Source organism: Ranitomeya variabilis, chromosome 8 (assembly GCF_051348905.1).
Source record: "Ranitomeya variabilis isolate aRanVar5 chromosome 8, aRanVar5.hap1, whole genome shotgun sequence".
Classification (NCBI taxonomy): Eukaryota; Metazoa; Chordata; class Amphibia; order Anura; family Dendrobatidae; genus Ranitomeya; species Ranitomeya variabilis.
Genome location: NC_135239.1, coordinates 41,273,074 through 41,417,252, shown reverse-complemented (window position 1 = coordinate 41,417,252; position 144,179 = coordinate 41,273,074). Strand labels below are relative to the sequence as shown.

The 144,179-nt window shown below is 43.6% G+C and overlaps 3 protein-coding genes across 11 annotated transcripts in view; 1 reads left to right on the top strand and 2 right to left on the bottom strand.

Annotated features, from left to right (window-relative positions):
• FAM20B (FAM20B glycosaminoglycan xylosylkinase) overlaps window positions 1-4,351 on the bottom strand; it is a 14,648-nt gene extending 10,297 nt beyond the window's left edge. Inside the window, exons 1-2 of the mRNA XM_077276788.1 lie at window positions 4,149-4,351; window positions 225-692 (exon numbers count right to left, since the gene is read on the bottom strand). Coding sequence (XP_077132903.1) covers window positions 225-601 — 377 coding nt within the window. The 5' untranslated portion in view covers window positions 602-692; window positions 4,149-4,351. The remainder of the gene's footprint in view (window positions 1-224; window positions 693-4,148) is intronic.
• Window positions 4,352-24,474: 20,123 nt separating this feature from the next.
• Window positions 24,475-140,345, bottom strand: RALGPS2 (Ral GEF with PH domain and SH3 binding motif 2). 8 transcript variants are annotated; one of them, XM_077276337.1, is made up of 21 exons: window positions 140,100-140,345; window positions 91,730-91,879; window positions 91,481-91,588; window positions 89,481-89,531; window positions 86,612-86,695; window positions 84,860-84,949; window positions 83,884-83,976; window positions 77,824-77,950; window positions 46,269-46,406; window positions 45,901-45,991; window positions 40,252-40,319; window positions 38,808-38,943; window positions 38,526-38,683; window positions 37,201-37,255; window positions 36,040-36,117; window positions 32,467-32,547; window positions 29,923-30,028; window positions 28,985-29,077; window positions 26,722-26,827; window positions 25,885-25,976; window positions 25,389-25,797 (listed from the first exon to the last, which is right to left on the bottom strand). In XM_077276337.1, exons 2-21 carry the CDS (start codon window positions 91,784-91,786, stop codon window positions 25,768-25,770), a joined length of 1,842 nt encoding a protein of 613 aa, XP_077132452.1. In that variant the 5' UTR covers window positions 91,787-91,879; window positions 140,100-140,345; the 3' UTR covers window positions 25,389-25,767. The 8 variants fall into 8 exon arrangements, with proteins under 8 accessions (XP_077132455.1, XP_077132457.1, XP_077132452.1 ...); XM_077276338.1 differs by having other exon boundaries at window positions 38,532-38,683; window positions 140,100-140,224; XM_077276340.1 differs by lacking the exon at window positions 32,467-32,547 and having other exon boundaries at window positions 24,475-25,797; window positions 140,100-140,224.
• Window positions 50,611-68,917, top strand: ANGPTL1 (angiopoietin like 1). Of its 2 annotated transcripts, none has more exons than XM_077278055.1 (5): window positions 50,611-50,845; window positions 56,797-57,652; window positions 64,739-64,932; window positions 66,755-67,025; window positions 67,115-68,917. In XM_077278055.1, exons 2-5 carry the CDS (start codon window positions 56,827-56,829, stop codon window positions 67,300-67,302), a joined length of 1,479 nt encoding a protein of 492 aa, XP_077134170.1. In that variant the 5' UTR covers window positions 50,611-50,845; window positions 56,797-56,826; the 3' UTR covers window positions 67,303-68,917. The 2 variants fall into 2 exon arrangements, with proteins under 2 accessions (XP_077134170.1, XP_077134171.1); XM_077278056.1 differs by lacking the exon at window positions 50,611-50,845 and adding an exon at window positions 51,460-51,840.
• Window positions 140,346-144,179: the final 3,834 nt, after the last annotated feature.

The window sequence follows — 144,179 nt, the reverse complement described above, 5'->3', positions numbered from 1 at the left end:
AATAACTAAGCTTATGTGTGTCTGGCGACCCCATATAATCACGGTGTGCTGCCATCTTCCTGCATTAGTGACTTATGTCCCTGCTCTACTGTTCTTCTCTAGGTTCAGGAATTAGTTACAGGAGTTATATGGAGCTATGATCCTATTATAGGTTTCTCGTAATAATGGACCTGCTCTTTCTTCATCCTCTCTCTTCAATGCACCCTTCTTTTTCAAACCCCTACCTTTTTGGTTTGAAGACCACCTTCTGCCCCCCATCCAGCACTAACAAGGCTTTGAGCTGTGTGCCTTTGTAGCCCACGTCCGCTCTTATGATCTTCTTCGTGGCCATGGCATGCAGGACGGCTCCCATTTCTGGAGTGTCTTCAGGATAGACTTCTCTTGGGACGACCCACTGAGATGCAATTTCCCAAGGAGACTGTAAAGTGTGTTCCAGCCGCGAGTCCATGGTAAGCCGCAGGCCAGACATCATCCGCTGGAAGGACAGCTGGTCTTGTCTTTGTGCCGCAGAGGTCTCCAGTCTGTCCAGCAGTAGTAGCTTAGTGAGGACTAAAATGACCAGCAGCAGAGCCAGGACCACGACTCGTTGCTTCAGCTTCATGATGACCCAAAGACCAGAGGAGGGGGGTTAACAGTGGGAAAAGCCGGAAATACACATACAGGACATCCCAGTGCTGGATCCTCAGGACGACCTAGAGAAGAGGAAGATAACAACGTCAGAAAGCAAAAACAGCTGCCACCATTTCCTGACTTTATAGGGCAAAAAAAGAAAAAAAAAAAAATATATGCATCTGAATGATAATTTTTGAGGACCCTTCTCATATGTTTTCCCCTTTTTTTAATACGACTTTCAGAAATTTACGATTTTCAATAGAGTTGTTTGGACCCGGCGCCAAGGTCCATGAAAATGAACTAACCGTCAGCACTAAACTTTTACCGTTCAGCGGTCCTTCAATATCCTGTTTACACAGGCGAACCGCGGCAGACGATGTGCGCTGAGCGATCTGTAATAGGTGACACTGTTCTCGGCAGCACAGGTACTTTTTTACTTGAGCTGCCGAGGACAATGATCTTTTGCTCTGCCCAAAAGATCACTGGATCATTGGGCGATCGGCAGCCTGTTTACACGGGAAGACTATTACGAAATGATCATTTTTAAGAACGACCATTATATCGGTGTAAATGTAGCTTAAACTTCTTGACAAAAGTCGAGCGTACCCTAAGGGCCCAGTGTCATGGGGAGCACTTCAGCACCTTGGTTTCAGTTATGGGCTGTACAATTTGGTAAAGTCCTGTCATATTAGCAGGTTCATCAGTCATGTATACAGCCCCACTGCCGGGCAGGAGGGGCTACAAGTGCAATCCTCTTCGGGGGCAGCATCCGCATGTAGGGGCACATCCACAAACATCAGAGCCCTGCAGCACATTCCTCCATTCTGCTGTAATATTCTATGTCCCATCCTCATTTTTATTCATTTAGAGTTGGTTTTCTTTTCAGTCCTTTAAGTGAAATTAACTAAATAGTGTGAATTTTATGCCATAGAGAGCAGGTCACAGATCAGAAGTGGCAGGAGGGACTGTACAGCCCCCGCAGGGACTCATCCAGCAGGTTCAGGTTATCAGACGTCCACCACAACCAGGACGGATTATTATCCACTGCAGGTAAAAGCTGAAAACACAGGAGCCATGGGCTGGGCTGACGAGGACAAGTCCTTTTCTGTTACCATTGTCCCTGTTGCAGTGGAGATCCCACCTGTCACCTGAGCCGCCATATTATTCTATCCCACACCGTATCCCTCCGTCCGATGTTCCTCATTAGCTGAACACTTGTCCTACAATTAGATTTGGATGGGGAGATATTTATCTCACTTATATATGGTCATTAATTCCACAGCACTTTATAGACATCATCATCACTGTCCCCATTGGGGCTCACAATCTAAATTTCCTATCAGTATGTCTGTAGAGTGTGGGAGACCCCGGAGGAAACCCACGCAAACACGGGGAGAACGTACAAACTCGTTGCAGGGATCCGAACCCAGGACAAACAGTGCCAACCACTGAGCCACCGTCATTGATGCCATGTGATGGGTCGGCGATACAACTGATCAGCACATTTAATTGGAGCAATCCCTGAGACAGAAAGTGCCCAACATGACGCCCCTGGTAGTGGTTAGGAGGTCTTATGGGTTAATGTATGAAGTTAAAAGGAACCTGACAGGAAATTTATGCTGTCCGAACCTCGTGTATGTTTTATTCTGAAGTGTTCCAGCGTCAGGACGCATACTGTTTTAAGGCTACGTTCACATTTGCGGTGTGCGCCGCAGCGTCGCCGCCGCAACGCACAGCGCAAATGTGAACACATGCACAACGCTGCTTTTTGCGCCGCATGCGTCCTTTTTTCCATTGATTTTGGACGCAGCAAAAATGCAACTTGCTGCGTCCTCTGCGCCCCGACGCGGGCGCCGCAGGGACGCATGCGGCGCAAAAAGCAAGTGCACCGCATGTCCATGCGCCCCCATGTTAAATATAGGGGCGCATGATGCATGCGGCGCCGCTGCGGTGCCCGACGCTGCGGCGCTAGCCGCGAATGTGAACGTAGCCTAAGCCGGCCAAGAACTGTGTGTCTCAGATGACTAGTCTAGGTTTATGTCCTCGGTAGCTTCTCCCTTCCCCGCTCTCACCTTTTCGGTGGAATCAAGAGAGCATGAAAGATTCTTGTTTGCTATCAATAGAGGTCAGACACATACAGAGCAGCCTGGCAGAGGGCAGGAGAGTTAGTAGCCCAGCACTGCCTGCAGCACAGATAGCTAGTAGTGGGGCTGAGCAGCACTATGGTGCACTACCTCAGGATGAGAGAGGACCAAAGCAGGAAACTCCAGCCTGTTCTATCTGCGAAGGAGAAAGAAAGCCTACCTACATTAATAACCACCCTGGAAATAAGCGAAGAGGCTGACTCCTGTAAGAGAACAGAGAATCCACCAAATAGGAGAGGTCTGGTCGCCCTCAAGGGGTGAAGAGATGCGCCATCACAGGGAATCTGTGTGACAACGTCAGAGATGGCTGGAGGCTGATAGGAACAGCTACGTGGTAACTGACTGAAGGCTGCAAGAGAGCAAGATTCCCAGACGTGATAGAGGAGCTTTACTACCAAGACAAGAGGCCAAAGGAGGACATGTAAAAGAGCCTCGCGCCGAAAGGGGAGAGCGGCCCGGACCGCGCCGAAAGGGGAGAGCGGCCCGGACCGCGCCGAAAGGGGAGAGCGGCCCGGACCGCGCCGAAAGGGGAGAGCGGCCCGGACCGCGCCGAAAGGGGAGAGCGGCCCGGACCGCGCCGGGTGAAAGTGAAGCTGCTGAAGAGATTGCCAGCAAGCTGAACAAAATGACACAAGTACAAGCCTGATGTAAATATAAAAAGGGGCAGACTACCACCTACACAATGCAGGTAGCCAACTGGCACGTACATAAAGATCCTGAGGTCCACAGCAAAGGTCCAAATGGAGCCCCTCGCCTGCACTGATAACTTATGCTGCTGAGGTCCAAAAGGGGCAACAGAGGACACCACAGATTCCGTGGTCACGGCTCACCACAGGATCCAAGGGGTTAAACTCCTGCAGTCAGAGCCAGTCGCCATGTCCAGTATGGAGCGGGCTCTGCCATATGTCAGCGGATGTCAGGGGCAGCGCAGGACCCTCCATCACACACCCATCATCCCCCATAGCTGCAGCCTGGTCTGCCTCCATTGCCAGTATGTCTCTGGATGACAGCAAGCAGAGATATTGAAAACTGCAAGTAATTTCCATGGGCGGCATTCTGCAGCGCGGCGTCCTGTGCAGCATCCATCAGCGGCCAGTAAATACAGAGGGATGACAGATCCCAGCGTGGTCATGTGATCACATCCCATAATATCCGGCCAGTGACACTAATGTGGGGAGAAGCGCATAAATAACAATTCCTGGCGGCAGATCCTCCTGTGCCGGCAGCTGTCCCATCATGCACCTGTGCTGGGGCCACTGCTCTCCGTCCGTACTATCGGCCCCACAGACTTTCAGTACAGTCACACACCTGCGCTGCTGCCCCCCCACAGTGCCGTGTGACGGGGCCAGAGCGGGTCCCTGCAGAGCACACACTGCCATGGAGCTCCCGTACCTGCTCACACTACTCCATAACCGCCGCCTCTCTCCGCCCTCACACGGTGCTCTGCCCTCCGTTGCCAACATTACACTTCTCCCTCCCAACCAGGACACGGTGCAGCGTACGGCGGAACTCTCCTCACAGCCAATCAGCTGCCGAGGCGCTGGTCAGCCACAACCAATCAGCGTTCCAGGTGATTCCTATCTGTCATACGAAGCGACTACGCTTGTAGTCGTATCAACCAATCAGAACTAGCGTTGGATGCGTGCAGGTAAGAACCAATGGACGCTCTCGGCTCTTTAGCCTTGTTTCGTTATCAGATCGAACAACCAATAGAAGAGGAGAATAGTAAAAGACCGTTAATGACTGCGTGGCGACGCCTGATAGCTGGCAGTACGAGGCGGCCATGTTTGTAGAGGCGCTCAGTGTATCACAGGAATGAGGCCGGATTTTGAAGTTGTGGTCTTGAGTGACAGTGACACAATTTCTTTACTAATTTTTCTATACAATGCATTGGGAAAAAAAATCCAAGTGCGCAATAGTGAAAATAATGTATTTCTATCATTGTTTTCCTGGCTTGCATTTTTACATTGTTCATTATTTGCTAAAAAAAAAATGACCTGATAAGTCATTGCTTCGGGTCAGGACGATGACGGCGACACCAAAAAAAAAAAAAAAAAAAAAAATATATATATATATTCTGCATACCTCCCAACTTTTGAAGATGGGAAAGAGGGACAAAGTTTGCGGCACGCGCCGCGGCGAGTTTTAGGCCACACCTCTGACCACACCCATTCATAATTAGTCACACCCATATCCACGTCCCAACCACACCCATTTAGCACTGCTGATCACACTTTTATATACAATAATTATAAACAAAAAAAAATATGGCCACACAGTGCTCCATACGGTATAATGGCCACACATGATGCTCAATACTGTATAATGGCCACACACAGTGCTCCATACTGTATAATGGCCACACACAGTGCTCCATACTGTATAATGGCCACACATGATGTTCAATACTGTATAATGGCCACACATGATGCTGTATAGTGTATAATGGTCACACAGTGCTCCATACTGTATAATGGCCACACATAGTGCTCCATACTGTATAACGGCCACACACAGTTCTCCATACTGTATAATGATCCCACATGATGCTCAATACTGTATAATGACCACACATGATGCTCCATACTGTATAATGGCCATTGGCCACACATGATGCTCCATACTGTATAACGGCCACACATGATGCTCAATACTGTATAATGGCCACACATGATGCTGCATAGTGTATAATGGCCACACATGATGCTCCATAATGTATAATGGTCACACAGTGCTCCATAATGTATAATGGTCACACAGTGCTCCATACTGTATAATGGCCACACAGTGCTCCATACTGTATAATGGTCACACATAGTGTTCCATACTGTATAACGGTCACACACAGTTCTCCATACTGTATAATGATCCCACATGATGCTCAATACTGTATAATGGCCACACAGTGCTCCATACTGTATAATGGTCACACATAGTGCTCCATACTGTATAACGGCCACACACAGTTCTCCATACTGTATAATGATCCCACATGATGCTCAATACTGTATAATGACCACACATGATGCTCCATACTGTATAATGGCCATTGGCCACACATGATGCTCCATACTGTATAACGGCCACCCATGATGCTCCATACTGTATAACGACCACACATGATGCTCAATACTGTATAATGGCCACACAGTTCTCCATACTGTATAATGATCCCACATGATCTCCCTCACTCCTGTATGCATGGCTCATATTCCCCCCCTGTATGCATGGCTCATCCCCCTCCCATCCCATATACATGGCTCATATCCCCCCCTCCTGTATGCATGGCTCATATTCCCCCTCCCTCCTGTATGCTTGGCTCATAGTCCCCCTCCTGTATGCATGGCTCATATCCCCCCCCCCCCCTGTATGCATGGCTCATATTCCCCCGCGAATGCATGGCTCATATTCCCCCCCCCCTGAATGCATGGCTCATATTCCCCCCCCCCCTGAATGCATGGCTCATATTCCTCCCTGAATCATGCATGGCTTATCTCTCCACCCCCCCCCCCCCTCCTGCTCCCATCTTGCATGGCGCGCCGGCTTATGTGTCCCTCATACTCACCTGTCCCACATCCCGCAGCCACGCCAACATCCCCCTCGCTCTGTCCCGACTCCCGGCGCAGCACCTTCTTCCTGCGTGAGCGGTCACATGATACCGCTCATTAAGGTCATGAATATGCGCATATTCATGACCTTAATGAGCGGTACCATGTGACCGCTCATTCAGGACGAGCTGTGTACGCCGAGACCAGGCATCGCTGGAGCAAGGTGAGGTGAGTATCGTCTTCAAGCAGGGAGGGCGGGAGGGCGGCGGGATCAGAGCGTCCCATGCTGGACAGCGGGGCGAAGCAACAAAACTGGGACAGTCCCGCACAATGAGGGACGGTTGGGAGCTATGATTCTGTATTGTTGCTGCTTAAAAAATATCAGCACTTTGTAAAAAAAAAAAGTATGAATATATGTTTTTGTCAACTTTTTTTTTTAGCCCTGTAACGTTTTTAGCTTCTTGCTGAGGGCTGGTTTCTTGTATGCAGAGCTTTAGTTTTTAGCTTTAGGTTTTAGCCTTCGTTTTCATTGGTCTGACCTTTTAAAACGCTTTAAAATTGCTTTTGTGGGAGAAGCGACATCCGAAAAACCCCTCACCAAATGTAGCTTTTCCGTTTTAATTTATTTTGCCATTTGCACCGTATGAGTTCAGTCATTTTGGATTTTGATGGCTCAGACTTTTACGGACGCGGCGATACTGGACGTGCTTATTTTTTTTGTTAATCACTTTATTAAATAAATTCCTGAGGTAACATTGTGCCTGTTTTATCACAGGAGTGAGTTCTTTCAGCCTCTCTGAGCTCTTCATAGATCGAGTCACTAATGTAGGAGCTCCAGGGTACCCGGAGTTTATACGTGCCCTCCACACACACTGTATGATGGCCCTGCTGTACCCCACCTCAAGTTCCCCTGCAAAGTATGGCGCCATGTAGTGAGGTCATCATCACGCCCGCTGCGCTGAGACGTCAGACGCCGGGGAAGAATGATGGAGGAGGTAGCGTCCGCTCCCACTTTCATCATTACTGTCAACTGTATCTCATCCAGAATGCCGATATAGTTTATCATGCAATGACAGGCGGGAAGCATCGGGCCTCGGCTCACAGGCCCCATAGCAGCCGCGTAACCTGCCGCCATTGGTGGTACACCACTGGATCCTCCTGTGAAAGCCAGCCTGTCTTTTTTATGAAAACAAAAAAGCAAAAGTTCAAGTCGCCCTATTAAAAATATACATAATTGGTATCGCTCCATTCGTAGAAGTCCGATCTATCAAAACATAAAATAATCTGATCAATAAACGGCATAATGGAAAAAAACAAAAAACACCGGAATTAGGAACAAAACATCGTCTCTACCCCCAAATAAGTAAGAGAAAAAAAGCTCGGGGCACAAAACATAAGCCCTTACACAGCCTCATATCAAGGATGGAATCGTTACGGGTCTGGGAAAATGGCGACAAAAGCGGCAAAAAATGTTCTTACAAATTTCCAAATATTTTTTCACCACTTAAAGAAAAAGAACTATACATGTTTGGTATCTGCATATCCGTACTGACCTGGGGAATCGTAGTGTCAGCTCACTTTCACCACATAGTAAATATGGTAAATATTAAAGCCCTAAACAATTTTTTTGCAATTTCAACACATTTGGATTTTTTTTTACAGTACACTATGTGGTAGAATGAACGGTGTCATTCAAAAGTTCAACTCGTCCAACAAAGAAAAAAAAAAAAAAACAAGCCCTCAAACGGCTATATTGATGGAAATATATATATATATAAAAAAAAGTTACAGCTCTTGGAAGAAGGGGAGGAAAAAACAAAAATGTCCTCGGTATGAAGAGGTAAAAAGTGTTGTCTATGTGGACCCCACTGGCATTTTCCAGAATTGCCAGTTCAGATGTGTAAGGGGGTCTCCAGAGTCTCCATTCTGACTATTTTTGGTGAGAGAATGGCCAGGATCAGGTTCGGACCGGGGATCACTGGCACTACTAATGTTTATTTGACTGCGTCCTCAATGGGTGTTATAACAATATCTGACAGAATTTACCTTGAACCAGCTTAGAATATTTCATTCAAAGTAGATGTGCATTTACATAGGGTCAGCACAGGCATTAGGGTGGTTGTTATTCTATAGCCCTACTATTAAGGGGGTTAATAGCATGAATTGATTTATTTACTAGGTTTATAACACCAATAATTTTCTTTACTTATGACTGACTGAGTGCCCCAATGAGATTGGAGTCCAGCACTTAATTCAAGAGGGTCAGTAGCTGGAATTCCATCTCTTTCATTTGATTCTGAGGTTCAATCATTTGGGATTCAGTAGGTCGCAGCGGTGAATATAACAATCGCACACTGTGATCTTATATACATCTATGATATATGAACAATTATTTTAAATTACACAATATAATTATTGGATTTAAGGGTTTATAATAAAGTTTAATTTTATTCACATTTCCACTTTCCCTTTCCCCCTTATCCTCATGCTCCGTAGTGACCAGTGCTGGGGAGTCGGAGGTTTGGATTACCGACTCCACCGCCCTGGCTAGATTGAAAGTGACTTAAACCAACCCAGTGTAGGGCACTACTGCGGCACCGAGAGCCCTCATAGCTACTACTCTGGACAGCTTGTATGTTCATTTACTGAAACGCCGATTACCCAGACAAGAAGCATTTGCCAAGTAACCTTGAGTACCACACCCTGCAAATCATTCTCAAGGGCAAGCGGTGCCAAGTACTCTGAAATCGGGACACATTCAGCGTGAACGCCCAATCTCCAGGCTGGGTTGACGCTGGTCATGCTGAAACTAACCAGACACTCTAGTTACCTACGTATAAGCACGGTGGCTCAGTGGTTAGCACTGTTTAGCAGCACTGGGGTCCTGGGTTCAAATTCCACCAATGACAATATACATTGTTCTCTGGGGAAAACGATTCTCTAAACCATCCAGCTCTTGGATACATTGAGGTCTCCTGTCATCTGATAGACAAATGCTCCAATTAAGATAAGTTTTCTTTTTTAACAAAGCATATTTATTGTGGGTAACCTGGTAGGGTGGGCACTACCTGGTGCACATGTAAGCACAGATGCACCTTAACGACTGGCTCACTTTCAGGTATACACCCTGGCAAACATGCTGGAATAGTTGCATTGTTTAATCTGCTATATCTGAAATAGTATAATTAGCCTATATGAAGGTAAATAATTTGACATTTTTATACATTATCTCAGCTAGCTTGTTACCTACTTGGTTCATATGTTCTCCCCGTGTTTGTGTGGGTTTCCTCCGGGTTCTCCGGTTTCCTCCCACACTCCAAAGACATACTGATAGGGAATGTAGAGTGTGAACCGCATTTTGGACAGTGATGATGATGTCTGTAAAACGCTACGGAATATGATGGCGCTAAGCACCACATAATAAATAATGTATGATCACGGATATAATTAATCAGTGTAGAACGTGATTGGAACTTAGCCCAATTCCTGGAACTTTCTCATAATTAGTAGAATATATTGTACCGGAAAATCAAGGCCGGTGAGGTATAAAATGCTACATGTTGAGCCTGAAGACTAAGAATACATTGAGACGCGACAGTCTAATTTAATAATATGCTATAATGAGATTCAGGGATAATAATGTGGAAAGCAAAATCTATAAAATTACTATAATCAGACGGAATAAATCAGCTTCTAACAGGTTCTCTGTAAGCTGCAGGTTCATTACAATACTTGTAAAATAAAAATGAGATGGTCTTTGACCTTTTCCTCTGCGGTTTTCCCTTCTTTATATACCCTTTCCATCATTGCACCTCAAGCTGTCAGTACAGAGATGTGAAGGAGATGTACAGTAATAATCAGGAAGGTGTGATAATAGTCGGTCTGTGGGTAGAATTATAGAAGAAATCCAGTGTTTTGTTTGTATTGCTCGTTAATGTGTGTGTAGGGAGTGCATTACAATACATACTCGTTGCAGTCTTCTGCCGTTTCTCACGCCGCTCCATTCCGGCATCATGTAACCAGAGCGGCGCTGGAAGTGGCAGAAGATGGCAATGGGCAAGTACAGTATTTTAATACAATTTTTACACACATTAACCATTAACAGATGAAACAAGCAACACAAATGCCAGAGTGCTCCATTAGCAAGTATATTGTGCTCTAAATCTGCACCCTCATATCTATGAGAATCATGAGATGGTCGCACATTTACGAAACACTGCCTCCCATAGGGGTGGAGCCGCATATTCATCAACTGTAATGAGCGGCACCACGTGACCGCTCATACAGGAGAAGCAGCGGTGCGGAGAGGACACAGCTAGGTGAGTATTTCTCTGCATCTGCAAGGGGCCGGGCAGCACACTGGGGATGGGAGGACACCAGCAAAGTTTATTTTTAACGAAAAAATTGATCTTTCATCTCTTCTCTCCAGCGAACGCTGCGGGGGAGAAGAGATGAATGCCGGCTTCAGCACCACACAGGGGGTACTAGCGCTGTCTCTCCTGCACGGTCCGTGTGGTACCCGGGCGGCACACGGCTGCCGCACGTGTGCCACACGGATGGCCTACGTGCGCTCACGGACACAGATAACTCCGGTACTGGAATTATCTGGACGTGTGAAACTGGCCTAATGAGCGGCGACAGTTCACTGCCCTCTGCTCAGCACCGCCGACTGGTACAAGCGGCTGCAGGGAGAATAATAGTTTTTCTTCCTGTATCCACTTTTCCAGTTAAATTGCCGAACAGGTTTAAAAGGCTATGTCTGCAAATAATTAGCTTTTTTGGTTGTCGGAACTGCTTAATATGTCCCCATTGATATATCCCAATTATAAGCTTCATTGTAAGTTTTAGGGGGAAAAAAAAAAGTATTACGTTTTTATTTTCTTCTAAAATAGCAGATTAAAGTTACTATTACAGCTCCAAAAATTATCTTCCTTAGCGAATTGAAACTCAAATCTACCCGACTTTAGAGAAATTCGGGAGTTGGGAACTATCAGGTATAAAAAGGATATCCTCCAAATTGAAAGTTATCACCTACCCAGAGGATAGGTGGCAAGCTTCTGATTGGTAGGGATCCGACGTTTGATGCCACCACAGATATTGAGAATGGGGCTGTGTCAGTGCCGTGGGAATGGAGCGGTGGCTGTGACAGTGCCGTGGGAATGGAGCAGAGGGGCTGTGTCAGTGTCGTGGGAATGGAGCAGAGGGGCTGTGTCAGTGCCGTGGGAATGGAGCGGTGGCTGTCAGTGCCATGGGAATGGAGCGGTGGCTGTCAGTGCTATGGGTGTGTCAGTGCCGTGGGTATGGAGCAGTGGGGCTGTGTCAGTGCCATGGGAATGGAGCGGTGGCTGTGTATGTCTTGGCCAATTCATTTCGGAATCAGTGGGGCCCAAGTGGTCAGAACCAAACAGATCAGCAAATGACTACCAGTGAGTATGGTACATACATTATTATCATTGAAGCTATTAAACCCGTGTGTTGGAAGAACATATACATTATATATATACACTGTGTGTGTATATATATATATATATATATATATATATATATATATATATATATATATATATATATATATATATATATATATACATACACACACATACATATAGTATTCCTGTAGCTCATCTGAATGTGGAATTATATTTTAGTTTCCACCATCTAGATTTTGCTTCTATCTGGAAAAATGTGCGTAATGCTGTAAGATATTATTAATTTCTAAGTGGTTTACCATAGAAAGATGAAGAATTTTAAAGTGGAGAAATAACTATATAATTATAATCTACATTCCTGCTGGATCCATGGTATTTTATCTGCAAAAATCACTAATTTTTCTGCCTGTTATAAGTTTTCATGTGTAGTCAGCTGGGGGCATGGAATAAGCAGACAGCAGGCCCTGGGACATATCAATTATTTTGGGGATTAAAGATACAGGGATACAGAGGTCCCTCTCGCATAATCTCCGGCCACCATGACGTGAAGTGCAGCTGCTGATTTTGACTACTGAAAGATTTATAGGTTAGGTTGAGACCAGACATAAGATTTCTGCTTTGTAACAGCTTCAGCAAAGCTACGGGTAGGAAACAGATCGTCTGAACAGTTGTTCTAGGGCAGGCGGACTGTAAACTATTCCCTTGCGTGGAAAAGAAGAAAGAGGCAAAGAGCAGTTGGTGTATCTCTCATGGCAATTCTCAAACACAAATACTCAAAACCATGAGAAAAACGAAAGGACGGGGTCATTAAAAATTGGGAAGGAGTGGTTTACATGTATGGATTTAAGGTAAGTAATTACGTAATGCAGTTTATGCTTCATTTTCTACTATGTACATGCATTAGGTCTTATAAATAATAGACATATATTTATTATACACTCACCGGCCACTTTATTAGGTACACCTGTCCAACTTCTTGTTAACACTTAATTTCTAATCAGCCAATCACAAGGCGGCAACTCAGTGCATTTAGGCATGTAGACATGGTCAAGACAATCTCCTGCAGTTCAAACCGAGCATCAGTATGGGGAAGAAAGGTGATTTGAGTGCCTTTGAACGTGGCATGGTTGTTGGTGCCAGAAGGGCTGGTCTGAGTATTTCAGAAACTGCTGATCTACTGGGATTTTCACGCACAACCATCTCTAGGGTTTACAGAGAATGGTCCGAAAAAGAAAAAAAATCCAGTGAGCGGCAGTTCTGTGGGCGGAAATGCCTTGTTGATGCCAGAGGTCAGAGGAGAATGGGCAGACTGGTTCGAGCTGATAGAAAGGCAACAGTGACTCAAATCGCCACCCGTTACAACCAAGGTAGGCCTAAGAGCATCTCTGAACGCACAGTGCGTCGAACTTTGAGGCAGATGGGCTACAGCAGCAGAAGACCACACCGGGTACCACTCCTTTCAGCTAAGAACAGGAAACTGAGGCTACAATTTGTACAAGCTCATCGAAATTGGACAGTAGAAGATTGGAAAAACGTTGCTTGGTCTGATGAGTCTCGATTTCTGCTGCGACATTCGGATGGTAGGGTCAGAATTTGGCGTAAACAACATGAAAGCATGGATCCATCCTGCCTTGTATGGAGCATCTTTGGGATGTGCAGCCGACAAATCTGCGGCAACTGTGTGATGCCATCATGTCAATATGGACCAAAATCTCTGAGGAATGCTTCCAGCACCTTGTTGAATCTATGCCACGAAGAATTGAGGCAGTTCTGAAGGCAAAAGGGGGTCCAACCCGTTACTAGCATGGTGTACCTAATAAAGTGGCCGGTGAGTGTATATACACAGAACTGTGCAAAAGTTTTAGGCAGGTGTGGAAAAAGTGCTGCAAAATAAAGCTTTAAAAATAGTGTGTTAATATTTTTTATCTTTTAACAAAATGCTAAGTAAATTATCAAAATAAAAATCTAAATCAAATTAATATTTGGCATGATCGCCATTTGTATTTATCAGTTCTTCCAGATACACTTGCACAGAGTTTTTGAAGAAACTCAGCAGGGTGATTCTTCCATACATGCTGGAGAACTAATCACAGGTCCATAATTCCATATCTCTTCTTTCTTGGTATTATATCAAATCAACGATATATACATACATACATTCCAAAACTATGTCCATCTTCTGACGAAGCCATTCTTTCTTGATTTGGAATAGTTGCTTAGCGTCGTTGTCGGGCTTGTAAGGTTAAATTCATCTCAAGTTTTGAGGATAAATTTATAGTTGTTTGGAATGGTTAAGAATTCCTTTCACCTTGACTAAAGCCTCACTTCCAGCTACCAAACAACAGCCCTAAAGAATGTTACTTCCACTATGCTTCACTATGGGTATGGTGTACTTCTAGTGATGCACAGTCTTGGCTTTGCACCAAACATACCTTTCATGAATCATGGTTAAAAAGTTCAACCTTGGTCTCATCAGACCAGAGCACGTTTTCACATGTTTTTGGTAGACATCATGTAGGTTTTGGTAAAACATAGCCGGGCTTGGATATTTTTCTTTGTAAATAAAGACTTCCATCTTTCCACTCTACACACCAGGCCAGACATAAGAAGAATCTGGGAAATTGTTGTAACATGCAGCACACAACAAGTACTTGCCAGAAATTCCTGCACCTCTTTTAGCCCCCATGCACACGTTCAGTATTTTACATCAGTATTTGTACCCAAAATCAGAAGTGGAACAATCAGAGGAAAAGTATAATAGGAACATGTCACCACTTCTGCATTTATCACCCACTCCTGGTTTTGGCTTACAGATACTGATGTAAAAATTCACCAAATACTCAACATGTGCACATGGCCGTAATGTTGCTGCTTGGATCTTGGCAGCCAACCAGTCCAAATTTCTTCTGGTCATTTCATGAATTTTTGATGGTTGTCCTGTTATAGGTAAAGTCACTGTTGTGCCAAATTTAAGCCACTTCTTGATGACCATATTTACAGTGGTCACAGTATATCTAATGCCTTGGAATTTGTTCCCTTCTCTTGACTGAATTTTTAACAATGAGATCCCTTTGCTGTGTTGTAACCTATTTACGGACCATGGCTTTAGATGTGAAATGCAACTAAGGCTTCTTTCACACTGGCATCGTCTGGCGGACGTCGCAATGCGTCGTTTTGGAGAAAAAACGCATCCTGCAAAGTTGCCCGCTGGATGCGTTTTTTCTCCATAGACTTGCATTAGCGATGCATTGCGTTGGATGCGTTGTGTTTTGGCGGACCGTCGGCACAAAAAAAGTTCCATGTAACTTTTTTGTGCGTCAAGTCCGTCATTTCCAACCGCGCATGCGTGGCCGGAACTCCGCCCCCTCCTCCCCGGACATTACAATGGGGCAGCGGATGTGTTGAAAAACTGCATCCGCTGCCCCGTTGTTCATTATTTTCACAATGTGCGTCGGTACGTCGGGCCGACGCATGGCGACGGCCCCATACCGACGCTAGTGTGAAAGTAGCCTTAGAAAAGATCAGGAAAATCCTCCTAGAACAGCAAAACTTGATTGGAGTCACTAAATGATGGCATCTGTTTACTACTAACTACTGTTTAATGAAGCACTCCTCCATTAAAGTTTTTATCCTCTTACATTAGTCGTATTATATAGCACTGTGTACTTAAAATTAGCAATTGTGCCTTTCTACCCAGATAATTCTTCTCTTTTCTCCAAGAAGAAACTGGAAGTCTCTTTTCCCTGCCTGAATCGTCCATCTCTGCAGCTCCTGAGCCATCTGCTAAACTCTTCTTCCCTTCCAGGGACTTTGCAGTGATGTTGAATTGTAGTTCTATTGATGACTCATGCAGGGAAAATGTACTTCCCATTTCTACATAGAGATTAGAAGGATTCAGCTAATCTGTTTTTAATCACGTGATGTCATAGACCTAATAGAAATGAAAAGAATTAGCTGGGTAGAAAGGCAACATGAGCAATTGTAAGTACACAGCGCTATATAATATGGTGATTGCCATATATTAAGAGGATAAAACTTTTATGGGAGGAGGAGGAGCACATGGGGATTTGGTTGAATGCAGAAAACACCAATCACATTTAAATTCAAATACAAGGTTTCACAGTTACGCAGCCACATTATTTTAGTTTTATTCTTTTTATTTCCTCCCCTGAAAATTATTTCAGTTTGTTTCTCAATGGATTTGTACAGAGTTATGTGCGAGATTAAAAGGTGGAAAGACTTCTGAAACTCTTTCTTGGTATGATTTTTCAGTTTTTTTTTTTTTCGAGAAAAACCTGGCATTTTGGCAGGGTGTATACTTTTATATAAAATACATAAATTATATACGTATATTATATACATATACACTCACCGGCCACTTTATTAGGTACACCTGTCCAACTTCTTGTTAACACTTAATTTCTAATCAGCCAATCACATGGCGGCAACTCAGTGCATTTAGGCATGTAGACATGGTCAAGACAATCTCCTGCAGTTCAAACCGAGCATCAGTATGGGGAAGAAAGGTGATTTGAGTGCCTGTGAACGTGGCATGGTTGATGGTGCCAGAAGGGCTGGTCTGAGTATTTCAGAAACTGCTGATCTACTGGGATTTTCACGCACAACCATCTCTAGGGTTTACAGAGAATGGTCCGAAAAAGAAAAAAAATCCAGTGAGCGGCAGTTCTGTGGGCGGAAATGCCTTGTTGATGCCAGAGGTCAGAGGAGAATGGGCAGACTGGTTCGAGCTGATAGAAAGGCAACAGTGACTCAAATCGCCACCCGTTACAACCAAGGTAGGCCTAAGAGCATCTCTGAACGCACAGTGCGTCGAACTTTGAGGCAGATGGGCTACAGCAGCAGAAGACCACACCGGGTACCACTCCTTTCAGCTAAGAACAGGAAACTGAGGCTACAATTTGTACAAGCTCATCGAAATTGGACAGTAGAAGATTGGAAAAACGTTGCTTGGTCTGATGAGTCTCGATTTCTGCTGCGACATTCGGATGGTAGGGTCAGAATTTGGCGTAAACAACATGAAAGCATGGATCCATCCTGCCTTGTATGGAGCATCTTTGGGATGTGCAGCCGACAAATCTGCGGCAACTGTGTGATGCCATCATGTCAATATGGACCAAAATCTCTGAGGAATGCTTCCAGCACCTTGTTGAATCTATGCCACGAAGAATTGAGGCAGTTCTGAAGGCAAAAGGGGGTCCAACCCGTTACTAGCATGGTGTACCTAATAAAGTGGCCGGTGAGTGTATACTGTATATATACACACAGACAATATTGAGTATGATAGAAGCTCCTCTATTCTCTTCATTTCCAGTAGGTGGCGCCAACAACCATTGCACACTATGGAGATTTGGTAACAGTCCACATTTCTCTTGCCGGGTGCTGATAGTCCTGTATTGCATTATATTATATCTTTTACCTTTAGAACAAATCTTTAAATAGGGAAAATATCTGAAAGCAGCAGGCTGTAGGTTTACATTTTGTCAGGCTACCTATGCATTTGGGTGTATACCGTAACCAGATCCAGGCAAATACACTACTTCACAATGTTATGTAACGAAAACCATAGGGCAGAATTTAGAACTAATATTCATGTCATATTTCACCCAAAAAGCCATGTGAAAAGTAATCTGCCCACAAACGGCCTCCCATTGTTCTCAATAGGAATTGGTACAGATCATATAGTAGTTAATTTGCCTGTAAATTTGTGTCACAGAATCGGAGAACCACATTGACAGCAACTCATGGATTATCCTCACCCAATTCACACAGGCAAATAAATCAAGGCATAGATGTCCATAAATTGTGTGTAATAATGAGAAATGACACAGGGAAAACGTATTTGTGGTGATGACGCTTCAAGACATGTCCTGTATGGAGAAACTAGTCGCAGGCATTGCTCAGGTAGGATTTTGGACCATTCTACCACACAAACACTCTTTACATTCAGAAGGTTCTGTGGGCTCCTTCTATGAACTCATTAGTTCTTTTCATAAATGTTCCATAGGATTTCAGGTCCGGTGATCGGCTTCGGCCATTCTAGCTGCTTTATTTTCTCTCTGAAACCAATTGAGTTTCCTTGGCTGTGTGTTTAGGATGATTGTTGTGCTAAAATTTCCACCCTCGTTACATCTTCATCATCCAGGTAGATGGCAGCAGATTTTTATCGAGAATGTCTAGGTACATTGATCCATCCTTCAATTATATGGAGTTGACCAGCCCCACACCATGATGTTCCCACCTCCAAACGTCACTGTTGGTAAGGTGTTTTTGGGGTGACATGCAGTGACCTTTGACCTCTGTGTGTAAAATGGCATCTAAAAGAGTTCAATTTTGGTCTCATCTGACCAGACTATATCCCAGTATTTCACAGGCTTGTCTAAATGTTGTCGAGCAAATAAACTTACTTGAACATGCTTTTTGCTCAGCAATGGACTCATGTGTTGAGCGTGCATACAGAACATGGAGGTTTAGTGCATTACTTACAGTTTTCTTTGAAACAATTGCACCTGCTGATTCCAGTCTTTTTGTAGCTCTCCACAGGTGGTCCTTGGCTCTTCCACAAGTCCTCTGTCTGAAATCTTGCAGGGAGAACCTAGTCATGGTCGGTTTATTGCAAAATGATGCTCTTTCCACTTCCGGATTAATAGCCTCAACATTGCTCACTGGAACCTTCAGTAGTTTAGAAATTCTTCTGGAACCAATGCCAGCAGTATGTTTTGCAACAATAAGGTTGCAATGGTCTTAATACAACTCACTGATTTTACCCATCATGGGATGTGCGTCCCCTAATTAATGAACATTTATGATAATTTCTTTCCCTGTGTTGATTGGATGAGTCGTTACCGACATCTGGTGAGAATTTAATGTCAATAGCACCTTTAGAAATATATTTACTTAGAAAATTGGTAACAAGTTCAATACGCGTTTCACCCACTGTATCAAGGAAAGAGCTATAACTGCAGTCTAAAGACCCCTATATTAGACTAATGTTGGTTGAACTCACAAATATAGATGGGTTCAGCCAACAGTGTGATGTGTATGGGGGCAACGGATGACATAATTGGGAGAGATGTTGATTGGACATGTCCGATTTCGGATTCCCGATCGCATTGTTCTCCCGGAGATGAGCCACGGGCCAACGTGTCAGTTGGTGGCTCTCTCATAGAAAACACAGGAGGGCTTGGCCGAGTGAGAGCTCCTGTGTATGGGGGAGTCCGCTGAGATGAACAGGTGGAGCATTGTTTGGCCGACAGTCATCTACACCAAATTCCAAAATTATTATGCAAACCGGATCTGACGTAAATATTTTTATGGGCGGCTTAGAGGAGCAGTTGTCTTATAACCATCATTCTCTGAAGTGAGAATTCATCGATGCTTTCTATTGTCACAATTACATATTATAAAGTCTGTGGCGATCCAAGAAACATCAGTATTTCTGAGCCAAATCCAAGAGTCAAACAAAACATGTAACGGATACACTTGAACTTCTGCATTTTGGCCCCATACACATTAAAGTTGTCTGAACTCGCTGACCGTAATATTTATGGGGTCATTCCGCCCTTTCCTTGATGGATAATCCTGGGAAAGAGAAGGATCCAACCTGCTCATTGTCAGTCGCCGATTCTTTTGTTCTCCAGGACATCGGCCACTGCCAAAGTAATCTGGCAGCGACTCGCACAGAGAACACAGGAGTGCTGGGCCGACCTGAGCACTTCTCTATATGTTTGAGTCCTAGCGGCTGCATGTTTCGTGGCTGATAGACAATTCCTGCATATGTTGCAGCTGTCTAACAAGCAGCCGCAGGGACTCAAACATATTTGTCAAGCACGCCGAGGACACTGTTAGTACACGAGCATGATCAGATAACACCTTATCCGAGCACGTTCACTCATCACTATCAGCTATCCAATATGTATTAGGGCCTTTGGTTTTGGTTTAGAAATACTGACCAAACTACCACCAATGTGAACGCGGCCATATTGGATTTCAGAAAACTAATTCACTTCGTTGGTACTGTAAAACACTGTGTTTCACCCCCCGGCAAAAACGCAACGTGTAGGCAAGAACTAACTCTTCATTAGAGCACCTATAGCACAAAGTAGATAAGTAATTTAGGGAATAAAAAGGAAACAAGAAAAAGTTTGTAAATGTATTTTTTTTTTATTTTCAGTAGGAAATAAAGACCTCAGGACAGTGTACTCTAAACACACGCACGTATTCTTAAAAGTGCTCACACACTATCACTGGAAAAACCAAAAACCAAAACATGAATCGGAGTCCCCGCACATCACCGCGAGGGATCATTATGCTGGGTCCTCATGTCAAACTGCGAGGGGACGCTAACACCTCTACTGGTCAACACTGGAATTACACATCACAGGCTTCCGAAAAACTTTTTTTTATGCTCGTAACAACCAATGTGCCGTGTTCTCCTGTCGCCTTGTTCACATTTCAGTCCTTCTATAGTTGGATAAATTTGACAACAATTTTTTTTTTTAATTACAGGTGGGTCTTATTCATCTGCATTGTAAAGTCTTCATTCTGTAGGTTATAACAAGCTGCTGAACAAATGATAAAAAAGACTGGATAATAAGGCACTGGTGTTATAACCAGGCTTTTTCCTCAATGGAGCATGCTCGATGCCTCATGGCATGGTCACTGCCTGCTCCCCACGAGTCCTAGTATTAGGTCCCTGGCTGTTTAACAGCCACTTTATTAGTTTCCTTAGTAAACTTTTGCTTGACTTAAACTATCGCCGATCGGCTGTCTGCAAGCTAGTCAGCCGTAGTTTCATGGTTTTAAACCGACCAAACGCACAGAACGATCGCCAATACAACTATTCTGTGCATATATACTGCCTTTGTGCTCGGCAGCACATTGTCCTATTTGAACTATGTGCTGTCGAGAAAGGTGATTTTTAATTTTAATCCAGCTAAAACATAACATCAGACAAATAAGCCAAACGCTCCTTCATCTGGGGTGATGCATTTTTATGCCAGCTCAAAAAAAAAAAATTATTGTTCTCGACAGCACAATGTGCTGCCGAAAAGAATGGCAGGATGCATGTACAAAACATACATATCGGTTGATTGCCAGCCTGTTTAGAGTTGGGGAACACATGCTAAAGCTCAGTGCAGACTATCAGGTTGTCTAAAAGCAGCGTTAGTCTTTATCTACATGGACTGTGCTGACCGATCCTGCGACAACGGAGGACATCTCTGGATTGCTTATGGTTGGAGTATGACATTTACTGACTTACCTGCTAGGTTATGGGTTACTATTGTTCCTGAGAGTAAAGTGGTCAAGATAGGTGTGACAGATCCTGGAGAAACCATCGGCTGGTCCTTGTATATCCTTAGTTAATAAAAAAAAAAGATGGATTCTATCTGCAGGAAAAACGGAACCTAGTGTAAGGTCAAACAGGGGTGTACCTATAGGAGGTGCAGAAGCTGGCCTCACACATGGAGAATGAGAAGGTCCAACATGGTGCCACCGCCCAAACAAGTCAAGACGGGAACTATAAATTGTTGGGGGCCTTGTTACAGATTTTCTTAATTGGGGTCCAGGAGCTTTGTTACCCCATTCAAGATCAAGGTCAAATACTGCAATGTATCTAAGGGGTTTGGCAATCATCTGGACACGCCCTTGGTACATTTATTGCGCTAAGTAGTTTTTTTTTGTTTTTTTTAAGGGTTTGGGCGGAATTGCCCTTTAATAAAGCTGGTTGTGTCATGTGGAAAGCCGACAGTGAATGTCAACCATAGAAGCCTCGCCTACGAATGTTCCGAGGACGGTGAGGCTCACACAATACTTTCATGATACATGTATGTGTATTACCCAGGTGGGGCAAAACGTGGTACTTCCAACGTTCAAAGGGAGTACAACCCGCTGCCCAATTTCTACCCGTCAACTGCATGAGGATTTCTACCAGCTCCAAAAAGCAAAAAAAAAGATAATTAGACATTTCTGCAACAGAATCTGCAATGTGTGAATCCACTAAGAAGATCAAATGAAAGTACTTGCCTAAAAAAAAAAAAAATGACACCTAAAACTAAAGCAAAACAGGAACAGGCGATGTTTGCTTCAGTCACTTATCCAAAGACGTTAATAAAAATATATCTATATACACAGTGCAGCTATATACAACATGTACACACTAAGAAGCTTCACTGAACTGGGTATTGGTGGGTTGGGCGCCATATATTGTTCTCGGTGTGATCTCGCGGTGAGACGGCCGGGCATTGTGGATAATCCACTACTATATAAATAAATAAGTCACCGTCAGCCATTAACTGTCCTATTCTATACGATAAGCACAAAGGAAAAAGCAAGAGGGCGTGAAGAGAAGGCAGGACGCACGGCTGCGTTATACGGGTGCACGGTGCGGGCAGAAAACACAACGATAATCATGTTTTTCCAAAAATAATGTTTTTTCAACGGGTGTGCGAAAAGAAAAAAAAGCAGATGCATACGGACAACATCTGTTTTGCTGGATCCATTAAAATTATTAACTTAGGAAAACTATATGGCATTGTAGAATTAATTAGAATTCTACAAAGCCAAATTGTTTCCTAAATTAATAATTACATTATTAATTGTAATCAATTAAAAAACAACATACGGATGGCAGATAAGTGACAATGCGGATGAAAAATCATCTTTTTCCCCTAGATTAAAAATAAGAGGATTTTTCACACGCACAAGTGAATTGTGCAAGTGATCGTGGAAGGATGAATTGTATTAATTTTTAGTAACGAGCATCGATATTTAAAGGGGCACCTCTTCACTTTGGTGACATTGTCAGGATAGTGTCGATGGTCGGGGACAGATTGCCGTGGTCTCTATCATTATGGTGAATAGGCAGCGATTCTAGAGAAGTGTATGGCCACTGCCGGCTCCGCTCCGTCCAGGCTTGGTCCGGCTTTATTGGCAGACCGGAACCAGCGAAAGATGGGGGCATGGCACGTTCCCATCTTCACCACCTCTTTGATCAAATGGTTGGTGAGCGCCACAGCATTCAGACTGGATATTGGCAGCATATCCTACCGTTCTTCCTCACGTTGGGAAAACTAAGGGTTTAAAAGAGGCTGTCCGGTACTTTTATACTGAAGGCCAATACTTAGGATGGGTCATCAATACCAGATCGGTGGAGGTGCGACATCCGGCACATCCAGCCAATCCGCGGTACCCGATGCATGTGATCAGTTGTGTAGCAGAGCAGCACTCACTCGAGAGGCGGATGTGCAGTACCCGGCTGCGGCCACTATACCGTTGACGGCGCTGTGCTGTTCTGATCATCTCCGACCACCGCCGGGTGTTGCGTCCCCCACCAATCGCTAACCTAAGGATAGACCAGCAATGGAAAAGTACCGGACAACCCCTTTAAAATGAGTTCCTAGATTGAACTGTAAAATGTGTGTATTGTAGCTACACCAATAAAAATTATGAGATTTTGGGGCCTGCTCACATGTTGCGTTTTTGAGGGCAGAAAAAAGTTGTTTTACATTAACAGCAAAATGAATGATTTACACGGTGCATTTTTTTGCCCTATAGCGAGTTTAAACCATGCAGCTTGTCAATTATTTCAGCATTTTTAATACAATTTTTGACACTAAGGTCAAAATGTATTTGCAGAAAAAAAGCAAAAAAAAAAAAAAGCATACAAACAGCGCCAGAAATGCATAAAAAAAATGCATGGAATTTTTGCTTCAATTTTCTGGCAAATGCCTTAGATTTTTTTAATGCAGAAAAAAAATAGGTCCGTGAGAACATATAGACAAATCATAGAATTATAAGGATAACTAAAATGCTGCTCATCTTCAGGATTAATATAATGCTCTGGGAAAAAAAAGCATCAGACATGCTTGTGTGAACAAGTCTGTTTTTTTCATGAGAAACGCAAACCATAGTCAATCAGAAAACTGCAGCAGAAATTACTAGCATTTATGGTGCCTTTTTTGGGCTGCTAACCAATTTTTCTCTTTAGGAGAAAAAAATTGCACTAATGGGAAAAAAAAAAGAAAGGTGAAGAAAATGGACATGCTGCATAAAAAAAAAAAAAAATTACCACGGGTTAAAACCGCATGGGTACCAAAAAAATTAAAGCAGTGTGAATGAAATGCTAGAAGTTGATTTCATTTTGCTGTTAATGTAAAATGTGTGGAGGTTATTTCAATAGTTCTATCCATGAAATTTAATAAAATAGAAGGCTGTAACTGGAGGGAAGTAGAACCCTACAATATGTCTGCTTCCAGGCTCCCTAATAATAAATACAGATCCTAGACCAACATGTCCATACAAACCAAGATATGAACAGAACCATCTATAGACAGCAGAAGGATACTGACCCTTATGGTGCATTCCCAACACAAGTGTTTCGCCGTTGCTTCCTCAGGGACCACACTCCCCTGAGGAAGTAATGTTGTCTCTCCGTTGAAATGACTTCTTGGTCTATCCCTTTACTTTCTACTTGTCTGCATAGGTTTTCTCCAGAGTGTGTGAAGCTTATAATCAATAACGTTTACTATTTTTAGGATTTATTAAGGGGTATAACTGTTGTGGTATAGCTGACGGGAGCTTGAAGCTTCTGCAAAATCAAATATTCCGGACTAGGCATAAGTCAATGTGAATTAAGAGCTTGAAGCAAACGCACCCCTACATACAGACACAGCTACATCTCTATAGAGAAAATAATTAGCAACCCAAGGTTATACACCTAACTTTTAACAATAAAAAAATATATTTTTTTAAAAGTCCATAAAATTAATTTAAAACTAATAATACTGCTGTTTTTTGTGGGACTTAGTCGTATTGTAGAGTCGACCTGTCACTTGCAATAAATATGTAAATTTATTTAACCTGTAAATGTCACAGTTTCCCTGAATCCGGTGTTGTTTTTCATTTGTTCCTGCGCCTCTCCAGGCCCCCTTTCCTGTACGTATATCTAGTATTGTTAGCCAACTGGGCGTGGGCCTCAAGACCACTCCCATGAAGAAGTCCTGACGCCAACTACAGCGAGACCGGGAAGAGGAGGCCATAACTCAGGAATGGAGAGGCATAAAAACAAAAGAAAAACTATGCCATTTTCAGGAGGACAGCGGCATTTACACCATTACATATTTATGGCGGGTGACGGGACCTCTAAGCATAAACTAGTATAGCCACTCTACATAAATCAAGCAGGTTCTCACCAAACAAAGGTGCAGCACTGAATCTTAAGCCATCTAAAATGCAAATCTACTTTACGGTGGTCAGAGCCATTAAGGGCACGCTGCCCAGCCAGACTGCCCTACACCCCTTCACCAACACTCGTGAACACTTGCTGTACCCCAGACTATCTTACCCTACCCCTACAGTAACACTTGTCCTCCTACACATTGTCATCTATTAATAACTAGGTTTTCCAAGAGAAAACCCAAGGTGAGTTTTTATGTACAGGTAAAAAAATATAGAAAGAAGGTCCATGGCTTCCTTCCCCATAGCCAGTGAGTTTGACAAATGATAAAATCGAAACGATAAGAGTCACAAAGGACTACAGTGAAACACTCCTGTGACTCCAGGCAGACGCGCGCCAAACACACTATTATTTGGTGTTACATTTCAACACTCACTTTTTTTTTTTTTTTTTTTTTTTTAAGTTTGTCATTAAGGCAGTGGTTTGCACAGATTGGTTCCGTGAACAAGAAAAAAAAAAAAACAAAAAACCAAAAAACCCTAAATATAATATGTACATAGGCTATCTCAACGTGAGGTCCATGGCTGATCCTGTCCAAAATGGCAGGAGTGCGCCTTAGCCCGAAACTGGGGGCGTTAACGGACATGGTGGTGCGAAGAGTAACGTTCTCCTCTCCCTCTTTGCTGTCAGTGCTAAAAAAAAAATAATCGGATGTGTTTTGTTCATTGCTGTAAGGTGCTGCTGCGGACAGGCCGGCAGGGGAAGCCTCGTGATTGTCCACCTTCCCCTGACGTCCGATGCACAGGAGGACGAGACTCGATCCCGGGTAGATCACTGGATCACTCAAACGTCATCAGGTTGGTAGGGACCTGTTCAGACAAGGACAGAGATTTTATGTATGTGCTGGGTTATGGTGAGCGAACAAGGCGCGGTACAACACCCCCCGGCCTCCTCACCTGTTGCCGGTTACTTTGGCAGGCGGCACTTAGATGCTTAAACCACAACATGGCGTTCACACGGTTCCCTGCCTGGAACTTGTAAGAGTTTCCTGTGGTACAGAAAGGAAGGCTACAATAGATGCATACAGTACTTTTTCCCCATAAGATGCTCATGCACTTTCTATAGTCATCCCTCCAGTTTCATACATATGCACACTCAGTTTGGAGGAGCGTGCATAGGTTTTCCATTGGGGAGAGTGGATTAAACAGATGTCGGACACCAAAGATGTGTCAAGGGGATCTCGCTCAGCCGGCCAGACCCTTCTCTGCACTCACCAGGTGCAGGTACCCGGGGTCATCACAATGACTTATAGGTGAGTTAGAATCTGTTGAGATTCCTTACCTTTTGGGTAAGAGCTAATTTGCATGTCTTCTCGGAAAATAAAACTTAGCATCCTCGCCCCCTTCTCCCCCAATATCTCCAGTCCTCCTGAATTTGGGATGCAGAGTCGCTCTCAAGCGCTGCCTTCTGCCCTTATAACAATGTATTTTCCATTGAACCTGGTACCCCTCACCCACCATCAGCAGATTTCACAAAATTAAATGCATTAAATATAGATCTTAGACCTAATGTTGCTGGTGTACTTCCTTTGAAAATGCATTTAAGTATGGCTGAATAATTTATTTTTTTTACGTTCCCCTGCCTAATACGTTAAGTTTCAATATCACACTTATACAATTATTCCTACATATATTTTCAAAGTAATTCCACCAGTCAATTTATTAATGCACACAGTTAATATGGTGAAATCTGGCGAAGGAGCCGCACTGAGCCAAGACTGAATATGGACTTACCCTTCTCAGAGTCTGTAAGTAGAAAAATGTCAGGGTGCTCAGGGTCATCCATCATCATAGCCATCCAGCCCACTACAGATACAGTTTTCGTAGATGTGGACTTGAACTGAAAATAAATAAATAAAAAAATAGTTCAAGGACGACAATATGCCAGGATACACACGTATTGATGCACAGTTTACAGTAAAAAAAAAATGTAGCGACAGATTTACAAAGAGTATCCGTCATTTTAATAATTATTTTTTTTCTGAAATCAATACTACATATACAAATAAGTAACTCTGTAATATATCTCAAAGAAACCGGATTCTTTTTCCTTATGAACGGATCAGTAATTTTCTAAATTCTGAATTCAAGGGTAAAATCTGTCTTCAGTGAAAACAAGACTTTCCCATGACTGAGATAGGAGAGATCGGTGGGTGCTCATAGACTTCTATGGAGAAATCTGAAGCAGAATCTCTGTCGGCCGCCAGCTCCTCTCCCGCCTATCTCCATAGAACTTTCCGAGCACAAACCGTCATCCATCTACATAATGGAATACCGAATACAGATTTTTCCCAGAAAGTGAAAAATCAGTCCAGGAGAAAAAATAAAAAGCAGATTTCTCCGATGAGATATATTACAAAGTTTTGTATTTCCATGTGTACTGTTGATTTATGAACTAAAAATTAAAACCACGGTTACTCTTTAAAGGAGATGACCTGTCATGAAGATCAGACACTGAACTTCGAGGACGTCTGACGAGCTATCGTTTGGTCATTCCAAATTCCGGGAATTCTAGTTCCCTACAGAATGAGGTTGGCAGAATAAGTGGCAGATACTGAAGCTTCATTACATGCCGTCTGCATTTATTCCATGGCGCTTTACATGTGATTACTTGCAATTACATGAATTACAATGGGACGGTGGATGGTAAAAATGGACACCGACCGCCACCCGAAGAATCCAACAATTACATTTGTTCAATCTCATTATTAATGTGATTTATGCCTTGGATTACTGCAATCTATAACACCACGTGATTGTCATCCACAGGAAGGCTTTACAATCTCTACAGCGGGTCAGGGCTCAGAACATACACGTCCCATTAAAGCTTTTCAGGAGGCATTAAATGATGAGATATTAATTGACTGAATGTCAGCCGTGACAGCACGATACACGATGATTGCTGGTAAGGAAGAGATCAGTAATGTGAGAAGCTTTACACAGCCATAAACTACAGAAACAGAAAAGTTAGGTCAAATTCTAGAAAACCGATACTTGTCGTCAATGTTTGAGTGTGAGTTTTCATACAATCGTATGGGCATAAATGAAGATTTTTTTTTATCTGGATGTAAAGTAGGATCCCGACATTAGTTTTTTTTGTATAATGTATGTGTATGATAACAGGACGCATCCTCCATAATCTACGACCGGGCAACCAGCAATCTGAGAATACTCCTTGCCCGCACGTTCTGCACAGATTGTGGCCTTTAATCATCATTTCTATAAACACTGCCGTCACTCCATGCTTTGTTCTCAGACAGAACGGTTCTGCATGATCGGGTTTTATTAACAACAGACAAAAAAAAAAACGTATCTGTCCCGGACAAAGGAGTAAGTGATGAGCGACGTGAGCGCCGGATCGCTGCGCAGCCACAAAACACATTCCAGTGTGAACTGTCTCATAGAAATGGAACCATTACGGGCGGTTTATGACATAACAGAAGTGTAGGGCTGACGGCACACGTTAGATATCTCGTACACATGCACCCTCACTTCTGCCGAGCGTGCAAGTGTATTTAGCTGCGGCCAGAACAGCTCTGGTTTCAGATAGTCTCCCTGAGAATGTAAGTACTGGGCTGTTAGACTCTGCAGCAGAGGTGAAAAAAGGATAAAACATTTTATTCCTCCCTGCAGCCGCCATTACATCACGTGTCCAGTGCAATACATAGAATTTAGTGAAGGGTTTTCTTTAAAGGGAACAGGTCAGTTGACTCGTGCTGCCCAAATCAGAGACTTGTCCTGCGCTGCCCCCTGCCGGCTTCTCCTGGTTGATTGACAGGTGTGTACATTGGAGAGACCTGTCAATCACCTGCAGAGACGCAGGGAGAAGGTGGCTGGGGGCAGTGCAGGACTGGGCCGGGGGCAGTGCAGGACTGGGCCGGGGGCAGTGCAGGACTGGGCCGGGGGCAGCGCAGAACTGGTCTCCTATCTATCTATGGTCGGGTCGTTACATCAGTGCTGCCCCCACTATGATTACACACATTAACCATTTACTTACATGCTTCCTCTCTGTGGCCTTCAGTGACTTTGCTGTATAGTAGATGAGCTGCGTGCCGCACAATACTGCCCAGTACTTGGTCCAGGACGCAACCTGCACAGAGAACACGCTACAGGTTATCACTAATAAATCGCATTTCTCCGGGACAAAAATCTAACACCTGATGTTCAGCATCATATGCCGGCGGCCATCTGACCTATGGATGCACGGGTTTACACCTCATCAATGCAGCTACATATTTATTCTTTAGTTCTCCTATATGTGCTAAAAAGGTCAACAAAACATATTCCAGTGTGTTAACCCCCTTCCATGACACTAATCTATCAGGGAGCAGGCAATCCCTGCGTGTTGTGGCTGTCAAACATGAAGCACGCTGAAGAAACTCCGTTACCACCCGAGCATGCTCAGATAACACCTTACCCCAGCACGTTCGCTCATCACTAGTGTAAACGCCAAAATTGCCATTTTGTGGTCACCATGCTCACAAAAAAATGCAATGAAAAGTGATCAAAAGGATGTAAATACCTAAAAATTATACTGATACAAACTATAGCTCAACACGCAAAATGCAAACCCTTATAAAGCGCCATCGACAAAAAAAATGTATATAAAGTTATTTGTCTTGGAAAAATGCGACACCATTTTTTAAATTCTTTTTTTTTTTTCGGTTTTACACAAATTTCATATTTGTTTTTTTAAGTCGCTAAAATGACAATAAGTTTGGTATCGCTGTAAACACACAGAACTGGGAAATCATACTGCCAAGATCACTTTCACTGCACAATGAATGCCATAAAAACCCAAACCAATGGTGAAATTTCACTATTTCCCCCCTCCAGCCTCAACGATCGGTAAACTATTGTAAAATGAATGGTGCGATACAAAACGGCACTGAACGTGTAGGACATGGGCATTCTGGGGTCATTCTGGGGTCTTACTGTTGGCTTTTTGCCTTCTTTTAATAACGTCTTCCTTCGCAGCACCCCCTGTATGGTCACAGCTCCAGGATACAAATGCACCGCCAGCTCCGTCGGGTCTGCAGAACTGTAAGGAGAAAACACCAAAAATTACCAATGAAGGCGGCTTTGGTCCTATAAATTTGTGGTCACCGGTCTTCTGCTCCAAGGACACGATGGCTGTTGTGGAAAATAGCAGAAGCCGGTGGAAAGGAAACTCGCCGGGTCAGGCATCTGCGTGGGACAGACATCAGACGGACAGCGGATCTGATGAGCGTCACAGGCCATCACTGCACAACACGCGGGAACACAAACCCCAGTATAGCGGGAGCAGACGCCTGCCCGCAGGTCACGTGACATCAGTATCCGCCGCCCTGAACCCAATTATATCCACCCCTCTAATTGGATCTTAATGGATCCCATGTCAAACGATTAAATATGATCAACTATTAAAAGGCTCCCACCGGCTGCACATGGTGGTAGGTTATACTTCCATGATGGAGCATTACTAATGAGATTTAGGGGGATCGAGGAGACCTGATATCATGTGACCCAGCGTGCGCTCCCTCCATTAAATGGTGGGTTCTAAAGGTAAATTACTAACATGATCTCAGCATGGGAAAAAAAAAAAGTCACCTGGACAATCAAGTCAAATTATCCTCTTCTGTCACATTGTTAAAAACTATAAGAAAACTTTTTTCCTCGCTCTCAGTCTCGCTAACGCCACCTAATGGAGGCACCGACCTTTTACAAGTCAAGGTCTGACACCGGATGTGCAACATGACCAGAGACTGGCACCGGTCAAACCAAATGCCCATCTACAGACCGCCATCTTAGGGCTCGGTGACTCACTACTCGCTTCATCCATTAGGTGGCACTTGTGAGCTGGTTACTTTCCTTCTGGGGGAGAGCCAATTTGCATAGTTTCTTTCTATATGAACCATTGTCAACAAGACTCCATCCAGCCAGTCTCACCCCTCCTGCCCTTCCATACTTTGTACTGTGTCCACTGCTGGTCTATAAGCATCAAAATCTGGCAGAAGAGGGGCGTCACATGACTGAGGACTGGCAGCAGCCATAACTTTCCAAACAATCAATCAATGGTCACATGACCACCCCCTCTTGTCCGATTTTGGTGCCAACAGACTTGTGGTGGACACAATATGAAGTGCGGTGGAGCGGCGCCAGTCTGTAGGCGAGAAATAGGGGTTTTTGTTGTTTTTTTTACACCACTAGGGATCATTAAGCTCAACTTCTATAGTAATAGAGATCCCTTGTAATGGCAGACACTTTGTGGGAATTGTCAGTTTGGTAAAGCAAAGATAAAAACTGGTATATACAAAGAACAGAAAACATTTCTGTAAGGGCAGGTGCAGGAGACTGGTTTCTCTCCATCTTAAAAAATCGGTCTGACTATGCTGATCAGAGGGCCACCAGAAAGCCATCAGAGGGCCACCAGAGAGCCACCAGAGGGCCACCAGAAGGTCACCAGAGAGCCATCAGAGGGCCACCAGAGAGCCATCAGAGGGCCACCAGAGGGCCATCAAAGGCCATCAGAGGGCCACCAGAGGGCCATCAGAGGGCCACCAGAAGGTCACCAGAGAGCCACCAGAGAGCCACCAGAGAGCCATCAGAGAGCCACCAGAGGGTCACCAGAGAGCCGTCAGAGAGCCATCAGAGAGCCACCAGAGAGCCACCAGAGGGCCACCAGAGGGCCACCAGAGAGCCATCAGAGGGCCACCAGAGAGCCATCAGAGGGCCAGAGAGCCATCAGAGGGCCACCAGAGAGCCACCAGAGGGTCACCAGAGAGACACCAGAGAGCCATCAGAGGGCCATCAGAGAGCCATCAGAGCCATCAGAGGGCCATCAGAGAGCCATCAGAGAGCCATCAGAGGGCCACCAGAGAGCCATCAGAGTGCGATCCAATTTTCTCAGAGGTGGAGAGGAAAATGAAAAGAAAAGTTTTCCACACACACAGTGTGGTCCAATTTATTTGGCGGACCCATTGACATGAATGGGCCATCCAATTCTCTGAGGCAAATCGAACATGCTGAAATTTATTTCCATGGATCACTTGGTCCGAGGATAAGATGGGACATGTGCACAGACCCATAGAATAACATGGTGGTATCAGTTAAAACCACGGATTGCACTCGTCTGATTGAACCAGTCTTTTGCACGAGCCCTTAGGGAAAGTTCACTGTGACCGCATGGCATCTAAAATCACATAATCCACGCGAGCAGCCAGCGCACTCCTCTACATCCAGCGCATGTCCGCTTCCCCACGCGGTCCTACCGTCTGAGCGACGGAGCTGCCCTGCCGCACCACTACAGCCCATCACTACTAACCGGACAGAAGAGGACAAGCCATGGACTGACTCAGGGATGTTGGATGTTATGGGTGGAAATGTCTTATGGGTTAAGGAAGTTGACATTATAGTTGATGTTACCAAAGAACCCACAATGCGCTGCTAGTCCCGGTCCTTGTTAATAAAGGTGGATTTCGTGCACTGGATAAAACTTGCCTGGAACTGCGCAGCTGAACGCAGCTCCGAGTACGGGATGAGATCCTGAGTTTGCGCATAGAGAGCAGGGCATGCGGTCTCCTACAAAGGAACGAGCACTGACATCTTAGAAACATCTCCCTTGTAATTACACACAACTGCTCTTACACTTTGCTTACCATACAGAACACTTACATTTAAGGGGGGACCCCCATCCATCACTAAAATGGGGGTCCTGAGCCTCTCCCATTCCGCACTTGAATGGAGCAGCGGACAAGCGTGCATGTCGCCATATTAACATGAATGGGTCTGAATAGTTGACCCAAGACCTCCACTATCGGTGTCCCAGTGGTGGGACCACCAGAGCAAACCTCTACCTCTTTAACCCCCCCATTCCAAGTCACAAGTCTGACACTAGAGATTCGCTAAACTACTGTGTTTCTAGAATACTGGAAATCACAATTACAGAAATAGAAAAACTTGAAAAATCTTGACGAGTCTAAGACACGACAGAAGTGTTGATGGCTGGAGGTTTTGGTACGGACCCCACACCAATCGCAGACCAGTGCTGCTCTCCTCCGGCAATGGCAGACAGATGCCACCGGTCACAGGAGAGCAGCTCCAAGACTGACGCCCCCATCTATGGGCTAGTAGGGGGTCTCTGCACTTTGGACCCCATCGATCAAAACTTATGTTTTGTTTTTTTACATATCAAACATTTGTACATTTCACATTGATAAAGAAACAGTGAAGCAAAATATCTAACTTACTAAAAAAAATTTAAATGGTAAAATATTGGTAAAAACGCAATTATATTAGAGCAAATCAATGGCAACAAACTAGTTTCCTAAACTGGGTAAGGCCTTCGTCATATTCTTCAACTAAAATAATAATTGGGGGATGGAATTTCCATGCTCTGCAGCGTTCATCGGTCGTTTAAAGGGGATCCGTCAGCAGGTTTGTATTATGTAATCCGACAGCAGCAGGATGAAGGGAAAGAGACCCCGATACCAGTGATTTATTGCTTAGTTTACTAGGTACAGCAGTTGTGATACAATCACAGTATTCTCTGCTGCAGATCTAGCAGAGTTCGGAAAGCTAAGCTGTGTATATCCGCACCCACACCACTGATTGGCAAATTTATGTCACTATTCAGTGTGCACTGATATCTGCCAATCAGTAGTGGGGGGGGGGGTAGTTGGACTAGGAAGCACGAGACACCTAGTCCTTTATTGATTATCTCCTGCTGATAAAACACTGGTTTTATTGAGACTGCAAAACACAGCCTAGAGTATGAGCATCTCTCGAGGTTACCGGACACATAAAAGCGGCCATTTCTGATGATTGACCACCCAAACACAAGCAAGCTCAGATTAGATGAGAGATTTTATTTTTTTAGCAGATATCCGCCAAACCTGTAAGACATGAAGTTGCCAGGTCACGTGAATATTGATGTGTTTGGCCAACCTGCAGCGATCAGCGGTGGTGAAACTACAAATTTCAGCATGCCCTAACAGTGGCAGGTATTGGAGATCCACAAGAGATGGGGTGCTGCAGGTTGCGGACACCTGGTGTAATGGTGTACGGTGGTCACCCAGCGCTCACATTTCCATCTCACAGAACAGCACACACAGTTTTCCCTCCATGTTTGCACATTATGCATTTAAGTAAAAGTGGTCAAACCATTCAGTACTGGTATATGAGGGACAAGAGCCAATGATCCGCTAAACCAAAACAATCGTGACGTAAAGTGGTCATTTGGCGGAAAATACATTTCCATCTTCTGATGGTTTTTAGAATATAAATGTTATTGGCCCCTTTCACACATCAGTTTTTTGCTATCAGTCGCAATCCGTCGAATTTTGAAAAAAACGAATCCGGCGACCAATTTTCTCATAGACTTGTATTAGCGACGGATGGCCTCACGTTTCATCCGTCATTCGCCGGATCCATTGAAAATTGTGAGCCGGCCGGAGACAACGGACAATGCAACGTTTGTGTCCGTTGAAAAAAAACGGACCGTCGCCGTCCGTCGTTTGCTCAGATGGAAGCCTATGGGTGCAGGCTCCCTCAAATGATGGAATCCGGCGACTGATTCCATTTTTTTTAACTGAGCATGCTCAGATTTTTTAGGATCCAATTAGCCGGATCAGCTAGTCGGATCCAGCGAAAAAACAGATCCGTCGCATCAGTTTTTCACAATCTGCGACGGATCTGTCGAGCCAACGGATTGTGACTGATGGCAAAAAACTGATGTGTGAAAGGGGTCCTTATTGAAAAAACGCACATTTCACTTGAAACGTTCAAGTCTACCCTCACTTTTAGTGGCCCCCTTTTGATCCTGGACCTTCGGCAGCTGTTCCCGCTCTCCTTTGTATCAGAACTCATAAGGTGAAAGGGACTTGGACCGACTACTTCTGCCAAACTTTTTAAAGGTCCCCCCAATAAAAAAAGACTAATGTTGGCCGAACCTGTCAAAATTGGTGGGATCAACTGACAGTCTATTGGGTATGGGGGGCCTCAGACACTCCCAGACAGATGATGTCGGGGAAGAGAAGGATCCTGATGATCCTTTTGATCAGAGCAGTGATCAGCCGCTACTAGATAGTTTGGTAGCGGCTCTCTCAGAAAACACAGAAGCGCTTGGCTGAACCGAACCGGTGTATGGAAGAGATGAGAGATAAAGCTGTGCGCACACAGGATCATTCATCTAGTATGTATGGGGGGCTTTAAGAGTGTTGTATACTTGGCAATAGGAAAAGTAAGACCACCATACACAGACTAATGTCGGTCCAATATTGACAGAGTCAATTGACAGCCAAATAGATGTGGGGGCCGCACAACTCTCTGCCAACGGGTGATGTTGGAGGAGATGAGGATCCAGCATCCTTTTGGATTTCAGACCGCCAATCCTTTTGTTCTCTGAGACAAGTCGCCATAATGGCATCTCTCAGGATCGCTTGGCAATGGATGTGATGGTGGCGGGTGATTTTGGCGCTGGCAAAAACAGGGATGTTGTATTGGGACAAATTTGTTCTCCACTTTGCAGACATACAGGGTGGGTGTGTGTCATGTCAGCTGCGGGGGTTGCTGGAGCTTGTAGTGTACAAGGCACAGGAGACATCCTCCAGCCAAGGCTACAATGGAGGCTGCTAAAATATAAAACATAAGATAATAGAGAAAGCCTAAAACATTTTTTCTTCTCTAACTGGACAATCCCTATTCTGAGAAACAAACCTAAAAACACCCTTCAGAGGTTTTTCCTCACTACCTTACACGACCCCTTCCACCCCTACACCGAGAAGATTATGTGACACTTTGAATCTGCTTTATTTCATTACTGAAAGTGAAAACTCTTGTGTATCAATCGGAGGGTGTATTTATCCAGAAACTAAGATTTAGAAATTATTTCTTTGTGATTGAAAGTCATTTGCCTGGAAAAAAAAATACATAAGCAAACTGCAGATTCAAAAAGGAGCACAAACGCCAAAAAGATAAAGCTCTGAAAGCAGAAGAGGAGCACCCAGCACCCGAGAGAGAAGGCAAACTAATCAGCCAGTGGCACACCCCATCACCAGAGTGCAGTAGTTATACCTGCTGGCCTTCAATGGGCCTCGGTAGCCATTCCATGCCCCTCTTGTCATTGGACCCAGAGAATGGTACAACCTGTTCCTGTTGGATTCCATTACAGATTATCATTGTTACTTACAATATAAGATCACAGAGAAAATATAGAACAGACAGTGCACAGGCCGATATAACATTAACAAATAAACACGCCACTGGCATTAAAGGTTGGAAGAGGAACCAAAAATAACATGTTTCTTACAATTTATAGTTGGGCTCTGTTAATATGTCCTCAGACATTCTGCTTTATTAACAGAAAAGGAATAAGTGATCTGTTGCATTAGTTAGGCAAACAAGCAGAGTGTGCCCCCATTCATTATGGGGTAAGTTTGGTGCCCATTACGGTCCTGCATGTAGAACTTTTTGTTCCTTTTAAAGAACGAACCCAGATGATCAAAGCCTTAAACTTTGCCCCACTCTGCACAGATTTCCTTTCTAAATCTGATTTCAAAAGGGGTGGTACCATAATTATAAGTCATCACCCATCCATACGATAGGTGAAAACATACTAATTGTGGGGTCTCCCTCCTCTGGGACTCCCACCAATCCTGAGATCTGGGCTCTGGAGTGCCCTACTTGCATGGACTGATGGTCCTGAATGTTCAACCACCACTGTGTTCATGGTCTATGGAATTGCCATCAAGATTACAGCGCTAAAGCGCGACTCCCAAACAGGAGTCAAAAACCTGATAATTATTACGTCACTGGTCTGCTCTAAATTATTCTGACTTCCTGTTAATCTTCGGATGGGCGTGTGTCATTAGACATCAGCCAATCTGAACAGGCCGAGCTGCAGTAGGGAGGAGCCAGCAGCAGCCTGAACCAATGAGGAGACAGGAGGTGTGTCTCAGACTACCTGTAGCCAAACTGTAGTCATAGATCACAGCTCTGTCGTCATGGAGATGCCATAAAATGTGGCGCTCAGGACTAGACATCTCTTAATTGTTATGCCTTATACTGTCTAACGTTGCAGAAGGTATCTTTTTTGGGTTGTATTTAAGCTGTCCTCCTTGACCAACTGTAGGACAATCTTTTGGCACAAAATCAGTGTGAACGTGGCCTAAGACGACTTCTAAGTAAAATACAGATTTTTGCTGTGGTATACGAATTATGTAGATATCATCTTACCTTTCAAATGCCGGCCATGACATGTCTTCACTGAGCTCAGAACCATCACTGCTCCCTAATATATAAATAAGAAACAAAGTTCAGAAACCAGAAATCTGTAGAGCTGGAACACCTTACGAGGCAGTGTCAATTGTCTGAGCACGAGTCCTAATTGTGAAGAACGCACCAAGAGCACAAAAAGATCCCAATAAAACTATGCTGAGATCAGACATTAGCTCTTAAGTCACCACCTTAAACTATTTTTTTGTATTCTACTAAAGTACTGCTGTATCATTGTGCAAAAGTTTTGCGAAACTTAGAAAAGTCACAAGTGATGGATTAGCTGGAAACATCTGGAAAATGAAAACCATGACCATGTCAAAAATTTCCCAAAAATGATGAAGACTGAAAAACTACCGTAAAACCGGGGGAAAAAGCCGTAAATGAATTTGATGCAAAAATAATGACAAAAATCTAAACATGCACTCAAAAAATTAAATGAATGATGAAGCGGAGTCCTCATTTTTAAGCTTAATTTCCTTCTGCTCCTTGGCATGTGAAATGCTGCATATAGTGCCGCACAATGCAGCGGTGCACTGCTGAAACAAGCGGTGGATTATCACACTTTCTGTATTATTGGATGCCGCATTGAAGGGATTTCACTGTACCTGCACGTGATTACACAGAGGCGCACACATATACCATAGCACCTCAGTCATTGTAAGAACCCTTTATTCCCATTCAGAAATGTAAGTGTCCATTTGCAACACATAAAAAATTCAGGATTTCTCAGAGCTTCGTTCTCTTGCTTCTTCCAGCTTTCTTGAGTGTTGCGATGACGGAACAGGCTGATATGACGACAGACAAGGCTGGAATTTACTTACAATCATTTCTTTCTGAATGGCCTGATATTCTCAGTGATTTACTAAAGTGAACAAATTTCGTAGCAAGTTTAAATGAGTTAGTTCAGTGCGCGGGCATGGCGTGAAATGCAGATTAAAGTGCTGCTAAATACAGTCCCTAGGAAATGTTATACATGTTACAGACAAGCCCTTTAAGGTGCATGTCCAGGTATTGGTGACTCCGTAACAAAGAGGAATTTGTTCCATCTCTTCTAAATAAAATCTAAAAGCTTTATTATAGCATGGTTAAAATTCCATGGCACTCAAAAACTAGAAAGACCATGAGAGGGGAAAAAAGTGACGCGTTTCGGTCACACTCCTGTGAGCCTCTTTTAGGACTGTAAAATGTTTTTAGCTATTCCATTATTAATAATATATCATATAAAGACAGACAGTGAACGCTCCCATGAAGATAATGAGCTAGTAACCCCTTCAGATACTTACACTTACCTATGGATATCCCACTAGACAGTGTGGAGCTCTCCGCCTGCCCTCTCGATGGTGTATGTTGCTCCATGACGCTGTCATCTAGGAGGTGGCGCGGTCCGGCATTTGGGAATGTTGCACTTTTAAACTCGGCTGTGTTCATTTTATGGATGAAGCTTGAAGATAAAGAGAACATAAAATAGGATTTATCCATATACGGTGAATTCAGAAGTGTGGTGAAGATGAAGGAATTTACTTGGCCATACATTCAGCTTGCTCTACGAGCCCGAATAGACTTACTTGTAACCCAAACTGTGACATTTGCGGTGACCGTGTGGGATGAGATTTCGGGGGGACGGTGGTGTTGGGGGCAGCAGCACTCCTTCTACTGGAATGCTTTTGCGTGAACTTTGAGGTGAAGATCCAACTTCCGGACCTGAAATGAAAGAAGACATGGAATCATAAATTGATAAATCTTGCATAAAATGTTGCAGTAAAGACTAAAATAAAGTCCCGGGATCCATGTACACCTGCCTGCAGACAATGCTCAGTATCAGCACAGACCAAATTAGCTGCCATACATTTAATCATTAGATTTGCCTAAAAATCCCCACATACATTAGTGTGAAGTTGTATTTCGGTGGGTTTACTCAATCATCTGCTGTGTATGGGCACCTACTAAATCTCCCCAACAGATGAAACCGCCATCTTAAAAGCCGTCATACACATGAGCGGTGGTTTGACAAAGCGCTTGTATGTTTCCTAAGAGCGCTGCCGCCAAGCATGATGCATTGACAGTTGGTTCTCCACTGCCTAACTGCGGGGAGCCAACGAAGTAAAGAAGAGTCTGTTGACATTCCGTATAATTCTGGTGCATGTGAAGAGGGCATTGCAAAAAAGAAAGTCCCCAGCACTCTAGTGTTGAATGAAATTCCGTTTCATCCAGTGCATACAGAATTCCAAACAGACGCTTAGCCCATCCCAGGCTTTTGTCAATCGAAACTGGAATGGGCTGAAATGTCTGTTTGGAATTCTGTATGCACTGGATTAAATAGCATTTCATTCAACACTTGAGTCCTGTGGTCTTTCTTAACTGTGTGTAGCTGACCGTCGATCAGCAGGACATCAGCTGTCATGACCTGTCGACAGAGCAGCCCGGTAGAAGAGGAGCTGCTCTGTTGATGCGGAGCAGCTGAAGTGCCGGCAGGAGCGGTCAGTGACCACTGAGCTGGATAGAACAGGCAGGTAGTTAGCAACCCAACTGCCTGTTATTTTTTTATTTTGTTTTTTGTTTTTTTACTATGAGCCAAAAAACCAAGACTATAGTCTTGGAACAACCCTTTTATTTTTTTTGTTTTAAAATATAAGGCTTGACGTTGAAAAAGGACTAACCATTTGGTCCAGCTGCAATAGTCTAAATAGTAGACCAAAACTAAACCACCACATAAGCGGTACAAGAAAGAAAGAAAAAAAAATAAAAAAAATCGGATTTGCTGTTATTTTTTCTCAACTCGTCCCACCCAAAAAAGAAACTTTTGTGCAGTTTTATCTGGCTCTTTAAATGCGGGGATGAAGAAATTTTTTATTTTTGCTTGTTCATTACCAAACAAGCCTGGTTGTTAAAGGGTTAACTACTGTGGAATAGGTTAATTTCATGGCAGAGAAAAAAAACAAAACATCATAATCGTAAATTTGAAAAATGAATTAGAATTCTAAAGATAACCCCGTAAGTAGGAAGACGTACCTACTAAATCCTCCCGAGATGCTGCCGCGCGGGGAGTGCTGGTCCCAGGCTCAATCTTCAGAGATAACCTACAGGGAAGGTGATGGTAGAACATGAGGAGGAAATACATCACACAAACAACCACATGTTCGAGCGACTCCGCGATCCTGGAAAGTTTATGTTCCCAGCCCTGGAAATGTAAACTGTGAGCAAACCATATTGAGTGTATCAAGACGGTGAACGTGAGAGCAATTACCAGGGAATATTCCTGAAAATGCATCTGGGGCATTGTTTACCAGTGATAAAAAGAAAAACTTTCAGGATTTCTGTTTTCTTTCAACATAAAATTTGTAAAGAACAAACAATTCTGAGTAAAACAATTACAGGAGAGGATGGAAACATATGAAGTGCGTTACCCCGGTATATGCTGTCCATCATCCATGTATATATCCATAAAATCAAAACCAGCAGAGACGTAACATTACTGGTAACACAATAACTGTGTCCGGCACAGGCGTCACATACGTAGCATCAGCCCAAGCGAACCCCCACGGGGTGAATGTGGCAACCAGAGGACATGCAGCATATGGGCTAGAAACTCACGCGGATCTGCAGTGGCGTCAACCCAAGCATTGCAAATAGTGAAATCCGCAGTAAACTTCTGCGCCATAAATTGACACGCTGTGGGTTTGGGCACAGCAGGTCAACTTTCCCGATTCATTTTTCTTTTACTGCCTTCGGATGAGATTTTGTAGACTCTTCTCCACTCAGCTGCTACCGTGATAAGCGGTGGATTTTCCACCCACAAATCTAGATGGTCTGCCCCATATAAGTGCAGGTGGAAGTCTCTAGGGTAAAAGAAACCATAACACCATATTGAGGGTAAACTGATTATGCTGCAGTATTGTCGTAGATTCTCCTCGAACAGGCTCTTAAAATGAGTTACGGTACATCCGTCTGGACCCGAGCAAAGTACAACACAAGATGGGTCTTTAAAACTAAATCCACCACCGGCGGGCGGCGTCTCCATCTACAACACAGAAGAGGCTTTTAGGAGTTTTTTATTTGAATGATTGACGATGAAATTAAGGCAAAAAGTAAACGGTAACCGGGAAATAAAACAAGCTGCCCTCTGTGTCCAGCGATGCATCTTCTACTGCTTTCATTCACGCCGGCACTTTGCATATTCTGTCTCCAATATTCCCATCCGCATTCCTTTCAAGACCTTTTCTTTTAGCTTAGCGGGAGCAGAGATGAAAACATAGAAAACTATTTATCGCTTCCAGCAGAAGAGATTAATCGCCGATTGCTTCACAAACTCAAGTCGTCCAAACCCGCCCTAGATATTGGCCAACATTCCAACACGCATTGGGGTCTCCTGACTTTTGCTCGTGAATAATGTTGGGGAAACAAAGGATCCAGACAGTTGACTTTCAATGGCCGCTGCCAGAGGAGTGGGGAGTGCAGTGGAGTACGGTAGCGGATCTCTCAGAACACGAGCTCTCGGCTGACACATAGGGGCGTCAGGGAAAATCGGCAGAATGATCGTTCACCAATCGCTAACTAATGTGTACTTTGGGCCTTAACTGACAAGTGATCCATCCGTATTTACAAAGAGGTTCTTCAGCAGCTGTATGTATACAGTTAAGGACCCAATACATGTTACTTTAAAAGCTGACGAACGTCCCAATTTTAGCAGGACCAGATGACCACCTAACGTGCATTGGGGTCTCCGAACGATTCCACCAACAGATGATGTTGCGGGAGATTTAGAATCTAGCAGTTTAAATCCAATTGTCCATCTTCCTGTTCTCCCCGGAGATAAGGCGCCACCAGCACCACTCTCCACATTGAAAATGCTTGCAGAGCCATCTAAGGGGTACAGGAACCTTAATGGTACCAGTAATATAATACAAACCATCGTTCTGCAAATCGTCTATAAAAGACCGCTTATATTAGCAAACGGATAATAGACCTGATCAGGCTGGTGGAGAATTATTTTTTGCCAATTTTTTTTTAAACCAGATATTAAAATATTTTTTAAAAATTTTTAGGAGTGCAGCTTAAGCTGTAGTCCTAAAATTCATCATCTTAATACAAGAATTACAATGCAAGTACCCCTGAAACAGGAAAGCAATTTTAAGATCTTGGAGACCAAACCAAAATCCCAGACTTGCTTTAAGACCCTCATCGTTGAATTTGCCTGCGCTCGTGTAACTGACTGCGGGGTTCAGATCCAGGAGATCTTCGCAGCGTTCTTCGCCGACGTGACATTATTATTGTTAAAGAGACGATTGTTTAGGAAGCGGTGTGTCCTGGAGCGTACAGGAGAACAGAAAGACTCCATGTATCTTAATGCTTTCTTAGGGATAATTCATCAGTCTGTTCTCACAACAAGTGATCGAGTAATCAGTACAAAGACGGGCGTAAAGTGAGCGGGCGCGATGTGTGCGGATAGGAAGAAACGCATTTCTCCCACCTGGTATTAATAAAGTGTTGGCTGGATGCAACACAATTCATCACACATTACCCACGAGGGCTCCCATGACATCTAGTCCCAGGTCACCATTTATCTGCCATGTACCAGGGGAAGCTCTAGATGTTCTTTGCATTTTGCTATGCAGTGATGTAACTTGAAGCGCGCGGGCCGCAACGAGGCTCCCAACTATTGCAGGACTTTAATGGTATTTTTACATGGGGACAAAGACCGTTGGGACTTCTCTAATCTCTAGAGCCCGGGTACGATTGCAGCCCCATCACCTATTATAGCAGTGTGTGTGTGTGTGTGTGTGTGTGTGTGTGTGTGTGTGTGTGTGTGTGTGTGTGTGTGTGTGTGTGTGTGTATAAAAACATTTATTACCATGAAAAAAAAAAGGCGAGAGATGCTGAGGAAATACAAAATAACGAGACAACCTGATCAGGGCATAGCCGTGCTCTACACTACTGGGAGTAGCCCAATATGGCACCTCGTATGGATGGATTGGGAGCCAGGAGGATCACGGCCAGGCTAGTTCACCCCCAACTCATTAGGTCTAAAACAACTTTCCACTGAACTCCGCCCCAATAACGTACATTTTAATACACTTATTAAGGATGTTGATCCGATGGATGGAGAAGGAGAAACCCACAGAAGGGTCCATATATTTTAGGCTGCAGTCACATGTCTCTGTATGACCTAAGTTCTGAACCTGCTGCGATGACCTACACCCGAACTCCATAGCCTCATACAGGCCAATACTAGAACCGCGAAACCCGAATGTGTGAATGCAGCCTTAGAGTAGAGGGAAAAAATAGGCAAGGGCATTAATTCATTAATATTGTCCATAGCTTTTAATTTCCGGCTTTAACAGAACCCTAGATCCACGATACACCAATCTCATGGCGCCATTCTGCCCTGTACATACGACACAACCTCCTAGCACGCGCTATTCACCAACACTTGGTCGCACCCCATTCTCCTCGTTATTTGTACAACGTTCCCCTTCCTTCCAGCTCTCGCTTTATAGAGAAGAATCACATTTTTCGTTTCCCACCATCTGGTTACAATTGCTTTCGAAATCTGTGTTCCATCTTCAAAAACTCAGAAATGGCTTTGGTCTGGCAGCGCATCCAGGAGATGGATTGCTCACAGATAATGCGGGCTTTTGTATCGTGCGTGGTTCCTGTAAACAGCATTCTATGAAATGGCGTTGATGGAGAACAACCGCAAGGCACGGCTGCAGGCTCCGCTAATATGCATTTGGTGGCAGACACTCGGTATGGCGCCATTTACGGCAGGATTATGTCCGGCGCAGTTAGACATCCTTACGTCTCGTGCAAACAGCAGAGCTGCAGGAGCTCTCCGCGACACGGCACGTTGAAGATATTTCTTGTAGAAACCATGGTCTGTAATATCACATCCAATGTAATATGCTACATCTGATCTATGAAATCAGAGACGTACAGGGCACCCAGACTTTTCTGTGGTTTTCTACTGCGCCCTTTGTGGTACTCGAGGTCTGAAATGTGACAACGGTAAAGCCATTCTGTGGATCGGTCTCTTATATGGCTGTATCGGCATAATGGTGTAGAGCCCCACTGTACAGCTCTGCATCATAATGGGATTTTACCCAAATGTCAGGAAATGTTAGGAAACGAGTTATAAAGCCAAGTCTTTAAAGGGCTCGTCTCCTCTTGTTGAGCCGGAGCGCACTGCTCCCCCTGCCTCCCAGCATCCTGCTTTCTAAGGATCGGACCTGGCTCGGACTGTTCACCCTACAGGCAGAGACAACTTTGCCCTGGAGTTGGCCGGGTCCAGAAATTTTGCTGACTTCAGAGCAGCGCTTACAAGCCCTATGGAAAAACGCTCGTTAGTACTGCGCTCCTTGGCTTAAGTTTTTGGGTTTTTTTAACGCACTTTGCAATTTTACCCATAAAAGATGAGAAAGACCTTTAAGGCTGTGCGCACACGTTGCGTATTTTTTGCGTTTTTTTTTTCCGCATTCTTTAGCTATAAAAACGCATACATATGCATCCCATCATTTAGAATTTAGAAAGCATTCCGCAATTTTTGTGCATGTGTTTTTTTTCGCGGAAAAAAAACGCAGCATGTTCATTAATTTTGCGGATTTTTTTGCGGATTAACACTATTATTGCATCCCAGAACCTCTGGAAAAATCTGCAAAAAAAAACGCAAAAAATCCGCATGCGGATTTCTTGCAGAAAATGTCCGGTTTTGGTCAGGAAATTTCTGCAAGAAATCCTGACGTGTGCACATAGCCTTAAAGACAATAATTCTACTACAGTCTACAGTCTGGCATTTACCAACATTTGTTAATACTACACAAGACGACAAATATGCCGTCATGTAGACTCGCTCCAGACAAAACATCTGTATTCAGCGGCAGGAAAAGCGGTCACGTGGATGTATCACAAACTCCATGTCTAGCAACGCTGGAAGCCTGGTTGCAATCTACTTCTGCCAGAGTAACGGAAAAAAAGAATAAAGAAAAGCCTATAACCTTTAACTACTCAGCTGGGAAACCATATTTTATGACTAGTCTCCTACACTAGCTCTAATTAATCACGATGATTAAAAGTTGACTAAAGCTCATGAGTCGTTTTAAAAAGCAAAAAATCATAATCAGAAATTATATATTTACATTGTTTTGCCTGAAATACAAAAGGAAATGTGTCATGTGTAACTTTAGTCCATTTAGAGATCATTTCATCTTTAACTTGTTTAACTCCTACGTTTCTTCATTATTTCCCCAATGTGCAACAATACAAAAAAGAAAAATCCATAAAATCATTTGTTCGTTTGCAGGCAATGCGTTTCATAAAGCAGACCTCACTGTTCTATTATTTTATCCCAGAGATGGATTCACAGCTACACTACACTGCCTGTTGTAGCTGCTTATGAGCATGTGCTACATAGAGACGGGTGAGCAGGATTCTCCTTTACGTCCATAATGTATGGGGAGAACTCACAGCAGCTAGTCCTTACTCACTAGCTCAGAGACAACTGACAAGAGTTGGAGCCTTGTGAAAAGTTCAGGAAACGAGTCAATGGCCAGAAATAGTGTACATAAACAAGATGGATTATTCTGAAAAGCCACTTAAAATGATAGGTACTGTAAGATATTTGAATGAAAAAAGAAGTAGAAGTAAAAGGCAGAGCTGTAAACTTACTTATAATTATCGTCTTCTACAAATTTTTGCAGCTCTTCAATGTAGCGCATGGAGTTCAGGTATTTCTGGACATGAGGCAACAAGGGGATGTCTGTGAAGAAAAGAGAAATCATGCAGTGTTTGGTTGACCCGATTATGCCCGTGCAGCCACCACCTTGGTTTGCTCAGATATGATGAGTGCTGAGAGAGAATGGGCAAGTAAGGACCAGGGGAAAGTCTCATGGCCGAGCTCATTCCATCGTAGGTAAAATGTTGCATCCTCTGCACTGAGTTGTAGTTCTCACCGGTGTGGTGGGGTTCGGGGACCTCCAACATCGCCTGATGCCGGAATCTATACATAGACCCCCATCTCTGATGCCATTTCTTACCATATTCGCAGGACTGCTGCAGGTCAGAGATTATCCTCAGGATGTTGTTCATCAGATTGGACCTCTGCTCGTTCTCCAGGATGCTGCCGGTAGATGGATATGCAGAATCTATGTACGTCAGATCCGAGAGGTAAATACCTGCGAGGGTAATAAGATAACATACACACTCATATTACACTTCTAAGGTTTCCTTTATTTGAGGATTAGATTTGTGCTCTAGATCCTGGTAGAAAGTTATCACACGAGCAGTAGCACTTGTCTATTCTTTGATGCATCTTAAGATTAAGGAGCCTTATACCAATGTGTCCCGAACAGAGTGACCATTACATTTTTTTTTTTTTTTTTTTTTAACAAACCGCTCCTTGTGTCTCTCCTTGATACGTGGAAAAAGACATCTAAGTACAATTCACATTAGGATGCTACCATGAATCAATGTTTTCCAGAGAGAAGAAGGTGACCCCTGATGAAGCACACTGTGAAACGCGTCAGCATATTGAGGTGTCTTTGTGTTCATACTGGGTTTTTTTTAGCTGACTTAGTGCACTTTACGAGCCATTCAATGGTGTCATTCACTGATGATTATTGCCCCTTTTTTCTTTCCATATATGTTTAATTTCGTGTATTTCTTATGCCTATGTGTATTACACCATCCTTTGCAATCTCCAGCTGCAAAGAAAAGGGGTGTCCTAAATTATGAGCCAGAAGCTTGGTGGGACCACTCAAATACATCAGCAACCAGGCAGAAAAAAAAAGATTTAATGTGAAACAAATTTATAAAAATGAGAATCTGGATCCTCTGCACTCATTTTGTGCTAAATTACAGGCATTTGAAGGTACGTGTAAGCATTGTACCATAAAACCATTATCCCTTTTTCCAATAAGAAATCATAGTAATTTTGAGAATCCATGGGTCACCCAAATTTGTAACTACCTCAATCAATTATACTGAATCCCTTGTAACTGAGATCATTTCTACAGACGTCAGACAGTGAGTTTTTCTGAGCTGAGATCATTATGAATTGCCTGCGGCATTAACAAAAAGGGGCTGGAGAGAATAAAACATATTAGATGCTGACAAAAGTAAGACCGTTACCCGAGCAAACGACGTGTAAAGTGATATTTCTCCCAGCGTGGTGGGACATGATGTAGATACAGCACTTAAACAATTTAAAGGGTCTCGTGATTTATTGTTTCGGAGAATTTTTTTGTAACCCAACAATAGAAATATTGGTCTTGAGTATGTTCACAGGAAAGCAAAGGCTATGCACACAAGTTAAAGCCAAATATTATGCTCTGCTTTTGTGCCAACACCAAGTATTGATCAGCAATCCTACTACGCCCGGCAGGACAAGCTAGGAAAGTTTGGATCAATGCAAGGGAACTTGTACATCTATCCATCTCCTCTACACCGTTCCCTTTAGTGATGACGAACCTGCTTGGATAAGGTGTTATCTGAGCGTCTTCGGTGTGCTCTGTTTGAGATCCCGCGGCTTCATGACTTGCGGATGTTAGGCAATCCCTGCATGTGTTGCGGGTGTCGAACATATTATCCGAGCACACTGAAGACACTCTGATGGCACCCAAGCGTGCTCGAATAAGACCTTATCCGACCACGTTTGCTCATCATTAATCTCTACTTAACATCTAATGTTTTATTCAAAGCCAAATGGAGAAATAATCAGTGGGATGGAGGTAAAGTAGTAAAGTTTTCCGAACAATCAGCACATACACATTATGTCAGGAACGATGGACGACAATATCAGACACCCGATGTTTCGAACAACTACGATTGTTTCACGGCCCAAAAGTTGATCACTTGCCACATAAAAACCATAAATCGAAAGATCGTCGTGGTCAAAATAGTCTACTTATTACAACGTTTGTCTAATGTGTTTTTGGGGCCTTTAGTCTCAAGGTCTCCTACACGTTAAATGAAAGTCAACAGGACCGGCAGACAATCTGATGTGTATGGAGGACCTCCTGACTACTCGAAAGAGAATGTCTGAGGAAAAAAAAAAATATATAAATTAGAAGATTGGTCCATTGGAATTTCACCGGTCAATCTCGCCGCATTGAAAACAAAACAACTAGGCTAAGAGAACTCTCGTGTATGGGGGGGGGAGTCAGCAGAGACGGTCAAACATTTGTTCGTCCATCATGTAAACACATGCATGGCCAACTTTAGACTTAAGTCGACCATACATGTTCGACTTGTCGGCCGGACCCGCCAATATATCGACAGGTTCAGACTGTGTATGTAAGCATTGGCCGAGTCATAATCGTGAGAGATGTTGATCAAGAACACCCCATTTCAGACTGTAGAGAAGACAGGAGCGTTGGGAGTCAGTGGGGTGATTTCTCGTAGCCTTAATACCCAAAAATAAGGGGTTAAGGGTGACTTTACAACCTCATGTCCACTGATAAGTTTATAAGACTTTGCCGGTTGTAGTTTGGTAATAAATAGTGATGAGCGAATATACTCGTTACTCGAGATTTCCCGGGGGTCCTCCGAGTAATTGTTAGTGCTCGGAGATTTAGTTTTTATCACCACAGCTGAATGATTTACATCTGTTAGCCAGCATAAGTACATGTGGGGGTTGCTCGGGAAATCTCGAGGAACGAGTATATTCACTCATCACTAGTGATAAACTCACGTAATTCTTTTCTCTTCTTGCCGTGGACAGCAGAAGACATATTTGAAAACCATATCTGTGGAAGAAAGAGTTAACCTTTTCCATATATTTTCCGGGTAAATTCAGGAGCCGTACGATGTCATGTTTGCACAGCAGGGGCCCTCCGAACGCTGACCACAAGTCTCTGTGTCCACTAAAACATGTGGTTAATCAACAGCGGAAATATATGCAGAGTTCGGCTTCCTCTGAGCGATTTTTTGGCCGGCTCCTCAATCAATACATCCTTTACTGTAGTTTTACAGATGAATTAAACAGATGACGCGAGACACAGAAATCAAACTTTTCCCCTCTAATGCTCTTTGCACATGCTCGGATCTAAAAATGTATAAAACCAATAAACAGGCTCTGCTGTCAGAGCAATTACCCTAAAACCAACTTGTGTGAAGCCTCCTATAATTGTGTGTGTGTTCAACTATTCAGGAGGTTCGTCGGCCAAAAACCTGATGTATTCCCAAAGGCGACAACCAGTGACGACAACGGCGACTAATGATTGTCGGAGCATATGTACATTTCATGCTACCCTAGGCTGAATATGAGCCATTTAATCTACTGAAACTCTTCTTAACACACTAGGGCTCATTTATCAAAACTATCAAGATAGATCGCTGGAGTCAATTGCGTCAAATTTATCAAAGTCTTGTCACCACTTAATTGGGGGCAGTTTTTGGGTGTCCTAAAGTCTGTCCTCTTAGACTAACATGGTCAGTTTGATTGTGTTATTTTAATGGTAAAAAAAAAAATTAAAAAAAAAAACAGCAGCTCTTCTATTAAAGGGACTCTGTCACCTGAATTTGGCGGGCTATGTAAATGCCATGTCCGGTCCGATGGGCGGTGTTTCTTCTTTTTTCCTTCACCCCATCCTTCCCAGCTGTCTGCAATATTTTCTGGAATTGGAGTAGGAGTTCTCCATAGTTTGCGCGTGCGCAATGCAATTTGTCTCGCGCAGTATGCTTTGCCCATCTGCGGGCAAAACCGAAAAGCATTACTGCGCATGCGCTGGCGCACTATGTTGCGGGCGTATTTATCTGTGTTCCGGGACATAGTGCGCCAGCGCATGCGCAGTAATGCTTTTTGGCTTTGCCCGCAGATGGGCAAAGCATACTGCGCGTGCACGAGACAAGATTGAATTGCGCGCGCGCGAACTATGAAGGACACCTACTCCAATTCCGGAAAATATTGTGGACAGCGGGGAAGGATGGGGTGGAGGAAAAAATAAGAAACACCGCCCATCAGACCGAAAACAGGGCATTTACATAGCCCGCCAAATTCAGGTGACAGAGTCCCTTTAAGAGCCTTGCGAAGCTAGCCTTACACACAAATATTGGTGGGAGGAGTGCAATTTTGTTCACAATTGTGACATATTGTGTCAAGTACGGTACCTTAGAATCTCTATAAATGCATAGCGCAAGGATTTCAAAAGTGGGCAAAATTAAGATGTCCATTACTGCAGCCCTTTACTCTCTCCCTGCTGATGTCAACTGCTGGAGGACATAGGCAGATCGCTACACGATCTCTAGTGGATACATCCAAACAATATAAATTTGTTTAAAAGCATATAGTAAATGTAAAAGGAAATTAAGAAACCCCTCTTACAAATAATGACGCCTCGCTTACATGCCAGCGGACTCTAAAAGCTACATTGAAAGTTTACTTAAAACTTGTATCAGGTTTCCATTGTAGCCACAAAATAGACCCCCACCCAAAAAAAAAAAAAAAAAAGGAAAAAAGGTCAGCGAGACCCCCGCATGGTCGGAATCTCAGGTTACAGAGATTTTAGTACAGAGGCGCATTACATAAGACGTCTATCCCTCCCTATCTCAGCAAGGACATAACGCAGAGCATTCTCTGCTCAACACACAGACCCGGGGCAGGCGAGAGCGAGAGGTAAGTGATTGGCTTCTTATTCCTACAAGTCACAAAGGTGCTCGCTGTAGCCTTAAGAGGTATATTGAAAAAGCCCTATAAACAAACTCTGCAAGATTTAATCTCCGGCCCGGCTTTAACTACAGCCACATGTGCGGAGCTCCTGGAAATGAGAGCCAGCAGGACCATAAGAAGCTTTCAGGAGGAGAACGCAATGCTGCCCTATGGGTTAAATAATGGACTGGCACATTTCACACCACAAAATATATACTATATACAGAAAAAAAAAAAAAAAAAAAAAGAATGTGAAATTTGTTACTGCAATCATGGGTCTAGGAGAGCAATGCAATGGATGAAATACCGCTGTGCAGTTTTCCTATTCGATGACCCTTAAAAAGGAGGCTGCAATCCCTAGAAGAAGCCATCTATACAGACATTAAGAGATTGAAGATATGGAGGTTTAAAGAGCTTCCCCAATCTACAGGATGCATCACGCAAAGAGAAGATGAATATTAGCAAAAAACCTTATTGTGCCAGTCCACCACCACCACCACCACCACCACCACCATCATCATCATCTAGGGTCTTCTCCTGAAGACCACAACTCCACAGTAAAAGTCAAAGGTCCCTTAGCTCTGGTCATTTTTAGAAGGGATGTACACAAGTTCACATTGTTGTTGCCAAATAAAGGGATAAACGTGCACCGAAATGGATCTTTACTTGTCGGCTGTGCTGAAGACCCGAGGATTGCCAGCTGGCTCAGTTACCAAAGCCAAAGACACTTAAGGAATCCCTCCTTCCCGACACCAACACTCCAGTACACGGATGTGCACAGAGCACTTTCCGCCAGGACTTTACCGGAGTGAGACCAGGCGCGTTTCACTCCCATCCTTCACTTACAGATGGAAAGAAATGAAGCAGGCTTCTGAATTATTCGGATAACGTCGCCCTCCGCTCCCCTCGTCTACACCGTGCAGGAAGGAGAGGCGAAGCAGATCTCGGCCGGCTGTGAAAAGGTTGGTTTTACACTACCGTCCTCTTGTTTTTACAACACTTAAATGTTTAAATGAGGGAAAAGAAGGTTCCTTGAGAACCGGTCTTGGATTTTCAGCACACAGACACATCTGGAAGCAGTTAACCCCTTCCCTGACAATGCAGGGGCCATAGGAGTTCGTACAGAAAATCAGGAGTAAAAACACAGACCTGCGGATTCCATCCAAGACTTTACCAACACGTATGGTCAGTTTGGGCATGAATGTGGCTAGCCATCACTAAATCATCATCATGTTGTAAATGACAAGTCTGAGGACCCTTTAAACTGACGTTCTAGAACTCTAAAATCCACATTGGGGTTAACTCCTTGGGTCGGGTTCTGGATGCTCATTTATCGCGACATATCTCGGTTCACTTTAGTTGCCTCCGCAGCTGTTGTGAACCACAAGTCCCTGAATGACATGCTGGCAAGTACGTGCAGGTCTACATAAGCTGGACTGTTCCAACCGGCATGGATCCGCTCTAAATCATAATAGACAGGTTTAGCATTATTGGCTCTCAATAATACAGCTTTCTATGGGTTACAGATGTTGTCGGCCCTCCAAGGCCCATCATCTCCGTTTGGATTATATTTTTGGGGGTTCTTGGCTTAGGAAGTTGGGACATAACTACTTCCATGAGATCACTTAGCCATTTTTTTTCCACCTTTCAAAACCAATAAATATGAACAAATGCATAAAGATACCAATCATAGGAATATGTATGAACATCTGTTGTGCCATAACTAGGAAAGCTTACAGATTCGGGATTGACAAGAGGCGTAAAGAAACCTCATCTGTATACTCCTCTGAAGAAAGAGGTGATACAACCTCGGAATTCTTTATAACTGGTCGTCTAATGTCACAGTTCTGTTTATTCTGGTTTTCCCCCTTGTGCACGTTGGTTCCCCCTTAGATTCACACAACATTGAGCTTCTGTTCAGGCCGGAGAACGCAAAGATTGGGCCTCTGCTGTGTCTCCCGTCAGACACGTTGGCTTACAACGTCAGACAGACGCATTGAAACCTGGAGAAGTCATGCAAAATGGAAAAACAGCCCCCCACAAAATAAAAATCTAAAAAATGAAGAATTGATTAAAAAGGCAAAGAAAAGGTCATTGGGGTCTAGAATCAAGGAATTGTATCTACATGTTTAGACGTTTCCTTTGCAATCCTGTGCCAAACATAAGACAGATATAACATGCATTGAGCCTTATTGACTTATTAAACCCACTATTCACTTACAAGGGAAAAAAATAACGAAATTGTGCAATATTTCTATATGCAAATTCCCTTTTATCCATACCACCAGCTATGGACCATTGAGCCTCTTGGCCAATCTGAGGAGACTGGTCTCACGCTCCTGACTTTAGGTTTCATGGTCACCACATTATCATATCACATTGAGAATTTTCCATTGAAAGTTATATAATTGCTAAATTAGACAAGTCATTGAGAAAACTGACTGTATAGCACTGATGGATTAAGTCTGACCTACATCTAACCACATACTGGAACGCTAAAGGCTAATTCACATTCAGATTTTTTTATGCATTTTTGCAAAAATTGTAGAAAAATTGTAGAAAAAACATTATTCATTACTTGCCAGCATCCACTGTAAATTGTGTACTGCATACCACGAAGGGCACCTATGACCGAGAAAATCAGGTGCAGGGGTTAAAATACCAGAATTAATGCGGGTAGGTTTTTTAGAAGACATGACACCGGTATGAAAGGCTACAAACGACTATTCCTCCCGAATACAAAAGCTCAGAGTAACGCCATCCAGGCACCGGCTTACACCATATGGGAAGGATTACGGCCCTCCTTTTAATTGAGTATTGAGCAAAATGAAGGGATTGTCAGCAATGTTTATGCGTATCTTGTACTTTCCGTATTGGCAGGAATGGAAGTGGGGTAAGAAGTTATGATAAAGGGTTGGAGGGGTTGGCGGAGAAGCCTTGAGCGGGATGGCGGAGGGAGATTACAATAGAAACAGATGCTGATCTGGGCTCACATCAAAGACTTGTGGCCATAATCGAGCTTCTTCTATAACGTGCATGTAGAGAGCTGCAAATAAATCAGTTTTACTATGTGCTCACAGTGCAAAGAAATGGGCAGGAAATTACCAACATGTCAAAAATGCACAGACTGCGGATTATCACATACTGAGAAAGTAGGAAAGGGGACATGGCCAAAACCAGTGACGGCTCCATGATACCGAGATCTGAGTGCAATGGAAACATACAGCCTATATTTTATATTATTTTCCATATTTTGGTTACCATTACTAAATTACACTTTCTATGAAATTAATGGAATCCATAAGAGAATGACTTTCCATTACTAGCGCCAAGGTAGCACGTGGGCTCCCATGTGGGGTCTCCAATCAGAGCTGGGAGGTGCTAGCTAAAGACAAAGTATGCAGAAGCCGGAATATACCCCGCATGTGTATGGTCCTACCAAACATGGAGAAAGCAAAGAAGGTTTGGAAAAGAAAAGTAGATAGACTATAGGGTCTGTAGACCCCAAAGGGCAGAATAGAGGCTACGCATAATGAGATACGTGTCATGTAGAAGATCACCAACTTTAGATGAATGGACCCTCAACTCTAGCTGCGTCCCTTTGTCAGACCTTCCCAAATAATAAAGTGACGGCACATTCTAGTAACGTGCAATCAAGTTGCGAGATGAATATTACCCCTTTTAAGCACAATATAGTAGAATTATACCCAGATCTGTGCCATACAGACGCACGCCTCGCGCAGAGCGTACACAGCACAATGAAAAGGATTGTTATTTTTATAGCAGTCGGCCTTCTTGGACGGCTGTAGCTGCAGAGCGCAGTCCTGTTTGTGGAATAACCTTGGAACGGATGACTTAATACTCGACAGTATTTGAGCAGGAGAAGACGCTGGCAGAGCGGAGGGCGCAGGCTGCCCACCCATGTCCATGTTGGAACGCCGGCCAAACACCACAAGCAATTAGTGCTACAGGAATCAGAAGTGATCACAATACGGAGCAGGAGTACAGAGAAGTCACACAGATGTTTGCAACTATATAAAAAAAAAAAATTCAAGACCCGTGTGTTTCCTGCCAAGAGGATTTCTTAAAAAGTTATTCCTCTAAACCTCAAAACGGGAAAATCTCAAATTCTCCATATAAAGATGTGCACGATAAAAACCCCTCTGAGCTTGTATCCGACCACTAGTGCCCTAAAATAAATAGTGATCTTAATTTTAGAGGAGAAGGGTAAGAGCCAGAAATAAGAAAAAAAAAAAAAAATGTAAGCAAGCATCGGATGACTGCCCGGCTCTAAACCGACCGTCAGTGCAACACAAGCACAAATCTGATCTTGGCAGCAGTAGAAGCGGCCATGTAACCACATCCATATTCCATAATTACAGGTTGTCCTGTACAATCAAAGTCAATTAACTCGAGTTATCAAACTTATCCATCCAATCAATTGTGTAAATACGGACGGTCTTCTGTGCCGTGGTACGCAGATGTAATCGCATCCACATGCGGAGCCCAATGGCCGAATGATTTTATGGGTAAAATTCAGGTATGAGGGCCTGGTTCCAGCCACTGCATGCAAATGCTGCCCAATATAGGTGCTGGATAAAGTGAGTAGACCTGTCAATTTTAGCACGACACATCTAATGTCTATTGAGGTTCCCGTCTATTAGTGGCCTAGTGTTCAGGTTTATGGGGGGGGGGGGTTGGTAAGAGTAGCCGTCAGCCCAACAAACATTCAGCTCTAAAATGTATAATACTCAGCCGACCCGGGTGATTACTACCATCTTGTCACATCCAACCCGAGTGGTTGGCCCAATGGGCATTTCGAGAAATATACAGTATGCCAAGATGGGACCAAGCAGGCATAAGAGCGGAAGGGATTGGTGAGGATTACTTTTATTTTTTCATCATACTGATAGGGGGTAAAGAAGAGGTAGCAGATAAAATGAAGTAAAACCATACTATACAGACAGACAACACAGAGGGCAATGTATTTGTAGACTGTAATCATGGAAATACACAAGTTTGCCCAGCAGCTGTATATGCAGACAGATTAATCTCTAAAGGGAATCTGTCAGTAAGATCAACCACCCCCAAGACATGCAGGTGTTCAAAATGTAAATCTATTGGCACCTTTATATCGTCTATCTGTTGCTGCATTCAAGGGGAATTTGTGTTCCCATTCATATGTAAATGAGGGATTAAGTGCTCTGGGTATAACCGAGCACTTTGAGTCTCTGTCTCCCAAGGTTGTTACTTTGCCCAGCACCAGTCTCTTTAGACTGATTGATAGCTCACTGGCTGTGTGACATCAAGAACCATGCTGAGAAATCAGACAACCAGCCATCAAGTTAAAAAGGCTGGTGCTGGGCAGAGAAATAACCTCAGGAGGAAGAAGCTCTTTAAATTACTTTGTTACGCCCAGAGCACTAAACCCTTCATTTGCATAGGATGCAAAATCATTCCGGAATGCAACAACAGATACAAGATATTGAGGTGTCGATTAATTTACATTTCAAAGACCTGTATGCTCAGGGTTGATCCTACTGATAGATTATTTTTAATGTAGAGTGAGCAATGATCATAAAAATATTAACATATTTACATTTCTACTGGCTATCCATTTACCCTGAAATAACAAAGCTTTTTATGTGGACTTCTAGTTTTCGGACTACTTTAGGAAGCAAACTGAAAAGTTATCCCTGGCGATAGAAGCCTGTAACATGAAAAATGTAACATGAAATTGTAAAACCGGCCTCAACTACGAAATTCTCTTGAGTTTTTATAAGTAATAAACTTTAACAGCAGATCGTAAATTTTACTTGAAGAAATTCTAGTGAAAGGTCCAACATTACACAATGGCAAGTGGGGTTTACTGCGGCCAAAAGTAGTAACTTACCTTTCTTTTTTTTTTCCGGTTTTAGTTGTTTGGACAAAAACAATCCCTGGGTAGGATGGAAAAACTCTTCTGGACCTTAGGGGTGTTGCTGATATCTCTGGTACCTTCTAGTTACGGCACAAACGTTGACTTTCAAAGTCGGAAAGCATCTTCAAAAAGAGTTACGCGTTCTGTGGACAGTACAGATGCCGATGACGGTAAACGGTGCGGTTACACGTTCATGGTGCCCCAGCAGAGAATCACCGGACCTATATGTGTCAACACCAAAGGGCCAGGTCCAAACAAGGACCAGGTGACAAGAATGGATCTGGAAAATCTCAAAGACGCTTTGGCTAAGCAAAGGACAGAGATGGAACTGTTACAAGTGGTGGTGGACGTGGACGGAAATGTTGTTAACGAGGTGAAGTTACTGAGGAAGGAGAGCCGCAATATGAACTCGCGGGTAACACAGCTCTACATGCAGCTCCTACACGAGATCATCCGGAAGAGAGATAACTCCCTAGAAGTATCTCACCTGGAGAACAAAATCCTTAATGTAACGGCGGAAATGCTTAAGGCCGCCACGCGCTACAAAGAGTTGGAAATCCGATACGCCTCGCTGGTAGATCTGGTCAATAACCAGTCTGCCGATATCTCATTGCTGGAAGAACAGTGCCTGAGAGTGTTCTCCAGAAGGGATCCCCATGGCTCGCCACCATTGGTACAAGTGGTGCCTCAACACATCCCAAATAGCCACCAGTACACCCCTGGACTAGGAGGCAGTAACGAGATCCAGAGAGACACCGGATACCCCAAGGTCAGAGATAGCAGACAGCCGCCACAAGCACCAGCACCCACCGTCAGCCCCTTCCGAGTCCCACCAGTGACCGTCATCAATGAAGGTAAGCAAAATATTGGCGGGAGGTGGAGCGGTGGGCAAGAAGTTCTTATAATAAGTAATAAATGTTTCAATGTAACAAGACTTCCCGGTCCACAATAAGTGTCTTCAAACTAGGCGGTACATATTACAAAGGCAATGAGCAGAACGTAGAGCACAGGACACATTAACCCAAGGATGAGGACGTCCTGCAAAACGTCATTCACTTGCCTGGTACTCTAATCCACTGTGGATTATACAAAAAAGGTTTTACGGCTTAACTTTCTGCAGGTCATCATCGTGCCATCAGTATGCCTTTGTTAAAAGTAATAAAATCATCTGGCGCCCACCCTCCCCAGGTGCAGGGTGTCACTGTTCCAGTCATTGTTTATAACCACCCTCCCCAGGTGCAGTGCGCCGCTGTTCCAGTCATTGCTTACACCCACCCTCCCCAGGTGCAGTGCGCCGCTGTTCCAGACATTGTTTACACCCACACCCTCCCTAGGTGCAGTGCGCCGCTGTTCCAGACATTGATTACACCCACACCCTCCCAAGGTGCAGTGCGCCTCTGCTCCAGTCATTGATTACACCCTCCCCAGGTGCAGTGCGCCGTTGTTCCAGACATTGTTTACACCCACCCTCCCTAGGTGCAGTGCGCCGTTGTTCCAGACATTGTTTACACCCACCCTCCCTAGGTGCAGTGCGCCTCTGCTCCAGTCATTGATTACACCCACCCTCCCCAGGTGCAGTGCGCCGTTGTTCCAGACATTGTTTACACCCACCCTCCCTAGGTGCAGTGCGCCGCTGTTCCAGTCATTGATTACACCCACCCTCCCCAGGTGCAGTGTGCCGCTGTTTCAGTCATTGATTACACCCACCCTCCCCAGGTGCAGTGTGCCGCTGTTCCAGTCATTGATTACACCCACCCTCCCCAGGTGCAGTGCGCCGCTGTTCCAGTCATTGTTTACAACCACCCTCCCTAGGTACAGTGTGCCGCTGTTCCAGTCACTGTTTACACCCACCCTCCCCAGGTGCAGTGCACCGCTGTTACAGTAATTGTTTACACCCACCCTCCCCAGGTGCAGTGTGACACTTTTCCAGTCATTGTTTACACCCACCCTCCCCAGGTGCAGTGAGCTTCTGTTCCAGACATTGTTTACACCCACCCTCCCCAGGTGCAGTGCGCCGCTGTTCCAGTCATTGTTTACAACCACCCTCCCTAGGTACAGTGTGCCGCTGTTCTAGTCACTGTTTACACCCACCCTCCCCAGGTGCAGTGCGCCGCTGTTCCAGTCATTGTTTACACCCACCCTCCCCAGGTGCAGTGCGCCTCTGTTCCAGTCATTGATTACACCCACCCTCCCCAGGTGCAGTGCACCGCTGTTACAGTAATTGTTTACTGGAAAGTTGAAATAATTTTTGCAATTGGATTTGATTCAACTTTTTGCACCGCTTCCTCTCATCCGCCTCTGCACGGTTCTATTTCGCAGTACAAAATGAGTTCTGAGAATCCGTCAGTTATGATGGGGTGACGGACTGACGAAGAGTGGGCAACTCTTATCTGTCTTTTTCTCAGCTGACTTATGACTGGAGATTCAAAGTTGAGTGTTCAGGGAAACAAAGAGAAACAGACAAATTGTGTTTGAAATCAAATTGCAAAAATGAACAATATCGCCAAATAAAAAAAAAAACTATGGCTACAATTTCCAAAAATTGAAAAAAAGAGAAGGAAAAAAGTCAACAGTTTTGACAGGTATAATAAACATTCCGGGACTGAAGACGTATGAAGATTTGACAATGCTGAGGCCGCAGCTTTTCTGCAGAATATTAGGTCACATTGCACGCTGTATCCAGTCCAATGAAAACAACCAGAGAATGATAAATCCTGGTAAAGCAGGAAATTGGTCTCACAAAGTTTCTCTGCGGTGGAAAATATTTCTAAGAAAATATTTACAAAATGTGTTTTTTTTCTGACGTACAATTATCAGGGACATTCCTAATACCCCGCAATACAACAAGTTTATGCTCCTGTAAGGAAAAAGGAGATTCACATGACCTTTGCTAAGTAAAAACACGTGCGGTAGCACTTAAAGGGGGCACCCAATAATAATAAAAAAAGTTATACAACTTCTTATTTTAAGCACACTTCATTTCTATGGAAAAATAAGCTGCAAAAGTTTTTTGTAAACGCCCAGAAATTAGTTGTTCTGACTAATGCTGTTGCACTTCCCAAAAAAAAAATAATAATAAAAAGGGAGTGGTAACGGGAAGGACCGGCATCAGGGCAGGTCCCCTCTGGCTTTTACTTGTTCAACTTATAAATATACATGTCAATCTACTTGTGCACATAGGAGCATAAATGCCGGAGTTTCCTAGCGCTACGTAGATGAGGGATCCGATCCCTGGGTCAGGCAGCATGGATTACTCAACAGGGTATTCCCAATCCATCTTTGGTAATGGGTATTGTCAGATCGTGCTCGTGAATACAAGGAATTTTGTAATTTAACTGCTTTTTAAAAATGTCAGCTGTTCTTGAGATATTGACACTTTTCTTTACAGCTTGTTGCCTTGGAGACCGACCACCGCTGCTACACAGCAGAACATCACATTGCTTACAAGTTTTTTTTCTAATGAACTTGTAAGCACGACCAGCAGTGGTGGTCGGTCTCCTAGGCAGTAAGCTGTAAACAAAAAATAAATAAAATGGTAATATCTCAAGACCGGCTCACAATGTACTGCTTAATTTTCAATGTGCTTGCTTTTCTTTTTGTTTACGAGAACTGTTGAACAATATCCATCTATGAAGATAAGAATAGTCCTTTAACGGAGGTATGTGCCCACATTAAAGAGGTTGTCCACTATTCAGACAACCCCTTCTGAATCGCTATGTTTCCGACCCCCCCAGTAAAATAACAACTGCAGTGCTGTTCCAGCGGTGTCGCCACCGGATCTCCTGGGGATCGTGTGACAGTGTCAAGTGATCCCTGCTGCCATTCAGCACTGGCTTCGTTCTTCTCTCTTACGGACGTAGTTGACAAGTCCTGATTTGTCCGAGGTAGAGAGGAGTGAAGCCAGTGCTGACTGGCAGCAGGGATTACATCACAGGGAGACCCAGTAGTGGCACCGCTGGAACAGCACCAGAGTTGAGTGTTATTTTTTTTTTTACTGGGGGATAACAGGTATTCAGAAGGGGATGTCCGAGTTGTGGACAACCTGTGTATAAATGTATCATGGGGCAGGAAAACCGCAATTTTTTTTGCGAATGGGTGATTAACACTGAAATAACTGACATGCTGCAGGTGACATTGCACATTTGGCTGCTACGGTGCAACCATGTTGTATCAACCTGGCCTGATGGTTAAGTGCACAGATAGTCAATCCTTCTAGATTTAGGAGCGATTCTTCCCATGCAGTAATGTCACATTCTTCCTAATCCACATGTCCTAGTAAGGAAGTGTGGGACGTGTCGGAGAGCCTCCAGCCCGACCACATTGGGGAGGATCCTGCAGCCTGTCAGTAGCACAGCGTGGCTTTGTTGTGAAGGACCTGGACACAGAAGCCGGCCGATCGGAAGCAGCAGTTTAGCAGGATGCAGTTTCAGCTGCGGCAGTTTAACAACATGTCCCCAGATTACAGCCAGATGTGGCCGAGCGTCCTGTCTATAAAGCATGGGAATCGAGAGGAACACGAGAATTCTCACATCTAGGATTGGAATGTATCGAATTAAGACAGGAAAGTGGGGCAACTAAATTTAGCGACGTCCCCGCATGGTGTCCTGCTATCAGGAAATGGGGTTTGGACGTGAACATAGTGGCGACATCTGAAAAGCATAAAGAGGTAGGAGTAGCTGCTGCTCGCGCTGGCCTCAGACCAGGCACTTGGCAAAACGAGCAGGAATATTTAATTCACACCAACAGTCTGTGGATCCTACAGACTGAAACTTGGCCGGTGTCCTCACGTCCCGCAATAGCAGCAATCCCACAAAATGACTGGAATCTGGTACTGGAGATGAGCGGATGGACTCGGTCAGGGGCATCCTTCGGCCAGATGGGAGGTCCTCAATCTTATACCTTCTGACGTTTGGTTTGTCAGGGCTGGAGCGGTGTCATCTGTGTGACGTGAAGCACTAGATATCCGGCGTCTAGTACAACTTATGGACACCGCTTACAACAAGGTCAGATATTAATTTGGAAAAAGTCCTTTCGAGTAAAGCACCAAAGTTGCAATAATGAAAAAAAAATAATAACCTAAAACATAACATAGTAAAAGTTTAGGTTACATCTGTATTGAATCCTCCACTACAAATCCATACAAAAACAAATACTATGTGCCATGTTTTTTTAAGACATGGACTGACACTGACAAAGCCAACAGACCCCACTAGAGCAAAGATGGCGTCTCCTCCGGGAAGACTCAGACGAGCAGTCTATGGCTTTCAAACGACCAGAGTTCTGTGCGCAGTAAATAGGATCGCTCTGCGGCCAAGGAACACCCCCGCTCTCGGCAGCACAGGACCATGAGCTGCAGACAAAGGATGATTGTAATGGCGGCATGAATGATCCCATCCCATGAGCGTTTTGCATATTCGTCCGGTGATCACCAGCCTCTTTACACAAGCTCACAATCAGCTAACGAATGCTTATTTCCAATTATGTGTTGGAAATGAAGCAGAACATCAGATTAGCGCATATGTATCAGGAGCCTAACCTGAAGGCGGTAATGTACACAGAATCAATGTATGTGCCGGGAATGTCCCAGAGGAATCCCGATGTAGGGAACAGTGCGCACAACAGGACGATACCAGAGGGAGGGAGAGGGGGTAAGTGCTCGGTCAACCTCCACCTGGTGATGGGCATGAAAAACAGCTGCTGCTGCCCCGTGGCTGGGGGAGAGATCCTCCAGGAAATATTGGATCCATTAGGATAAAACACAAGAGGTGGGCTGCGCTGCTGGAGGAAATTGATCTTTCAACAATAAGTTGTTTTTTTTTTAATCCACAACACATTTCCACACCGTACCTGCATCTTTATCAAGAGAAAACATTTGTTATTTTCACTTCACCCTTCCCATCTTCATTGTTGAGGAATGGATTTACTCCAGCAGAGCAGCCCACAACGCGCGTTTCATCCGCCTGGATCCGAGAACATCCCTAGGGCATACATCAAATGTATCTACAGGTCACCATCCCTCGATGGTGGACAAAGTGTCCGTCAGACCAGATATTCTTCACTATATGGAAGCAGAAATCTTGAATACATGACAAGGGAAAATCTGAAAAATGGAGAAAAAAAACTAAACAAAACCTTTCCACTGGATAAAATTAGAATACCCTATGAATGTGACTGGTAAATCCTAGCTGCAAATACTCCCCAAATTAGTACCATGGCCCATTAATCGCCCCCACAGTAGGAGAGGATGTATAATGGCTTCCAAACATCCCGCTAACCCCGATAGGATCTGCCAGGAGCAGTGTAACGAGCGAGTGGCCTCAGATTGGCCTGCAGATCTGCTCCGCGGTCATCTCTTCTCTACCGGTGAGCGTGCACGGTAACGAATAACTGCAGCTAATCAATACCACACGCTGCCGGCCGGCCCCCCCACCACAATAAATAAGAAACGTCCTTCTTCTGTAACTTGCCGTGTAGGAATCTGCACTGCGCTCACAAGCTGGTAATTTTCCACAAATCCTGTATTTTACTAATTAAATCTTTGGAAAAGTTCCACAAGTAATTTGAAACATTTTAAAGATTAGCGCTATTGTTTCCCTTCAGTAAAATGTAATTTACAAATAAAGGAACAATTCCAACAGTGGGCAAGACAAAGCGAAGAGGGGGAAAAAAAAAAGGAAAAATAAGCTTTATCCCCAGGAATGAAGAAGTATGCCACGTCTAGATGCAGAAAGTCATCCTGGGGATCCTGAGGGGCCTCGCCGAAATCAGCTCAACAAAGAAGAGTACAACTTCTTCCTAACAAACAAAAGTCTGTGTTTTCCTTGTGACGGTGCGCGGTGTAAGTCACGCTGCAGGACCCCGCTACGTCCTACACAACAAACTAAACATTTCAGCTTCCAATACATCAACAGCAAACTCTGCTCGTCCCCGGGGAGGGCTGAGCGCCGCGGCCAGGTATGATCAGCTATTCTTAGAAGCACAGGGAATTCAATGCTTAATATGGAAACGATTTCCAAACTATGCATCAATTCTGGGTATTAAATGGATTTGGAAAATCCCTATTAGACACAAGTGTCCCTTGTAAATAAGCGGATCATTGGGAATCCTGGCGTCCGGCCCCCTATAATCTGTTGGGAGACATAGCAGGAAATGTTCTATTTCCACTTATTGTCATCAAAGCCGATCTGTCACATTACAACATGCGCACATTATTAAATAAGTCTTAGCCCCCCCCCCCCGTACACATCAGATCTAAGGACAATTCAAACATGACTGGCCTACAGTTTGAGGTGTGGGGGGGTCTCCCGACAGACGAAGTTGGAGGAGAGAAGGATCAAGCAATTGGAAATTTCAACGGACGAATCTTTTATTCGACGGGGAGATGAGCGGCTGCCAGAGGAATCTGGCAGCGGCTCACTCATAAAACACACAGGAGCAGAGCCAAGCTTTCCAAGTTCGGGAAATCACTGTCCGCCAAAACAGTTCAGCCGACAGCCATCTGATGTGCACGTCCACCTTTAGACCTGATAAGGCAGGTGTACTTACTTTGATTTGTAGCAAGATTATACAGCTGTTGTGACGTGAGAATTCAGACAGGAAGACTTTCAAAAACAAAATTATGAGATTGATTTTCACAGTACATACACCAGCTTCATCAGGTCTACGAGATCAATTTACTAATGTACTGAAGTTTTATCATAAAATCTAGAAACGGTTGCCCCATCTAAGACACATGGTACGTCCACAGGAGGTCCCATTATAGGTGCTGGCAACACAACAATGAACACCAGCCCCATCAGTCGTGGTCAGGAATGGAGCAGTGGCAGCTCATCCCTCTAATCTAGAGGTTTATTTTTTCCTACTCTTTCTAGTTTCTTGCTGGTAATCTACATGCTATAAGAGTGAGGACATTATGTGATACATGGACTTTTCTTTACCAGGTCCATTCAGGGACTGCAAGCACGCGATAGACTCCGGATTCTCCAGCAGCGGAATCTACTTGATAAAACCCAAAAATGCCAACAGTCACATGCAGCTGTGGTGCGAGAACAGCCTGGATCCTGGCGGGTGGGCCGTCATACAGAGGCGGACGGACGGATCAGCAAACTTTTTCAGGAACTGGGACACGTATAAGGTGAGGACATTTCGTCATCTGTACAAATCCCGGGCACAGCCGCTGTAATGGGCAGGTCGCTAATGAATATTCATTATTTACACATTAGTGTAACTTCATGCAGCTGTCAAGATGGGCGAGAAGACAAAGTCCCACCCCTCACTTCCTGCAGAGGCAAATGCCCGCCCCTCACTTCCCATATATAGGCAAATGCCCGCCCCTCACTTCCCATATATAGGCAAAGTCCCACCCCTCACTTCCCATATATAGGCAAATGCCCGCCCCTCACTTCCCATATATAGGCAAAGTCCCACCCCTCACTTCCTGCAGAGGCAAACGCCCGCCCCTCACTTCCCATATATAGGCAAATGCCCACCCCTCACTTCCTGCAGAGGCAAATGCGCGCCCCTCACTTCCCGTATATAGGCAAATGCCCACCCCTCACTTCCCATATATAGGCAAATGCCCGCCCCTCACTTCCTGCAGAGGCAAATGCCCGCCCCTCACTTCCCATATATAGGCAAATGCCCACCCCTCACTTCCTGCAGAGGCAAATGCCCGCCCCTCACTTCCCATATATAGGCAAATGCCCGCCCCTCACTTCCTGCAGAGGCAAATGCCCGCCCCTCACTTCCCATATATAGGCAAATGCCCACCCCTCACTTCCTGCAGAGGCAAATGCGCACCCCTCACTTCCCGTATATAGGCAAATGCCCACCCCTCACTTCCCATATATAGGCAAATGCCCACCCCTCACTTCCCATATATAGGCAAATGCCCGCCCCTCACTTCCTGCAGAGGCAAATGCCCGCCCCTCACTTCCCGTATATAGGCAAATGCCCACCCCTCACTTCCTGCAGAGGCAAATGCCCACCCCTCACTTCCCATATATAGGCAAATGCCCACCCCTCACTTCCTGCAGAGGCAAATGCGCGCCCCTCACTTCCCGTATATAGGCAAATGCCCACCCCCCTCACTTCCCATATATAGGCAAATGCCCGCCCCTCACTTCCTGCAGAGGCAAATGCCCGCCCCTCACTTCCCGTATATAGGCAAATGCCCACCCCTCACTTCCCATATATAGGCAAATGCCCACCCCTCACTTCCTGCAGAGGCAAATGCGCGCCCCTCACTTCCCGTATATAGGCAAATGCCCACCCCTCACTTCCCATATATAGGCAAATGCCCGCCCCTCACTTCCTGCAGAGGCAAATGCCCACCCCTCACTTCCCGTATATAGGCAAACGCCCACCCCTCACTTCCCATATATAGGCAAATGCTCGTCCTTCTCTTCCAGCAGAGGCAAATGCCCGCCCCACTTCCTGTACAGAGGGAAATGCCGGCCCCCACTTCCTGTACAGAGGGAAATGCTGGCCCCCACTTCCTGTATAGAGGCAAATGCCCGCCCCCACTTCCTGTATAGAGGCAAATGCCCGTCCTTCACTTCCAGCAGAGGCAAATGCCCGCCCCACTTCCTGTACAGAGGGAAATGCCGGCCCCCACTTCCTGTATAGAGGCAAATGCCCGTCCTTCACTTCCAGCAGAGGCAAATGCCCGCCCCCCACTACCTGTATAGAGGCAAATGCCCGCCCCCACTTCCTGTAATTCATCTAGAAAACCATCAATGGTGACCAGCTTTTTGGAGAAGTCTTACAGGCTAAAAATGTCGTTTTGGCTAAAAAAAAAAAAATTAGCCATTTTGCTAGCCACTGCATTTCCCCATCAGATGGTCTAGAGATTTTGGAAACATGAGTAACTGTTTAAGAATCTTAGTATTACAGTAATGAATAATGATGTTTTTGTACGGTATGGCACTGACGCACTGCATGTTCTCTCTATACAGAAAGGTTTTGGAAACATTGATTCAGAGTACTGGCTGGGGCTCGAAAACATCTATCAACTAACAAACCAAGATAACTATAAGCTGCTGATTGAACTGGAAGACTGGAATAATAAAAAAGTCTACGCAGAATACAGCAGCTTCCGGCTGGAGCCAGATACGGACTTCTACAGGTTACGACTGGGAACGTATCAAGGGAACGCTGGCGATTCCATGGTCTGGCACAACGGCAAGCAGTTTACCACACTGGACAGGGACAGAGATATGTATACAGGTGAGACAGGAATTGACGTTTTACAAGTCACGATAGAACAATATCCAAAGTTTTAAAAAATGCACTAAAATACTGCCACTTATTTCCAGGTAACTGTGCACACTTCCATAAGGGAGGATGGTGGTACAATGCCTGTGCACATGCCAATCTCAACGGAGTGTGGTACAGAGGCGGTATGTACCGGAGTAAGCACCAGGACGGCATCTACTGGGCAGAATACCGGGGCGGATCGTATTCTCTCAAAAAGGTACAAATGTTGATCAGACCAATAGAGTGAAGCACAAAGAAGGACAATGGTGGAAGGTGCTCGAATTCCCCAATGGTTCCGGCCATGAAGACATCACGATTCTATTGAGAGGACGTTTCATCCATAAACTGTATAAGAGGAACGCTGGACATCCCTCCATTTCCAGGTTACTATGTATTTCTGGTTATTTTATTGGATTTATGTAAAGACATAACCGATATGACACGGCTTCTAGTGCTCCGTCCACCATGGGGTGGGAGTTCGGCAGAACGCCTGCATAATAATGTAAGAGGAGATGGACGACGACGTATCAGCATCCGGCACACGGCTATCAATGAATATGTGCGAATATTAGGATATTTAATGCCTGATGTGCTCAGCCAGATGTCAGGAACTCACAAACCGATGATTTCACCGTGATGTCCTGCAGGACTTACCAGGGCAAAACTAAAGACGATGGACAGCCGAGGCCTAAACAATGGAACTAATCCAATCTGTCGCAGAATACAGATGATGTAATGTGTAAAATATAAATTATCCCGCTTGCTTTTCTTATGCTTTGTGCTCTTTTATGGTTTCTAATGTAAATTTTCAATTTTGCTCTTGACACCTGGCCATACTCACATCAGACAGAGGTTGGTCAACTCCAACAATTTTGGAGGGGCAACATGTGGACAGTCAGACCACCCCAAGACGTCTGCATCTTGGATTTCACCATGCCAAATTTTTGTTCAGGAAAAATTTCTGCAAGGGGTGTCCGTCGGTGGGTTATTCCCATTCATTGAAATAAACACGGCCGACCCAGGCTGGCACATCAAAGGCAGAAAGAGGCAATCTTTGGATAATTGTTTTATGATAGATTAAGCAGCCTAAGGCTAGGTGCATACACAGGTTTTTATGCTGTCAAACTGAGGGTTTTTTTTTTTTTTTTCCCCCCAAGCAAAATCCAGTTAAGAAAACTCATTTTTTTGGGGGGTAGTTTTTAGTTTCATATAAAGTTTTTTTCCTCCCTGAAGTGCTTGTTTGTAGTTTTTTGACTAGGCGGTCCCAGTTTGAAAAGATTTTCTATAGGATCTACTTCAAAGTACAAGTATTTTTCAAGACCTTCAGGGTGGAAAAGAAAAAAAGAAACTTTAAAACTCCTCATATGAGCAGCAAAGTGGATTTGCAATAGAAATAAGTTGGAAGAGTCTCCCTGGGATTGTTAAAAGCAGATTCTGAGAAAGATTTTGGAAAGAAACCGATTAAAAAAAACAAACATCAGTGTGAATAAAGCTTTAGGGTCCTTTTATACAGCCACATTTCTGAATGACGCACTCGCTTCAAGGTCTTTTTACCTAAGGTGACAAGAACAGCCTGGTGACGATTGTTCAGTCTGTATCTTGTCGGCAGAATGTTCCCCATTGACAAGGGGAGAAGATGCCGAAAGATTTTTTTTAGGTCACATATTAGATGTGATCAGACGAACAAGTTTGCTTGGTTATGACTCCAATGCTTATATAAGCCAACAATTGGGACACTATTATATGATAAGCCATCTTTACATAACAGGAGGCGAGAGTCTAAAAGATATAATGGTCAGTGTGAAAATTGCTAAACTTTCTGAGAATACAGAAAATTGAAAATTTTTAACAAAAAAATTAAACCTAAAAAAAAAACGGATTTCAAACAACTGGGTGTCTCGTGATTACACAATCATGTTATGGATATATTCGCAGGTTACAGATTAATTGCAGAAATGTCTTAGATTTTTTCCATACATCTCAATGGGATTTGCAGAAATCCACGAGCTTGGCATCAAAATGGAACGATCGTAAGCTGCAGAAATTTCTGTAACAAATCTGCCCCGTGTGAATATGCCCTAAACAGCTACTCAGATTTAAGTGCGTCACCGGCACATATATCCAATAGAGCACGTTCCGTATTAATCCGCGTATACGAGAAGGTTTTGGGGCGCAACGTCATGAGAAGGTTGATGGCACGTCTACACAAAGCTTAGATGTCGGACCGTCCTGTCGTGGACACAGTAGATCATGTCTTAATGACACCACATAAACAATCATTAGGAGCAAGGTGGTACGATAATCTTCATGCCCCAGTCTCTAGTCCTGACCTCAAGGACCATCCCTTTAAAGGTAATCTGTCAGTACAAAATGACTGTGCAAACCAAGCACGGGCATTCGGTGCACCATGGCGTGGCCGAGCTATTCAGTGCTCCTTTCAGCCTACTTGATTTCCATTTAACGCCGTCCTCCCGCTTTCTTCCCGGCTTTTACAAGAGGGTGTAGATAGTTGGATGTCAGGTAGGTGGGAAAGTGCACTGAACTGCTCGGTCACGTCAGGGGTGGACTAGGCAAATGTGCTTAGTTTGAACAGTCATTTTGTGCTGACAAGACTGTTTCCTAATCGACTTCTATATTTTCAGGGTCTTGCTACGTTCAGTCATCTAGTAATTTTGAGGACATTCATTATATGCTACCAGTGTCGGACTGGGTTGGAAAAGGCCCACCAGTAACACTGATTCTGGGGCCACACTGTTCAGCTACAAGCAGAATGAACCTGACCCAAGTACTAATTTACTTTTGTTTCTATGTAATATTTGGCTTGTTTAACCCCTTCCCGACCTTTGACGCATACGCTGCGTCATGAAAGTCTGTGCCAATCCGACCTATGACGCAGCGTATGCGTCATGAAATGATCGCGTCTCTGCAGATCGGGTGAAGGGGTTAACTCCAATCTCACCCGATCTGCAGAGACAGGGGGAGTGGTGCTTCAGCCCAGGGGGGGTGGCTTCACCCCCCCGTGGCTACGATCGCTCTGATTGGCTGTTGAAAGTGAAACTGCCAATCAGAGCGATTTGTAATATTTCACCTAAAAAACTAGTGAAATATTACAATCCAGCCATGGCCGATGCTGCAATATCATCGGCCATGGCTGGAAAACCTGAAGTGACCCCCCCCACACCCACCGATCGCCCCCCCAGTCCTCCGTTATGGGGTCCGGTCCCCTCCGTCCGCCTGCCGGCTCCCCCGTCCTCCTGTCCGCTCCCTCCTTGTTTGGATTCACCCCCCCTGTGGTCCGATCATCCCCCCTGTGCTCCGATACACCCCCCCACCACCCCTTCATACTTACCGATCCTCCCGGTGTCCGTACGTCTCCTCGCTGGGCGCCGCCATCTTCCAAAATGGCGGGCGCATGCTCAGTGCGCCCGCCGAATCTGCCAGCCGGCAGATTCCTTACAAGTACATTTTGATCGCTGTGGTAGGTTCTATCACAGCTATCAAAATAAAAAAAATAATAAATAAACCCCCCCCTTTATCACCCCCATAGGTAGGGACAATAATAAAATAAAGAAAATATATATATATTTTTTTTTTCGTTTTCCACTAGGGTTAGGGTTAGAACTAGGGGTAGGGTTAGGGCTACGGGTAGGGTTAGGGTTATGGCATGTGCACACAGAGCGGATTTGGCCGCGGATCCGCAGCGGATTGGCCGCGGATCCGCAGCGGATTGGCCGCGGATCCGCAGCGGATTGGCCGCGGATCCGCAGCGGATTGGCCGCTGCGAATTCGTAGCAGTTTTCCATCAGGTTTACAGTACCATGTACACCTATGGAAAACCAAATCCACTGTGCCCATGGTGCGGAAAATTCCGTGCAGAAACGCTGCGTTGTATTTTCCGCAGCATGTCAATTCTTTGTGCGGATTCCGCAGCGTTTTACACCTGTTCCTCAATAGGAATCCGCAGGTGAAATCCGCACAAAAAAACACTGGAAATCTGCTGTAAATCTGCAGGTAAAACGCAGTGCCTTTTACCTGCAGATTTTTCAAAAATCGTGCGGAAAAATCTCACACAAATCCGCAACGTGGGCACATAGCCTTAGGGTTAGGGTTGGAATTAGAGTTAGGGTTGGAAATAGGGCTAGGGTTGGAAATAGGGTTAAGATTAGGCTTGTGGTTAGGGTTAGGGGTGTGTTGGGGTTACAGTTGTGGTTAGGGTTGGGATTAGGGTTAGGGTTGGGATTAGGGTTGGAATTAGGGTTACGGGTGTGTTGGGGTTAGGGTTGTGGTTAGGGGTGTGTTGGGGTTAGGGTTGTGATTAGGGTTATGGCTACAGTTGGGATTAGGATTAGGGGTGTGTTGGGGTTAGTGTTGAAGTTAGAATTGAGGGGTTTCCACTGTTTAGGCACATCAGGGGTCTCCAAACGCAACATGGCGCCACCATTGATTCCAGCCAATCTTGCGTTCAAAAAGTCAAATGGTGCTCCCTCCCTTCCAAGCCCCAACGTGCGCCCAAACAGTGGTTTACCCCCACATTTGGGGTACCAGCATACTCAGGACAAACTGGGCAACAACTGTTGGGGTCCAATTTCTCCTGTTACCCTTGTGAAAATAAAAAATTGCTTGCTAAAACATCTTTTTTGAGGAAAGAAAAATGATTTTTTATTTTCACGTCTCTGCGTTGTAAACTTCTGTGAAGCACTTGGGGGTTGAACGTGCTCATCACACATCTAGATAAGTTCCTTGGGGGGTCTAGTTTCCAAAAGGGGTCACTTGTGGGGGGTTTGTACTGTTTAGGCACATCAGGGGCTCTGCAAACGTAACGTGATGCCCGCAGACCATTCCATTAAAGTCTGCATTCCAAAACGTCACTACTTCCCTTCCGAGCCCCGGCATATGCCCAAACAGTGGTTTACCCCCACATATGGGGTATCAGCGTACTCAGGAGAAACTGGACAACAACTTTTGGGGTCCAATTTCTTCTGTTACTCTTGCAAAAATAAAAAATTCTGGGCTAAAAAATATTTTTGAGGAAAGGAAACACATTTATTATTTTCACGGCTCTGCGTTATAAACTTCTGTGAAGCACTTGGGGGTTCAAAGTGCTCACCACACATCTAGATTAGTTCCTTGGGAGGTCTAGTTTCCAAAATGGGGTCACTTGTGTGGGAGCTCCAATGTTTAGGCACACAGGGGCTCTCCAAACGCGACATGGTATCCGCTAATGATTGGAGCTAATTTTCCATTCAAAAAGCCAAATGGCGTGCCTTCCCTTCCGAGCCCTGCCGTGCGCCCAAACAGTGGTTCACCCCCACATATGGGGTATCATCGTACTCAGGACAAACTGGACAACAACATTTGGGGTCCAATTTCTCCTATTACCCTTGGGAAAATAAAAAATTCTGGGCTAAAAATCATTTTTGAGGAAAGAAAAATAATTTTTTATTTTCACGGCTCTGCGTTATAAACTTCTGTGAAGCACCTGGGGGTTATAAGTGCTCACTATGCATCTAGATAAGTTCCTTGGGGGGTCTAGTTTCCAAAATGGGGTCACTTGTAGGGGAGCTCCAATGTTTAGGCACACAGGGGCTCTCCAAACGCGACAGTGTCCGCTAACGATTGGAGCTAATTTTCCATTCAAAAAGTCAAATGGCACTCCTTCCCTTCCGAGCCTTACCATGTGCCCAAACAGTGGTTTACCCCCACATGTGAGGTATCGGCGTACTCAGGAGAAATTGTCCAACAAATTTTAGGATCCATTTTATCCTGTTGCCCATGTGAAAATGAAAAAATTGAGGCTAAAATAATTTTTTTGTGAAAAAAAAGTACTTTTTCATTTTTACGGAACAATTTGTGAAGCACCTGGGGGTTTAAAGTGCTCACTAGGCCTCTAGATAAGTTCCTTTTGGGGTCTAGTTTCCAAAATGGGGTCACTTGTGGGGGAGCTCCAATGTTTAGGCACACGGGGGCTCTCCAAACGCGACATGGTGTCCGCTAAAGATTGGAGCCAATTTTTCATTGAAAAAGTCAAATGGCGCTCCTTCCCTTCCGAGCCCTGCCGTGCACCCAAACAGTGGTTTACCCCCACATATGAGGTATCAGTGTACTCAGGACAAATTGGACAACAACGTCCATGGTCCAGTTTCTCCTTTTACCCTTGGGAAAATAAAAAAATTGTTGCTAAAAGATCATTTTTGTGACTAAAAAGTTAAATGTTCATTTTTTACTTCCATGTTGCTTCTGCTGCTGTGAAACACCTGAAGAGTTAATAAACTTCTTGAATGTGGTTTTGAGCACCTTGAGGGGTGCAGTTTTTAGAATGGTGTCACTTTTGGGTATTTTCAGCCATATAGAACCCTCAAACTGACTTCAAATGTGAGGTGGTCCCTAAAAAAAATGGTTTTGTAAATTTTGTTGTAAAAATGAGAAATCACTGGTCAAATTTTAACCCTTAACTTCCCAACAAAAAAAAATTGTTTCCAAAATTGTGCTGATGTAAAGTAGACATGTGGGAAACGTTATTTATTAACTATTTTGTGTCACATAACTCTCTGGTTTAACAGAATAAAAATTCAAAATGTGAAAATTGCGAAATTTTTAAAATTTTCGCCAAATTTCCGTTTTTTTCACAAATAAACTCAGAAATTATCGACCTAAATTTACCACTAACATGAAGCCCAATATGTCCCGAAAAAAGAATCTCAGAATCGCTAGGATCCGTTGAAGCGTTCCCGAGTTATTACCTCATAAAGGGACACTGGTCAGAATTGCAAAAAACGGCAAGGTCATTAAGGCCAAAATAGGCTGGGTCATGAAGGGGTTAATGAATGATTAGATTATACTTTTCTCCTGCAAATTGTTATAACATTACTCATTAGCACTCCTTCATAGGGGCGGCCTACCGGAGGATTCTCCTGCTCTCCCGTAGGCCAGTCCGAGCTTGTACACTGCGTTAGTGCTGTAATAGAATTATGTAGAAATTTTATAAGCCACAGATGAGGATCACATCCGCTAGATTCAAGCATAACGCTGTACAATAAGGCTTTGCATTGGGGGTGTATTGCAGGCTTTTGCTTTGCAGCTGAAATATCGATTTATCTTTTTTTTTTTATCATCCTGGGAAGAAAAATTTTTGAAAGTCACAAATCATCCACAACGAGGAAGTTAGCGTGCATCCGCTAACACAGCTGCCATCTGCACAAAGCGTGAGTGTGTGTGACTCAACAATCAAGGAATGGGATATGCTCTGGAGTCCGCGGGATCCCCGACTCCATCATCCTGCTTTACATCATCCGGCTCACATCACGAATGCAGAACAGGCGCATGGGCTGCTTCACACAGGCCTTATGGAAGAGGCACGCACATTACAGCCAGCACGGAAAATGTCAAGACAATACATCACACTCCACAACTTCACATTTTCTTTAACATACGCAAGACATTTATTTTTGCAATTCTAAGTACCCAAATCCATGTAATTTCCCCCCAAACTGCACCAGTTTACTTCATTTAAATCCTGCCGTACCTGGCCCGAATTCTCATATAAACCGGACTTTGCCTGGCTTTGTTTTAGTCCTTCCAGCAGCAAACTTTAAACAATGCCATTATCCAAAAATAAAAAAGAATCACGGATCAAAAATTAAATGCCAGCATTGTGCTAATGCATGTAGCACCCAAGGAAGGAAACTGTCCCCTTGTGAAAAGCATTAATGTTTATAGTTCTCTCTTGGGCCAATCATAGAGCAAAAGTCAGACTTTTCTTTTCATTGCGCCGGACAATGAACAGTACTTCAGAGTAACACAATATGCCTTCTAGAAAGTTGCAGTAATCCAGAATAGCGGCACTCACCAGCCACACAAAGAACGGCGGCACTCACCAGCCACACAAAGAACGGCGGCACTCACCAGCCACACAAAGAACGGCGGCACTCACCAGCCACACAAAGAACGGCGGCACTCGCCAGCCACACAAAGAACGGCGGCACTCGCCAGCCACACAAAGAACGGCGGCACTCGCCAGCCAAACAAAGAACGGCGGCACTCACCAGCCACACAAAGAACGGCGGCACTCGCCAGCCATACAAAGAATGGCGGCACTCGCCAGCCATACAAAGAATGGCGGCACTCGCCAGCCACACAAAGAACAGCGGCACTCACCAGCCATAAAAAGAATTTGAAAACATTGTAAAAAATAATCTGACCCAAGTCATACAAGGCTCTGCGGTTACAGTGCAAAATGGCCGCCTGCCTGCACACTGCAAATCCCACAGCGATGTATTTTTAAACGGTGTTTTGAAATGAAGTTTTTCTTATGGGCGGTGAGTGCCGCTGTTTTGGATTCCTTGGACTTTTCGCACTTTTATTCACAAGCAGATACAATAAACGGAGATTCAGTTCAACAACTACAATGTCTTATGTTTTGACAGTGCCAAGCTTTCCTTTTCCCTTAATACTACTAGAAAGTTGAGCTTAAAACTTCTGGGACCCCCCCCCCAGAGACCAGGCTTCTATTGATCATAAAGTGATGGCATACCCTACTGGGGGTAATCTGCAAATCATTTATTCACCCAAGACCACATGTAAAAACCTCAGGGTAACTCCGTCCAGCCTCAAAAAGTAGCTAACTCTATAATTAAGCATATGACATCCATAAACTCAGCCTTCACTTTTTCAAAGAGAAGAAAAAAATATTCTCAGAAAAGTTGGGGCCTAACAACTTCTCAGAAGAGTTGGGGGCTAACATCTTCTGCATTCAAGAGCGGTCCACAGCTGCACAGATACATATGCGGTAATGATGCAGGACGGCAGAAACACTTCATGCATTCAGATGGACCTGAATTACTATCATGTCCTTGGGGACGGACCTTCGTATTTCAGAAGTCGATGATGCAAACTCGATCATTGCTCAAAGTTTCCTCTCTTTTGTCAGAAAGTATGAACAGATGCCCCTTGAACTGCAGAAGCATCAATTTTTTTTTATTTTAATTATTTTGAGGCTGTGCAGTAAATCAAAAATATTTTCCAGGCTATTCTCTCTGGAGAAAAGGAGATATATATATTATATTAAAAAAAAAAAAAAAAAAAAAAAAATACCATTGCAGATTTCATTATGTTGTACACAAGTGGACGCCCTGTGCACGTCGGCTCTCCGGTTACATGGAAAGCGCTTCGTCACAGGGCATTAAGATTGTAGAAGCACAATAAATTGCCAAAAATGAAGAAAAAAAAAAAGTTTGAATCAGAATTTTACTCTAATTTATATTGCAGACGGGGAGATTTCCTTTCCAAAAAGCAGCGAACTTCCAACTCTTGAGGGACGAGCTTCCACCACAGATATTCCACATTAATCACTGACGATTCCTAGTAATCAATTATCATCTTACACAACACTTGGCCAAATACCAGGGACCATTAACATTAACCCTTGTGCTTTACAGGTTTTAGAGAGGATACAATGTCAGGCATTGGTCAGTGGAATATAGAAAGAGGAAAATACAAAAAAACAGCCAGAATCCAGCTGGAAAGGGAATACGATCCGATGGTCTCATCTTGTGTCGGAGCCACGAAGCTCTTATTATGACTAGTGAAAATCAGTAGAAGAGGGAACCGTAGTGCTCGAATGAAGAAGATATTTTTAGGTATAAAACTTCTGTGAATTGCCCAACTTTATGACCTCCTCAGAGATTGTGCCTGAGCTTTGACCTACGGAGAACCGTGCACTCCTAGAGCCTTCAGGGAAAGAGGTTCTGCAGAGGCAGTCGGCACGAAACGGACCTCTCCTCTGACCCCGATCTACACCAAAAATGATATCTGATCCGGGAGCCAGGGGAGTCCTAGGACACTGCAAACCGAGAAACACCAATTACTCTGACGGCAAGAAAAGGCGAAATCCAGCCGGCCACCGAGGAGTTTGCCAGGGATTTAGCACCGAGGAGGGCTGCATTACTGGGGATAGCTGTTAGTCTAAAAATACACAACACTCGAAATATACCACTGACCAAAAACAGAAAATCGAGGAAAAACAAAACATAGTTGTTTCCCAATGGTCTCTCTCTAGATTTTGGAAATCTAGAACTCCCACCGTTATCAGCCATGTAGCTCTTACAACCACCAGTCACAATAGGTAAAACCCTCCTTCAGGAGAGGTCCGGCAATCCAAGACTTTTACCATCATTTATAGTCGTCTTAATTACTTGGCCATTTCTCGTTTCGCCCTTTCATTTTTTCCTTCCCATCTTCCAAGAGTCATAACTTTCTTTATTTTTCCACTGACATAGCCGCACGAGGCTTGGTAATTTTTTTTCACTGCAAGTTGTAGTTTTGAATGGGGGGTTCCACATGGGGCAAAATGGTGAGAAAAGGTCATTGGCACATTATTGTTGTTGGGGCGGGTGTATGTGGGGGAGGTTATTGCGACACCTACACTGAAGTATCCAGAAAGTCACCAGAAATCCAACAGTGTGACAGTCTTAAGGAACTTAAACTTTGGGGGTAAAAGTCAATAAATTATTATAATTTGGTATTAAAAAAGAAACAGTATATTAGGAAGATTCAGTAATTATAATGAAAGTTCTGATAACTACGAGTATGTGCAATACATGAATGTATGGACATGACAGCGGCTATACCATGGCTTGCACTGACCGCCGCCGACTACCATTTCCCCATCCCGCTGCCCCAGATCACATGCCGTCAATCTCATTTGCCGCATTTAGATTTCGGGATACACTCATTGCTTCCACAAGAACTGACGAGATCAGCAGCCGCTTACCCAAGTAGGGGATACAAGGAGTCATCTTCAAGCTATTGATGTAGTCTCTGAGCCGTATGTAATTATCTTCCTTACTGACGACGTACTCCAGCTTCTCGAAGGTCGTCTTGTCTTTCCGACTCAGTAGCTGAAAGGCAAACATCATTAGCTAGAAATATGGCGGCTAGACTAAACACGGAAATGTGCCTCCTCCTCGGTACTAGGAGAAAATCACCAATAAAAATAAATAAATAAATAAGTGTGGGCCGTACTAATGTCTAATGACCAAGACGTAATAATACTCCTTATATCTGACAAATCAAAGCAGATTTAATTCAATTTAGAACATTAAAGGGGTTTGTCTACGATCAATCCCCCCAAAAATGGCCATGGATGGAAAACGCCATAAGGATTACTTACCGTTTACACCCCCCAATGCTCCGCAACGATCTTTGTTAACTTACTGCTTCTCTGACGTCAAGTCATCACTCGCCGACTGCTGACGACAGCGATTGTTGGCAGCGGTCACCTGTAGCGATGTGATGTCAGCAAGTAAACAAAGACCGGTAGAGGGCATTGCGTAATGGAAGGGAATGTAGTAGACTTATAGTAAAAGTCTTATGACACTTTATTCCCCTGGATCGCCCTTTGGTAGATCCAAAAACCCCTTTTAAAGAGGCAGAAACATAGCCGAATATCTACAGACATAAAACATGAAGAAGTGACATTCAAGACACTGATAACCAGACTACTGAAGGACTGGAAGATTTAATTATTACCAGATCTTGGTAATTACTACAAAAATGCAATTATTGCATGACCATGGGGAGTTCTCGATAGTGCGGGTTACGCCGCGTACAAACAGCTTCTTAGTCTCAGTACTCCTGTATGAGGCATGGGCTGCTCTTCAGACTTTTACACGTACAACACCAACTCCCAAAAAGGTGGGAAGCTGAGAAAAATGGACTGAAAAAACTGCTGCGATTTGGAAATCTTTTACTGCCATATTTTATTCACACCAGAAAAGCATACAGATCAGGTGGTTTAACATTAGACATTCTTCCATTTCATTAGAAATAAAAATAAAAATTCAGAAACTGATGGCAGCAACACGTCTCAAAAATAGTTAGGACAGGGTTAACAAAAGGCTGGAAAAATAAGTGATACTAATAAAAAACAGAGGGTCCATTTAGAAGAAAAAAAAAAAAAAACGTTAGAGAGGCAGAGTCTCACAAGCAAAGGTGGTCAGAGGAAATATCGTGGAACAATTTAAAAAAAAAGTTCCTCAACATACAAATTGCAAAAACTTTGGAGTAGCCGGCCATTTTAAATACATAATGTCAAAAGATTCAGTGATTCTGGAGAAATTCATGTGCACAAGGCCGATGATCAAAACTGGACGGTCGTGATCTACTGGTCCTCCGGCGGCACTGCATTAATAACAGGCATGATTTGGTTGTGTAAATCACTGCAAGGGCTCAGGAATACTTTCAGAAATCCACAAATGCAAGTTAAAGTCGTACACCAACAATCCAGAAAAGCATCTTTTTTGGGGGGCCACAGCTCATTTAAAATGGACGGAGGCAAAATAGAAAACTGATCTGTGGTCAGAGAAATCAAAATGTGAAATTCTTTATGGAAATCATGAACAGAGTTTCCTGTGAATGTAAAGGAGAGGGACCATCCAGCTTGTTATCGGCGCACGGTTCCTGCATCTCTGATGGTACGGGGCTGCATTAGTGCCTATGGCATGGGTACAGTACACCTCGTGGAAGGTGCCATCAGTGCTGAGCATTACATAGAGATTTTAGAACATATGCTCCATCTTGATAATGTCTATTTCAGGGAAGTCCTTGCACATTTCTGCAAGACTATGTTGAACCACATACTGCATCCATCGCAACAGCATTAAGCCGTGAAGAAGAGTTCGGGTGATGAACCGGCCACCTGCAGTCCAGACCCTTTCACCAATAGAAAATATTTGGCGTATTATGAAACGTAAAATCTGGCAAAGACGACCCCCGGACTGTGGAGCAGCGAGAATCCGACATCAGACAGGAATGGGTCAAGATTCCTCTCCCAAAACTCCAGCAATTGGTCTGATGTTTACTTCACCATCCCAAATTATTTGGAATTGGGGGTTGAACGCTTCAAGCCTTAAAAATCAGGACATAGGAACTAAGAATTGTAAGACCGTTTTTTGTTTTTTTTTTCAGTAAATATATTTATTGAAATTTTTAAACAGGAAAAACAATAAAAAGAATCATTACAATGTCCAGAGCTAAACATTACGCCTCTGAGAACACAGCACAAGTGTAGTTGAACAAGGACTCTGGCACATAAAGGGTACATGCTTCTCATCTTGAGAATCACCTCGGGACACGGACCTTATATACAGAAGTAAGACAGCTTTATTACACCAGTGGTCATTTTTCTTTTCTCTTTCCTCGAAGCAATCCCAGAGACACAAAGGGGATATCTGGGACCTTCTATTGACGGACCTTCTATTGCTGGACCTTCTATTGCTGGACCTTCTATTGCTGGACCTTCTATTGCTGGACCTTCTATTGCTGGACCTTCTATTGCTGGACCTTCTATTGCTGGACCTTCTATTGCTGGACCTTCTATTGCTGGACCTTCTATTGCTGGACCTTCTATTGCTGGACCTTCCTCATGCAAAGCTTTGTATACCTCAGCCTGATTTTGCAATGGGATGTGCGTTTTATTTCCAGGAAGAAAAAAAAACACCATATTGGGACATGAAGGAGATAAGCCTCTGTCTAGAGATGTGTCTGGCAGGAGCTTTCTCTTCCAGTTGAAAACACATGAACGCTCAGCCAAGCCGAGCACTCACGTGTCTCGGGGGAGCCAGGATAGCCGTCTGCTGAATAAACATTCAGAAGGCCGCTATCTCATGATCTTATGTATGGCAGTCTTGACACAATTCCCCCAACATTTGCTGTTAGGAAAAAAAATCAGGGCACCTCAAAGGCATTAGATGATTGGTTGATGCTGCTGAAATGTGTACAGCTACCTTAGGGCCATTTCTGGAACAAAAAGATCCTTTTTTGGTATCTCATACAAAAACAGCCATGGCTTTACTCACACCAGAGTAGTACTGACACATTTAGATAAGTAAATAAAATTTATCTTCTGGAGTGTCAAATAATTCTGCTTTATATGAGCGGGTCTGTGCAGAGTCCATACAGACACTATATTCATCAGGATTTAGGAAAAACAAGGGATAATTAAGCATCCATATAGACACAATTCCTGCAGGCACATAGCTACCGGAGATTTGGTGCAAGCCTTGATTTTACAAGGAGTAAAAGAAAGAAAGAGAAAAATAAAAAAAGAACCAGCTGTTTTTAGTCACGTCGCGTTTCGTCGTTGCAAATGCCAATCAAACCCGGCCTGAAAAGAAGCTACTCATACGCAGCAGCTGGCCGAAGCATTAGGGAAAACACCCAATTAAAGGCTTTCGTTGAGACAGTTTGGCTGCTATCGCCCCTTGGGGTAAAGTTAACTCCAGAAAAAATAAATAAATAAAAATAAATGTATAACATAGTCAGGACTTAACAAAAGTGAGCTCTTCAGGTCCTCCAAACCTGGAAGCCACCGCAAGAAAACCCAGACCACACTACAAAAACACTTGGGATTTACCGGGGCCCGGACCCAATATTCTCCTGGATTACTGGTCTCAGGGAACGAGAGCTTTACACACTTGGACGACTGGAAAAAAAAACAAAAAAAAAACAACAACTACAAGCCAAAGAAGAAGAAATGAGTGAGATTACAGATGTTCTCACACAGGACAATAACGGAGATTATGCGCATATCCAGTAGCAATGACCATTCATCACGGCAGGGTGACAGAAGATATTCACTTCTGGGATTAATAACCCCTAAAAAATAAAGGACTGTAAATAAGATACCAGGAAATCAACAGCTATGCCAGAGGAAGAACAAACACACAGTCATGTGCAACTTAATTTGTAGTTTTATTACAATTTATGTATTTTATCAGTGTTGGAAAAGGAAAAAAAATACAATATCAAACATGTAAATATAGGGGTGGTCCGGGCATTTAATACCGACGACCTCTTTCAGATACGTCATTAATATACATTTGGGGGCGTGATCATTGAACAGATCGAATACAGCCGGCCTGCTCAGATATGTAGCGGCCGCTGCCGAGAACTGCAGATCAGAGCCCATGTAGGATTAGCCACCAGAACCTAATAACATCGGATCAATCGGATTCCCACTAACCTTACATTGAGGATGTATCTTAAGGACAGGTCATCAATATTATAGGAGTGGACAAGCATTTTAATCAAAAGGAGTTGTATATAAGCTTTATAAGTGAATTCTTCCTTAGGTCTTGTTTTAATTGGAAACTTTGCATGATTTATATTACCAAATATTGATCGGCCAGACATGCGATCGATCCAGTCAGCCAGGCAGGCAATCGATGGATCGATCCGGTCAGGCAGGAAGGCAATCGATGGATCGATCCAGTCAGCCTGACAGGCAGGCAATTGATGGATCGATCCAGTCAGCCTGACAGGCAGGCAATCGAAGGCTTGATCCCGTCAGCCAGACAAGCAGGCAATCGATGGATCGATCCAGTCAGCCAGACAAACAGGCAAGCCATCGGTTCGATCCGTCAGTCAGCTAGACAAGCAGGCAATGGATGGATCGATAAGTCGGTCAGCCAGACAGGCAGGCAATTGATGGATCTATTCCGTCAGCCAGACAAGCAGGCAGGCAATCTATGGATTGATCCATCAGCCAGCCACACAGGCAAACGATGGATCGATCCGTGGGCCAGCCAGACAGGCAAAGTGTACAGTCCTACGCTACCGTTCAGACTCCATGCACACAGTCCAGCTCTAAAACAATGCCACGTAAACCTTGTATAGCCGTTTCTTGAGACCACTGAACCCCATAAATTAACCATTTGATCACCAGCGTCCTGGCTGTAACATGTGCGTCCACTGTGCAATGGCCGCCTACCCAGCACTGACTGTTCATGATCCGACTTCTGAGGTCCCATCCCATGCAGATGGTTCCCATTAGACCTGTCTTTCACCCTCCCAATTTGCACAGCCCTGTCTCCCGGCTATTGACATCTCTTTCGCCCTCGAGTAATTGAATCGCTTTCCATTGCATCTTCCACCAGAGATGACTCCATCCGTCACTTGTCTCGTTCCCAGTCTTTAGTGAGCTGCTCCTTCACCTATCTACAGTATGGCTGTCACTGTATCCCCGGACTAGGCAATCCTCCTTGCAGACACACGGGCCCGCACAACATGTCTAACAGATTAACACCAGTCCATGAACTCTTCTCACATCCCAGGAGTGACAGGAGCCCGACCACAGACAACACCATTCCTCAACGCAAACTCCATCACCAGAAGGTGCAAACAGAAGCGAGCGGGGATGAATCCATGTGATGGCGCAAAATCTCACTTCATCCCTTCGCTTATTGATTGCTGGTTCTCCAGCTGTTGCAAAAATACAACTTTGACCATAACCCGGAGCTAGAGGACATGCTGGGAGTTGTAGTTTAGCAACAGCAGAAGAATCGGCAACTAGAGACCACTAGATAAATCCACTCCTATCTCCCGCTGGACTGATTATTAATTCTCAATCCGTGGATTAAAAAAAATAAATAATCTGTCTTTAGTGAATACAGATTTTCCCATTCCAGAGATCGGGGATGACAGTTGGTGCTCACTAAGTTCTATGGAGACCTTGCAGCAGAAGGTCTGTCTCTGCCTCTGGCACCTCTCTCCTCCATAGAATTTTAGAAGCTCCAATTGCCATCTCCTATCTCAGTAATTTTACAGGATTTACCCATGAATTGAGAGTCAAAAGATAAATCCAGAAGTCGATGAGATACAAAGTTTCTTATTATCGTATGTACAATTGATATATGAAATAAAAATTAAAATGACAATTAGTCTAACAAACAAAAAAGAAAACAGAAACCTCCAAACACCTGCAAAGAATAAGTGATGCCTGTTGCTAGAAGCGTGAAAAGCAATGAAAAATATGTATCTCTATACTACTTACTGCCCACGTCTTGGTGAGTCGGAAGATTGGCGCACTCTGTAAACCGGACACCACGGCCATTAATGCGTGCAGGTTGTTCAGCTCATATAGCTTCTGTGGACATAGGACATATACACTTTACAGTTTCTCCCTTTTTGCATTGTTTTTTACTTTTTTTTTTTTTGCTCTATACTTTGCAGTTTTGCCATCATTTTTGTCCATTGAGTTCAATGAGGAAAAGTAGAGCGGAATCTGGAATTACCATCTGCAGAACATTAGCTACGGTATATGGGCACGTGTCCGCGTTGCAGCAGAAAAAGAGACTATAAGCCGCGTGCATGGGGTTTAAGGAATCTCATTCATTTTGTTGGGATGGTAAAATGCTGAATTTTTGCAGCAAAAACGTGACGTCTGTTAACCCATACATTTCATTTTGGAGGAGCGCTAATGGTGCAGCAGATCATTGCAGTGAGTAGACTTGAAGGAGATTGTATGGATAAACGCCATCATGTCTCCTACCTCCCTTTCAAAGTGAAGTAAACGTGTTATTTTTTGGTAACGGAGTGTGCGGTACTATTTATTGGGCACCTTGTGTTGTGATAAGTCTTTATGGTGGGTCTGTTGTTGGAGGTCCCCATCAGGAGATGGTATGATGGCTGAAAACGCGTTGTGAACCAGCCCCAAGAGTGATTTTTTTTTCTTTCAGGCGCTTTTAAGTGTTGGAAGCAATGGCTGCCATCACATTCATCAATGTCTGAATCTTCGCTCTGGGAATTGCGCTACAAAGCCTCTTTCCACAAACTTCCAGGAATATACTGGGAGAGTTGATGGACTCACAGGGCGCCTGGAAGCATTTAATGGAGTCCGAGAGGAGCTGCCAAATAAAGTGTCAGGAATAAATATTTATCCTGGGGTGTGAGCAGTGTAAGGACGCGGTGGTGCCCGCATCTTATACTCAACGCCAAGGCGGAAGGAAAACACTGCGGGCATCTCTCACCTTGGCAGTTTTTATGTAATGGCTCAAAACCTCGGCACGAATCTTTAGTGTTTGTGCGTGAAGGATCTCTCTCACAACCCAGAAGCTCACCTGCGGAAAACAGGAAAAGGAAAAATACGGATTTAAGGAAGCGCAAGTGTGACACGCCGGTATGGTAATTCACTGGGGTCCAACGAGTTCTTTCAACACAAGGTTTCTGACACCATCCGACAGACGGGCACGGACCGGGGTGAAGGCGAAAGATCCTTTCACAGAAGGACTAGTCAGCCGTACACAGAACTACGGAATAGTGATGAGTGAATATACTCGTTACTCGAGATTTCTCGAGCATGCTCAGGTGTCCTCCGAGTATTTTTTAGTGCTCGGAGATTTAGTTTTTCTTGCCGCAGCTGAATGATTTACATCTGTTAGCCAGCATAAGTACATGTGGGGGTTGCCTGGTTGCTAGGGAATCCCCACATGTAATCAAGCAGGCTAGTAGCTGTCAATCATTCAGCTGCAGCGAAAAAAAACTAAATCTCGAAGCACTAAAAAAAATACTCGGAGGACACCCGAGCGTGCTCGAGAAATCTCGAGTAACGAGTATATTGGCTCATCACTAGTATGGACCCCAGTATTGAAATACACCCACTGCTTAACAGGGTATGGTGGTCTGAATGGTTAAAGGGGTTCTCCAATGTTAAAAAAGCTCATAACATGTTAAAATCAATTTTTGAATACGGTATATATTTTGAAAACTATTTATTGTTATGGCATTTAAGTTTGGATTTTAGGCATTTTTAATTTAATGTTGCACTATCATCATAACAGATTTCAACAGGGTTAACTGGGACTTCAAAATGTTTCTGGCTATGGGCCAAAAACTTACCAACAAGTTGCTAACTACCTGCCTTTTAGTCCCCGACACCAGGCCCCCAGCACCCGACACCAGGCCCCCAGCACCCGACACCAGGCCCAGCCCCCCGACACAGGCCCGTGTGTGAACAGCCCATTTGCAGATAGAGAAAAGGATAGAAAAACACTTTTTATTTAGTAAAAACAACCACAACTGTGTGATCGGATCCCATCAGGCGAGAATCAGCCAATATGCAGACGGTTGCAGAATCAAAAGCAACTTCTAGACCGTGCAGAGAAAATATTGCATTCATTACTCCCTAGGACACAGATCCGACAAGAATGCTCTCTTAATGGTACCAACGTCACAGACGGGACTGGAAATGGTCTGCAATTTTTCATCAAAAATATTTCCAATAACTCCCCCCCCACCTCCAAGTCTAAGGAGCTGTATAGCACAACCTTCATATTACCGCATAAAATGTAGGGAAAGTTGAAGCTAAATAATGAATGTTATTTCTATAAAGAAAGAAAACTTGGAAACAGGAATGGTAATTTCCTTACTGCAAAAATGAAGTCTGACTACTAAAAAAAAATAATCCTTTAGCAGCCCAGGTTATTTAATTTTAAAGAGTTTTCCGCTAGGACATAAAACTTTGCCTTCTGTGACTTGTGTAATATAAATTCTGTTATATGTCTGACATGGACGGTTGTTAGATTCATATTTATTACAATAAATTATCACTCATTGATAGTGATCACCACTACTAACAATGTATGGACTCCTACTACATCTTTTATTGAGTGAGCTTCAGAAATTAGAATTCACTTAAAGCATTTATAACTGTATGGAATTCGCAAAATATACAGATTGGATTTCGTCATATAGAGAGATGTCAAAAAAAGTCAGTGACTCACGTGGTTAAATCGTCTGGTGAAGGCCACAGCATTTGGTGCAGAACTGTATTTTTCTTTTTTATTCCATCCGCAGCTTGATAATTCCTAAAGACAAATAAAAAAAAAAAAGTTAAAACGGTTTATTTATCAACCCTTCTAAGGCATGTAGGTCATGGAAAGCTGAGTAAAATGACACACTGATTAGTTGGGTCGGACATAGATCTCCCTGAGAATCTGCCCCAGGGATTATTTTACATGAAAGGGACAGTTACCAGTGTAAGACCAGGAGAGCAGAGTGTCAGTCATTATATGCCTCACGCTGGTAACTGTCCCTTTCATTTAAAATATTCCCTGGGGGCAGATTCTCTGCGAGATCTATGTCCGGCCCATAGATCTTAACAGCTCATTTACATATTAAGAAAAATATATATTAGAAGGGATTAGTGGTTAAAAATTATGGCGGGACAGCTTTTTAACATTGAAGCCTATAATTGATGGAAGTCACTGCCATCGATTATGTCAAATAGGAACTGCACCAAAACCCTCCCACACAGTGGTTACCACTGAGGCTACTGGGATTACAGGCCAATACTGGAAGATGAGATCCTGGTATTTGTAGAAAGAAACGACCAGGGAAGGGGATCAGTAGGTAAGCATGTGGTTTTTATTTTTCACTGCACACTCGGGCCCTTGACAAAATATGAAAGGGTGGACAATCCCTCTAAATTGTCTTGCTTCGATGACAGTGATTATAACCTACAATGATCTAAAATCACAAGCGAGAAAAAGAAGGACATTGTGTAATTGCCACAAAAATACAAAATGACCCTCCATTAAGGGTTCAGCCACATGGTGACATAAATGTTGAATTTTATTGTCCTCGCACAAGTGAGCAGCTGGGTAGACTGGTGGAAGGATCAGGCACGCTTCCCCTACGCACCACGGGGAGGATTGTGAGAGGTCGGAGAATAAGTCCTGGATGACAATAGTAGCCACGGAATAATGGAAAGTCTGGTCAGGAGAGGACACCTCGCGATTCATGGTCAGGGGGTGATGTGGTATAGATGATGACCGCTTACAGGAGAAATTCATCTTTTTGTGGTCTTCAAATATATGTACACTGAAATGCTCGTCCGTGGTGGCTGCTCACAGGTATTGTCCATGTCGGGGAGAAGGATACAGCTTCCGATCCAGGTTTATGTAAAATGAATTCCTTTATTGGCAAAAAGTTAAAAATTTTGACAAGATGAACAAATGCACCAATCTAAGGTGTGAGGGGAGAACTTCGGGGTCTCATCACCAGATACGTTTCGAGCACTAACTTGGTTTGGCAGGCTGCACCCGAAATGCGTCTGGTGAGGAGACACCCAAGTCCATTTGTCAAATATTTTTAATTTTTGAATTTGTTTTACACATCCCTGAATCGGAAGCTGGATCCTTCCTTCTCCTAAATATAGTGAGTGCTGAACAGTTGCGTCTAACGTGGGCTTCTGTGCGGATTGTTCTTCGAAAGGGTGAGCTGGTCCTCTTTTCCTTCTACATGTGGTTTTCACCACTATCATTTATGGTAGTTGTAAAGTGCAAGGCTTTGTCACAACATCCATAATCTTCATTGGACAGAGCAACATGCATGGTCTCCTCTGTGGAGTGCCGACTGGGGACGAAATGGAGCCGCATGCTCCTGAAAGGGGTCAAGCTTCTCCTTCTGTAGAATGCCAAGCGGTCATAAGGAGACATCTAAGCCACACAATGCTCCTCTGGGAAATGGGGATAGCAATCCTAAAGACCCTTTATCAAGCTTTGCCACATGACTTAGGATTAGAAGCCAAACCACATACTCTATGTGCAGACATGCTTCGGGGTGTTTGACTCATTAGTGCAAAGCAACAAATCTGATTTGGCTATGTAAGACGTCTTGGGTTTTGAGGGAACGTTTATTCTTCTGGAGATGTTGTCAAGCCGGTGTAAAGAGACTTATAGGCCATGTGATGCTACTCTGGTAATTAAATATGTAAATATCCTTGTCAGAAAGAAAAAACTTGACCTCTAGTGCTGCCTTTTGGGGGTAAACAATCCATTAACAGTCCCAGTCAGAGGCCTCTCCTTTATCCATCTCAAGACGCTCTTGCTTTGCTCTCATGAGGAGCAAACACCCGAAACACGGGTCTGCAAATGAAAATGTCCGATTTGGCTTCTTACCCCAAGTCATATGGCAAGGCTCGTTTAAGCATCAATATTGATTTTTTTAGGATTGATACCCCCCTTCTCTGAAGAGTCCATTTGTATATTTTGCAATGTGAACTGACTTCCTGTCTGGGTGTCCACCATTTTCCTACAGGTACCAATGTAGCCTCAGAATTTTTACTTTCTGCATATCACAGTACTTTCCGTGCTACAGGGACATTTTATGAGACCCCAGGAAACCTAAGAAAACTCATTTAACAGAAAAATAGCACCAGGAAAAACAAGATGGTGAAGAATCAGAGAATTGTGCTAAGAGGGATTTTATGTATTACGAGGGGGGGGGGGGGGGGGGGACGGGGGGTTTGGGAAGGCTATGAAAAATAAATTGTATAATCCCAGTGAAAAACGAGAGGGGATAAATGCAAACACCGAGTGTAAGGTTTCATCTTGAATCAGAAGGAGGATTAGCTGCGGCTTATGGAAACCAAGAGCTCAGTACATGAAGACTCCTCCAGACACGGAACAAAACTAAAATATTAGCCCTGTTCTAGATGATAAACGCACATCAGGAGCTCAGGGACCCACATACTTTAATACAGGCATTTTTTCCAGAATTTATAAGGAAAGGAACGAACATCAATCTTAGAGTTAAGAAGGTGGAAAATCGTAACATTTCTAGAGGTTAATTATTCCATGAACTACTCACCTCTGGCTGAATGGCTTTAAAGACCGGCATATCCATTAGTGTTATCTGACCCTGCAAGAGAGAGCCCAGAGGATTAGGACTAAAGAGCACGGCACCCAGCAGCCCAGTATGTGAGGACCCCTTACTACTGGTATTGGGGGGGGATCGGCGGTGATTGTGTGTTCTCTCTGGGGTCTGACAGGTTTATAGTCGGGCGCTGGGAATTTAGATAAATTATGAACAGATCCTTGCAGAACGCACATAACTTTAGGTCAGAAGCTAAAACATGAACATATCTGTGATCACACAACTTAAAGGGCTTCTCCATCATTGTACAACCTCTTCATCGATCGAGCGATGCAGGATTTTTTTATTTTTTTTTTACATCTTTGCTGCACTACTCTGGCCATGAAAGTTTCTAGATCAGGATTACCTGTCCCGATATTACACACTCCATTGATTTTAATGGGCGCCATGTAATACTTCACTTCACCAGTGGTGGCGCCGCATTGTTTATTATTATATGGATGACTTCATATTCTAAGGCCGAACAATCCCAAAATATCCTAACATATTAAATTGCAAGAAAATAAAAATCTATAAAACGGATTTTTCTCAACTACACTGCAGCACTTTTCTGGTCCAGGAAAGGTCATTGCTACAGATATGAAGCCATTTCTAAGGCTGCAGAGCTCCTCAGATCAGACAAATGGAGAAGACTTCTTCCAAAAGAATGATAGTGACAACTCATCCAAGTCGTCACAAAAAATGTACATGTGTCTATGGTCATGGCTTACGTCTGTCCATGACACCATGGTACAGAAATAAGCCAAAAATCAGATTCATGGCAGTAAAGGCATTGCTAGCCAAGAAGAAAGCTGATGCTTGTCCCATAATGTCCCAGATGTTTGGAATCAACTTTTCAGGACAGAGGCTTCAAGGACAGAGGCGGTTATAATATCTGGGGTGGAGCAAAAATCTGCATTCCCGAATCATAACACCATGTAAGCGGTCTAATGTAAAGGTGCGGATGTTTTGCATCATCAACATGGACAGCTATTCAATGAAGAAAAAAATAATATTTCTGTTCTATGCAGATGAGTTGACAAAACATAACCTCAGCAGGTCAAGGGAACATGTTCAAGTACGTACCATTATACTTATGTATTTCATATGTTCCCAAATCTCTGTTTATTGCTTATTACTAGCTGAATGCTTTTGCAAAAGTGATAACAAAAAAATCAATCGGATCCTCAGCTCAGTTATGACTTCTGTTCTCCCTATTCCTTCTCGTAGTGTTAGAGGCAGCAGCAGGGAAGGTTTACACATCTCCACACTGTGGACAGTGGAGAAAGCATGTAAAGTCTCTGGGAGGGCAGAGAAAACCAACAAAGAAAGCACGTGAAGAGGAAATATGTGAAGGATAGAAGATATATAAGCTAATAAAGACAGCAGTATACTGGCTACACAAATCTCACATCTAGACTATTACAGAGAGAGACACCGCCAACAAAACAAAACGTAAATTAGGGGAAAGCTGCGACCTGCATGTTGGAGTTTGAAAATGAATGTAGAAATGTGCAATTTCAGCCGTAAATCTAGTGGTCTACTAAAGGAAACCACTAACATATATAATTTTTGCATTTAATGATGTCCATAGCCTGTAAAAGAGAATGTGCAAAAAAAAAAAAAAAAAAAACAGCAGAAAATAATATAAAATAGCAAAATAAAGTATTGGTGATCCAGTGCAGAAGCCCCAGTGTAACCCCCCGGCCCGTAATAAGCCTGTATGTGATCGCTGCAGCCAGATTGTGGTCATGTGAAGCCCTCCAGACCTAACCGCTCAGCGATGGGAGTAACCACAGATTATAAGGGGCCAATAAACAGAGTGGGGCGACTGCCGGCAGCGTCTGAACAGGATCGTTTGGAGACAAGTCAAGTTTACGGTGTTATTTTAGAATGCCGGCTGCTGGATATTCACTAAAGAGTTTTTTCTTTACAGACAGAGGCGGACATCTTACAGCATATTCCTCTGGAGTGACCATGAGGACGTCAAACACGACGGCATCAAAACTTTTCTTCAGGGCAGCAGAGTCTTTGTCGCTCAGCGATTCTGAGCTACTGCTTTTCTGCAAGAAAGAAAAAAAAAATTGTAGTCAGATGAACAGTACCAGGAAATCTCAGAGTTTTCAGGAGATAACTAGGATACAGAATTCACATATTTGTAACCCAGGGCAACTTAATTTTTTGGAAATCTTGTGGTCCCTCACCTCTGAAGCATTCGTGGTGAGAGCAGTGATGCTCGACTGGCCATTCATTAGGTCCATTCTTCTGGCACCATTAGTGCTTTCTCCCTCTCCGCAGTGAGTGAAAAACTCTGATCATCTCATCGCCACGGAAGTAAAAGCATCATTCTCATACTGCAATAAAAAAAATAAAAAAAATTTAATATAACATCAGTAGTCAGAATTACATCCATACAGATTAACACATTAGCGCCATTGTGCAGTAATAGGTTTCATAGTAATTATGAGAACTGAACTCCATTCATCCGAGTGACTAAACGCATTGACTGCGATGACACAGACCTGAAAACTCAAGTGGACGAGGAAAATTGCTTCGGGTCAAAGGTAACGAAATTGGTTTCTAAATTTAACCTAAGAACTAGTTTCATTGTTCGGCTCCTTGTGAGTGCGGAGGCCGAGTCTTACGGTCTCAGAAGACTGAATGCAGACGGTTTATTATACCATGGAGAAAACGCACAAAGTGGCTTTTCACACAAAAGTAATAATTATCAAAAAAAATAAATAAATAAATAAAATAAAATCAATCACAGAATAGGTGACACATGCTGCATCTAATCACTAGGGCCCCCAGCTCCTCATCATCGTGGTCGTGCTCTGCTGTGGTCGCGCCTGGGTTGTGCTGCTCCATTCATGGTCTATGGGACGGATAGAAATGGCCGAGTACAGAGCCGCGCTGCATCCATCAGCCCCAGACACCGAGTCATGAGACCGCACATATGCTCAGCTGCAAATGCTAGCATGCAGAAAAATGGAATCAGGGGCGTCTTTAAAAAGGGAATCCGTCTCCTGGCTTCTGCCATCTAATCTGGGAGCAGCATAATGTAGAGACAGAGACGCTGATTCCAGCGATGTCTCACTCACTGGGCATCTTGCAGTAGTTTTGATAAAATCACTGATTTACCAGCAGGAGATCATCACCCGAGGACTAATAAACCTCCTGCCAGGTAGTCCTCCATATTCATGAGCGCTGTATAACTACACCCCCGCCACTGATTGGCTGCTTTCTGTGTTCACTGTGCATAGGCAGAAAGCTGCCAATCAGTGGTGTGGGCGGGGTTATGCAGAGCTCAGCATTTAGAGAACTACTAGATCTACAGCAGAGAAAACAGGGATTTTGTCAAAGTTACAGCAAGCAGCCCAGTAAATGATATATAGCTGGAATCAGGGTCACTGCCTCTTCTACTTGCTGCTCTCAGAAGGGGGTAGCAAAAACATGGTGACAGATTACCTTTAATAATAACAGATTATAAAAATGGTGGTATCACAATCTGGTTAGACACTATATATATATATATATATATATATATATATATATATATATATATATATATATATATATATATATATATATATATATATATATATATTTATATTACACACATATAATTTAATTTAAAGATTAAAAAAAACACCGTATAAAAAAAAAATAGGTCATTTTCTGATGATACATCCCCTTGCACCTGTTCTGAAAGGGTTGGATATTTTGGCAAATGATTGCCAAGCGCCTGGGCTTAAAGAATTAAAAAGATGTATGATAATAAACTTTTAGGTCAAGTCACAAACTTAAAAGGCCGCTCGGTGGGGAGGGTGAAGGAGCTGGGATCGCCAGCCTTGAGAAGGAGCATGTCACAATCCCCAAAAAGTCAGTGTTTGTAATGAAGAGGCGGCCATACATACAGCAATAAAATGGCTTCATGGACAAAAATTAAGGGGGAAAACACCAGCTATAAGTAATAATCAGAAATGGCGCCCGCCACCTTCTTCACTGCAGATTCCTATTATAAATTTCCACCAGCCTCATGTTGTATGGGACAGCTCAGCAGTTTATTATATCATAACCAAAAATTGGTAATCTAAACACATAACAAATATTAATTTTGCGTTTAGGATATGTTTATGAGAGGATTTAGGACATAATCAAATAGAAAAAAATATTTAAGAAAAATAGCAAAGAATGAGGAGTGTCAGAAAAACCTCACTTTGCTATGCCCCAGACACAACCAGTCCATATCCTGTGTATATAATATCTGACTATACCCATGTATATACAACTCCTGTGCAAATGTACAGAATACAAAAATATAAAAGCGACTCCTATAGGTAAACCCCCCCAGCCGCCTTTTTCATCACTGACTGCGAAATATAAGCTTGCAGCGCCACCTGCTGGTGATAAGGCCATTTTCCAGAAAAAAAGGCATTTATGCACCAAAAAATGTTATTTGGCAGATTTTTTCCTTTAATTAGATGCCTCCTATGTCAGACCAGTAACATAGTTATTAAGGTTGAAGGAAGACTTTAAGTCCATCTAGTTCAACCCATAGCCTAACCTAACATGCCCTAACATGTTGATCCAGAGGAAGGCAAAAAAAAAAACATGTGGCAAAGAGTAAGCTCCACACTGGGGAAAAAAATTCCTTCCCGACCCCACATACGGCAATCAGATTTGTTCCCTGGATCAACACCCTATCAAGGAATCTAGTGTATATACCCTGTAACATTATACTTTTCCAGAAAGGTATCCAGTCCCCTCTTAAATGTAAGTAATGAGTCACTCATTACAACATCATACGGCAGAGAGTTCCATAGTCTCACTGCTCTTACAGGAAAGAATCCGCGTCTGTTATTATGCTTAAACCTTCTTTCCTCCAGACGTAGAGGATGCCCCCTTGTCCCTGTCTCAGGTCTATGATTAAAAAGATCATCAGAAAGGTCTTTGTACCTTCCCCTCATATATTTATACATTAACATAAGATCACCCCTTAGCCTTCGTTTCTCCAAACTAAATAGCCCCAAGTGTAATAACCTATCTTGGTATTGCAGACCCCCCAGTCCTCTAATAACCATGGTCACTCTTCTCTGCACCCGCTCCAGTTCAGCTATGTCTTTCTTATACACCGGAGACCAGAACTGTACACAGTATTCTAAGTGTGGTCGCACTAGTGACTTGTATAGAGGTAAAATTATGTTCTCCTCATGAGCATCTATGCCTCTTTTAATGCATCCCATTATTTTATTTGCCTTTGTAGCAGCTGCCTGACACTGGCCACTGAATATGAGTTTGTCATCCACCCATACACCCAGGTCCTTTTCATTGACGGTTTTGCCCAGAGTTTTAGAATTAAGCACATAGTTATACATCTTATTACTTCTACCCAAGTGCATGACCTTACATTTATCCCCAATAAAGCTAATTTGCCATTCATCAGCAGAGGGGAAATGCAGTAATGATCACTCTTCATACACTGCTGGTACATGCCATCCTGTGCAGTGTTGGGACAACTTATTGTAGACCTCTGCAGCTCTATGGGGCAACAATATTGTAAAGGTGAGAAACCCTTTAATAGCGGCCTATAGTGACTACACATCCTACTAACATGACCGCCAGATCAGTACAATAGTGAGCAGCCATCACTTCACTTGAAAATACAAATCAAACTTTCCACTATGGCAAATTTTTTCAGGGGCTACAACATAAAATCTCGCCCTGCACACATGTATAGCACACACGTAATGATCCGGCTGCGATAGGACACTGTGGCACCATGTAACATTTCAGATTGCCGCTAGTTGGATTCAGCCAGCTCTCTGGACTGGAACACGTCTGTGTATTTACCAGGAAACAACGCCTTTACCATTTTTCATGGAAAGCTACATGACAGATCTCTATGTCCACGGGGCATTTTGATCTTACGGCTCATCGGGCTCCGTTACCCGCGATCACGGCGTAGGTGTCGTCTCAATAAGGAGAGCAATGGCCGCAGAGTTCTATCAATGACCGTTCATTTACACAGCACCATTAATTCTACAATTAAAATGCTGACCCAGAGGAAAGCAAACACTCCATGAGGCAGATAACTTTTCCCAACTCCCCATTCGTCAAACTAGATCCCTGGATCAACGTTCTATCATAGAATCTAGCACCTGTAAGTTATATTATATTTAGGAAAGCCATCCGAGTCAATGGCAACGAGTTCCAAAATCTCACTGCTCGCACTGTGAAGAATCCATATTCTCACTGCTCATACTGTAAAGAATCCATATTCTCACTGCACGCACTGTAAAGAATCCATAGTCTCACTGCACGCACTGTAAAGAATCCATAGTCTCACTGATCGCACTGTAAAGAATCCTTATTCTCACTGCTCGTACAGTAAAGAATCCATAGTCTCACTGCTCGCACAGTAAAGAATCCATAGTCTCACTGCTCACACAGTAAAGAATCCATAGTCTCACTGCTCGCACAGTAAAGAATCCATATTCACTGCTCGCACAGTAAAGAATCCTTATTCTCACTGCTCGCACTGTAAAGAATCCTTATTCTCACTGCTCACACAGTAAAGAATCCATAGTCTCACTGCTCGCACTGTAAAGAATCCTTATGCTCACTGCTCACACAGTAAAGAATCCATAGTCTCACTGCTAGCACAGTAAAGAATCCATATTCTCACTGCTCACACAGTAAAGAATCCATAGTCTCACTGCTCACACAGTAAAGAATCCATGTTCTCACTGCTCGTACAGTAAACAATCCATAGTCTCACTGCTAGCACAGTAAACAATCCATAGTCTCACTGCTAGCACAGTAAAGAATCCATAGTCTCACTGCTCACACAGTAAAGAATCCATGTTCTCACTGCTCGTACAGTAAACAATCCATAGTCTCACTGCTAGCACAGTAAAGAATCCATATTCTCACTGCTCACACAGTAAAGAATCCATAGTCTCACTGCTCACACAGTAAAGAATCTCCATCAGTGATTATGGTAGGTACCCTGAGAGGCAGTCTGCTTTCCTCTAGTAGAAGATTCCCCCCTTATTGTTTCCTCCGGAGATACGCAGCCACCAGAGGTCGCTCATCTTTACTCAATGGAAATAATGCATGTTTGGCCAAGCATTCACATATAAGGCAGTCAGGAGAGACACCGGAGTGCTCGGCCGACAGCCATGTAATGTGGACGGGCACCTTTAGGCGCTAACAACACATTTTTAATTATTTGTACTAGTAAATTATTAAAAGAAGGAAAAAAAAATGATTTGTAGGAAACAATATTTTTACAAATGAATTCTTCAAATAAATAGATACAAAATTTACACAATGGAGGCAAAGCAGTGAAATAATGAAGCCGGCGCCGGCCGTACAACGCTGCCATCCATAAACACGGCGGGCTCCCAGTACAAGTGTTTAGCTCGGATGTAAAGAGTCTGGGCCGGAGGCTCCACCGAATTACAGTCTAAGAAAACATTTAGACAAGGGGAAGACGCGCCATAATTCAAAGCCATTGAATCTGCTAGTGAAGAGGAGCTACTGAATAACCATGCCGGGCTGACCCAACATCGCACCGTTTACACACTGCTGCCAGGCAATGTTCTGCTGGATCTGTGCACACAGATACAGCACTGTGGCTTCTGTGGACTACAAAATTGTCACTAATTATAATTCAGAGACTTTTTTAGTAAAGTTGCACTGGATCCCGCTTACACAGTTTCCTAAAGGCCTTCATACATGTTCGATAAAAGTTGGCCGAACCTACAGATTTCAGCGGGCTCAGCCGACCCTCTAATGTGTATGTGGGCATCCTGACTTCTCCGAAACCAAGGACCAGGCAGGCGGCCATCTCCTGCTGTGGCTATAAAGAACGCTCAGCCGAGCCAAATGTTCCCGTATATGGGAGAGATGGCGAACGGCTATCTAATGTGTATGGCAGCCTAACACTCGGCATCATCAGATCAGACCATTACTTTACTATTGTTTATATGGCTCCTCCATGTGTCACTGCCATAAACAGATCAGTGGCTCACAATATACAGTCCCTGCCTAGAGGTGGCCATAAACCTTAATGAATGCCAGCCGATCCAGAGGGTCGAAGAGCAGCATAGGGGGATGTTCCAATTGAACACACCCAATGCTTTGTTTTCAGAGAAGACAAGCAGAGAAGAACACATGCACGCTCAGCATAGCCAAGCATGCATATTGTGTGGGAGGGATGGGAGTATGATGTTGGCCAGGACAAGTAGGTCAATTGTGGAACAAATCTTAATCACGTGCATGTCCACCATCAGCGTCCACCATCAGCGTCCACCATCAGCGTCCACCATCAGCGTCCACCATCAGCGTCCACCATCAGCGTCCACCATCAGCGTCCACCATCAGCGTCCACCATCAGCGTCCACCATCAGCGTCCACCATCAGCGTCCACCATCAGCGTCCACCATCAGCGTCCACCATCAGCGTTAAGCAGACAGATATTACTCTCATGTGTCTTCCTATTTTCTTTCCCACTGAAGAGGTGAGTTTTGCTTCCAAGCCAATAAAAATACCCCCCGTAGGGTCAAACTTTTTTTTACTCAAATTTATCTAAGCGACAGCGACATGGAAGCAAATTGGACGCATGAGTCTGATCCGCAACCACAGAATAGGACATGTTCCCAGTCTAACAGGTCACACAATGGATCTGTGATTATTCCGGAAGTGTGAATTGATCCATTGGGTCTATGTACGAATTAATAGAGAGAAACAGGCTGTTTTTTATTTAATGGCAACGCACACAAATGTGAATGTAGCCTTACCCACACATACTAGGCCAATTTCATAGAAAGCCAATTAACTACAATGCAAGAAATTTTTTCTTTAAAAAAAATAAAAATAAAGAAATAAATCCATTTTCTTTTCCGTTCGTGCATAGTGTGTGCACATATATGGCCTGCACTCCTGTTTCTGGCCCCCAGCGGCTGCACCCCTACCGATGCTACCGCTATGACATCTGATGGACTCGTCATACAAGTCAATAGTCGGAAACCTTTATATAGAGCTCAGGAAGGAAGCGAAAACGTATGTAAAGTCTGAGCGGCGGTGAGGAGCAAAAACACAGTGTTGGCGGATGAGCGGGTTTCGTTCTTCTGGATAGAGGAAGGTAAAATAAACTGTATCAAAGAAAAAAGTTACTAAAGATTCTGGCATCTAATGTTGGGATATTGGTATTGACTCATTCTACGATTTTTGGACAAGGGGTTGATCCCGATCCTTTTTAGAGAGTAACTTCGGCCATAATGTCAGTGACTGATGAATCCTTGGCGCTGGATTTGTCCTAGCGAGTTTCCATGGAAGTCTCTTCACTATAGAAGATGTTCAGCCTCATTTGCAAGCGCTGAGAAAGAGTTTTTATGTAGTGGTGACAAAGGCCGAGCACGAGACGCTGCGCACACGGCGGCGCAGCACCGGCCTGCCCGCTGCTCATTCATTCCCTGGGATCTGGAGAGAGCGGCCCCTCTGTCACTACAGATTCCAGCACCGACGTCACCCCACAACTGCGTGCAATCCCCCCGCATTCCCACAACACACATTGCTATGTACAGGGGGGGAATTCTTGGCATTTTCATGGAACCGCTGCACACAAGAGGCTTTATCCAGCTGTACATGGGATTAAGAGCTCTGCAATGCAGAGGAAGAGGAGGAAAAAATGACATTTATTGGCTTTTTCATTGAGAAGGGGAAAGAATTGCAATATGTGAGGGATTTGCCGCGCTTTCTGCAGCGAGGACAGAAGGGATTATACAATGGGCCCGTGGAAATAAAACAAGCCAAGAAAGTGCAAGTATGAAGAAGGGAACCCGAGACATTAGTGGAAGGAGAAAAAGGTCTCAGAAACCCAAAGTTGTCAATTGTCACAAAACAGTAGCCGTTATTTTACATTTTTTATTTTGTAACTTTAGATTTCTCTGGTAACATAAATTCCACTTATTCTCTGCCAGGACTAATTTTTCATTATCGATTTACAGTTGATAATCTATTCCGTGAAGACAGATTACTGAAATAGGAGATGACAATTGGTGCTTGTAAAATTCTATGGAGATGAGAAGAGCTATTCACCGTAGAACTTTATGAGCACAAACTGTCGTCTCCCATCTAAGTAATGGGGAGATCTGTATTCGCTGAAGACATTTTATAAATGATAATCAAATCAATCCAGGAGGAAAAAAAAAAAAAGGGGGTTAGAAAGTTTATTATTTTAATGTCCACTATTGATTTATGGTGGAAAAAGAAACTTAAAATGACGGATAGGGTATGTGCACACGTTGAGTATTTGCAGTGGATATTTCTGCACTAAAAATACATCTTTGGCAGGGAAACCAAAGCGTACAATTCACATGTTTTTTTGACTATTTTCTGCATTCATTTGCATGGAAGAAGAACGCTGAAAAAAAAAGGTAAAAAATTAAAATGCTGAAAGGTTTGAAAAAAAAAAAAAAAACTTTGATGGTTAAAATATGCAAGAAAAAAAGCAGCGTGTGCATGGGAGCTCAAACAAATCATTCATTTTGCTGATATTGTTAAACAGCTCTTTTATGCACTGAAATAAACTATACAAATACTCTTTAAAACATAGCAAGAATTCTACCCCATTAAAATCAGATAGATCAGGTTTGAAATTCTTTTTATTTCCCCGTCTCAGACAATGGTCCAAAGGAGACACAATGGGAGATGTGGTAGAGAACCATTATCACCGCACAGACACAGCGCACATGTAGGAAGCCCCCCGCGGTGCTTATAAACACTGCTCCACAGAAATATTTCCAGGATTTCCCCGACTTAAATGACCAAACTGCTCCGAGATCACGAATCCCATGTACATCTGCATGTAGATTTATCATGGTTTTAAAAAAGTAAGTCCAAAGAAATTCTTAGCTTTTAGGAAGCATGAATCAACCACGTAAGAACATAGCAAAGTGAATGGAAATGTAAGGTGCAGTACTCATGAGCGGCCAGTAAACAATGTGTGGCGCTGTGCTGTCCCAATTCTGTACATTGTTTACATCCATTCACCACCAGAACAAATAGAAGCAGATGACGGCGCGGTTGCTGGTTGTCGGACCCCAACCAGTCTGAAAAAACCCAATGATGGAGATGCTAATAGCCCCCTATTAGGAGAAAAATTATTTCCCGACTCCATATTCGATCCCTGAATCAACATCCTATCATAGAATATAACCTACAAGTGCTTCTCACAAAATTAGAATATCAAAAAGTTAATTTATTTCAGTTCTTCAATACAAAAAGTAACACTCATATTATATAGAGTCATTACAAACAGAGAGATCTATTTCACGTGTTTATTTGTGTTAATATTGATGATTATGGCTTACAGCCAATGAAAACCCTAAAGTCATTATCTCAGTAAATTAGAATACTTTATAACAGCTTAAAAAGTTATTTTAAAGTCCGACATGTTGGCCTACTGTAATGTATGCTCAGTAAATACACTCAATACTTGGTCGGGGCTACTTTTGCATCAATTACTGCATAAATGTGGCGTGGCATGGAGGCGATCAGCCTGTGGCACTGCTGAGGTGTTATGGAAGCCCAGGTTGCTTTGATGGCAGCCTTCAGCTCGTCTGCATTGTTGGGTCTGGTGTCTCATCTTCCTACTGACAATACTCTATAGATTCTATATAGGGTTAAGGTCAGGCGAGTTTGCTGCCAATCAAGCCCAGTGATACTGTTGTTTTTACACCAGATATTGGTACTTTTGGCAGTGTGGACAGGGGCCAAGTCCTGCTGGAGAATTACATTTCCATCTCCAGTCAGCAGAGGGAAGCATGAAGTGCTCTAAACTTTCCTGGTAGACGGCTGCACTGACTTTGGTCTTGATAAACACAGTGGACCTACACCAGCAGATGACATGGCTCCCCAAACCATCACTGATTGTGGAGACTTCACACTAGACCTCCAGCAGCTTGGATTGTGGCCTCTCCACTCTTCCTCCAGACTCTGGGACCTTGATTTCCTAATGAAATGCAAAATTTACTTTCATCTGAAAACAACACCTTGGACCACTGACAACAGTCCAGTTCTTTTTCTCCTTGGCCCAGGTAAGACGCTTCTGGCGTTGTCTATTGGTCATGAGTGGCCGGACACAAGGAATGTGACACTTGGGAAAACCGCTGCAAAAATGCACTGTGTGCGCACATAGCCTAAGGGACCTTTCAAAAAGCTTAGGAAGCCTTTGCAGGTTTTTTTTTGTTAATTATTCTAATTTACTGAGATAATGACTTTTGGGTTTTCTTTGGCTGTAAGCTATAATCTTCAACATTAACAACAATAAACACTTGAAATAGATCACTCTGTAATGACTCTATATAATATGAATTTCACTTTGTATTGAAGAACTGAAATAAATTAACTTTTTGATGATATTCTAATTTTGTGAGAAGATCCTGTATATTTAGGAAAGCCATCCAGGTCATCCATGAATGTGATTACTTGATTAGTGAATAGACCATTAAAACATTGTGTGCCAAAGAGTTCTAAATTTTCACTGCTCGCACTAGAAAGAATCCATACCCTCCCTGCTCGTACTGTAAAGAATCCATACCCTCCTTGTTCGTACGGTATAGAATCCATACCCTCCCTGCTCGTACTGTAAAGAATCCATACCCTACCTGTTCGTACGGTATAGAATCCATACCCTCCCTGCTCGTACTGTAAAGAATCCATACCCTCCCTGCTCGTACTGTAAAGAATCCATACCCTCCCTGCTCGTACTGTAAAGAATCCATACCCTCCCTGCTCGTACTGTAAAGAATCCATACCCTCCCTGCTCGTACTGTAAAGAATCCATACCCTCCCTGCTCGTACTGTAAAGAATCCATACCCTCCCTGCTCGTACTGTAAAGAATCCACACCCTCCCTGCTCGTACTGTAAAGAATCCATACCCTCCCTGTTCGTACGGTATAGAATCTATACCCTCCCTGGAAACCATCAGCATGTAGTTCCTAAGCCCTCATGCTTTGCAAAGGGTTAAATCTGCTTCAGAATCTCTACAAATAAATCCTTTGCTCCTTTTGCTGCAGATTTTACGCAGCAGATAATTCCCAAGTGGACAAACGCTAAAGGCCAATAGGTCCTGGTATAACCTGGCATGTCGACTGAAATCCCCCCAGAGGCCTGCTTTATAACTGGCAGTGTATACCGGGTGACTGACAGCCTTTATACAGCATCCAGAACATTTATAAATAGACGTATTGTCTGCCGGTGTCAGCTACATCACATCAAGGACCGGGAATAAAATAAAACATTCGACGGCCAAGGAGAAAAGAGCATTTTATTGTGCATTTAACAATCGCTAAGTGCAAATCTGAGAACAATGTTTTCCAGGTGAGATGGACATGGCGGGGCAGCAGCAGTTGTAAGGAATAAATGCGGTCTGGTATGGAGGAGGGGGAATCATTATCGGCTTTGGGCAAGCAGCCCAGCTCTATAGAGAATGACGACGACCGCCATCAGGAGACGTTAAAGCCGCACGTAAAGAAAGAACGCCAGGAAGTAACATACCGAACGGCCTAAACAGGAATATCCTCGAGATGTCGCCGGGTGATGAGGCCAGCGTCCCCTCCGCTGGGATCAGAGACGATCACAGAGCCAAGAGGTCCCTGGTCACACCGCATCCTGTTTGTACAGCGGGGGCTATGGAAAATGGAGCCATTTATTCGGCATTTCTCATGTAGGGGTTGAGCGGTTAGACGACACAAAGCGTTTGCATCTAGAAAGCGTCCAGAATTGCACTACATCCTGTTATCTATAAGTGGTATACGGACCCCTGAGCCCCCCACAGTGTCATCCTCCAACTGTGACCATCCATAGTTACACAGATCATTCCTACAGAGCGGTGTATGTATATCCCAGGCACACGGGAGTCAGGTGCAGCAGCAGGTCACAAGCTTCACACACTGAGTGATCAATTCCTGGAGTCATAGCTGCCTGGACCCCCAGGGTTAACACTCTGCTGCCCCTCAGTTCAACTAATCCGAACAGACCACCAACTATTACAGATTAACTGATATTCATGGTAAACCCCCATCTAAAAAAAATAAAAAAGTCAGGAGAGGGTCACGGAAGTGGACTTCTGATGGAGAGACTCTCAGAACATAACACTTAGGGTAAGTGCACACTGGGTGTTTTTGCTGTGGTTTTTTTTGCTAATTCTCAGCTGCTTTTTACAGTACCAGCAAAGCCTATGAGATTTTAGAAATCTCATGCACACATATTGGGTTTTTTGTGCGATCAGTATTTTGTGCTTTGCTGCGTTTTTTGGACATACAGCATGTCACTTCTTTCAGCGTTTTTTCACACATTGAATGGAATGGGTGTTGAAAAAACTGCAGCAAAAATGCAGGTATCATTATTTGCTGCGTTTTTGCTGCTGAAAATCCAAGGACATTAGCATGGACAAAACAGAAAAAAAAAACGGACCAAAAACGCACCTAAACCTGCGTTTTTGATGCAGCTTCTTTCCTGCCAAGATGATCAGGTTTTGCTGCAGAAAAAAAAAAAAGCAGCAAAAACGCCCTGTGTGACCTTACCCTTATGCAGATCAGAGCTCCTCCTAAACTTTCTCCATAACTAGAGGCCGCGGATCAATGATTTTAGTCTTGGGCACTCGCTCATCCTTTCCTTTCTCCGCTCCCTTCTTGCTCGTCTTCTCTTTTGAATAATATCATACAGTGACGGTCAATATCAGGACTTTGTGAATTAGTGCACCACTATACTGATGTCATGTCACTACTGTAACCGATCTCATTATTATTACAAGTAATGGCTCCTTAGGTTTATACTTTGTGCTGTACATAACTTATTTTGCTATGTGTACTGTTCACTTTTATTACGAGTCTTTTATCATAAGGGGTGAAAAGTCACAGGAGTAAAATGTATTTCTCCATAGATTTTCTTTAAAGGGAACCTGTCACCCCCAAAATCGATGGTGAGGTAAGCCCTCTGGCATCAGGGGCTTATCTGCAGCATTCTGTAATGCTGTAGATAAGCCCCCGATGTAACCTGAAAGAGGAGAAAAAGAGGTTAGATCATACTCACCCAGGGGCGGTCCCGCTCTGATGGGCGTCTCAGGTCCGCTCCGGGGCCTCCCATCTTCATTCCATGACGTCCTCTTCTTGTCTACACGCTGCGGCTCCGGCGCAGGCGTACTTTGTCTGTCCTGTTGAGGGCAGAGCAAAGTACTGCAGTGCGCAGGCGCCGGAAAGGTCACAGAGGCCCAGCGCCTGCGCACTGCAGTACTTTGCGCTGCCCTCAACAGGGCACACAAAGTACGTCTGCGCCGGAGCCGCAGCGTGAAGACAAGAGGACGTCATGGAATGAAGATGGGAGGCGCCGGACCGAACCTGAGACGCCCATCGGACCCGGACTGCAGCGGGACCGCCCCTGGGTGAGTATAATCTAACGTCTTTTTCTATCTTTACAGAATGCTGTAGATAAGCCCCTGATGCCGGTGAGCTTACTTCACCATCGATTTTGGGGGTGACAGGTTCCCGTTAAAGGAAATCTCACCAGGTATTTGTTACCCTGAGAGCAGCAATAAATAGGGGCAGAGACCCCGATTCCAGAAATGTATCATTTACTTTACTAGTTGCTGCAGTTTTGATTAAGTTGCTTTGCCGCAGATCTAACAGTTCTTTAACTGCTGAGCCCTGTATAACCCCGCCCACACCACTGATTGGCTGCTTTCCATGTACACTGTGCTTAGGCAGAAAGCTGCCAATCAGTGGTGGTGGTGGTGGTGGTGTGGTTGGATTGCAAGGCAGGTTTACTAATCCTCTAGTGATAATTTCCCGTTGATAAAACTAATGAAAACGTAACCAGTAAGAGGTACCCCAAGACCCTCCTGACTCCATATTACTTGTTAATACCTTTTGCAGACAATCAGGCATTAAAGATAATAGACTGTTAGTAACCGATAATCATCACCGCGCCATCGCCACATGCGAAGGACGCTGTTCATTCGTGGCTGTAACATGGCTTACACTCAGCGTACATGCCGGGACCGGATCCATAGGTCCTGATGGAAGCCATCAGTGTCTGTACACCTGCACCATATACACAGGTTAAGTGGCAGAACTGCAAATCTGTTTGGTAAACAAAGCACTAAAGTGACTTCAGTAAGAAAAATAAAAAACATAGAAAATGCAAAATAGAAAAATCATTCTCCGCACTTTAGGGCATAGTTTTTGTGGTATGCGGGTGAACTAGAAAGCTCGGGCGAGTCTAACAAAAGCCACGAGGGCAGTGTTTCTACATAACGGACTGGGCCCAATCATACATACGAACGATTACCTGGGAACTGATCGCTGCCCATTAGTTAGCAACCACAGGATGAAAGCATTAAAAGGGAATCTGTCACCAGGTTTTTGCTATGTAATCTAGAGTCAGAGACCCTGATTCCAGTGATGTGTCACTTAGTGGGCTTCTTGCTGCAGTTTTGGCACAATCCCTGTTTTATCTGCTGCAAATCTAGCTTCCCGTATGCACTGTGCATAGGCAGAAAGATGCCAATAAGTGGTGGGGCGGGGTTATACAGAGCTAATGAATATGGAGGACTACATGGCAGCAGGTTTTCTAGTCCTCTAGCGATAAGATCACTGTTTTATTAGCGGGAGATCAAAACTAGAGCAAGCAACCCAGCAAGTGACATCACAAGAATCGGGGTCTGTCTACACTGCGCTGAGCTCAGATTAGGTGGCAAAAACTTTGCGACGGATTGTTTTTAAGATTGTGTTCAAACATGGCATAAATGCTGTGTTTTTTTTTTTATCTAGTGCATTTATCAAGGTTTTCTGAACCAAAATATTCTATAACAATCTTCTGATTATTGCATTTTTGCAGTTTTTTTTTTAATTATTTTACTTTTCATTTGATGCAGATTTGAATTGGCATGATATATTTTTAGTGAAAAAAACAAAAAAAAAAACCCCACACAGAAAACCATTGATTCTGCAATGAAAAAACAATTGCGATTATCTGGCTCCCTGTAGCATCCTATAGAAAAAAAAAAACTCACCAGAAAACACACACTACAACAGTCAAACACCAGGAATTTTCATCAAATCACATCCACTTTGCTTGTACAGTTGGACGCAGCAGATGATCTGTTCAGAAAAAGAAAAAAAAAAAACACACCAGAAAAAAACTGCAGCACTTACGCTTCGTGGGAAGACGCCCTAAAGTGTTTCTCTGCTCCATCTCTTAAACACCATGAAGGCTGACAAATGCTCGATTTAGTAGTATTAAAATGATATGCAGGTACACATACATGAAGAGCTCATTATTAGATCTAAACCTGAAGAAAAAAAAAAACATGCAGTGTGCACACTGTCAGGATTCTCCAGTGCTGGGAGCGGGCGGTCATGTGACTGCAAGTATGAGATTTGCATACTTCCAGCCACATTCCAACTAGAAGTGTCCAGCCGCGCACATCTAGTCGGCAGGTGAATGCATGTATGCAAATTGCATACTTGCAGTCAGGCACCTGCCCAACTCCCAGCGCCAGAGAATCCTGACAGCGTGCACACTGCGCACTGTGAGGATGCACAAAGCGACTGCACACTTTCCCCCCCAAGCCTGGACATCCCCTTTACAGAAAAGTGGTTGCGCACATTTCTATGTGTGCATGCATGTGAGAAAAGCAGGTATACTAGAACATCGCAGTGTATTATCCAACATTTTGGGGATTGGTGGAATTGGTAAAACACATGTATATTGGCGACCACATGTGCGTAGACACAATTTTAGACTTTCATTTCAATGAATCAAACAACAGAAGGAAAGAAAATGAAGCAACGTGGAAAATGTTGAAGCTTTTGTTACAGATGTGTGACCGGTATGACTACATTGTTGCATCAGTGTTTATGTTTCGTTAATAAAATATCCGAAATATGGCAAATTCCCTGTGCCGAGGAGCGCGGCTATAACAGAAGAGCGTTATATCAGAGCGACCCAGGAGGGCGGTCACTGCGCCACAGCTAATAAATTCATGGCGGCAGAACTTTGGGTCCCAAACAAAAAAATTAATAAAAGGAAAAAAAAAAAGTGACAAAATATTCAGTTGCAATAGTTGACTAGGAATTTAGATTCCCATAAAGCACGTGATTGGGTGTTTTATGGGAAAGCCCTTAGAGTGTTTTACGGGATTGTTCCTAAATCACTGATCACACTTCACGTTATTACGGTCTATGGAGAGGGGACGCGCTTTCCTCCAGACACCACAACTGGGAGCAGGATCGCATCGATTAGCGCTTTATGACGTGGCATTATACACTGTTATTAGAAAAGCCCTTTATGGTTCAATAAATGTTTATTGGTTCGTCAAAGAGAAGCAAATTACAGAGGGACCAATATGAGGGAATGGAGAAAAAGAACCTGGGATAACATGACAATTTAACAGCTACAATATAGAGGGGGAAAAAATAAAATCTATATACACTATAATATTATATATACATAAGTGACACCTCTAGTTATTTGCACTAAGCCCCAATGACACGTATTTCACATGCACGTTACCCTTTTTGATATAGGGAATTTACAAATGTACTATTTTTTTGCTTAGCCATTGAGAAGGGAGAAAAAAAAAACAAATGGCAAAAAAACAGATTTGTCTATTTTTTATTGAATTTGAAGAGACAAATAATTGAGGCAGCGAAAGGGAAAAAAAAAAAAAAAAAAAAAAAAAAGATACCACTTGTGCCATCTAAGGGCTGCTTGTTTTTTTACACTTACTGGGAAACTTACGGTATTTTACATTTACATTTCAAAAAATGGACTGCACACAGTATCCGGATGAAAAACAGTCCTAGCTCATCCACAAAAACAAATAATAAAAAAAGCAATAATTTTATTAATATTCACCACCACTCTCCTTAAAAAGCAGTTTGCAGCCTGATCAAAGTTTCAGATTTCTCTCTTGCAGGTGTGTATATTCCAGTAATATAGGCTAGATTTGAGCTCTATGAATATCCGGGGTGCTGCCATCCTCACCAGCTCATATATCTGCACAATTTCTATCCTGAACTTATTTCCTCCTTTTCAGTATACTACCTATTTTCTCTGCCCTCCCTGAGGCTGCACATGCTCTCTCCCCTGTCCACATTGTAGAGATCTGTGTAAAACCCCTCCCCTGCTTTACAGTTCTCCCTTACACAGGAGAGAAGATCTCTGATGTACTGTAACATTTTACAGCTCACTCAGACTTGCCTCCGGCAGCAGCAAAACAATAGAATTTACCGTAATGATTATTTGGAAAGTTGCTAAACTTCACCAAACAATACATTTGAAGTTAAAGCGCCTTTAAGTTCAAGGATCTCAAAGCAGAATGCTGATATTATAATGTACGGTAAATTCTGATTTCTGAACATTTAATCTTTTCTCTCTGCTTCGGCACGTCTCAATAACAGGGTAAAAAGAAGGAGTTTATCACAGTCGCAGTTGTCTGCGGATGTGACGGGTGGAGCAGAACGACCTGAGGAAACTTCTCTAGCGTTAATGTTTGCACGGCATACAATTTTCCAATGCCCAATTTCATTAAGCACCCATAAACCTTTCAATAAGAGGAGACTTGTTGTTTTTTTTTTTCTTTAACTGATCTGTCCCCATATTTCACAATACAAACCACATGCATTATTAAATAGATCTATTAGACCTGATGAGGCTGTTGTACTTCCTTTTAAAACTTATGTCAGAATGACTGTATAATCCTCAAATTAAAAGGAGCCTTATGAGTCCAGCTAGAAATCATTGCAATGTAAGGGAAAATTTCACCAAGGATCATAAACGCATTCTTACACAGTTTCTAGAGTAAGAGAAATGTAAATGTAATAAAAGGTTGTTTTTTTAGTAGACAACATACAGTGCCTTGTGAAAGTATTCAGCCCCCTGGAACTTTTCAACCTTTTCCCACATATCATGCTTCAAACATAAAGATACCAAATGTAAATTTTTGGTGAAGACTCAACAACAAGTGAAACACAATTGTGAAGTTGAATGAAATTTATTGGTTATTTTAAATTTTTGTGGAAATTCAAAAACTGAAAAGTGAGACATGCAATATTATTCTGCCACTTTACTTTCAGGGCAGCAAACTAACTCCAGAAGCTCATTGTGGATCTCTGAATGATCCAATGTTGTCCTAAATGCCTAATGATAAATATAATCCACCTGTGTGTAATCAAGTCTCCGTATAAATGCACCTGCTCTGTGATAGTCTCAGGGTTCTGTTTGAAGCACAGAGAGCATCATGACGACCAAGGAACACAACAGGCAGGTCCGTGATACTGTTGTGGAGACGTTTAAAGCCGGATTTGGATACAAAATGATTTCCAAAACTTTAAACATCCCATGGAGCACTGTGCAAGCGATCATATTGAAATGGAAGGAGTATCATACCACTGCAAATCTACCAAGACCCGGCCGTCCCTCTAAACTTTCATCTAAAACAAGGAGAAGACTGATCAGAGATGCAGCCAAGAGGCCCATGATCACTCTGGATGAACTGCAGAGATCTACAGCTGAGGTGGGACAGTCTGTCCATAGGACAACAATCAGTCGTACACTGCACAAATCTGGCCTTTATGGAAGAGTGGCAAGAAGAAAGCCATTTCTCAAAGATATCCATAAAAAGTGTCGTTTAAAGTGTGGGAGACACACCAAACATGTGGAAGAAGGTGCTCTGGTCAGATGAAACCAAAATCGAACTTTTTGGCAACAATGCCAAATGATATGTTTGGTGTAAAGGCAACACAGCTCATCACCCTGAACACACCATCCCCACTGTCAAACATGGTGGTGGCAGCATCATGGTTTGGGCCTGCTTTTCTTAAGCAGGGACAGGGAAGATTGTTAAAATTGATGGGAAGATGGATGGAGCCAAATACAGGACCATTCTTGAAGAAAACCTGTTGGAGTCTGCAAAAGACCTGAGACTGGGATGGAGATTTGCCTTCCAACAAGACAATGGTCCCAAACATAAAGCAAAATCTACAATGGAATGGTTCACAAATAAACTTATCCAGGTGTTAGAATGGCCAAGTCAGAGTCCAGACCTCAATCCAATCGAGAATCTGTGGAAAGAGCTGAAAACTGCTGTTCACAAACGATCTCCATCAAACCTCACTGAGCTCGAGCTGTTTGCCAAGGAAGAACGGGCAAGAATTTCAGTCTCTCGATGTACAAAACTGATAGAGACATACCCCAAGCGACTTGCAGCTGTAATCGCAGCAAAAGGTGGCGCAACAAAGTATTAAGTTAAAGGGGCCGAATAATATTGCACACCCCACTTTTCAGTTTTTGATTTTGCACAAAAATTTTAAAATAACCAATAAATTTTGTTCAACTTCACAATTGTGTTCCACTTGTTGTTGATTCTTCACCAAAAATTTACTTTTGGTATCTTTATGTTTGAAGCATGATATGTGGGAAAAGGTTGAGGCTATGTACACATGTTGCGGATTTCCTGCGGATCCGCAGCGTTTTTTTCTGCGCAGAAACACTGCAGATCCACATTTGATTTACAGAGCAATGTAAATCAATGGCAAAAAAAATGCTGTGCTAATGGTGCGGAAAAATCCGCACAAAAAACGCAGCGGATTCAAAGAAGGAGCATGTCACTTCTTTTTGCAGATCTGCAGGGTTTCTGCACCCATTCCATAATAGAAATCTGCAGGGGTAAAAACGCATGAAATCTGCAAAGAATAAGCAACAAAAACAGCAACAACAAAAAAACGCGCAGATTTTCACCTGCGTTTTCTAGCAAGAGATGCAGAATTTGCACAGAAAATTCCACAGGCAAATCTGCAACGTGTGCACATATCCTGAAAAGTTCCAGGGGGCCGAATACTTTCGCAAGGCACTGTAACATGTAAAAAGTTAAACTTAAAGATGGCCGGTCTTCCAAGACACAGGAAGAGAAACCCTCGGATTATGACAGCTGTCAGATCTTGAACCCCGGGCCAAATGCCACATGTGGTAATGAGAAACTAGTCATTGTTTATATACACAGCAAACACCGCACCATTAACTGCAATGTGACACTCCGGCTGCCCGTGCTCCTACAAATATCCTTAAACGGAATATTAGCAGAAAATGACCCGTGGTTTAAATAAAGATTTAATTCAAAAAACATATATATATTTTTTTTTTTCCAGAATATCCAGCACTAAAAGAAAATTAGCAATGCCCCTAATAGTCCATGCTGTTTGGTACAGGCAACCACACGAGCATGGGCAGCAATAGACTGACCTTGACTCGTTAAGGCTATGTTCACACAGTTTGTTTTTTCGGTGCAGATTTTGAAGGGGATTTGATTTAAAATGCAAAGAAAACAGTATTCAAAGAACATCTGAAACATTTTTTATGTGGATTTTGTTATGGATCAGCTTCAAAAAATGCTCAGTGTGAACCAGGCCAAACATTTTACACAAGAGATTTCTTGGCATGCTCTGATCTGGGCAAAGGTCAAGGAAGAAGGTGTCTTCAGCAAAGCCTACCGCCTGCACTGACCCCGCTGCCTCCTCACCAACACCGGAGCTCCTGCAACCCTCAACCTATTGTCTCCTTCCCCACCATCCTGTAATATGTGAGCCTGCAAGGGCAGGGTCCTCGCCCCTCACAGTTTGCTTACTGTAAGTGATATCTGTAATTTGTATGTAACCCCTTCTCATGTACAGCACCATGGAATCAATGGTGCTATATAAATAAATAATAATAATAATGGGCTGTGACATTTCCTATTGTGAATGGTAGATTATTATTATTATTAATATTATTATTATTATTATTATTATTAGATGTGGTGTATAGAGGTTTTACTTTCATGGTGATCCTGTCTGTGATGATAATGAGACTGTTGAAAAGTCATCTGTACAGAATACACTAGTAAAAAAATGCCTCCAGCTGAAAACATTCGCTTGTTAACATGTTAACTGACCAAACTCTACTTGATTTTGTGGATTACTGCAATTCTTTTTTTGCTGCATCAGAGCTTATGGAAGCCAAGAGCCTAGAGGACTAGGCAGCCTTATTTTGTGAAAATCTGTGCCACTGTGCTGCTCTTTTAAATTTTTGGCATTTGCCTCCAAAGGCTGCAATGACCAAACATGATCCCTTTCACCTTAAAAGTAGCAAAGACGCCATTGTCCACCCTTTGCACTGCTTGGTCAGATACTGGGTATAAAGCTCACAGTAAGCTATATGTTACACATATATGTAAAGAAAGAATGATATGCATTCATGAGCTAAACATAATTTCTGTCCACCTATCCTGATTGTTCCTCAATGACCCTCCTCCCTGCTGCTATCTCACACTGCTCAGTGCAAGCTGCAGCCATCAGTCACGGTGGGAGGACATTGATGTCAGCTTATAAATACACTTGGACTTGAGCTTTTTCTACTCTTGCTTGACTGGATCCTTCACGGAGGGATCATACAGCTCAGCTGTTTGAAGACATTGTATTGTGAAACCTGACGACAGATCCACTTTAAACACAGAAAATGTTACATAACTTTCATCTCAAAAGGAAATGTAACTACAATCCAGGACACAATGTTTAAAAAAAAAAAAAATACAAGAGTTTAGCTAGGAAATAAACAGACACAGGAAACCTTCAAGGAATGGCTGTTTCCTCTTTTTCCACCCAGACAATCACATCCAAAACGTATTGTGAGAACCTCTGGACGGAGAAAAAGCTTTCTTCTCTCTGCTGTGGTGTCAGGCATGACAGATTGGGGATTTTACAGAACTGGAACAATAGGTGTTAGGAACAAAAAACACAAAACAAACAAAAAAAAAACAAAACAAAGTTCAGCCTGGTCAGAAACAATGACTTGTTCTGGCAGCCTTGGAGATGCATATATGCAAGGAGACTGCCGGGCCACGCATCATGTCTATTATTGCTGCAATCTCACCAAAAAAGGGTCAGATGTGACTTGTTGGATTTTCATTTTTATTTGAGTGTTGAACAAGGAAAAATAATAAAATCTGACAAAATTATAATACGTATGCATTTTTTTCAAGCTTGAGAGAGATTATTTTATCTCCCTCTCTCCCAATTTTCTGCATATTTTTTTTTCTTCTTTCTTATATTTCTTACATTTTTAACTAGGGAAGAGGAATTGTTTCATATATGTTTTTTTTTATCAAACCATTATAAAAGAAAGACTAATATGGGATTGACAGGGGTCTTCAGTAAACTTCCAAAGGCACCCCAAGTCAACCAAGCCATCTAAACACCGATTCAGTGATCAGTAAGTAGCAGCAATCGGAGCAAGATCTGGTCGCTGCCATTACATGCCAGCTGGCTCACACACTGCATCTGCTGTGTATGGAGGTATGGAGAGTGCTCAGCTCCTCAGCCCATTCTATACACGTGCACCAGACATGCGCAGAACACGTACGTCAGATGTTGGGAAGGGCTTGAAGTGCAGGCAAACATTTTACCATTATAAGCCAGAGTGGCAAATAAAACTAAATTCTACACATAAAGCAAAATGCACTTTCCTCTGCGTCATCTTAAAGGGGACCAGTCATCAGGACAAAAGTGGCCAGGTTTTGCCCTAATTTTATTCCCACTGCTCCCCTGAGTATTCCAGTCTTAGTTTTTTATAAATCAATCATACGGTTCCAGAGATATGGGCCTTTATATTTAGTGGCCATTTTTTCAGGTCTCTACAAGGGGGTGTGGCTCATGGCTCCTCTAGGGGCGTGGCTCATGCTCCTCTAGGGGCGTGTCTGCAGGCCACTTATTACCTGGTGAACCCTCCCTATGTAGAGAGCAGAATAATTAACACTAACTAAAAAGGCCCATATCTCTGGAACCGTACAACAGATTTACAAAAAACAAAATGCGTAATACTCAGGAGAGCATCGGGAATAAAATATGAGCAAAACCTTTCTAGTTTTGACAGGTCCTTGAAGAAAAATTCAAAAGCTGGGCTGGCTTTAAACTGAAAGGTACTGGTCATAATGAAAAATACATTAAAAAGGAGGAGAGGTCCATCTCTAGAATAAAATATAGCTGCTTTCCTGCCAAAACGGTCACAGCAGTTAGATGCGGTATTACAGCTAATCCACATTTCTTTCAAGATAACCCATGACATGTGGAAGTGTGTTTTTTTTTTTTTACGAAAGTATCCATGGATTATAAAGCAGGTAAATTAGCACGTGTAAACTGGCAGAACCGTTGTGGGATTGATACAAGTAATGTACTATTACACATCACATTCAGATCTCACCAGAACTAATGTCTTCCATCTTCCAGCCATACTACACTTGCTAACCCAAAATCTGCACACAGCCACAGCAGAATATATTTCCAAACCACTAGATTGCCTATGGAAATCATCACAAACCACATTTGGTTACATACACAAATTACTTTATTTCCTAGGAACGTACGTTTGGAAAAAAAACGAAATCTGGAAACCAATGTGCATTATATTAAAAACCAGATTAGGTGCAAATAGCTAAATTCTTCATCCCTTTCCATGTCTGAAATCCAGTCTAGTGACAGAAAAGCAATGAGCTCCTATGTTTCTACAGGTGTGAGGCAGAGATTCCCGACTGCACCCGAGTTACTGTGCAGCAATGCAAAAGATAAAGGAGTCATAAAACTTTACTAATAATAAAAAACATTACAAACCGGTTCAGTACCAGAAATACGGCTATTCCGGGAACAGATGAGTAATAGATCTCCGATCACGTCTTGGAAATTACTTTTGTAACAATATACAAATGCAAAAGTTGTCACTACAAATATTGTGGCACATACACGGGGCTGAGGAAGCTCCGCGGCATTACTGACCCCGCTGCAGACTACCAGGATAATGGGGTCAGGGCAGGATCCTCAGCTGGAGATACTGGTTTGTGAATATTATGGATGCTGTGAGAAAGGATACATGACCCGCGGTAACCTGGGCAGGGGGCATGCCTCTATGGGCATCCTGACATTCTTAGCACAGGTAATCAACATCAGATCTGCCCGAGTTCATTCATATTGATCAGCTGATTGATGGGATCACCTGGAGCTAACACTGCTCTATACATGGTGTAGTGGCCGTGAGTGGTACTGCAAGCTCTTGTCTATTAACTTCTATAGGAGAGAACTTGCGGCACCAATTGCAGCCGCTACACCATTTATTGAGGTGTAATCCTTGCCATGCTCTGCAGCACCTTCAAATAAGCTGATTGATGCGAGTCAACCTCACAGAAGCCGCACCATCAATATGGATAACTAACCATATGAATTGGTTAGCAAAATAAAAATTACACAAAAATAAAAGAAAAACACTTTAAAAATGGTACCTTTAACTTGCATTGTATTCACTGAACGCCCTGATATTTGTAGACATGAGTCCAGTGGGCGGTCCTGTTCAGTGATTGATAAGTCTCCCCTTTATGACTGTGCATGCAGAGATAGTTGTCAATCAGTAGTAGGACCGCCCACCGGACTCATGCCTAGAAACACTGGGGATGTCAACGAATAAAATACAAGTTATACTGAATATTTTCCAATAAACCGATATTCTGCTCGGCTTCTCCTTCTCTACACCCTGATGTCCACACTTCAGACTGGATAATACGAGGTTCCCTTTATCGACACTATTCAGTGTCGGAGCAGAGGCGGTGATATCTCAGACCATCCTGGGTCCTCCTGACACAAACCCGACAGCATCCCACATACATATTAGGCTGCCGAGTTTGGATCCGGAGACCCAGGGACAGTTTGGAAATCCTGGCCCGTACTCTGTGAAACTTGACATCTGAATTCAGCCATGTCTTAAGCACAGACGAATAGTTAACTTTGCAGATAGGTCATGTCTGCAAATTGTGGATGTGAAGACGTTGGTGGCTCCGTGTCTTATCCAAAAAGCAGACGGGAGAGGTAGCTGCCTACTATTTACAAGTACTAATTCGGTCCTTAAAGGGAATCTGTCAGCAGGTCTTTGCCATCTCATCTGAGAGCAGCATAATGTAGGGAAAGAGAAGCTGAATCCAGCGATGTATCACTTCGATTATTGAGTGCAGCCGTTCTGATACAATCAGAGCTGTTAGATTTAGAATGAAGCAGAGCTGAGGAAGCTAGCTCCGCCCACACCAGGCTCTCTGTGTACAAAGTCCATAAACAGTGAGCTGCTTAGATGCCCAACTAGTGTCCACCATGTTAATTTCTTGGTGCTAAATCTTTCACAGTTAGTAAACAACAGCAGGCACTTTGACAAGTGACATATCCCTGAATTCAGTGTTTCAGCCTCTATCTTCTGCTGTCTTCAGATTACATCGCAAAAACCTGACAGATTCCCTTTAAATCAGACCAGATTAGTGATTGCAGCCATTTTTCCAAACATACTTCTCAAAATAACGCATGTGCATTTTCACACAGGCTAAAATTGTTCTGCGTGGTCTCCGTGAGCAGTCCGTTATGCACAAGGATCAAAAATAAGTCTGAATTTAGCCTTATATAGAACTGGACCAAAGAAAATTAAAAAAAATAAATACAATTTCCGAGAGTTTCTTTATGACACATGAGACTATGACGACTTGTGAACCGTAGCACAACGTGGATACCAGAAATCCTTGCAAACATTTGCAGATACCTTGGTTACCTGGAATTCATCCAAAAGCATCAAAAATAAATGATATTGATATGCAAGAGAAAAACACTCCGGTCTGCAAATAATCACACTTGGCAATCGTCCGCATGACAGTAACTGGATACTGCTTGTACTGTATCGAATGCAGGTTTATTTTTCCTTTTTCAAAGGATTTGTGCAGGTTGCGGCAAGTAAAACACGGCGCTGCATGTGTGCTCCAGAGCAATGATATCACTATAGAAAGGTTCTGCCTGAACGGTCACCAGGGACAAAGAACGTGCTGACAAAAATTCAATAAAACGCCGGCAATGGGGGCAGCGATGTGTAAAGAGCACGAGGACGGGCAGCACTGCTGATGCCGCCAGCCGGCCGCAGAGCCGGGGCCTTACCGCACCTTACATGGCCACTCTGCACAACCACAACAGGCTTCACAAAATTGGGGCAAATTTTGCAGAGAACATTCCCATTCCAGGCCTAAACATAATATGCACCATGTCCGATCATTTGTGGATTTGTCAGGAAATGGGTAGATTAAAACGATGCAGGTTTAGGGTATGTTCATACACATGGCTAGGATAGAACCCCCATAAACAACGGCAGCGATCCTGCACAAGGCACATCCCCAATATCATCATTTGGGACCAATCATCCCAACTGACAAGATACATGACACTTCTATTTCTCCCCACCCCTCAGTGAGCCTCATTCATATGTATGACATGTGTGATTACTAACATCGGAATTTACGCAGATTTAGGCACAGAACATGTATCGAAATTCACACGGAATCCGACAAGTGTCAGCATACCCTTAAGGCGTCCCTGAAGCCTTTTCCTACAAAGGATATGTTTAGACAGGAAGGGTTCCCACACCTTTATATCCAAGAGGTTACTCTCCACAAGGAGACATTATATGCCAGTGTAAGGAGACTTATAGGCCATGCAATGATCCTCTGGCAAATTAAATATGCAAATTGCCTCTCCCGTGTGCCACCTATTGCAAATAGCAATCCTAAAAGTCAATATTTAGCCTTTAACAACCCTTGCCGCATGACTTGGGATAAAAGCTCAGTTCGCAGACGCATGTTTTGGGTCGTTGCCCCTCCTTAGGCTACGTTCACATTTGCGTTGTGCGCCGCAGCGTCGGCGCCGCAGCGCACAACGCAAACGAAAACGCGGCAAAACGCACGCTAAAACGCTGCGTTTTGCGCCGCATGCGTCGTTTTTGGCCGCAAGTTGGACGCAAAAAAATGCAACTTGATGCGTTTCTTGCGTCCAACGCTTGCGGCCATGCGGCGCTAAACGCAGCACAACGCATGTCCATGCGCCCCCATGTTAAATATAGGGGCGCATGACGCATGCGGCGCCGCTGCGGCGCCCGACGCTGCGGCGCTGACCGCAAATGTGAACGTAGCCTTAGTGCAATGCAGGTTTGATCTGGCTGCATGGAAGGCCTCTGACCTGATGTCACTTTCCACAAGGAAATGGTCGCTTCAGAGAGGAAGAGGACTAGAACTAGTGCCACAAGAGGAAACGTTAACCTTTAGGTCTTTAATACAGCCAAACCAGACCACCTGCTGTGCACCGAGGAGGGGCAACACATTGAACAAGTGTTAGCACACATTTATATGTAATGAATAAAATTGTAGGCACAAGGAGGTACAGTATGATCCTTGTACGCATGTTTGGCATTCGCATGACAAAGACCCCGGATACATTATTACTTTTATTGGGACCATGCATAGCACTGCATCACAACACAGCCAAATAGACAGATTCCTTAGCATTGCTTGCTCCATCCAGTGACATATATGGGTCCAAGTTTGTGGACCAAAATCAGCAGAGCGGGGGGGGGGGCGGGGGTAGATCAATCTGTAGAGTTTAGCACATAAACAGTGTACAATACAGCCAAGGATGTAAGAATTAATGGCCACTTACTGTTCATCACCTATACACAGTGATCACTTACTGATCATCACCTATACACAGTGATCACTTACTGATCACCACCTACACACAGTGATCACTTACTGATCATCACCTATACACAGTAATCACTTACTGATCATCACCTATACACAGTGATCACTTACTGATCACCACCTATACACAGTGATCACTTACTGATCATCACCTATACACAGTGATCACTTACTGATCATCACCTATACACAGTGATCACCTATACACAGTGATCACTTACTGAACACCACCTATACACAGTGATCACTTACTGATCATCACCTATACACAGTGATCACTTACTGATCATCACCTATACAGTGATCACTTACTGATCATCACCTATACACAGTGATCACTTACTGATCATCACCTATACACAGTGATCACTTACTGATCATCACCTATACACAGTGATCACTTACTGATCATCACCTATACACAGTGATCACTTACTGATCATCACCTATACACAGTGATCACTTACTGATCATCACCTATACACAGTGATCACCTATACACAGTGATCACTTACTGAACACCACCTATACACAGTGATCACTTACTGATCATCACCTATACACAGTGATCACCTATACACAGTGATCACTTACTGAACACCACCTATACACAGTGATCACTTACTGATCATCACCTATACACAGTGATCACTTACTGATCATCACCTATACACAGTGATCACTTACTGATCATCACCTATACACAGTGATCACTTACTGATCATCACCTATACACAGTGATCACTTCGTGATCACCACCTATACACAGTGATCACTTCGTGATCATCACCTATACACAGTGATCACTTCGTGATCATCACCTATACACAGTGATCACTTCGTGATCATCACCTATACACAGTGATCACTTCGTGATCATCACCTATACACAGTGATCACTTCGTGATCATCACCTATACACAGTGATCACTTCGTGATCATCACCTATACACAGTGATCACTTCGTGATCATCACCTATACACAGTGATCACTTCGTGATCACCACCTATACACAGTGATCACTTACTGATCATCACCTATACACAGTAATCACTTACTGATCATCACCTATACACAGTGATCACTTACTGATCATCACCTATACACAGTGATCACCTATACACAGTGATCACTTACCGAACACCACCTATACACAGTGATCACTTACTGATCATCACCTATACACAGTGATCACTTACTGATCATCACCATACACAGTGATCACTTACTGATCACCACCTATACACAGTGATCACTTACTGATCATCACCTATACACAGTGATCACTTACTGATCACCACCTATACACAGTGATCACTTACTGATCAGTGGAAACAGGACATTTTTATCCCAGTTACAAAATAAAGCAGCAGATAAGATGCCCATTTATTCATTGTTTATAAACCTGCCGGAAAAAGCCACGCGCAGCGCTTGACAGGCCCCCAAAAAACAGTGGCTGAGCATGTGAAAGTTGAGGATGCAAGTCCCCTGTTCTGCCGATCGGTGCAGATCCCCAGCAGTCAGAAATGACAAGCGGCAGATATAAATCTGCAATGAAAAAATAAGCAATGTGAGCATGAGACTTCAGGATTCTTATTGACTTGGCTGGAACCGGAGACCCTTCAATTTTTGTGATAAACCTGCAGTGATATAAAAAAAGCAGCAAGAAACAACATGTGCACACAGCCCTGGCAAAATGTGACGATTCTGCTGCAGTAGTGCCATGGGATTGGGACACATTCCATAATCCACAAGAAAAGGGTTTTTTTAGGGTAGATTTGTCAGGGGTGCAAAGTTATAGCCCATGTGAAGGATAGAGTGGGATAATGGCATTTACGTGGCATGGAGAGCCTGGGTAAAGCCAAACTAAAGCTGCAGCGTTCCTGGCCGCGATATAACTTCGTTACAGAACGACACTGCAGACACACCCGAAAATTGTAATACTCTCGTGAGAAATCCCTTGGTGACCCATCAGTGCAGGGTTCAGCCCCGGGCCGGTTGAGCGAGTTTATTCACTGCTCCAGCAGCAAAAAGGAGGAGGCAGAAAGAGGAGACAAAGGAGCCATAGAGATGGATTTAAGGGATTGTCAAAATATTGGGATTTAGCCCTGATACACCCGGCTCTTTCTGGGATCTCCTACGAGCACAGACATGACAGAAGGGAGTATTACACATCCTCCTTAAGTCACATAAAGCATTTAAATACCGAAAGACGGTAACCTGATCGATTATTCCACAGCCGTGTGCACAGCACCAGCAAGAAAGTTTTCTATTGGAGTTTTCTATGCAATTAGTGATATTCTTTACCTATATTTAATCTCACCATATACATCCTGGACCTAGCAGCCATACAATCTAATGCCCAAGCACTGAGCATTCTGTCCATACAGTTTTATATGTGGCTCAAATACAACGTACCTCAAGGCCTGTAGACTAAAAGTAGTAAAAATATATAAAAAAAGTTTCAATTGATCATTACAAATAATAAGGCAAAAAAAAAAAAAAGGAGACATATGTCATATATGGGGGTTTTAAACAATGCATGATTCTTAACCCCTTCCTGCACAGCACAGAGGTGGCACAACCTAGAAGCTTATCCTGCGCCATCAGCAGTGGAAGAGAGGTAAGAGATAAGAGCGCCCATCACGGCCGTTCATCCCTTAGAAGCCGGAATCTAATAGGTATGATGGAGGGCAGGAACTGAACACATCATTGTCAGGACATCAGCTAGCCCGCGACATGATCAGGGGTCAGACCTAAGGATCCATTTATGCCTATAGTTGTCTTGTTTCCTGATCAGCGGTCATATAACAGCAGATCGCACTTCAGATGTGCACTGAATGATCTATAATCCACCAATAAGGGGGCACAGGCTGCCACAGTCCTCAGCATCACAGGTCCTGAAGGTGATCCACGGCTGAGAACGATGATCTGTTGTGCTGCACAAAAGATCGTTTCACCTGACGGTCAAGAGTTTTGCTCCTTTGTCAGGTGATCAATAGTCTGCTTAAACTGTATGATCACCATATCGTGTAAATGCAACTTAAAGAGGTTATCCACTACCTGAACACCTCCCTTTTAACTAAAGTAATCACCCTTGTAAAAGAAAAAAAACAAAACAACATATACTGAGCTCCCTTACCAGCACTGTTCCAGTGATATTGGCGCCAGGGCAAGACATTGTTAGGTCACATGAATCCAGCGGCCAATCAAAAGCCACTATTGGATCATGAAGATACCATGTAAGCCCATGAAAGGCCGTCAGCTAACATCACTGGAGCGGTGCAGATATGGCAGGTGAGCAGGATCACGTTACTTAAGTGATGTCCAAGTAGTGAATAATCCCTTTAAGAATCAGCTGCACATCAAGAGAATGCTGACAGGTTCGATGCCTGATACACTGCACTACATAGGTAGTGCAAGGGATCCAGAGATCGATGGTCAAGTGTTGTGGAATTATATAAAGTTTGGTATAAGATCATGGTGCAAAAATGTAACTATACAACTCACATTTTATATATATCGGTTGGGGGCCGTGATGGGTCCTCCACAGACCCCCCTGATGCAGGGAATGTGAAAGCTTCAGAGCATAAACCAGTGAAAACCAGCAGGCCCCCGTCAGAACAAACATGCTATGCAGGGTAGTGACGGAAGAGCAATCAGAATAGAAGTGTGGGACATTACCATGAGAAATGGAGTTTGCAAAAAAGAAGAAGAGCAACACTGATTTCTGCAAAGACAAGAACCTTGGAAAGATGCATTTCCAAATAAAATAATCACTTTTTTCTAAAATATTTCAGTTTAACAATATGCATGCATGCTAGCGGGAAAACCCCTTTAAATGTTTTTGTTTTTTTGTTTTTTAATTTGCCTGGTTCGGACTACCCCCTATTTTCATTAAGGGTCCACCGTTACTCAGGACGATCATCTGCGTATCTGAGTCTTGAGGACCAGGCATACCCCTGTGCATTAAGTATACACGGAGGTGGTTTGTTCTCCCTGTGTTTGCTGGGTTTCCTCCCACACTCCAAAGACACACAGATAGGGAATCTAGATTGTGAGCCCCAATGGGGACAGTGACGATAATGCAGACAACCCCTGTAACATTTATGCCAAAAAAGAAGCACTTTATGCAGCCAGAAACTAAAGCACGAGATTAATATGAATTGACCTTCACATGGGAGTGACCCAAAAGTTCAATTTCCCAAGAGACAGCGGATTGTCATATTAGTACAGCTGCGTCGGTGGTTAAGAGGGGCTGCAGGAAGCGGCCCTCCACCGAGGATCACACAGCGGAGCAGATGCCGCTATCACTCCGTCCCCAGGAATAACAGCCCAGGATCGCACACCAGGAGGTGCAGGCACAACATCTCTCCGGGATCATCCATACAATGGCCACAATGTAACAGCTCCGACTACTGCAGGTGCGATAAGTGATCGCTGCCCCCACATAACCACTACTGGAAAATAATCTGAGCAGCGCAGGATAAACTCTGCTCAATCATCTCCCCGCGATCGATATCGGACATAATACAGCACCGCATCCCAGGGACTTGTCAATCACAATATTGTAAGAAGTGAAAACACGTCCAGATAGGATTTCATGAGTCCGGCGGGAGAATATACTGTTCTCAGGGTGTAATCCGATGGTTTACCCATAACCGGATATGTAAATGCCTCCAAAAACAGTAATAAAATAGTATCTGTGCATGTCGGGGTAAGCAGATTTTGGTTTCCCCTCTGAGAAAATACTTCAATATACGTTTTCGTTAAAAGGTTACCAAAACTTGTAACAGTTCTTGAGATATTAACTTTTTTTAATTTACAATGCGTTGCCTAGGAGACCGACCACCGCTGCGGTCTATCTTGTAAGCACTGCGCAGAAGTGGGCCAGGATTAGGAACTATGAGCCCACCAGTGATTGCAGTGAGTCAAAACAATGCTTCCAAGCTAAACAGAAAAAAAAAAAAAGCTTCCAAGCACTGCGCATGTCTAGCAGAAGTGGTCGGTCTCCGAGGCAATGACTTGTAAACAATAATGAAAACAAAAATGTTAACATGTCAAGAACGGCAGCAAGCGTCAATAAGAAGTAGTACTTCCATTGTTAAATCGATGTTTGCTTAATTGGAATCGGACACCAAAAAACGACTGTTCAAACCAAGCACAGGTCTCGGTGCACTCTTGACTGAGCAAACAGTGCACCTCTCCACCACTGCTTTCCATCTATATCCACTCCTCTTCCTTTATGGGCAGCTGTGGCTTTATAGAAGTGGGGATAGATGGAAAACTATTAGCTGGGCAGGTGCACTGGACTCCTCGGCCACGCCAGGGCCTGTGCTTGGTTTGAACAGTCATTTTGTGCTGCTTTTAATCTGCATTACAAGTAAGGATGCACTGGCTACATCGCTCTCATGACACCTCCTGTCTTTGTTTGACAAGTTGGCGAAAATGGCCTTTGTCCAAGTAAGAGCCAGGAATCGATGTATTCACGAGGCAGGACATCAGGTTACTTCCGATAAAGGCACAGAACACCTAGTGCGGCGTTCCTGCACCCAGTGAGTGAATACAGCCGATCATCTGGGAAGCAAAAGTGAATAGGTGGATTCTTTTCTTTAATTTATTGGAACAATTGGTGTCAGGAGCGATATCCTGCCAACGCTCGCTCACCGCACGCTATATTCCGCTCATTCATCCCCGCGGATGACTAATGTGGCCACACACTTTATCGCAGATAAGAGATCCTCAAAGTCCTTTACAAAGAGGCAGCGGCACACCCATTTCCTATAGATCCTAACTGGAGCTACCACTCCACTTGGTCATTTCATTTTTCTATTATTATAAGAAACACAAATATATTTATATTTTTGGCACTTTTGAGCCCATACATCAAAGTCAGAAGGAAGCAAGTTATTCTTGATACATTTCAACATAAATCCATTACAAAAAATAAGTAATTACAAAATGAAGATCCAGACATAATTTTGCTCATACTGGTCAGACTGGCTACTTTTTCCAGTCCTGGCTGGAGAGACACAGGAGCTTTTATACGCAAGTAACGGACAGCGCTCGCCCATTTCCTCTCCCGCGCTCCATACTAGCACCTATGTTCTCACACCCGGGCTCGTCCCGTACCAAAAACACAAAACTACAGTAAGTGTCTTCAGTGGTGTGTTTATCCCATGCACAAATAGGAACAGCTTCTAGGCAAAAATAAACAAAACATATGTTTGTTTGTGCGTGTACAGACTTAGCGCAAATATTTTGTACATTTCAGTCTAATACAGACACCCAAATGTAAAACAGATGATTATTTTTTAATTAAAATGAACTTTAAGAAAAAAATAATAAGAGAAAATATTAAATCATTTACACCCATTTTCCAGAATAATAATAATAATCTTTATATAGCGCCAACATATTCTGCAGCGCTTTACAGTTACAATGGAAAAGTTGTAACTTTTGGTGCACAGCTTGCTGCACATCTGCCATAATGGGAATTTAGAAATGTTACATTTATGAATATTTGCCATTTCTTACCAAACTACAGCCTCAGTTTACAATTGTATTGCCAATTATGTACTTCGGTTCATTACCGGTATGTGAAATGCCGCTCTCTGTAAATTTCCCCCAATACTTGTACTGATTTGTAAATATTTGGAATAAAACTTGCAATTTATGGATACAGAGATACGGTCAGTAGCAGGTTAGTAGTCCATTCATTTTCTAGCTTCCCTTTCCCGGCTAAATGTCCCGTCACCTGCCATGGTCTTCATCAGTCGGCATCCCGTGGTAATACAGTTTACCAGAAACTAAAACCCCAAACTATTTTGGCTGAGGACTGAAATGGAAATATGAGTAATTGAAGACATCCCTGGCATGTCTCCGCAATAATTAGCAAACTTTGGTGACTAATTGGTGTCAGATGGGCAGGGCAAATCACAGCAATACTCACTCAGTTTCAGTTTGGGTAAACAGCAAGTTACTACATGAGCCACCATGACAGACAGGATTAATCAGCCGCGCCCCGGACAGTCCCGCGCCATCGCCCCGGACAGTCCCGCGCCATCGCCCCGGACAGTCCCGCGCCATCGCCCCGGACAGTCCCGCGCCATCGCCCCGGACAGTCCCGCGCCATCGCCCCGGACAGTCCCGCACCATCACCCACAAGCAAACATATGACAAGAGACCATACTATTGGCCTGATCTGAAAGGTATCCATGTCTAAAAGTTTATGTTTTACTTTAGTCGTCCAGTAGTTTTTACATAGAACAAAAACTGCAAGTTGGATACAATTGTCGAAGGGCGTTGGAACCTTTTTTTTTTAATACATTTTTGGTACGTGCTTCTGTTTTTATCATCAGTGCAACAAAAATAAGTTTCCAAGCTTTTCCTACCCATTAAACCATATAAACGTGACAGCACTCTGATGGCATCCATGTGCAGTCCGTTTTTTTTTTCACGGAGCCATTGATTTCAAATGTGCGATTTTGATTTGCAAATTAGATTATTATTTGGACATAATGGCTGTGTTCTTCCCATGCAACACGGACGTCTACATGAATCCTGACGCATAGTTGCCAAAAGTCCATGATTTATAAAACATGAAATGGAAATTTGGGGGAAATAATTCTTGAAAATTTGTGTTTGTCCCAACCCAAAAAGTGTTGTCATTTATGGAAATCCTGCCCAAAAGTCGCTTTTTTAGCAATACGAGGACATGATTTAAACAATGGTGCAGTTGTTATTAAGTATAAAGTGGCAACTTAGAAAACGGATCAAAACATATAGAAAACTATTGTACATTAGTATTTTAGATCAGTCCAGGGGAAAAACAAAAAACAAATACAGTTAAAGGTAATAAACCAAAAATACACAGTACAAAAACATCCAAAGTAAAATATGCAAACAGTCCTGCAAATATTGTACAAAAGCTTTCAGATTCTAAACAGAAGCCTTGTGCCTACTATGGTTTGCAGATGTACCACAACTTCCAGAATGCCCTGGAACAGCATGGATTGATTAACTACACAATAAAAGCAGACACTGGAAGGATTATCATTTTTCCACGAAATAACGTGAAGAAATATTTGCATCTGCTGACCGTCAGCTCAGGATGCGCACGCAGACCAAACAATGTGCGCATTATGCCAGCGCCGGCTCCCGATAAGCCGGATCCATCACGAGATTCACTTACACTTCAGACTTGCAGCTTTCAGCTTTCCCTGGAGAAGAATATTAAATGCAGACATGTGAAGAAGACATTAGCGCGCCGCCTGAGAGCCGAGCACAACTCCGAAAAACACCATCACAAGACCAATGATGTCAAGTGTTTAGACACATATTAATATTTCTCATAAGAGGACGGCTGATACTCGAGGCTTCGGGAAACCGCCTCCTGGAGGGGACCTAGAAGATTGTGCAATTCATTTCATGGTGTTACTCAGATCTCCTCTTTTTAGTATCACCCCCCCCCCCCTCCCCTCTAATTTCCCCCTTTCAAGAAAGTTGTTTAGAACTTCAGGAAAGTGGACCCAAAAAATGCTAAAAAGTCCCTAAACTAACAAACTGAGCAAGTAATCACCCTCCCCGGGTCCAGCGCAGACTCCTTTGGCGTTTTGGCTGCAGTGGTGACGACAGGTTGACAGCGCGCATCACCGCTGCAGCCAATCACTGATCTCAGCGGAGGTGCCGAGGTATCGCCAAAACCACTAGGAAGGGCGAGAACCTGCACTTTTTAATATTTCAGGTGCACTGTCCTGGGAGATGAAAATTCATACAAGTTTGTTTTGGAAATTAAAACATTTATCGTAAACAATAGACATTTACCGAAAATAATAGAGGTATATTATAGTGAACAATCGTATAACGCTTAATCAACTTATTCACAAAGCTAGTAACTTGGGACAAGAGTATTTGGGGGGATTAATTAGCAAAACGTATATGACGGACGCCGCCAGGTGCATGACGGATAACATTAGCCCCTAAATGATTTATTGATGTTACCGACATACTTTGGGTTACAAAAAGACTGGGGATTGAGCTTTAGGGAAAGCAGTCGTTTACTTGGATCACATGTGGGTTCCATTGAGGTTTTTGCCCTTTGACGTGATGATTATATATGTACATAACGTATTACATGTGCAGTGTGAAGCTGCTGACCTGATATTTAGGAGGAAGACAATAACTACAGATGACTCCTGCAGCTGTATCCTCAGAAAACTGCAACAAGCCCCAAAGGAGACTTGAAGGCATTCTTCTAAGGAGATGAAATAAGTGTATTAACACCCATAAAAACCAGGTCAAGCAGCCTAGTAGGTAAGTGATGTTAATACAGCAGCTCTCATGTTGACACAGTTAATAGCACAGAACATGTGTCCGGATCATTGGACAGGTCACCTCCTCTGCAAGTAAAACAACAACTGTGCGCAGACATAACATGCCATATAACTGAAGTCACGGATGATATCTTGCAGTGAGAATCTTATTTTAACTGCCTGGCAGTGTAATTTACATACTGATACTTCTAGGTATTGTTGTTCTATAAAAAAAAATAAAATAAATTAATTAAAAAAAAAAAAAAAAAAGATTCCTACAAAGTGAAACACTGCAAAAAAACACTCATGCGTTTACGTTGGAAATAAGGAATATGAGATTTTAAAGAGAACCTGTTGACAATTTTTGTAATGTACAGAAAAAACATAGCTGGAATGGCGCTGTAATACCGATTACAGTGATCCATATGGTAAAGAAATCTGCTTTGTGGTTCTTCTTTAGGCTATGTGCACACGTTGCGGAATGGGGTGCAGAATTTTCTGCACAAAATCCGCATTTCCTGGTAGAATCCGCAGGTGCAGATTTGCCACGGCTTTTATGCGGAATTGATGCAGACTTTCTGCGGTTTTTACCACTGCGGATTTCTATAATGGAAGGGTGCAGAAATGCTGCAGATCCGCACAAAAGAAGTGGCATGCACTTCTTTTAAATCCGCAGCGTTTCTGTGCAGATTGTTCCGCTCAGCTTTTTTTTTTTTCACATTGATTTTCATTGTACTGTAAATCACAGTGCGGATCTGCAGCGTTTCTGCGCGGAAAAATCCACTGCGGATCTGTACTAAATCCGCATCACGTGCACACAGCCTTAATCAACATTTGAAGTTTTCAGTGCACAGGGGCCGAACTGTGCACTGGGACTTCTCGCTGCGTGTGGTGCCCCAAGCCCCTCTCAGCCTGCCTCCAGTCAGTTGTCCCCTGATCCCCTCAATCTACCTCCAGTCAGTGGTGCCCTTGCCCCTCTCAGCCTGCCTCCGGTCAGTGGTGCCCTTGCCCCTCTCAGCCTGCCTCCGGTCAGTGGTGCCCTTGCCCCTCTCAGCCTGCCTCCGGTCAGTGGTGCCCTTGCCCCTCTCAGCCTGCCTCCGGTCAGTGGTGCCCTTGCCCCTCTCAGCCTGCCTCCGGTCAGTGGTGCCCTTGCCCCTCTCAGCCTGCCTCCGGTCAGTGGTGCCCTTGCCCCTCTCAGCTTGCCTCCGGTCAGTGGTGCCCTTGCCCCTCTCAGCCTGCCTCCGGTCAGTGGTGCCCTTGCCCCTCTCAGCCTGCCTCCGGTCAGTGGTGCCCTTGCCCCTCTCAGCCTGCCTCCGGTCAGTGGTGCCCTTGCCCCTCTCAGCCTGCCTCCGGTCAGTGGTGCCCTTGCCCCTCTCAGCCTGCCTCCGGTCAGTGGTGCCCTTGCCCCTCTCAGCCTGCCTCCGGTCAGTGGTGCCCTTGCCCCTCTCAGCCTGCCTCCGGTCAGTGGTGCCCTTGCCCCTCTCAGCCTGCCACCGGTCAGTGGTGCCCTTGCCCCTCTCAGCCTGCCTCCGGTCAGTGGTGCCCCGGCCACTCTCAGCCTGAGATTTTAAACAGAGGAAACAGACGGAGGGGCCGGAGAATCACAGACAGGGAGGGGAAGACCTAGTGCACAGTCCGGACCCTGCGCACTGAAATCTAACTAGCAGAAAACTTCAAATGTTGATTAAAGATGAACGTCAAAGCGGAGTTCTTCACCAAAGGCATCAATGTAATCAATATTACAGCCATGTCTGTACTTTACATTACAAGATCGTGCTGACAGGTTCTCTCTATGAAATCTCTGTAAAATACCCACAGCGTAAGTTCACCAGCACTGCAGATTCATCCCCATACCAAATAAAGACCTATCCTTTAAGATTCAGAGTATTTAGGGGCAAATGTTTCAGCATCTCAAAATTAACTTATGATATTTAAAAGGATCATCATATCACCACCAAATTTTTTATCTAATCAGATTGGGCATCTTAAATGGATTTTTTTTCTTCTTTTTCCTTAGTTCATGACATACCAATATGTGCACATGACCGCTGCAGCCAATCACCAACATTAGTGTGCACGAGACCGCTGAAGTCCAGGTAGTCACTTATAGGGCATCATCACTTTAGGTATATGAGATTGGAGAGACCACCAAAGAAAATTACTAGGCAGGCAATGATTTTTTTTTTTCTTTATTTTAACACACCTTTTCTTATCAGATTTTTTTTTCTTTTTACATTTTCAAAGCCCTACTAATTTTTTGATTCTTAAGTTAAATGAAACCAGCCCCCTTCTCACGCAACAATGATGTTGTGTCGACAGAGGAAACTAGTGTAGTAAGCCCGAGCCGGAAATGTAGATACTGAGACCCGGTACCGGGCGAGAAACCGGGACATCAATGGCGCTTTGCTAATACAAGTATATTAGCGAGTCAAATACAATTTGGGCAATCTCTTTAAATAGACAACCTGGTTATAAGAAAGTGCGAAGCTGGTAACGACAAGTCTATCTACAAGTAGGTTGTTGACCGTTTCTCATAGCAACTGGCAAATCTGTATCTGTCATTAGCAACTTAAAGTTGTAGAAAAAGTTTCATAACTTCCTATATAAACTTCGCTCTAGTTATCAGTGAATGAACAGACTTTCATAACTTCCCTTTAGGACAGTAGCTGAAACGCTGCCGCCAGCGCAAGACGTAAAGCGGATCCATCGATAAGATTTCATGTTAGAAACGGCAGCCGTTATTAACTGGAACTCTTAGACCAGAAGAGGCTGGTGTATTTACTTAGGAACTCTCAGAATGGCTGTTTAATCATTTCCTGCTTGGTATTAGTATTGGCATTTTAGACGAAAGGCTAAAGTTGTATACTCCTCTTAATGAGGATTACGCAGCCGCTCTCACATTGATTTTCAAAGTAATTACACCAGCATCATCAGACAACAGAACCATTTTGAATATAGTTAGGATTATAAAACCAGGTGACATTTTTTATTTTTGAGCGCCTGTCGGCAGTGCAGTCATCGACGCCAGTTTCAAATAAGTATATTACGGGCACAAAAGTATGGCCGAGTGTCCGGGAAAGACTGCAGATCATGGAACTATGAGGTCAGTAAACTTGTGATCGAGTCAGGGCACTTGAATTTTTTTTGTTGTGGGACAGATATGTAGCGGGTTTTATGCCACAGATTAATGCTCAAAGTAATAAATCTGCTGCATCAGATGATACTTTCAGAGCGGTCTATGTGGACGTGTCAATATAAAGAAGACATCAGAGGGCAAATATACAATATGCTGCCGAATTCATTTGTTAGCAAAACTGCCAAAGATAAATCTTAGTTTGTCATGAGAACAGGCAGTCTCCATCCAGCGCATGATTCACAGAAGGGGTAGAGATCCGTCATGGGAACCGCAGCTGCCAAAAACGATCCCCGGCCTTGGGACGGCCACTTATCTTTCAACTTTTCCCGACTTCTATAAACAAAGCCGGGCAGCTTCAGAGCCGAACACACGTCCTGAGAATCTGGGAAACGTACAGCCAACACTTGTCCTGGCGTGCGGCCACCAAACTACTAAAGCATCGCTCCCGACATAGTGTTCTGATGGAAGTCAACTATTCAGAAGTGTCAAAGCGCTACTGCACCCCAATAACGGGGGTCACCCACATCAGATGGGGGCAATTACCCTCAGACATCCATTTCGGAGGTGTACAGGGTGGAGGAGCTTTGTGATCACATCTGCTACCTCGATGTTGGGAGACACAAATCTAATCCTTTTACCTCCTCAATTGCACACCATTGATGCCACCCTCAACAGCACTGTCGGGTGCCAATGGTTAGTCATAACAGGCAGGTACTTAAAAAAAAAATATATATAAAAATAATAAAAGACCTTCAGGTCTTCATTAGGCCTTGCTGGACGCAAGACACAACATTGAGGATAAAAAATAAACATAAAAAAAAAACAAGTTAAAAAAAAAATATTATAATTTAATATTTCTGCTACCATAAAAACCCACATCATCATACTGCAAAATATAGGAATAGAAAGAGTAAAATATGATAAAAAAGACCCCAAAATAAACAAAGGAGGGGCGTCTACCAGCAAAGGTTGTACATATAGTAGAAAAAAAAAAAAAAGTCAGTTGACAATGTGGCACATCGGGATGGACCCAACATCATGTCTCTGTACTCTGCCTTCCAGGGTTGGCACAAGCCTGTCCCCAGGGGATTATTACACTGGGAAGAAAGAGGAACACAGAAAAGTGACAAGTTGTTAAATCACAAATGTAAAGTAACTTCTGAAATAAGTTCTGCTCCCCATTATCCCTGGTGTATGCTGTAAGAGTCTATGTTCTCCCCGTGTTTGCGTGGGATTCTCCGCTTTCCTCCCACACTCCACGGACATACTGATAGGGAATGTAGATTGTGAGCCCCAATGGGCACAGTGATGGCAATATCTGAAGGGCTGAGCATAATAAAGTAACTTTAAACTAAGTTCTGCCATCCCTGGTGTGTGCGATATCAGCACGGCTCGCGGCTCCCAGCATCAGGAGTTTAGGTGTGTGACCATCAGATGACCCGACTATGTAATCTCCGGTAGGCCTCCTAGCCTCCAGCATCTCTTCTAGTTGTGGCGCCCTGAGGCTCGGCAATAGCAAGACGAACTGAGAGGGTAAAACTAAAGACGGGAATGACAGCTGTCATAATGTAACAGCCACTTATAAACATCACACACGTGTGATCACAATCAGAGGCCAAATATTTCACATTTCCACAACACGGGAGTTTATTGAAAAATGTTGACACGAGTGGGTAAAAGTCTCATTTAGCGGGTACACACGGCCCTATATTAACCAAGCACTTTAGCACCTCCGTATGTGCCCAGCTTATAAAGCAATGTGGTAAAAAGAACAAAAAGACTTTTTTTTTTTTTTTTTTACACGTCAGTGCTAAATAAGTGAATGGGATTAACGGCTCTCACTGATCAAGATTGATGAAACTAGAGGACCATCAAATGTGTATGGGGGTGCTCCCAAATATCCACCAACAGGCGAGTATCAGGCAGCTTAAAGGGAGTACCCAGTGAAAACAAATGATCACCTATCCATAAGATTGGTGGGGGTCCGACCGCTGGGATATTGGATTGGTAGAGTGAGGATAAAATTACTCAATGGGGCATGGTTACCCCTATTACAATGGAGAAGCAGAGCACATACCTGGCTACCTGGCATTCTCCTTGGGGCTGCAGGAAAAAGCTGGATGCATAGCCCGGTAGCCAAATAGGGAGTGGTGGACGAGCAAACCCACTGCTGCTCCAATCTAACGATTATAAAGGAGCCTTGCTCTGCCGATATGTACGGATGCATAATCCTTTTCTTCCACAGATCCCATTAAATACACAAGCGGATGCTGATGTGTATGGGGGAGTCAGGAGAGATGGTATTGCCAGGCGCAGCTGATAGCAAACGTACAGAGCTGCACCAGGTAGACAATAGAGAGGAGGCGATACCAGCTACGCCTGGAGCTGACGGCACGGATGATGGGAGTTCGCTCATTAAAGGGGTTTTCTCAAGCTATTAAATGGATAAAGTTGCAAAGTGCTTGTAAACATAAGCAAGACTACAATATACTTGTTAATATTAATGTTCATGGCTGGTAACTGGCCGCCACTGCTTTATCAGTGCTGCTCTGGCCACCAGTGGATGGATCAAACATGCATTAAAAAAAAAATATATATATATAAAAAACAGGAAATAATTAAGTATTAAAAAAATGCAGGAAAAAAAAAGCAATAATCAATGCAGATTAGTATTGTGCATTTCAGTGCAGTCAAAAGTAGAAAAAAAAAATGCTTTATTTACCTGAAATGTGAGCATGGCCTCAAAGAAAATTTCCAAGCTACCAAAAATGTCTAGACTATTGGATGCCAGATTAAGGGTATGTGCCCACGTTGCAGATTCAAGTGCGGATTGTTCTGCAGCGTTTTTTAAAAATCCGCAGGTAAACCTCACTGCGTTTTTACCGTGGATTTCCTGCGTTTTTTTGCATGGATTTCACCTGTGTTTTGACACCTGCGGATTCCTATTGAGGAGCAGGTGTAAAACGCTGCAGAATCCGAACAAAGAATAGACATGCTGCGGAAAATAATCCCAAGCGTTTCCGCGCGGTATTTTCCGCACCATGGGCACTGCGGATTTGGTTTTCCACTGGATTACATGGTACTGTAAACCACATGGAAAACTGCTGCGGATCCGCAGCCAAATCCGCAACGTGTGCACAAAGCCTAAAAGGAATTTTACTGACTGATTGTCAAAAACGATAACTCTAATGAGAGGATCCTAACAAATAAAAGGTCTAGGAATACCTGACATTCCTACAACCGGCAAGGTACAACCTGGTGATTGAGCCGCACGTGATAAATTAAGGTTATAAAGGGAAACGTATCTGAAAGCTGAGAATTCTGCACCGGGGCCGCGGCACAACGCTGCCAGGATTAAAGATAATGCCGCCTAAGCCCACCGTCTATCTACCAGCATTAATCTAAGGGTCCCCGATGACTTAAGACCATCTGTGCCCTTACTATCTGGTCAGGGTAAGCAGACACCAGACAGACATCTGTGAGGACAGAAGGCTTCCCCCCACCCCAACTAATGTCCCTGACAAATGGTGACCTGTCAATGCGACTAAATGGAGAAAAACGCCTGGGAACAGGTGCTTCCTCCTGAAAACCAGGTCCCTGCTGCTAAATAGATACGCCTGCATTTTATACAATGCACAGCAAGACGGAGACGACAATTCATTAATTAATAGGCATAACGCCGCATAAAGGATGAAAAAAAAAAAAAAAGAGAAAGAGCATAAGGACAAAGGAGATAAAGTGGCAACTTGGTGCAAGAAAAAAAGGGTCAGCGCTCACCGAGATAAGAAAAAGAGAGCGCTATCAACTGCACACAGCGCACGTGACGAGACCACAGGACGGTCGGAAGTAGATGGCGAGGAGCACATACCACTTATAAAGCACTGGAATATCGGACGCCAGCAGATAATATAGACTATATTCCCCTTGTGGGTTGCAAGATCCGCACTGGACCATATGCAATTATCTAATAATACATAATAATAATAATGCCAACTAGTCATCGGGACAAGTGCTGAGCGCCGCAAGACACATGATGACCATAAAGTGCCTTAAATACCCCCAACACCAAGAATCAGTCACCTGGAAGCTTTTTCCACAGCAAAACACTCAATTCTATCCACTTTAGGCCAAATTCTCACATCCGGGCCAGCAGTAAAGAAGCTGCTTATAAAAAGCAGGTTTTGTTGCATTTTTGCTGCCTTTTTATCACGTATATTTGTCTCTTGTGCACGCTGATAAAGTTCAGTGCTCCCCGAAAAAAAAACATGAAGCGACTTTCTGAGGTTTCTGCACCAAAACCTGAGTTTTTTGCACCTACTCATTGCTTTATGTGGGTGAAAAAAAAGAGCTGAAAAAAGTGACATGCTGCAGTTTTAAAAAACGCAGCAGTTTTCCAATTCAGTCAGAAAAAAATAAAAATAAAAAATAAGTGTGCATGAGATTTCTGAAATCTCATAGCTTTTGATGGTACTGTAAAACGCAGCTTAAAATTGGCATAAAAAAAATGCATCAAAAATGCAACATACCCTAAGGACATACCGAAGCTCTCCGAACTGCAACGCCTGTCAATTTGAATGGTGTGGATGAGATTTCGGAAAATTTAGATAAAATGTGAATTAAAAATAATAAAAAATCCACTGTGTATAAATCCTAGGTGCAGATGTCTTACAGCACAAGATACCAGATCAGTTTTGCAGATCACAAGTGTGGTAGTCATCACCCCGGTCATGTATAATATAGAGTGATGTCGGCTGCCATCCAAAAACTGCACACACTACTGAGCATACATGGGTGCGCCCCGGGAGCTCCCAAAATCTATGACCTCTGCCATTTATATCTGTTCCAAAACACACATGAAAAACACATCAATCATAAATATAAGACCATTCACACAACCCGACCAGGCTGGAAAGTAATCACAGGACAAGTCAGAAAACAGGAACACAATGGAGGCAAGTTTGGGAATGTGAACTATTAGGCTGGAAAGTTCTCTCTGAAACAAGTGCCCAGCTTCCAGCTGTCGCCCCATCACACACATGGGAGAAGCCCATCTGCATGTCTGTACATAGGATCTGTATACCCCCGTATAAGACACATACAGGGGACTGTTCCACACCCAGAATTCTCTATACGTAAACTGCCTTTATCGACATCAGTGCAAGTTATGTATTCGCTCTCTTAAAATTCATTGTTCTCGGTGGCAAATAAGACGTGCGCTGCCGAGAACAATGACAATCAATGCGCACAGAACAACCTATTACCGATCATTCTGGAAGAGCAGTCGGGCTTCAAAGCGAGCCATTAAGTGAGTGGCAAACCTGTAGACGAGCGGAGGTCGCCTAATGATAGCAGACCGTCCAATGTACATGCAGATATAGACTAGACAAGTGTAAAATAAGCCAGTGTCACAAGATGGTTGATAAGTCTAGCACACCTTTAAGGCTCGTTCACACGCTGCGTTTTTGCAGCATTTTTTTCCCCCATGCGATTCTCAGTGACAGTAAAGTGAAAGATTTCTGAAATCTCATGCGACTAATTTTTCTCCAATTTTTGCAGATAAGAACCTGCAAAGTGTTTGATTTAAAGCCGCATTCTGCACGTCAATTCTTTCAATGTTTTTGCAACGTTTTTCCCCATTAAAATTAATGTGGAAAAGACAAAAAAAACAAACATTTTATACAGTGCTTTCCTGCAGAAAAATCTACTGCACATACTCAACGTGCGCACATCCCCTTATACCATTTGTTAGTTGCTTTCTTTGCCCCAGTTATGAGTTTTTGGCACAGTTGAGGCCATGCCTTTCCTTTGCCCACATTCCGGTAAGTTGCAATTCTACAGCACATAGAAGTTACGCAGAACATGAAATGAAGCCAGATTTCGGGCACACGCAGCTTAGTAACTCAGCCCAGTTTCACTGGGGTTTAATTAATACACACACCCGACACGGGCCATTCAGGGAAACTTTCGCAAAGGTCGAGTCCACAAAGGACTGGCACATTGCAGATCTGACATGGCAGAAAATCCACAATGAAAGCCACACACAATACCGCACTGGAAAAACAGCACAAGTGATCAAATCCTGAACTTTCTATCATACAAACCTTCTAGGTCAAATCATGCAGAAAAGGAATATTACCATATCATGTTATTGACAAATAAAACAAGAAAAAAGAAAAACATTACAACGCTGTGGTCATGTGATCACTTCAGCAATGCAAACAATAAGCAGAATGAAGAAGATAAGTATGATAGGTCAGCTTTACACTGTCCCAAAATGTATCCCTTCCCCCTAAGGATACAGCTGGCTATCACATGGAAGTGAATGTCAATGACTATCACAGGGGCTTCTCTGGACTTCTTGGCCCCCAGCACTAGTCCGCCTCTCCCTCTGCCCAAAATGTCCGATAACAGAAAAATAGGTTAAAATTCAACTGCATAGTTTACAACTTGGCTGCACTTTTCCATGGGCTTCAGCACATCATGCAGTATGTATGAACACGTCGGGGGTCGCGCCATATACAGTGGGGTATGACAACATACTGCCAAGCGGGGCACCAGTAATAACAATTAGGTAGGGGGCTAATTGTTTCTGCGTAAGTTTAGTGGTCAAATTTGGAGGATTTCTCTTTTTTTTTTTACCCACAGACAAAAAAAAATTGTAGGAAAATAATTAGCCCCCTTTGCACTATTGAGGTGTTCTCTCCTAGGAATCAATAGGAGATGGATTCAGCGGATTCTGGTGCAAAATCCACATGAAAATTAGCTTTAAAAATCCCCTTTGAAAAAATAAATAAATAAATCGTGTGAACGTATAGATCTCGTTCTCCGAGATCAAGAACCAAACTCCACAGACAGATCAGCCAGAAACCTGGATACTTCACTACATACAGAATATTTACAGAACTTGTATCACTGAAGCCAAAGTGACGCTGAGAGGCCACGACGTAAAGACTGGGGGGGGGAGAGACGTAAAGACTGGGGGGGGGGGGAGAGACGTAAAGACTGGGGGGGGGGGGAGAGACGTAAAGACTGGGGGGGGGGGGGGGAGAGACGTAAAGACTGGGGGGGGACGTAAAGACTGGGGGGGGACGTAAAGACTGGGGGGGGACGTAAAGACTGGAGGGGGACGTAAAGACTGGAGGGGGACGTAAAGACTGGGGGGGGACGTAAAGACTGGGGGGGGGGGGGGGAGACGTAAAGACTGGGGGGGGGGAGACGTAAAGACTGGGGGGGGGGGGAGACGTAAACCACTGAACTTGTCATTGATTAGAAAAGTGTGGAGGAAGAGGGAGACTCTTTCTGCAGTGGAAATTCTGTGCACCTGTTGAGGGTTTCGGGGTTTTTTTGCTGATAAGCCGATTTGCTCTCAAGGTGGAAAACTGCAGTAGAAACTCAAAGAATGTACAATAAAATAAACAGTACAGGTAAAAAAAAAAAAAAAAAAAAAAACAACAACAAAAAAACCCTGAGAACATCCCTTTCCGAAAACTCCCTGACACTTATTTGCAGCCAGAAGCAAAAACACAAATGCCATATAATGTAGGAACAGCACAGACCGGTATAGGGCACGGCGGCTCCTGCACATAGGGGGCGCTATATACTCTACAAGTGGCGCTCTCTACACCGCTGCTCTCCAGCTCTGGACTTTCCAAAACTATAACTCCCAGCATCCCATTACAACCTTCCTGCAGTCCAGAGAGATCACCCCCAGCGTGTCCAGCAGCTTCCTTCTGTGCCGACACTACAACACCCAGCATACCCTCTCTACAGCGTTCCTGCTGTTAACACTACAACCCCCAGCATGCCATTACAACTATCCTTCTGCCCCAACACTACAACCCCCAGCATGCCATTACAGCTTTCCTGCAGTTCCAACACTACAACCCCCAGCATGCCCCCACAGGCTTCCTCCTGTTCTAACACTACAACCCCCAGCATGCCCCCACAGGCTTCCTCCTGTTCTAACACTACAACCCCCAGCATGCCCCCACAGGCTTCCTCCTGTTCTAACACTACAACCCCCAGCATGCCCCCACAGGCTTCCTCCTGTTCTAACACTACAACCCCCAGCATGCCCCACAGGTTTCCTTCTGTTCTAACACTACAACCCCCAGCATGCCCCCACAGGCTTCCTCCTGTTCTAACACTACAACCCCCAGCATGCCCCACAGGTTTCCTTCTGTTCTAACACTACAACCCCCAGCATGCCCGGACAGCTTGCCTCCCTTTGAGCATACAGGTAACATTATCAGACATGCTGGGAGTTGTAGTTCCGCGTCGGCTGTAGAGCCAGTGTCTGCCCCTGCACTAATCGCATACAGCTCCCAGGGCAGGAGTCAGGGCGTCCTGCTGAGACTTGTAGTTCCCCAGCTGGCAGGCAGCGTCCCGCTGAGCCCCGGCCCTCAGTGTCACACTGTAACCAGGCAGCAGCAGTGCGGCGGGAGCGGCTCCGGGTACCACACCATTCTCCCCGGTTACCTGCGCACATCCGCTCCGGCCTCCCCTCCCGGTGTGGGCGCCGCTCTCCGGAGCTCCGGGCCGTTGTTCTCCGTCCGTTTCTCTTCTCTCTCATTCAGACGCCGGCAGAGCGCCGTGCGCGCCCCCGCCTCTCCAGCCTTGTGTGGACCGAGGCTAAGAAGGGGCGGGGCCAACCGCAGATGGGCGTGGAATGGGCGGGGATACGTAACGTGCGCGCCCCCGACTAATACTGAACCACGGCTGTAGGGAGGAGTGAGGGGACGGGAAAGCTTTGTACAGAGGATGATACTCCGCCCGATAATTGGGCGTGGTTAGGACAGACCCGCCTTGGTGGGTGGAGTTACTAATTGTAATGGGGCGTGGTTTTAGTTTAAAAACACAGAGCGGCGCACGCGGGCCACAAAACACTTTTAACTCTTTACGTTCCACTGGGAAAGAAAAACTCGCAGAGCTGCGCCCTGGCTGCTACGTGCACAGCGATGTAAAAGGATGTGCGCACGATCAGGTCTGGTGACCGATCAGGAGCGATCTGCTGTGCAATAATCCCTTCTATCAGGCTGGGTGCGGTGGGAGAACATTTGCCAACTGACTGCTTTTCCCCCTTTTTTGTCCAAATTGGGATGTAATCTAAAAGAAAATAATATAATGACAAGATCATCAGCCATAACATTAAAACCACAGGCTCTGTTTAGTAATCTTTGTCCGTGTTCACGCTGTGCTTTTGTTTTGTTAGTTTTTTCGAAAACCCCATAAAAGAAAGTTTAAATTCTTTTTTCCTATTTATTTCTATTTTATAACCACTTTGCTCTTTCTATGTTCCGATTGTTTCCCATCCAATGGGGAAAAAAGAGAAAGTGCCAGTCAGTACTATAGAGGGGATCCTGAAGGAAATTGTCCTCCTGGGAGACCTGCGGTTAGAAGATCACTAGTATTGTGAGTGGGAGGGGACAGCTTAGGGATTAACAGGAGAACAGTAAGGCTGGTGGCCCAAACCTCCTCACCTTCAGAGGTACCTTTGGGAGCAGGGATAGTTAGGGCCCCAGTCCTTGGGACAGTTCAGGGGCCCTTTCCCTTATTACGAACAGTCACAGCGTGGCAGAAAACATGCACACTGACCAATCACGGGGCTGCAAGAAACACCGACAGGGAAAGAGAAACTTACGAAAAGCTGAGTGCAAACGACATTCACGATCAGTATTCGGTCAGTATTTGACATCAGTATTTGTAGCCAAAACCAGGAATGGAACAATCCAAGGAAAAGTGAAATAGAAACACGTCACCACTTCTGGATTTCTCACCCACTCCTGTTCCCACGATGAGATTTTATGCTGCGTATTTGTGGAAAAATACAAGTAACCTATTGTACTACTAATAGGTGCAGAAAGTCTACATCATCAAACACTCATCATGTGAACACGACCTAAAAGTTTTCACCTATCCAAAGACTAGGTGATAACTAGCAGAGCGGTGGGGGTCCCTCTAAGAATGGGGCTCTGAAATGTGCGACACTTCCCTATTCATTCTCTTTGATAGATGACACAAGTGGCACGTGAAAGTTTGGGCACCACTAGTCAAAATTACTGTTATTGTGAACAGTTAAGAAAGTTGAAGATTAAATTAACTCTAAAAGGCCTCAAGTTAAAGATGACACATTTCCTTTGTATTTTAGGCTATATATATATATATATATATATATATATATAATTTTTTTGCCACCCTTGGAGATTTGTGCTCAGATAACTTTGACCAAGGTTTCAGATGTTAATCAGCCTGTTAGAGTTATGGCTTGTTCACTATCATCATTAGGAAGGGCCAGGTGATGCAAATTTCCCAGTTTTATAAAGCCCAGCCTCCTCTAACCTTGTGCCAAAAACAACACCTATGGGTTCTTTTAAGCAGCGGCCTATCACTCTGAAAATGAAAATGAAAATGGTGAAGGCCAACAAAGCAGGAGAAGGCTATAAGAAGATAGCAAAGCATTTTCAAGTTTCCATTTCCTCAGTCCGAAATGTAATTAAGAAATGGCAGTTACCAGGAACAGTGGAGGTCAAGAAAAGGTCTGGAAGACCAAGCAAAATTTAAGTGAGAGCTGATCGTAGGATTTCTAGAGAAGGAAATCAGAACACCCCCCGTCCCCCACTTGACTGAAAAAGATCTTTAGAAAGATTTAGCAGACACTGGAGTTGTGGTACATTGTTCTACTGTTCAGAGACACTTGTGCAAATATGGCCTTAATGGGAGAGTCATCAGAAGAAAACCTCTCCTGCGTCCTCATCATAAAATTCAGAGGCAGAAATATGCAAAAGAACATCTAGACAAGCCTGATGCATTTTGGAAACATCAAGAAGTTAAAATAGAACTCTTTGGCCACAATGATCAAAAGTACGTGTGGAGAGAAAAGGGCACCGAATTTCAAGAAAAGAACATCTCACCATCATTAAGCATGGGGGTGGATGAATCGTGCTTTGGGGTCTTGTTGCAGCCAATGGCATGGGGAACATTTCACGGGTGGAGGGAAGAATGGATTCAATTAAATTTCAACTATTTCTTGATATAAATATAAAACTATCTGTTAAAAGTTGAAGTTGAAAAGAGGATGGATTCTATAAATGGAAAATGATCCTAAATACACGTCAAAATCCACAATAGACAACCTCAAAAGGTGCAAGCTGCAGGTTTTATAATGGCCCTCACAGTCCCCTGATCTGAACATCATTGAAAATCTGTGGCTAGACCTCAAAATAACAGAGAATGCAAGACGACCCAGGAATGTCACAGAACTGGAAGAATTTTCCAAGGAGGAATAGATGAAAATCCCTCAAACAAGAATTGAAAGTCTCTTGTCTGGCTACAAAAAACGTTTCCAAGCTGTGATACTTTCAAAAGGGGGCGCTACTAGGTACTAACCATGCAGGGCGCCTAAACTATTGCACCATACCATTTTCCATTTTGTAATTTTTAAAATGCAAAGTATGAAAATATATTTGTTTTGCCTAAAATACAAAGGAAATGTGTCATCTGTAACTTTAGGCCTTTTAGAGATCATTTCATGTTCAACGTGTTTAACTATTCATAATAACAGTCGTTTTGACCAGGGGTGCCCAAACTTTTACATGCCACTGTAACTTTTCACCATTAAATTAACCCTACAAATCCTGTAGGTTGGGATGTGCGGCCTCCGGGGGTGGATCAGACTTTTTTTTCCAGTGCCTCGCACAGTTCCTTGATGAGACAGAGATCCAGGGAAGCTGGAGGTCACCTCAGTACCTTGAAGGCTTTGTCATGTTCCTCAGACCATTCCTGGACAGTTTTTCTCCTGCTGAAAAAAAGGCACTGACATTAGGGAATACTGGTGCTATAAGGGGATACATGGGCAGTACGTGTCCATCCACATGAACACCAAGACCCAAAGATTGCCAGTAGACCACTGCCTCGTCATGCTGCCTCCACCAGCTCGTCTTGTTCCCGTTGCATCTCTCCTAGTATCAATTCTCTCCCAGGCAAGTGACTCTCTCCACAAAAACCATTGTTACTGAGACGCTTATGGCCTTATGTCCAGATCACCGGTTCTCCGACCTTTTAGTAGGTGCTCAGCACTGCATAACGGGAGCAACATACAAGACCTTCCATATAAAGCGGTTGTCCAGGACTTTAGCACTGATGGCCCTTTCCTTAGAATAGCTCACCAACGTCTTATTAGAGGTACGACACCTGGCATTTGACACCCCCGCCAATCAGCTGTCCTTGGTGGAACTTCTCAGTTGTGGAGCTGCACAGAACGGCTCCATTGATGGAATAGTAGCCGAAGCTGGGTGTTGTAAATTCGGTCCCAATTGATTTGAACAATTGAGCAGTTCCAGCCACCACCAACACCGGGAACAGCTGATCTGCGAAGATGCCGGGTATCGCACCCCCCCCCACTGATCAGACATTGATGACCTATCCTAATGATAGGACATTAATGTTAAAGTCCCCTTTAAGAGATGTTCTGAGATTCTATATGAATCACTTTGCTTGTGGATCCAGTTCATGCCTTACGGATGAATGTGCAGCCATCCAGGACTGATGCACGCACATGTA

Coding starts and splice junctions, on each gene's coding strand:
- ANGPTL1 (XM_077278055.1), top strand. CDS start 56,827: ATGGAAAAACTCTTCTGGACCTTAGGGGTGTTGCTGATATCTCTGGTA. Junction 57,653..64,738: donor AGTGACCGTCATCAATGAAG/GTAAGCAAAATA, acceptor TTTCTTTACCAG/GTCCATTCAGGGACTGCAAG. Junction 67,026..67,114: donor GGACAGAGATATGTATACAG/GTGAGACAGGAA, acceptor ACTTATTTCCAG/GTAACTGTGCACACTTCCAT.
- RALGPS2 (XM_077276337.1), bottom strand. CDS start 91,786: ATGGACCTAATGAATGGCCAGTCGAGCATCACTGCTCTCACCACGAAT. Junction 86,696..89,480: donor TTAAAGCCATTCAGCCAGAG/GTGAGTAGTTCA, acceptor ATTTGTCTTTAG/GAATTATCAAGCTGCGGATG. Junction 37,256..38,525: donor TGGGATATCCATAGGTAAGT/GTAAGTATCTGA, acceptor TTTATATATTAG/GGAGCAGTGATGGTTCTGAG.